Genomic DNA, 143420 nt, shown 5'->3' with positions numbered 1-143420 from the left:
GTTGCATTCCGAGAATTTACAAAGTCTGCTGAGGCCATCCACGCTGCTTTAGCCTAACCCGAGGGCCCCTCATTCGTTGCATGATAGCACTTTACCACTTAAAAACTTTCCTAGTGCTTAGGCTGTTTGTTTCTCCTCTACAGAAGGATCTAGAGCCTCTGTTTCTTTGGGCCATATGTAGGTAGCCTAATACCGGTCGGTAACGGCCGATTTTCGGTAAATATACCGTTACCGACCGGTATTTAGGCTTCTGCTATGTAGGGGGAACATTTCAGGATTCGGTAATTTACCGAATCGGTAAAATTACCGATTCGGTAATTTTACCGATTCGGTAAATACCGAATCCTGAAATGAGATGTAGGTGACACTCAAATGAGTGATGTGTAGTGAAAATAATTCGGTATTTAGCACCAAATATATGTTGGTGCTAAATACCGAATTCATTGCAAAAAGCAATATTTTGCTGGACTAACAGTGCCATGTGGCAGACCTACATGCCCTTAGGGCATGTATGTGCGCCACATGTGCACACATGCAGGAATCAGGGGTGCAACAGGGTGTCAATATGACACCCTGCCACCCTTGAAAGTGCTCCCCCCATTACCGAATCAGTATTTACCGATTCGGTAATGAGGCATACCTTCCCATTGATTCAATCAATGGGAAGGTATGCCTCATTACCGATTCGGTAAATACCGATTCGGTAATTACCGAATTTCTCCGATTCGGTAATATTTACCGAATGATTACCTACATACGAGTTACCACTTCTTAAAAACCGAATCGGTAAAGTTCGGTATTTAAGAAGTGGTAACTTGTATGCTACCTACATATGGCCCTTTGTGCGGATCTGTATGTTGAACTGCCCTACATTTTCCTGAATGTAAGCAAAGGCACCTACCTTTTAAACATCTTGGTTCTGAGGTACAATAATTTTTTCAGTCGTAAAGCCAGCTTTACACAAAATCACTTTCTTTCTGACGTCCAAAAAGCAAGTCGAAATGTATAAGTGGCGCTTTGTGTGTCTAACATGACAAATTAGACTTTGTGACTCATTCTGACTCAGAAGGTGTAGGATTCAGGAAAGTGGTAACTCCCTCTTCCTTTCTACTTGCAATGCCTTGCATCAATCCTTTGCGACCCACAGCTATGGTTGCAAACCATTCATTTGAGACCAGCTAAAGAAAGACATTTAAGAAATAATTGAGGCAATCAAAACTTAAGCACCGCACCGGGCCCTCTAGAAGGAGGCATAGCATTCTAAGCTGTAGTGCCTTCGATTTGATATTAACATGTTCATTGAGTTTGTGGCGAAAAACAGGGGATTTCTGCAGGGTAAACTCATTCGGCAAATCTTTTGCAATCAAATATTTCAAACTGATCCTGCCATTTCTGTGTTTGTGGACTGGGTTCTCTGTTCAACAAAGTGAAATAGTTAGACTAGATCAGGACCCTAAAATGTAAAGTTTGTTCAAAAATCATAATAAAACATTTTAAAGTTGATAAAGTATTACGCACATTAGCAGAATTGCACTCACAACTGCACTGGTTAGCATCAGCTTGAAGGGAACTGAAACACTGTTTGCATTTATGGAATGTACTGCTGTTTAGCTTTGGGAGTTGCTTAAGATCCCAAGTCAGCACAACACTGGCATGGAGACAGGGGAATTATCCTGGGATCATCATGATGCACTAACGACATTTAAATCCCATATGCTCAGTCATTTCAGAAAATATTATTGCTGTATAATCAAGAGACTCGTAGTCCTGCTGCTAATAACCTATCTCTTCTGACATTTATCATTTTGAATGTGAATTATTTTTTGTAGGACAACATGTTTGCTCTTTTCGGAAGCATAAACATGATTCCCTCGTCATAGCTTCAACTCGGTTAGCAAATATCTAAGTGGTGCAGCTTGTTACAATAATTCTGTTCACTTCTAGTGATTGTTATCTAGGCGTTTGCCACTTTTAGATAACATATTTTGATTATTTTTTATATAATATTCCATAGTCTTTAAAACCCTGCATCAATCGTGTCATTTATATTCACTGTTTTCATTAGGTGGTGCATTTTAGAACGTAACGTACAACAATGCATTCTCTAACTTGCATATGCGTTTGAAATAGGCATTACCTCTGGAATGTGGTTGTCCCATCTGGATAATTGAGGATTCCAAAGGCCTTTGTGGTAAAGGCTACTTCTCTGAGTGGTGACGGCAGATGTGTTACCCTTTCTGGAGCTTTTCTGCTGATAAAATGACTGTGTGCACTATGACACTGTGGTCCAGTGCCACAGTGCGTGTGCAGTGCAGTCCATGTGCTGTACTCCCCAAAAGGTGCTGTAAAAAAGTTGTCAACAAGCTAATGTATTGAAATTTATTTTAAGGGCACTATAAGTTGGCAGAGAAGCTGTCCCATTGGTGTGTAAGTTTATTGTTATATGTGGGCTTCAGGGTATATTTACATCATTAACAGACATGACGCCAGTGTGCTCTTGCTAGGCTGCAATTTAAATGCACTGTGGTGCCACGTGCTTTGAGACTGTGGAACTGACATGCAGTAAACTCTATATTATATACTAGGTATTTCACCACTAAAGTGTGCCGTGCAAGGCGTGCATGCTTAATATATACAAATGCAGCATAGTATATATTGTCATCAGCATACCCGCACCGTGAACAGTTGTCCAAAAGCATTTTTCATTGGTTAAGTGAAGCTACATTTTCCAGTACCAGATTGGATTAAAGTCCTTATTTTTTTCTTTGCTTGGGAAACATTATGAAAAATATTTAACAGTTATTTTTTACTTGATAAAAGCGGATTTCCGATAGCTTTAGGGACATTTTTTTGCATATGAACACTGATAAATCAATATTTGTGAAAGAAATCCATCTGAAACAGGAAGTGTGACGATATAAACTCACCTACCAGTCCATTGGCGGCTCTTTGAAAACACCTGCAAGCCTTACATGCTGCACCTCATCAAACAGATAACTAATCATGTCAGGCCAGTAGCATAGGAAAGTTAGAGGTACAACATGTTGCCACAATAAGTGTTGATGTTTGCTGCACACTCCCTCTTTTAGAGGAATAAATACTTGAGGAAGAAGGAAAGGATATAAAGACAGAAGATCTCTCTATTTGGCATGTGTAAGGAAGAGGTAGAGGTGGACCTTCTTGATATGATACATGGTTGCAGAATAGCAGCAGCAGGCCACTTTCCATTTGACCATAGGGGAATGGCTAACTATTCTTAAACATGCCAATCTGAGTGTTTGCAACAGGTGTTTTAGTGCAGTGATGTTCAGGCTGTGTAGGGGGTCATGCAGGGGGTTAGTGTTTTAGGGTTTAGGGCAGTGCTGTGGTGTTCGGGCAGTATAGGGGGTCATGCAGGGGTGGTGTTTTAGGGTTTAGGGCAGTGCAGTGGTGTTTGGGCAGTGTGGGGGGGTCGTGCAGGGGGTGGTGTTTTAGGGATTAGGGCAGTGCAGTGGTGTTCGGGCAGTGAGGGGTGTTGTGCAGGGGGTGGTGTTTTAGGGTTTAGGGCAGTGCAGTGGTTTACGGGCAGTGTAGGGGATCGTGCAGGGGTGGTGTTTTAGTGTTTAGTTCAGTGCAGTGGTGTTCAGGCAGTGTGGGGGGTGTTGCAGGGGTGGGCTTTTAGGGTTTAGGGCAGTACAGTGCTTTTTGGTCAGTGAGGGGGGTTGTGCAGGGGGTGGTGTATTAGGGTTTAGGGCAGTGCAGGGGTGTTCGGGCAGTGTGGGGGGTCATGCAGGAGTTGGTGTTTTAGGGTTTAGGGGAGTGCAGTGGTGTTCGGGCAGTGTAGGGGGGTCGTGCAGGGGGTGGTGTTTAAGGGTTTAGGGCAGTGCAGTGGTGTTCGGGCAGTGGGGGGGTCATGCAGGGGGTGGTGTATAAGGGTTTAGGGCAGTGCAGTGGTGTTTTGGCAGTGTGGGAGGTCGTGCAGAGGGTGGTGTTTTAGGGTTTAGGGCTGTGAAGTGGTGTTTGAACAGTGTGGGGGGTCGTGCAGGGGGTGGTGTTTTAGGGTTTAGGGCAGTGCAGTGGTGTTCGGGCAGTGTAGGGGGTCGTGCAGGGGGGGTGTTTTAGGGTTTAGGGCAGTGCAGTGGTATTCGGGCAGTGTAGGGGGTCGTTCAGGGGGGTGGTGTTTAAGGGTGTAGGGCAGTGAAGTAGTGTTTGGACAGTGTGGGGGGTCATGCAGGGAGTGGTGTTTTAGGGTTTAGGGCAGTGCAGTGGTTTTCGGGATGTGTAGGGGGTCGTGCAGGGGTGGTGTTTTAGGGTTTAGGGCAGTGCAGTGGTGTTCGGGCAGTGAGGGGGGTCATGCAGGGGGTGGTTTTTAAGGGTTTTGGGCAGTGCAGTGGTGTTCAGGCAGGGTGGGGGGTCATGCAGAGGGTGGTGTTTTAGGGTTTAGTGCAGTGCAGTGGTGTTCGGGCAGGGGGGGTTATGCTGGGGAGGTGTTTTATGGTTTAGGGCAGTGCAGTGGTGTTTGAGCAGTGTAGGGGGTTGTGCAGGGGGTGGTGTTTTAGGGTTTAGGGCAGTGCAGTGGTGTTCGGGAAGTGTATGGGGTTGTGCAATGGGTGGTGTTTTAGGGTTTAGGGCAGTGGAGTGGTGTTCGGGCAGGGTGGGGGGTCATGCTGGCGAGGTGTTCTACGGTTTAGGGCAGTGCAGTGGTGTTTGAGCAGTGTAGGGGGTCGTGCAGGGGGTGGTGTTTTTGGGTTTAGGGCAGTGCAGTGGTGTTTGGGAAGTGTATGGGGTCGTGCACTGGATGGTGTCTTAGGAATTAGGGCAGTGCAGTGGTGTTCGGGCAGTGTAGGGGGTCGTGCAGGGGGAGGTGTTTTAGGGTTTAGGCAGTGCAGTGATGTTCGGGCAGTGTAGGGGGTCATGCAGGGGTGGTGTTTTAGGGTTTAGGGCAGTGCAGTGGTGTTCGGGCAGTGTGGGGGGTCGTGCAGGGGGTGGTGTTTTAGGGTTTAGGGCAGTGCAGTGGTGTTCGGGCAGTGAGGGGTGTCGTGCAGGGGGTGGTGTTTTAGGGTTTAGGGCGGTGCAGTGGTTTTCGGGCAGTGTAGGGTGGTCGTGAAGGGGTTGGCCGGTTTAGGGTTTAGGGCGGTGCAGCGGTGTTCGGGCTGTGAGGAGGGGCGTACAGGGGGTGGTGTTTAAGGGTTTAGGGCAGTGCAGTGGTGTGCGGGCAGTGGGGGGGTCATGCAGGGGATGGTGTATAAGGGTTTAGGGCAGTGCAGTAGTGTTTAGGCAGTGTGGGAGGTCGTGCAGGGGGTGGTGTTTTAGGGTTTAGGGCTGTGAAGTGGTGTTTGGACAGTGTGGGGGTCGTGCAGGGGGTGGTGTTTTAGGGTTTAGGGCAGTGCAGTGGTGTTCGGGAAGTGAAGGGGGTCGTGCACTGGGTGGTGTTTTAGGGTTTAGGGCAGTGCAGTGGTGTTTGAGCAGTGTAGGGGGTTGTGCAGGGGGTGGTGTTTTAGGGTTTAGGGCAGTGCAGTGGTGTTCGGGAAGTGTATGGGGTTGTGCAATGGGTGGTGTTTTAGGGTTTAGGGCAGTGGAGTGGTGTTCGGGCAGGGTGGGGGGTCATGCTGGCGAAGTGTTCTACGGTTTAGGGCAGTGCAGTGGTGTTTGAGCAGTGTAGGGGGTCGTGCAGGGGGTGGTGTTTTTGGGTTTAGGGCAGTGCAGTGGTGTTCGGGAAGTGTATGGGGTCGTGCACTGGATGGTGTTTTAGGAATTAGGGCAGTGCAGTGGTGTTCGGGCAGTGTAGGGGGTCGTGCAGTGGGAGGTGTTTTAGGGTTTAGGCAGTGCAGTGATGTTCGGGCAGTGTAGGGGGTCATGCAGGGGTGGTGTTTTAGGGTTTAGGGCAGTGCAGTGGTGTTCGGGCAGTGTGGGGGGTCGTGCAGGGGGTGGTGTTTTAGGGTTTAGGGCAGTGCAGTGGTGTTCGGGCAGTGAGGGGTGTCGTGCAGGGGGTGGTGTTTTAGGGTTTAGGGCGGTGCAGTGGTTTTCGGGCAGTGTAGGGTGGTCGTGAAGGGGTTGGCCGGTTTAGGGTTTAGGGCGGTGCAGCGGTGTTCGGGCAGTGAGGAGGGGTGTACAGGGGGTGGTGTTTAAGGGTTTAGGGCAGTGCAGTGGTGTGCGGGCAGTGGGGGGGTCATGCAGGGGATGGTGTATAAGGGTTTAGGGCAGTGCAGCAGTGTTTAGGCAGTGTGGGAGGTCGTGCAGGGGGTGGTGTTTTAGGGTTTAGGGCTGTGAAGTGGTGTTTGGACAGTGTGGGGGTCGTGCAGGGGGTGGTGTTTTAGGGTTTAGGGCAGTGCAGTGGTGTTCGGGAAGTGTATGGGGTCGTGCACTGGATGGTGTTTTAGGAATTAGGGCAGTGCAGTGGTGTTCGGGCAGTGTAGGGGGTCGTGCAGTGGGAGGTGTTTTAGGGTTTAGGCAGTGCAGTGATGTTCGGGCAGTGTAGGGGGTCATGCAGGGGTGGTGTTTTAGGGTTTAGGGCAGTGCAGTGGTGTTCGGGCAGTGTGGGGGGTCGTGCAGGGGGTGGTGTTTTAGGGTTTAGGGCAGTGCAGTGGTGTTCGGGCAGTGAGGGGTGTCGTGCAGGGGGTGGTGTTTTAGGGTTTAGGGCGGTGCAGTGGTTTTCGGGCAGTGTAGGGTGGTCGTGAAGGGGTTGGCCGGTTTAGGGTTTAGGGCGGTGCAGCGGTGTTCGGGCAGTGAGGAGGGGTGTACAGGGGGTGGTGTTTAAGGGTTTAGGGCAGTGCAGTGGTGTGCGGGCAGTGGGGGGGTCATGCAGGGGATGGTGTATAAGGGTTTAGGGCAGTGCAGCAGTGTTTAGGCAGTGTGGGAGGTCGTGCAGGGGGTGGTGTTTTAGGGTTTAGGGCTGTGAAGTGGTGTTTGGACAGTGTGGGGGTCGTGCAGGGGGTGGTGTTTTAGGGTTTAGGGCAGTGCAGTGGTGTTCGGGAAGTGAAGGGGGTCGTGCACTGGGTGGTGTTTTAGGGTTTAGGGCAGTGCAGTGATGATCGGGTAGTGTAGGGGTCATGTAGGGGCTGGTGTTTTAGGGTTTAGGGCAGTGCAGTGGTGTTCGGGCAGTATAGGGGGTCATGCAGGGGTGGTGTTTTAGGGTTTAGGGCTGTGCATTGGTGTTCGGGCATTGTAGGGTGTCATGCAGGGGGTGGTGTTTTAGGGTTTAGAGCAGTGTAGTGGTGTTCGGGCAGTTTAGGGGATCATGCAGGGGGTGGTGTTTTAGGGTTTAGGGCAGTGCAGTGTTGTTTGGGCAGTTTGGGGGGTCATGCAGGGGGTGGTGTTTTAGGGTTTAGGGCAGTGCAGTGTTGTTCGGGCATTGTGGGGGGTCGTGTAGGGGTTGGTGTTTTAGGGTTTAGGGCAGTGCAGTGGTTTTCGGGCAGTGTAGGGGATCGTGTAGGGGTGGTGTTTTAGGGTTTAGGGCAGTGCAGTGGTGTTCGGGCAGTGAGGGGGTCGTGCAGGGGGTGTTGTTTAAGGGTTTTGGGCAGTGCAGTGGTGTTTGGACAGTGGGGGGTCCTGCAGGGGGTGGTGTTTAAGGGTTTAGGGCAGTGCAGTGGTGTTTGGGCAGTGTAGAAGATCCTGCAGAGGGTGGTCTTTTAGGGTTTAGGGCTGTGAAGTTGTGTTTGGGCAGTGTGGGGGGTCATGCAGGGGGTGGTGTTTTAGGGTTTAGGGCAGTGCAGTGGTGTTCGGGCAGTGTAGGAGGTCATGCATGAGGGTGGTGAACTAGGGTTTAGGGCAGTACAGTGGTGTTCGGACAGTTTGGGGGGTTGTGCAGGGGGTGGTGTTTTAGGGTTTAGTACAGTGCAGTGGTGTTCAGGCAGTGTGGGGGGTCATGCAGGGGTAGGATTTTAGGGTTTAGGGCAGTGCAGTGGTGTTCGGGCAGTGAGCGGGGTCATGCAGGGGGTGGTGTATTAGGGTTTAGGGCAGAGCAGTGATGTTCAGGCTGTTTGGGGGGTCGTGCAGGGGTAGGATTTTAGGGTTTAGGGCAGTGCAGTGGTGTTCGGGCAGTGTGGGGGGTCATGCAGGGGGTTGTGTTTTAGGGTTTAGGGCACTGCAGTGGTGTTCGGGCAGTATAGGGGGTCATGCAGGGGTGGTGTTTTAGGGTTTAGGGCAGTGCAGTGGTGTTCGGGCAGTGTGGGGGGTCGTGCAGGGGGTGGTGTTTTAGGGTTTAGGGCAGTGCAGTGGTGTTCGGGCAGTGAGGGGTGTCGTGCAGGGGTGGTGTTTTAGGGTTTAGGGCAGTGCAGTGGTTTTCGGGCAGTGTAGGGTGGTCGTGAAGGGTTTGGTGGTTTAGGGTTTAAGGCGGTGCAGCGGTGTTCGGGCAGTGAGGAGGGGCATACAGGGGGTGGTGTTTAAGGGTTTAGGGCAGTGCAGTGGTGTGCGGGCAGTGGGGGGGTCATGCAGGGGGTGGTGTATAAGGGTTTAGGGCAGTGCAGTGGTGTTTAGGCAGTGTGGGAGGTCGTGCAGGGGTGGTGTTTTAGGGTTTAGGGCAGTGCAGTGGTGTTCGGGAAGTGAAGGGGTCGTGCACTGGGTGGTGTTTTAGGGTTTAGGGCAGTGCAGTGATGATCGGGTAGTGTAGGGGTCATGTAGGGGGTGGTGTTTTAGGGTTTAGGGCAGTGCAGTGGTGTTCGGGCAGTATAGGAGGTCATGCAGGGGTGGTGTTTTAGGGTTTAGGGCTGTGCATTGGTGTGCGGGCATTGTGGGGTGTCATGCAGGGGGTGGTGTTTTAGGGTTTAGAGCAGTGTAGTGGTGTTCGGGCAGTGTAGGGGATCATGCAGGGGGTGGTGTTTTAGGGTTTAGGGCAGTGCAGTGTTGTTCGGGCAGTGTGGGGGGTCATGCAGGGGGTGGTGTTTTAGGGTTTAGGGCAGTGCAGTGTTGTTCGGGCATTGTGGGGGGTCGTGTAGGGGTTGGTGTTTTAGGGTTTAGGGCAGTGCAGTGGTTTTCGGGCAGTGTAGGGGATCGTGTAGGGGTGGTGTTTTAGGGTTTGGGGCAGTGCAGTGGTGTTCGGGCAGTGAGGGGGTCGTGCAGGGGGTGTTGTTTAAGGGTTTTGGGCAGTGCAGTGGTGTTTGGACAGTGGGGGGTCCTGCAGGGGGTGGTGTTTAAGGGTTTAAGGCAGTGCAGGGGTGTTTGGGCAGTGTAGAAGATCCTGCAGGGGGTGGTGTTTTAGGGTTAAGGGCTGTGAAGTTGTGTTTGGGCAGTGTGGGGGGTCATGCAGGGGGTGGTGTTTTAGGGTTTAGGGCAGTGCAGTGGTGTTCGGGCAGTGTAGGAGGTCATGCATGAGGGTGGTGAACTAGGGTTTAGGGCAGTACAGTGGTGTTCGGACAGTTTGGGGGGTTGTGCAGGGGGTGGTGTTTTAGGGTTTAGTACAGTGCAGTGGTGTTCAGGCAGTGTGGGGGGTCATGCAGGGGTAGGATTTTAGGGTTTAGGGCAGTGCAGTGGTGTTCGGGCAGTGAGCGGGGTCATGCAGGGGGTGGTGTATTAGGGTTTAGGGCAGAGCAGTGGTGTACAGGCAGTGTGGGGGGACGTGCAGGGGTAGGATTTTAGGGTTTAGGGCAGTGCAGTGGTGTTCGGGCAGTGTGGGGGGTCATGCAGGGGGTTGTGTTTTAGGGTTTAGGGCACTGCAGTGGTGTTCGGGCAGGGTGGTGGGTCGTGCTGAGGAGTTATGTTAGGGTTTAGGGCAGTGCAGTTGTGTTCGGGCAGTGTAGGGGGTCATGCAGGGGGTTGGTGTTTTAGGGTTTAGGGTAGTGCAGTGGTGTTCGGGCAGTGTAGGGGGTCGTGCACTGGGTGGTGTTTTAGGGTTTAGGGCTGTGCAGTGGTGTTCGGGCAGTGTAGCGGGCCGTGCAGGGGGAGGTGTTTTTAGGGATTAGGGCAGTGCAGTGATGTTCGGGCAGTGTAGGGGGTCACACAGGGGATTGGTGTTTTAGGGTATAGGGCAGTGCAGTGGTTTTCGGGAAGTGTAGGGGGTCGTGCACTGGGTGGTGTTTTAGGGTTTAGGGCAGTGCAGTGATGATCGGGTAGTGTAGGGGTCATGTAGGGGTTGGTGTTTTAGGGTTTAGGGCAGTGCAGTGGTGTTCGGGCAGTATAGGGGGTCATGCAGGGGTGGTGTTTTAGGGTTTAGGGCAGTGCAGTGGTGTTCGGACAGTGTGGGGGGTCGTGCAGGGGGTGGTGTTTTAGGGTTTAGGGCAGTGTAGTGGTGTTCGGGCAGAGTGGGGGGTCGTGCAGTGGTTGGTGTTTTAGGGTTTAGGGCAGTGTAGTGGTGTTCAGGCAGTGTAGGGGGTCATGCAGGGGGTGGTGTTTTAGGTTTTAGGGCAGTGCAGTGGTTTTCTGGCAGTGTAGGGGATGGTGTAGGGGTGGTATTTTAGGGATTAGGGCAGTGCAGTTGTGTTCGGGCAGTGAGGGGGGTCGTGCAGGGGTTGGTGTTTTAGGGCCCGATTCACAGAACTAACTTAAGACAAAATCCTAAACTTGCTACTTTTGGTATTCACAGAAGTTAGGATTTTGTCTTAAGTTTGTCTTAAGACAAACTTAAGACATACTTAAGACAGTCTTAAGACAGACTTAGGACAGTCTTAAGACAGACTTAAGACAAACTTAAGACAGACTTAAGACAGACTTAAGACAGACTTAAGACAGAATTAAGTTAGGATTTTGTCTTAAGTTTGTCTTAAGTTTGTCTTAAGTCTGTCTTAAGTCTGTCTTAAGTTTGTCTTAAGTCTGTCTTAAGACTGTCTTAAGTCTGTCTTAAGTTTGTCTTAAGACAAACTTAAGACAAAATCCTAACTTCTGTGAATACCAAAAGGAGTAAGTTTAGGATTTTGTCTTAAGTTAGTTCTGTGAATCGGCCCCTTAGGGTTTAGGGCAGTGCAGTGGTGTTCGGGCAGTGAGGGGGTCGTGCAGGGGTGGTGTTTAAGGGTTTAGGGCAGTGCAGTGGTGTTCCGACAGTGGGGGGTCATGCAGGGGGTGGTGTATAAGGTTTTAGGGCAGTGCAGTGGTGTTTGGGCAGTGTGGGAGGTCGTGCAGGGGGTGGTGTTTTAGGGTTTTGGGTTATGAAGTGGTGTATGGGTAGTGTGGGGGGTCGTACAGGGGATGGTGTTTTAGGGTTTAGGGCAGTGCAGTGGTTTTTGGGCAGTGTAGGGGGTTGTGCAGGAGGGTGTTTTAGTGTTTAGGGCAGTGCAGTGGTGTTCGGGCAGTGTAGGGGGTCATGCATGGGGGTGGTGAACTAGGGTTTAGGGCAGTGCAGTGGTGTTCGGGCAGTGTGGGGGGTTGTGCAGGGGGTGGTGTTTTAGGGTTTAGTACAGTGCAGTGGTGTTCAGGCAGTGTGGGGGTCTTGCAGGGGTAGGATTTTAGGGTTTAGGGCAATGCAGTGTTTTTTGGGAAGTGTAGGGGGTCATGCACTGGGTGTTGTTTTAGGGTTTAGGGCAGTACAGTGTTGTTCGGACAGTTTGGGGGTTGTGCAGGGGGTGGTGTTTTAGGGTTTAGTACAGTGCAGTGGTGTTCAGGAAGTGTGGGGGGTCGTGCAGGGGTAGGATTTTAGGGTTTAGGGCAGTGCAGTGGTGTTCGGGCAGTGAGCGGGGTCATGCAGGGGGTGGTGTATTAGGGTTTAGGGCAGAGCAGTGGTGTTCAGGCAGGGTGGGGGGTCATGCAGGGGGTTGTGTTTTAGGGTTTAGGGCACTGCAGTGGTGTTCGGGCAGGGTGGTTGGTCGTGCTGAGGAGTTATTTTAGGGTTTAGGGCAGTGCAGTTGTGTTCGGGCAGTGTAGGGGGTCATGCAGGGGGTTGGTGTTTTAGGGTTTAGGGTAGTGCAGTGGTGTTCTGGCAGTGTAGGGGGTCGTGCACTGGGTGGTGTTTTAGGGTTTAGGGCTGTGCAGTGGTGTTCGGGCAGTGTAGCGGGCCGTGCAGGGGGAGGTGTTTTTAGGGATTAGGGCAGTGCAGTGATGTTCGGGCAGTGTAGGGGGTCACGCAGGGGATTGGTGTTTTAGGGTATAGGGCAGTGCAGTGGTTTTCGGGAAGTGTAGGGGTCGTGCACTAGGTGGTGTTTTAGGGTTTAGGGCATTGCAGTGGTGATCGGGTAGTGTAGGGGTCATGTAGGGGGTGGTGTTTTAGGGTTTATGGCAGTGCAGTGGTGTTCGGGCAGTATAGGGGGTCATGCAGGGGTGGTGTTTTAGGGTTTAGGGCAGTACAGTGGTGTTCGGGCAGTGTGGGGGGTCGTGCAGGGGATGGTGTTTTAGGGTTTAGGGCAGTGCAGTGGTGTTCGGGCAGTGTGGGGGGTCGTTCAGGGGTTGGTGTTTTAGGGTTTAGGGCAGTGTAGTGGTGTTCGGGCAGTGTAGGGGATCAAGCAGGGGGTGGTGTGTTAGGGTTTAGGGCAGTGCAGTGTTGTTCGGGCAGTGTGGGGGGTCATGCAGGGGGTGGTGTTTTAGGGTTTAGGGCAGTGCTGTGTTGTTCGGGCATTGTGGGGGGTCGTGTAGGGGTTGGTGTTTTAGGGTTTAGGGCAGTGCAGTGGTTTTCTGGCAGTGTAGGGGATCGTGTAGGGGTGGTGTTTTAGGGTTTAGGGCAGTGCAGTTGTGTTCGGGCAGTGAGGGGGGTCGTGCACGGGTTGGTGTTTTAGGGTTTAGGGCAGTGCAGTGGTGTTTCTGGCAGTGAGGGGGTCGTGCAAGGGTGGTGTTTAAGGGTTTAGGGCAGTGCAGTGGTGTTCAGACAGTGGGGTGTCATGCAGGGGGTGGTGTATAAGGTTTTAGGTCAGTGCAGTGGTGTTTGGGCAGTGTGGGAGGTCGTTCAGGGGGTGGTGTTTTAGGGTTTTGGGTTATGAAGTGGTGTTTGGGCAGTGTGGGGGGTCGTGCAGGGGTGGTGTTTTAGGGTTTAGGGCAGTGCAGTGCTTTTTGGGCAGTGTAGGGAGTTGTGCAGGGGGGGTGTTTTAGTGTTTAGGGCAGTGCAGTGGTGTTCGGGCAGTGTAGGGGGTCATGCATGGGGGTGGTGAACTAGAGTTTAGGGCAGTGCAGTGGTGTTCGGGCAGTGTGGGGGGTTGTGCAAGGGGTGGTGTTTTAGGGTTTAGTAGAGTGCAGTGGTGTTCAGGCAGTGTGGGGGTCGTGCAGGGGTAGGATTTTAGGGTTTAGGGCAGTGCAGTGGTGTTTGCGCCGTGTGCGGGGTCATGCAGGGGGTGGTGTATTAGGGTTTAGGGCAGAGCAGTGGTGGTCAGGCATGGTGGGGGGTCATGCAGGGGGATGTGTTTTAGGGTTTAGGGCACTGCAGTGGTGTTCGGGCAGGGTGGTGAGTCGCTCTGAGGAGGTGTTTTAGGGTTTAGGGCAGTGCAGTGGTGTTCGGGCAGTGTAGGGGATCAAGCAGGGGGTGGTGTTTTAGGGTTTAGGGCAGTGCAGTGTTGTTCGGGCAGTGTGGGGGGTCATGCAGGGGGTGGTGTTTTAGGGTTTAGGGCAGTGCTGTGTTGTTCGGGCATTGTGGGTGGTCGTGTAGGGGTTGGTGTTTTAGGGTTTAGGGCATTGCAGTGGTTTTCTGGCAGTGTAGGGGATCGTGTAGGGGTGGTGTTTTAGGGTTTAGGGCAGTGCAGTTGTGTTCGGGCAGTGAGCGGGGTCATGCAGGGGGTGGTGTATTAGGGTTTAGGGCAGAGCAGTGGTGTTCAGGCAGTGTGGGAGGTCGTGCAGGGGTAGGATTTTAGGGTTTAGGGCAGTGCAGTGGTGTTCGGGCAGTGTGGGGGGTCATGCAGGGGGTTGTGTTTTAGGGTTTAGGGCACTGCAGTGGTGTTCGGGCAGTATAGGGGGTCATGCAGGGGTGGTGTTTTAGGGTTTAGGGCAGTGCAGTTGTGTTCGGGCAGTGTGGGGGGTCGTGCAGGGGGTGGTGTTTTAGGGTTTAGGGCAGTGCAGTGGTGTTCGGGCAGTGAGGGGTGTCGTGCAGGGGGTGGTGTTTTAGGGTTTAGGGCGGTGCAGTGGTTTTCGGGCAGTGTAGGGTGGTCGTGAAGGGGTTGGCCGGTTTAGGGTTTAGGGTGGTGCAGCGGTGTTCGGGCAGTGAGGAGGGGTGTACAGGGGGTGGTGTTTAAGGGTTTAGGGCAGTGCAGTGGTGTGCGGGCAGTGGGGGGGTCATGCAGGGGATGGTGTATAAGGGTTTAGGGCAGTGCAGCAGTGTTTAGGCAGTGTGGGAGGTCGTGCAGGGGGTGGTGTTTTAGGGTTTAGGGCTGTGAAGTGGTGTTTGGACAGTGTGGGGGTCGTGCAGGGGGTGGTGTTTTAGGGTTTAGGGCAGTGCAGTGGTGTTCGGGAAGTGAAGGGGGTCGTGCACTGGGTGGTGTTTTAGGGTTTAGGGCAGTGCAGTGATGATCGGGTAGTGTAGGGGTCATGTAGGGGCTGGTGTTTTAGGGTTTAGGGCAGTGCAGTGGTGTTCGGGCAGTATAGGGGGTCATGCAGGGGTGGTGTTTTAGGGTTTAGGGCTGTGCATTGGTGTTCGGGCATTGTAGGGTGTCATGCAGGGGGTGGTGTTTTAGGGTTTAGAGCAGTGTAGTGGTGTTCGGGCAGTTTAGGGGATCATGCAGGGGGTGGTGTTTTAGGGTTTAGGGCAGTGCAGTGTTGTTTGGGCAGTTTGGGGGGTCATGCAGGGGGTGGTGTTTTAGGGTTTAGGGCAGTGCAGTGTTGTTCGGGCATTGTGGGGGGTCGTGTAGGGGTTGGTGTTTTAGGGTTTAGGGCAGTGCAGTGGTTTTCGGGCAGTGTAGGGGATCGTGTAGGGGTGGTGTTTTAGGGTTTAGGGCAGTGCAGTGGTGTTCGGGCAGTGAGGGGGTCGTGCAGGGGGTGTTGTTTAAGGGTTTTGGGCAGTGCAGTGGTGTTTGGACAGTGGGGGGTCCTGCAGGGGGTGGTGTTTAAGGGTTTAGGGCAGTGCAGTGGTGTTTGGGCAGTGTAGAAGATCCTGCAGAGGGTGGTCTTTTAGGGTTTAGGGCTGTGAAGTTGTGTTTGGGCAGTGTGGGGGGTCATGCAGGGGGTGGTGTTTTAGGGTTTAGGGCAGTGCAGTGGTGTTCGGGCAGTGTAGGAGGTCATGCATGAGGGTGGTGAACTAGGGTTTAGGGCAGTACAGTGGTGTTCGGACAGTTTGGGGGGTTGTGCAGGGGGTGGTGTTTTAGGGTTTAGTACAGTGCAGTGGTGTTCAGGCAGTGTGGGGGGTCATGCAGGGGTAGGATTTTAGGGTTTAGGGCAGTGCAGTGGTGTTCGGGCAGTGAGCGGGGTCATGCAGGGGGTGGTGTATTAGGGTTTAGGGCAGAGCAGTGATGTTCAGGCTGTTTGGGGGGTCGTGCAGGGGTAGGATTTTAGGGTTTAGGGCAGTGCAGTGGTGTTCGGGCAGTGTGGGGGGTCATGCAGGGGGTTGTGTTTTAGGGTTTAGGGCACTGCAGTGGTGTTCGGGCAGTATAGGGGGTCATGCAGGGGTGGTGTTTTAGGGTTTAGGGCAGTGCAGTGGTGTTCGGGCAGTGTGGGGGGTCGTGCAGGGGGTGGTGTTTTAGGGTTTAGGGCAGTGCAGTGGTGTTCGGGCAGTGAGGGGTGTCGTGCAGGGGTGGTGTTTTAGGGTTTAGGGCAGTGCAGTGGTTTTCGGGCAGTGTAGGGTGGTCGTGAAGGGTTTGGTGGTTTAGGGTTTAAGGCGGTGCAGCGGTGTTCGGGCAGTGAGGAGGGGCATACAGGGGGTGGTGTTTAAGGGTTTAGGGCAGTGCAGTGGTGTGCGGGCAGTGGGGGGGTCATGCAGGGGGTGGTGTATAAGGGTTTAGGGCAGTGCAGTGGTGTTTAGGCAGTGTGGGAGGTCGTGCAGGGGTGGTGTTTTAGGGTTTAGGGCAGTGCAGTGGTGTTCGGGAAGTGAAGGGGTCGTGCACTGGGTGGTGTTTTAGGGTTTAGGGCAGTGCAGTGATGATCGGGTAGTGTAGGGGTCATGTAGGGGGTGGTGTTTTAGGGTTTAGGGCAGTGCAGTGGTGTTCGGGCAGTATAGGAGGTCATGCAGGGGTGGTGTTTTAGGGTTTAGGGCTGTGCATTGGTGTGCGGGCATTGTGGGGTGTCATGCAGGGGGTGGTGTTTTAGGGTTTAGAGCAGTGTAGTGGTGTTCGGGCAGTGTAGGGGATCATGCAGGGGGTGGTGTTTTAGGGTTTAGGGCAGTGCAGTGTTGTTCGGGCAGTGTGGGGGGTCATGCAGGGGGTGGTGTTTTAGGGTTTAGGGCAGTGCAGTGTTGTTCGGGCATTGTGGGGGGTCGTGTAGGGGTTGGTGTTTTAGGGTTTAGGGCAGTGCAGTGGTTTTCGGGCAGTGTAGGGGATCGTGTAGGGGTGGTGTTTTAGGGTTTGGGGCAGTGCAGTGGTGTTCGGGCAGTGAGGGGGTCGTGCAGGGGGTGTTGTTTAAGGGTTTTGGGCAGTGCAGTGGTGTTTGGACAGTGGGGGGTCCTGCAGGGGGTGGTGTTTAAGGGTTTAAGGCAGTGCAGTGGTGTTTGGGCAGTGTAGAAGATCCTGCAGGGGGTGGTGTTTTAGGGTTAAGGGCTGTGAAGTTGTGTTTGGGCAGTGTGGGGGGTCATGCAGGGGGTGGTGTTTTAGGGTTTAGGGCAGTGCAGTGGTGTTCGGGCAGTGTAGGAGGTCATGCATGAGGGTGGTGAACTAGGGTTTAGGGCAGTACAGTGGTGTTCGGACAGTTTGGGGGGTTGTGCAGGGGGTGGTGTTTTAGGGTTTAGTACAGTGCAGTGGTGTTCAGGCAGTGTGGGGGGTCATGCAGGGGTAGGATTTTAGGGTTTAGGGCAGTGCAGTGGTGTTCGGGCAGTGAGCGGGGTCATGCAGGGGGTGGTGTATTAGGGTTTAGGGCAGAGCAGTGGTGTACAGGCAGTGTGGGGGGACGTGCAGGGGTAGGATTTTAGGGTTTAGGGCAGTGCAGTGGTGTTCGGGCAGTGTGGGGGGTCATGCAGGGGGTTGTGTTTTAGGGTTTAGGGCACTGCAGTGGTGTTCGGGCAGGGTGGTGGGTCGTGCTGAGGAGTTATGTTAGGGTTTAGGGCAGTGCAGTTGTGTTCGGGCAGTGTAGGGGGTCATGCAGGGGGTTGGTGTTTTAGGGTTTAGGGTAGTGCAGTGGTGTTCGGGCAGTGTAGGGGGTCGTGCACTGGGTGGTGTTTTAGGGTTTAGGGCTGTGCAGTGGTGTTCGGGCAGTGTAGCGGGCCGTGCAGGGGGAGGTGTTTTTAGGGATTAGGGCAGTGCAGTGATGTTCGGGCAGTGTAGGGGGTCACACAGGGGATTGGTGTTTTAGGGTATAGGGCAGTGCAGTGGTTTTCGGGAAGTGTAGGGGGTCGTGCACTGGGTGGTGTTTTAGGGTTTAGGGCAGTGCAGTGATGATCGGGTAGTGTAGGGGTCATGTAGGGGTTGGTGTTTTAGGGTTTAGGGCAGTGCAGTGGTGTTCGGGCAGTATAGGGGGTCATGCAGGGGTGGTGTTTTAGGGTTTAGGGCAGTGCAGTGGTGTTCGGACAGTGTGGGGGGTCGTGCAGGGGGTGGTGTTTTAGGGTTTAGGGCAGTGTAGTGGTGTTCGGGCAGAGTGGGGGGTCGTGCAGTGGTTGGTGTTTTAGGGTTTAGGGCAGTGTAGTGGTGTTCAGGCAGTGTAGGGGGTCATGCAGGGGGTGGTGTTTTAGGTTTTAGGGCAGTGCAGTGGTTTTCTGGCAGTGTAGGGGATGGTGTAGGGGTGGTATTTTAGGGATTAGGGCAGTGCAGTTGTGTTCGGGCAGTGAGGGGGGTCGTGCAGGGGTTGGTGTTTTAGGGCCCGATTCACAGAACTAACTTAAGACAAAATCCTAAACTTGCTACTTTTGGTATTCACAGAAGTTAGGATTTTGTCTTAAGTTTGTCTTAAGACAAACTTAAGACATACTTAAGACAGTCTTAAGACAGACTTAGGACAGTCTTAAGACAGACTTAAGACAAACTTAAGACAGACTTAAGACAGACTTAAGACAGACTTAAGACAGAATTAAGTTAGGATTTTGTCTTAAGTTTGTCTTAAGTTTGTCTTAAGTCTGTCTTAAGTCTGTCTTAAGTTTGTCTTAAGTCTGTCTTAAGACTGTCTTAAGTCTGTCTTAAGTTTGTCTTAAGACAAACTTAAGACAAAATCCTAACTTCTGTGAATACCAAAAGGAGTAAGTTTAGGATTTTGTCTTAAGTTAGTTCTGTGAATCGGCCCCTTAGGGTTTAGGGCAGTGCAGTGGTGTTCGGGCAGTGAGGGGGTCGTGCAGGGGTGGTGTTTAAGGGTTTAGGGCAGTGCAGTGGTGTTCCGACAGTGGGGGGTCATGCAGGGGGTGGTGTATAAGGTTTTAGGGCAGTGCAGTGGTGTTTGGGCAGTGTGGGAGGTCGTGCAGGGGGTGGTGTTTTAGGGTTTTGGGTTATGAAGTGGTGTATGGGTAGTGTGGGGGGTCGTACAGGGGATGGTGTTTTAGGGTTTAGGGCAGTGCAGTGGTTTTTGGGCAGTGTAGGGGGTTGTGCAGGAGGGTGTTTTAGTGTTTAGGGCAGTGCAGTGGTGTTCGGGCAGTGTAGGGGGTCATGCATGGGGGTGGTGAACTAGGGTTTAGGGCAGTGCAGTGGTGTTCGGGCAGTGTGGGGGGTTGTGCAGGGGGTGGTGTTTTAGGGTTTAGTACAGTGCAGTGGTGTTCAGGCAGTGTGGGGGTCTTGCAGGGGTAGGATTTTAGGGTTTAGGGCAATGCAGTGTTTTTTGGGAAGTGTAGGGGGTCATGCACTGGGTGTTGTTTTAGGGTTTAGGGCAGTACAGTGTTGTTCGGACAGTTTGGGGGTTGTGCAGGGGGTGGTGTTTTAGGGTTTAGTACAGTGCAGTGGTGTTCAGGAAGTGTGGGGGGTCGTGCAGGGGTAGGATTTTAGGGTTTAGGGCAGTGCAGTGGTGTTCGGGCAGTGAGCGGGGTCATGCAGGGGGTGGTGTATTAGGGTTTAGGGCAGAGCAGTGGTGTTCAGGCAGGGTGGGGGGTCATGCAGGGGGTTGTGTTTTAGGGTTTAGGGCACTGCAGTGGTGTTCGGGCAGGGTGGTTGGTCGTGCTGAGGAGTTATTTTAGGGTTTAGGGCAGTGCAGTTGTGTTCGGGCAGTGTAGGGGGTCATGCAGGGGGTTGGTGTTTTAGGGTTTAGGGTAGTGCAGTGGTGTTCTGGCAGTGTAGGGGGTCGTGCACTGGGTGGTGTTTTAGGGTTTAGGGCTGTGCAGTGGTGTTCGGGCAGTGTAGCGGGCCGTGCAGGGGGAGGTGTTTTTAGGGATTAGGGCAGTGCAGTGATGTTCGGGCAGTGTAGGGGGTCACGCAGGGGATTGGTGTTTTAGGGTATAGGGCAGTGCAGTGGTTTTCGGGAAGTGTAGGGGTCGTGCACTAGGTGGTGTTTTAGGGTTTAGGGCATTGCAGTGGTGATCGGGTAGTGTAGGGGTCATGTAGGGGGTGGTGTTTTAGGGTTTATGGCAGTGCAGTGGTGTTCGGGCAGTATAGGGGGTCATGCAGGGGTGGTGTTTTAGGGTTTAGGGCAGTACAGTGGTGTTCGGGCAGTGTGGGGGGTCGTGCAGGGGATGGTGTTTTAGGGTTTAGGGCAGTGCAGTGGTGTTCGGGCAGTGTGGGGGGTCGTTCAGGGGTTGGTGTTTTAGGGTTTAGGGCAGTGTAGTGGTGTTCGGGCAGTGTAGGGGATCAAGCAGGGGGTGGTGTGTTAGGGTTTAGGGCAGTGCAGTGTTGTTCGGGCAGTGTGGGGGGTCATGCAGGGGGTGGTGTTTTAGGGTTTAGGGCAGTGCTGTGTTGTTCGGGCATTGTGGGGGGTCGTGTAGGGGTTGGTGTTTTAGGGTTTAGGGCAGTGCAGTGGTTTTCTGGCAGTGTAGGGGATCGTGTAGGGGTGGTGTTTTAGGGTTTAGGGCAGTGCAGTTGTGTTCGGGCAGTGAGGGGGGTCGTGCACGGGTTGGTGTTTTAGGGTTTAGGGCAGTGCAGTGGTGTTTCTGGCAGTGAGGGGGTCGTGCAAGGGTGGTGTTTAAGGGTTTAGGGCAGTGCAGTGGTGTTCAGACAGTGGGGTGTCATGCAGGGGGTGGTGTATAAGGTTTTAGGTCAGTGCAGTGGTGTTTGGGCAGTGTGGGAGGTCGTTCAGGGGGTGGTGTTTTAGGGTTTTGGGTTATGAAGTGGTGTTTGGGCAGTGTGGGGGGTCGTGCAGGGGTGGTGTTTTAGGGTTTAGGGCAGTGCAGTGCTTTTTGGGCAGTGTAGGGAGTTGTGCAGGGGGGGTGTTTTAGTGTTTAGGGCAGTGCAGTGGTGTTCGGGCAGTGTAGGGGGTCATGCATGGGGGTGGTGAACTAGAGTTTAGGGCAGTGCAGTGGTGTTCGGGCAGTGTGGGGGGTTGTGCAAGGGGTGGTGTTTTAGGGTTTAGTAGAGTGCAGTGGTGTTCAGGCAGTGTGGGGGTCGTGCAGGGGTAGGATTTTAGGGTTTAGGGCAGTGCAGTGGTGTTTGCGCCGTGTGCGGGGTCATGCAGGGGGTGGTGTATTAGGGTTTAGGGCAGAGCAGTGGTGGTCAGGCATGGTGGGGGGTCATGCAGGGGGATGTGTTTTAGGGTTTAGGGCACTGCAGTGGTGTTCGGGCAGGGTGGTGAGTCGCTCTGAGGAGGTGTTTTAGGGTTTAGGGCAGTGCAGTGGTGTTCGGGCAGTGTAGGGGATCAAGCAGGGGGTGGTGTTTTAGGGTTTAGGGCAGTGCAGTGTTGTTCGGGCAGTGTGGGGGGTCATGCAGGGGGTGGTGTTTTAGGGTTTAGGGCAGTGCTGTGTTGTTCGGGCATTGTGGGTGGTCGTGTAGGGGTTGGTGTTTTAGGGTTTAGGGCATTGCAGTGGTTTTCTGGCAGTGTAGGGGATCGTGTAGGGGTGGTGTTTTAGGGTTTAGGGCAGTGCAGTTGTGTTCGGGCAGTGAGCGGGGTCATGCAGGGGGTGGTGTATTAGGGTTTAGGGCAGAGCAGTGGTGTTCAGGCAGTGTGGGAGGTCGTGCAGGGGTAGGATTTTAGGGTTTAGGGCAGTGCAGTGGTGTTCGGGCAGTGTGGGGGGTCATGCAGGGGGTTGTGTTTTAGGGTTTAGGGCACTGCAGTGGTGTTCGGGCAGTATAGGGGGTCATGCAGGGGTGGTGTTTTAGGGTTTAGGGCAGTGCAGTTGTGTTCGGGCAGTGTGGGGGGTCGTGCAGGGGGTGGTGTTTTAGGGTTTAGGGCAGTGCAGTGGTGTTCGGGCAGTGAGGGGTGTTGTGCAGGGGGTGGTGTTTTAGGGTTTAGGGCAGTGCAGTGGTTTTCGGGCAGTGTAGGGTGGTCGTGAAGGGTTTGGTGGTTTAGGGTTTAGGGCGGTGCAGCGGTGTTCGGGCAGTGAGGAGGGGCGTACAGGGGGTGGTGTTTAAGGGTTTAGGGCAGTGCAGTGGTGTGCGGGCAGTGGGGGGGTCATGCAGGGGGTGGTGTATAAGGGTTTAGGGCAGTGCAGTGGTGTTTAGGCAGTGTGGGAGGTCGTGCAGGGGTGGTGTTTTAGGGTTTAGGGCAGTGCAGTGGTGTTCGGGAAGTGAAGGGGGTCGTGCACTGGGTGGTGTTTTAGGGTTTAGGGCAGTGCAGTGATGATCGGGTAGTGTAGGGGTCATGTAGGGGGTGGTGTTTTAGCGTTTAGGGCAGTGCAGTGGTGTTCGGGCAGTGAGGGGGTCGTGCAGGGGGTGTTGTTTAAGGGTTTAAGGCAGTGCAGTGGTGTTTGGGCAGTGTAGAAGATCCTGCAGGGGGTGGTGTTTTAGGGTTTAGGGCTGTGAAGTTGTGTTTGGGCAGTGTGGGGGTCATGCAGGGGGTGGCGTTTAAGGGTTTAAGGCAGTGCAGTGGTGTTTGGGCAGTGTAGAAGATCCTGCAGGGGGTGGTGAACTAGGGTTTAGGGCAGTACAGTGGTGTTCGGACAGTTTGGGGGGTTGTGCAGGGGGTGGTGTTTTAGGGTTTAGTACAGTGCAGTGGTGTTCAGGCAGTGTGGGGGGTCATGCAGGGGTAGGATTTTAGGGTTTAGGGCAGTGGTGTTCGGGCAGTGAGCATGGGTTATTCAGGGGGTGGTGTATTAGGGTTTAGGGCAGAGCAGTGGTGTACAGGCAGTGTGGGGGGTCGTGCAGGGGTAGGATTTTAGGGTTTAGGGCAGTGCAGTGGTGTTCGGGCAGTGTGGGGGGTCATGCAGGGGGTTGTGTTTTAGGGTTTAGGGCACTGCAGTGGTGTTCGGGCAGGGTGGTGGGTCGTGCTGAGGAGTTATGTTAGGGTTTTGGGCAGTGCAGTTGTGTTCGGGCAGTGTAGGGGGTCATGCAGGGGGTTGGTGTTTTAGGGTTTAGGGTAGTGCAGTGGTGTTCGGGCAGTGTAGGGGGTCGTGCACTGGGTGGTGTTTTAGGGTTTAGGGCTGTGCAGTGGTGTTCGGGCAGTGTAGCGGGCCGTGCAGGGGGAGGTGTTTTTAGGGATTAGGGCCGTGCAGTGATGTTCGGGCAGTGTAGGGGGTCACACAGGGGATTGGTGTTTTAGGGTATAGGGCAGTGCAGTGGTTTTCGGGAAGTGTAGGGGGTCGTGCACTGGGTGGTGTTTTAGGGTTTAGGGCAGTGCAGTGATGATCGGGTAGTGTAGGGGTCATGTAGGGGTTGGTGTTTTAGGGTTTAGGGCAGTGCAGTGGTGTTCGGGCAGTATAGGGGGTCATGCAGGGGTGGTGTTTTAGGGTTTAGGGCAGTGCAGTGGTGTTCGGGCAGTGTGGGGGGTCGTGCAGGGGGTGGTGTTTTAGGGTTTAGGGCAGTGTAGTGGTGTTCGGGCAGTGTGGGGGGTCGTGCAGTGGTTGGTGTTTTAGGGTTTAGGGCAGTGTAGTGGTGTTCGGGCAGTGTAGGGGATCAAGCAGGGGGTGGTGTTTTAGGGTTTAGGGCAGTGCAGTGTTGTTCGGGCAGTGTGGGGGGTCATGCAGGGGGTGGTGTTTTAGGGTTTAGGACAGTGCAGTGGTTTTCTGGCAGTGTAGGGGATCGTGTAGGGGTGGTATTTTAGGGATTAGGGCAGTGCAGTTGTGTTCGGGCAGTGAGGGGGGTCATGCAGGGGTTGGTGTTTTAGGGTTTAGGGCAGTGCAGTGGTGTTCGGGCAGTGAGGGGGTCGTGCAGGGGTGGTGTTTAAGGGTTTAGGGCAGTGCAGTGGTGTTCCGACAGTGGGGGGGTCATGCAGGGGGTGGTGTATAAGGTTTTAGGGCAGTGCAGGGGTGTTTGGGCAGTGTGGGAGGTCGTGCAGGGGGTGGTGTTTTAGGGTTTTGGGTTATGAAGTGGTGTTTAGGTAGTGTGGGGGTCGTTCAGGGGTTGGTGTTTTAGGGTTTAGGGCAGTGCAGTGGTGTTCGGGCAGTGTAGGGGGTCATGCATGGGGGTGGTGAACTAGGTTTAGGGCAGTGCAGTGGTGTTCGGGCAGTGTGGGGGGTTGTGCAGGGGGTGGTGTTTTAGGGTTTAGTACAGTGCAGTGGGGTTCAGGCAGTGTGGGGGTCTTGCAGGGGTAGGATTTTAGGGTTTAGGGCAATGCAGTGTTTTTTGGGAAGTGTAGGGGGTCGTGCACTGGGTGTTGTTTTAGGGTTTAGGGCAGTACAGTGGTGTTCGGACAGTTTGGGGGTTGTGCAGTGGGTGGTGTTTTAGGGTTTAGTACAGTGCAGTGGTGTTCAGGAAGTGTGGGGGGTCTTGCAGGGGTAGGATTTTAGGGTTTAGGGCAGTGCAGTGGTGTTCGGGCAGTGAGCGGGGTCATGCAGGGGGTGGTGTATTAGGGTTTAGGGCAGAGCAGTGGTGTTCAGGCAGGGTGGGGGGTCATGCAGGGGGTTGTGTTTTAGGGTTTAGGGCACTGCAGTGGTGTTCGGGCAGGGTGGTTGGTCGTGCTGAGGAGTTATTTTAGGGTTTAGGGAAGTGCAGTTGTGTTCGGGCAGTGTAGGGGGTCATGCAGGGGGTTGGTGTTTTAGGGTTTAGGGTAGTGCAGTGGTGTTCTGGCAGTGTAGGGGGTCGTGCACTGGGTGGTGTTTTAGGGTTTAGGGCTGTGCAGTGGTGTTCGGGCAGTGTAGCGGGCCGTGCAGGGGGAGGTGTTTTTAGGGATTAGGGCAGTGCAGTGATGTTCGGGCAGTGTAGGGGGTCACGCAGGGGATTGGTGTTTTAGGGTATAGGGCAGTGCAGTGGTTTTCGGGAAGTGTAGGGGTCGTGCACTAGGTGGTGTTTTAGGATTTAGGGCATTGCAGTGGTGATCGGGTAGTGTAGGGGTCATGTAGGGGGTGGTGTTTTAGGGTATAGGCAGTGCAGTGGTGTTCGGGCAGTATAGGGGGTCATGCAGGGCTGGTGTTTTAGGGTTTAGGGCAGTACAGTGGTGTTCGGGCAGTGTGGGGGGTCGTGCAGGGGATGGTGTTTTAGGGTTTAGGGCAGTGCAGTGGTGTTCGGGCAGTGTGGGGGGTCGTTCAGGGGTTGGTGTTTTAGGGTTTAGGGCAGTGTAGTGGTGTTCGGGCAGTGTAGGGGATCAAGCAGGGGGTGGTGTTTTAGGGTTTAGGGCAGTGCAGTGTTGTTCGGGCAGTGTGGGGGGTCATGCAGGGGGTGGTGTTTTAGGGTTTAGGGCAGTGCTGTGTTGTTCGGGCATTGTGGGGGGTCATGTAGGGGTTGGTGTTTTAGGGTTTAGGGCAGTGCAGTGGTTTTCTGGCAGTGTAGGGGATCGTGTAGGGGTGGTGTTTTAGGGTTTAGGGCAGTGCAGTTGTGTTCGGGCAGTGAGGGGGGTCGTGCAGGGGTTGGTGTTTTAGGGTTTAGGGCAGTGCAGTGGTGTTCGGGCAGTGAGGGGGTAGTGCAAGGGTGGTGTTTAAGGGTTTAGGGCAGTGCAGTGGTGTTCAGACAGTGGGGTGTCATGCAGGGTGTGGTGTATAAGGTTTTAGGTCAGTGCAGTGGTGTTTGGGCAGTGTGGGAGGTCGTGCAGGGGGTGGTGTTTTAGGGTTTTGGGTTATGAAGTGGTGTTTGGGCAGTGTGGGGGGTCGTGCAGGGGTGGTGTTTTAGGGTTTAGGGCAGTGCAGTGCTTTTTGGGCAGTGTAGGGGGTTGTGCAGGGGGGGTGTTTTAGTGTTTAGGGTAGTGCAGTGGTGTTCGGGCAGTGTGGGGGGTTGTGCAAGGGGTGGTGTTTTAGGGTTTAGTACAGTGCAGTGGTGTTCAGGCAGTGTGGGGGTCGTGCAGGGGTAGGATTTTAGGGTTTAGGGCAGTGCAGTGGTGTTTGCGCAGTGTGCGGGGTCATGCAGGGGGTGGTGTATTAGGGTTTAGGGCAGAGCAGTGGTGGTCAGGCAGGGTGGGGGGTCATGCAGGGGGATGTGTTTTAGGGTTTAGGGCACTGCAGTGGTGTTCGGGCAGGGTGGTGAGTCGCTCTGAGGGGGTGTTTTAGGGTTTAGGGCAGTGCAGTGGTGTTCGGGCAGTGTAGGGGATCAAGCAGGGGGTGGTGTTTTAGGGTTTAGGGCAGTGCAGTGTTGTTCGGGCAGTGTGGGGGGTCATGCAGGGGGTGGTGTTTTAGGGTTTAGGGCAGTGCTGTGTTGTTCGGGCATTGTGGGTGGTCGTGTAGGGGTTGGTGTTTTAGGGTTTAGGGCATTGCAGTGGTTTTCTGGCAGTGTACGGGATCGTGTAGGGGTGGTGTTTTAGGGTTTAGGGCAGTGCAGTTGTGTTCGGGCAGTGAGGGGGGTCGTGCAGGGGTGGTGTTTAAGGGTTTAGGGCAGTGCAGTGGTGTTCGGACAGTGGGGGGTCATGCAGGGGGTGGTGTATAAGGTTTTAGGGCAGTGCAGTGGTGTTTGGGCAGTGTGGGAGGTCGTGCAGGGGGTGGTGTTTTAGGGTTTTGGGTTATGAAGTGGTGTTTGGGCAGTGTGGGGGGTCGGGCAGGGGGTGGTATTTTAGGGTTTAGGGCAGTGCAGTGGTGTTCGGGCAGTGAGGGGGTCGTGCAGGGGGTGTTGTTTAAGGGTTTTGGGCAGTGCAGTGGTGTTTGGACAGTGGGGGGTCGTGCAGGGTGTGGTGTTTAAGGGTTTAGGGCAGTGCAGTGGTGTTTGGGCAGTGTAGAAGGTCCTGCAGGGGGTGGTGTTTTAGGGTTTAGGGCTGTGAAGTTGTGTTTGGGCAGTGTGGGGGGTCGTGCAGGGCGTGGTGTTTTAGGGTTTAGGGAAGTGCAGTGGTGTTCGGGCAGTGTAGGTGGTCATGCATGACGGTGGTGAACTAGGGTTTTGGGCAGTACAGTGGTGTTCGGACAGTTTGGGGGGTTGTGCAGGGGGTGGTGTTTTAGGGTTTAGTACAGTGCAGTGGTGTTCAGGCAGTGTGGGGGGTCGATCAGGGGTAGGATTTTAGGGTTTAGGGCAGTGCAGTGGTGTTCGGGCAGTGTGAGGGGTTGTGCAGGGGTTGGTTTTTAGGGTTTAGGGCAGTACAGTGGTGTTCAGGCAGCAAGTGGGTCATGCAGGGGGTGGTGTTTAAGGGTTTAGGGCAGTGCAGTGGTGTTCGGGCATTGTGGGAGGTCGTACAAGGGTTGGTGTTTTAGGGTTTAGGGCGGTGCAGTGGTGTTTGGGCCGTGAAGGGAGCCGTGCAGGGGTGGTGTTTTCGGGATTAGGGCAATGCAGGGGTGTTCGGGAAGTGTAGGGGGTCATGCAGGGGGGTGTTTGAGGGTTTAGGGCAGTGCAGTGGTATTCGGGCAGTGTGGGGGGTCGTGCTGGGGTTGTTTTTTTAGGGTTTAGTGCAGTACAGTGGTGTTTTGGCAGTGTGGGGGGTTCGTGCAGGGGTGGTGTTTTAGGGTTTAGGGCAGTGCAGTGGTGTTCGGGCAGTGAGGGGGGTCATGCAGAGGGTGGTGTTTAAGGGTTTAGGGCAGTGCAGTGGTGTTCAGGCAGGGTGGGGGCTCATGCAGGGGGTGGTGTTTTGGGGTTTAGGGCAGGGCAGTGGTGTTCGGTCAGGGTGGGGGGTCATGCTTGGGAGGTGTTTTACACTTTAGGGCAGTGCAGTGGTGTTTGAGCTGTGTAGGGCTTTGTGCAGGGGGTGGTGTTTTACGGTTTAGGGCAGTGCAGTTGTGTTCGGGCAGTGAAGGAGGTCGTGCACTGGGTGGTGTTTTAGGGTTTAGGGCAGTGCAGTGATGATCGGGTAGTGTAGGGGTCATGTAGGGGGTGGTGTTTTAGGGTTTAGGGCAGTGCAGTGGTGTTCGGGCAGTATAGGGTGTCATTCAGGGGTGGTGTTTTAGGGTTTAGGGCTGTGCATTGGTGTTCGGGCATTGTGGGGTGTCATGCAGGGGGTGGTGTTTTAGGGTTTAGAGCAGTGTAGTGGTGTTCGGGCAGTGTAGGGGATCATGCAGAGGGTGGTGTTTTAGGGTTTAGGGCAGTGCAGTGTTGTTCGGGCAGTGAGGGGGTCGTGCAGGGGTGGTGTTTAAGGGTTTAGGGCAGTGCAGTGGTGTTCCGACAGTGGGGGGTCATGCAGGGGGTGGTGTATAAGGTTTTAGGGCAGTGCAGTGGTGTTTGGGCAGTGTGGGAGGTCGTGCAGGGGGTGGTGTTTTAGGGTTTTGGGTTATGAAGTGGTGTATGGGTAGTGTGGGGGGTCGTACAGGGGATGGTGTTTTAGGGTTTAGGGCAGTGCAGTGGTTTTTGGGCAGTGTAGGGGGATGTGCAGGAGGGTGTTTTAGTGTTTAGGGCAGTGCAGTGGTGTTCGGGCAGTGTAGGGGGTCATGCATGGGGGTGGTGAACTAGGGTTTAGGGCAGTGCAGTGGTGTTCGGGCAGTGTGGGGGGTTGTGCAGGGGGTGGTGTTTTAGGGTTTAGTACAGTGCAGTGGTGTTCAGGCAGTGTGGGGGTCTTGCAGGGGTAGGATTTTAGGGTTTAGGGCAATGCAGTGTTTTTTGGGAAGTGTAGGGGGTCATGCACTGGGTGTTGTTTTAGGGTTTAGGGCAGTACAGTGTTGTTCGGACAGTTTGGGGGTTGTGCAGGGGGTGGTGTTTTAGGGTTTAGTACAGTGCAGTGGTGTTCAGGAAGTGTGGGGGGTCGTGCAGGGGTAGGATTTTAGGGTTTAGGGCAGTGCAGTGGTGTTCGGGCAGTGAGCGGGGTCATGCAGGGGGTGGTGTATTAGGGTTTAGGGCAGAGCAGTGGTGTTCAGGCAGGGTGGGGGGTCATGCAGGGGGTTGTGTTTTAGGGTTTAGGGCACTGCAGTGGTGTTCGGGCAGGGTGGTTGGTCGTGCTGAGGAGTTATTTTAGGGTTTAGGGCAGTGCAGTTGTGTTCGGGCAGTGTAGGGGGTCATGCAGGGGGTTGGTGTTTTAGGGTTTAGGGTAGTGCAGTGGTGTTCTGGCAGTGTAGGGGGTCGTGCACTGGGTGGTGTTTTAGGGTTTAGGGCTGTGCAGTGGTGTTCGGGCAGTGTAGCGGGCCGTGCAGGGGGAGGTGTTTTTAGGGATTAGGGCAGTGCAGTGATGTTCGGGCAGTGTAGGGGGTCACGCAGGGGATTGGTGTTTTAGGGTATAGGGCAGTGCAGTGGTTTTCGGGAAGTGTAGGGGTCGTGCACTAGGTGGTGTTTTAGGGTTTAGGGCATTGCAGTGGTGATCGGGTAGTGTAGGGGTCATGTAGGGGGTGGTGTTTTAGGGTTTATGGCAGTGCAGTGGTGTTCGGGCAGTATAGGGGGTCATGCAGGGGTGGTGTTTTAGGGTTTAGGGCAGTACAGTGGTGTTCGGGCAGTGTGGGGGGTCGTGCAGGGGATGGTGTTTTAGGGTTTAGGGCAGTGCAGTGGTGTTCGGGCAGTGTGGGGGGTCGTTCAGGGGTTGGTGTTTTAGGGTTTAGGGCAGTGTAGTGGTGTTCGGGCAGTGTAGGGGATCAAGCAGGGGGTGGTGTGTTAGGGTTTAGGGCAGTGCAGTGTTGTTCGGGCAGTGTGGGGGGTCATGCAGGGGGTGGTGTTTTAGGGTTTAGGGCAGTGCTGTGTTGTTCGGGCATTGTGGGGGGTCGTGTAGGGGTTGGTGTTTTAGGGTTTAGGGCAGTGCAGTGGTTTTCTGGCAGTGTAGGGGATCGTGTAGGGGTGGTGTTTTAGGGTTTAGGGCAGTGCAGTTGTGTTCGGGCAGTGAGGGGGGTCGTGCACGGGTTGGTGTTTTAGGGTTTAGGGCAGTGCAGTGGTGTTTCTGGCAGTGAGGGGGTCGTGCAAGGGTGGTGTTTAAGGGTTTAGGGCAGTGCAGTGGTGTTCAGACAGTGGGGTGTCATGCAGGGGGTGGTGTATAAGGTTTTAGGTCAGTGCAGTGGTGTTTGGGCAGTGTGGGAGGTCGTTCAGGGGGTGGTGTTTTAGGGTTTTGGGTTATGAAGTGGTGTTTGGGCAGTGTGGGGGGTCGTGCAGGGGTGGTGTTTTAGGGTTTAGGGCAGTGCAGTGCTTTTTGGGCAGTGTAGGGGGTTGTGCAGGGGGGGTGTTTTAGTGTTTAGGGCAGTGCAGTGGTGTTCGGGCAGTGTAGGGGGTCATGCATGGGGGTGGTGAACTAGAGTTTAGGGCAGTGCAGTGGTGTTCGGGCAGTGTGGGGGGTTGTGCAAGGGGTGGTGTTTTAGGGTTTAGTAGAGTGCAGTGGTGTTCAGGCAGTGTGGGGGTCGTGCAGGGGTAGGATTTTAGGGTTTAGGGCAGTGCAGTGGTGTTTGCGCCGTGTGCGGGGTCATGCAGGGGGTGGTGTATTAGGGTTTAGGGCAGAGCAGTGGTGGTCAGGCATGGTGGGGGGTCATGCAGGGGGATGTGTTTTAGGGTTTAGGGCACTGCAGTGGTGTTCGGGCAGGGTGGTGAGTCGCTCTGAGGAGGTGTTTTAGGGTTTAGGGCAGTGCAGTGGTGTTCGGGCAGTGTAGGGGATCAAGCAGGGGGTGGTGTTTTAGGGTTTAGGGCAGTGCAGTGTTGTTCGGGCAGTGTGGGGGGTCATGCAGGGGGTGGTGTTTTAGGGTTTAGGGCAGTGCTGTGTTGTTCGGGCATTGTGGGTGGTCGTGTAGGGGTTGGTGTTTTAGGGTTTAGGGCATTGCAGTGGTTTTCTGGCAGTGTAGGGGATCGTGTAGGGGTGGTGTTTTAGGGTTTAGGGCAGTGCAGTTGTGTTCGGGCAGTGAGCGGGGTCATGCAGGGGGTGGTGTATTAGGGTTTAGGGCAGAGCAGTGGTGTTCAGGCAGTGTGGGAGGTCGTGCAGGGGTAGGATTTTAGGGTTTAGGGCAGTGCAGTGGTGTTCGGGCAGTGTGGGGGGTCATGCAGGGGGTTGTGTTTTAGGGTTTAGGGCACTGCAGTGGTGTTCGGGCAGTATAGGGGGTCATGCAGGGGTGGTGTTTTAGGGTTTAGGGCAGTGCAGTTGTGTTCGGGCAGTGTGGGGGGTCGTGCAGGGGGTGGTGTTTTAGGGTTTAGGGCAGTGCAGTGGTGTTCGGGCAGTGAGGGGTGTTGTGCAGGGAGTGGTGTTTTAGGGTTTAGGGCAGTGCAGTGGTTTTCGGGCAGTGTAGGGTGGTCGTGAAGGGTTTGGTGGTTTAGGGTTTAGGGCGGTGCAGCGGTGTTCGGGCAGTGAGGAGGGGCGTACAGGGGGTGGTGTTTAAGGGTTTAGGGCAGTGCAGTGGTGTGCGGGCAGTGGGGGGGTCATGCAGGGGGTGGTGTATAAGGGTTTAGGGCAGTGCAGTGGTGTTTAGGCAGTGTGGGAGGTCGTGCAGGGGTGGTGTTTTAGGGTTTAGGGCAGTGCAGTGGTGTTCGGGAAGTGAAGGGGGTCGTGCACTGGGTGGTGTTTTAGGGTTTAGGGCAGTGCAGTGATGATCGGGTAGTGTAGGGGTCATGTAGGGGGTGGTGTTTTAGCGTTTAGGGCAGTGCAGTGGTGTTCGGGCAGTGAGGGGGTCGTGCAGGGGGTGTTGTTTAAGGGTTTAAGGCAGTGCAGTGGTGTTTGGGCAGTGTAGAAGATCCTGCAGGGGGTGGTGTTTTAGGGTTTAGGGCTGTGAAGTTGTGTTTGGGCAGTGTGGGGGTCATGCAGGGGGTGGCGTTTAAGGGTTTAAGGCAGTGCAGTGGTGTTTGGGCAGTGTAGAAGATCCTGCAGGGGGTGGTGAACTAGGGTTTAGGGCAGTACAGTGGTGTTCGGACAGTTTGGGGGGTTGTGCAGGGGGTGGTGTTTTAGGGTTTAGTACAGTGCAGTGGTGTTCAGGCAGTGTGGGGGGTCATGCAGGGGTAGGATTTTAGGGTTTAGGGCAGTGGTGTTCGGGCAGTGAGCATGGGTTATTCAGGGGGTGGTGTATTAGGGTTTAGGGCAGAGCAGTGGTGTACAGGCAGTGTGGGGGGTCGTGCAGGGGTAGGATTTTAGGGTTTAGGGCAGTGCAGTGGTGTTCGGGCAGTGTGGGGGGGTCATGCAGGGGGTTGTGTTTTAGGGTTTAGGGCACTGCAGTGGTGTTCGGGCAGGGTGGTGGGTCGTGCTGAGGAGTTATGTTAGGGTTTTGGGCAGTGCAGGGGGTCATGCAGGGGGTTGGTGTTTTAGGGTTTAGGGTAGTGCAGTGGTGTTCGGGCAGTGTAGGGGGTCGTGCACTGGGTGGTGTTTTAGGGTTTAGGGCTGTGCAGTGGTGTTCGGGCAGTGTAGCGGGCCGTGCAGGGGGAGGTGTTTTTAGGGATTAGGGCCGTGCAGTGATGTTCGGGCAGTGTAGGGGGTCACACAGGGGATTGGTGTTTTAGGGTATAGGGCAGTGCAGTGGTTTTCGGGAAGTGTAGGGGGTCGTGCACTGGGTGGTGTTTTAGGGTTTAGGGCAGTGCAGTGATGATCGGGTAGTGTAGGGGTCATGTAGGGGTTGGTGTTTTAGGGTTTAGGGCAGTGCAGTGGTGTTCGGGCAGTATAGGGGGTCATGCAGGGGTGGTGTTTTAGGGTTTAGGGCAGTGCAGTGGTGTTCGGGCAGTGTGGGGGGTCGTGCAGGGGGTGGTGTTTTAGGGTTTAGGGCAGTGTAGTGGTGTTCGGGCAGTGTGGGGGGTCGTGCAGTGGTTGGTGTTTTAGGGTTTAGGGCAGTGTAGTGGTGTTCGGGCAGTGTAGGGGATCAAGCAGGGGGTGGTGTTTTAGGGTTTAGGGCAGTGCAGTGTTGTTCGGGCAGTGTGGGGGGTCATGCAGGGGGTGGTGTTTTAGGGTTTAGGACAGTGCAGTGGTTTTCTGGCAGTGTAGGGGATCGTGTAGGGGTGGTATTTTAGGGATTAGGGCAGTGCAGTTGTGTTCGGGCAGTGAGGGGGGTCATGCAGGGGTTGGTGTTTTAGGGTTTAGGGCAGTGCAGTGGTGTTCGGGCAGTGAGGGGGTCGTGCAGGGGTGGTGTTTAAGGGTTTAGGGCAGTGCAGTGGTGTTCCGACAGTGGGGGGGTCATGCAGGGGGTGGTGTATAAGGTTTTAGGGCAGTGCAGGGGTGTTTGGGCAGTGTGGGAGGTCGTGCAGGGGGTGGTGTTTTAGGGTTTTGGGTTATGAAGTGGTGTTTAGGTAGTGTGGGGGGTCGTACAGGGGGTGGTGTTTTAGGGTTTAGGGCAGTGCAGTGGTTTTTGGGCAGTGTAGGGGGTTGTGCAGGAGGGTGTTTTAGTGTTTAGGGCAGTGCAGTGGTGTTCGGGCAGTGTAGGGGGTCATGCATGGGGGTGGTGAACTAGGTTTAGGGCAGTGCAGTGGTGTTCGGGCAGTGTGGGGGGTTGTGCAGGGGGTGGTGTTTTAGGGTTTAGTACAGTGCAGTGGTGTTCAGGCAGTGTGGGGGTCTTGCAGGGGTAGGATTTTAGGGTTTAGGGCAATGCAGTGTTTTTTGGGAAGTGTAGGGGGTCGTGCACTGGGTGTTGTTTTAGGGTTTAGGGCAGTACAGTGGTGTTCGGACAGTTTGGGGGTTGTGCAGTGGGTGGTGTTTTAGGGTTTAGTACAGTGCAGTGGTGTTCAGGAAGTGTGGGGGGTCTTGCAGGGGTAGGATTTTAGGGTTTAGGGCAGTGCAGTGGTGTTCGGGCAGTGAGCGGGGTCATGCAGGGGGTGGTGTATTAGGGTTTAGGGCAGAGCAGTGGTGTTCAGGCAGGGTGGGGGGTCATGCAGGGGGTTGTGTTTTAGGGTTTAGGGCACTGCAGTGGTGTTCGGGCAGGGTGGTTGGTCGTGCTGAGGAGTTATTTTAGGGTTTAGGGCAGTGCAGTTGTGTTCGGGCAGTGTAGGGGGTCATGCAGGGGGTTGGTGTTTTAGGGTTTAGGGTAGTGCAGTGGTGTTCTGGCAGTGTAGGGGGTCGTGCACTGGGTGGTGTTTTAGGGTTTAGGGCTGTGCAGTGGTGTTCGGGCAGTGTAGCGGGCCGTGCAGGGGGAGGTGTTTTTAGGGATTAGGGCAGTGCAGTGATGTTCGGGCAGTGTAGGGGGTCACGCAGGGGATTGGTGTTTTAGGGTATAGGGCAGTGCAGTGGTTTTCGGGAAGTGTAGGGGTCGTGCACTAGGTGGTGTTTTAGGATTTAGGGCATTGCAGTGGTGATCGGGTAGTGTAGGGGTCATGTAGGGGGTGGTGTTTTAGGGTATAGGCAGTGCAGTGGTGTTCGGGCAGTATAGGGGGTCATGCAGGGCTGGTGTTTTAGGGTTTAGGGCAGTACAGTGGTGTTCGGGCAGTGTGGGGGGTCGTGCAGGGGATGGTGTTTTAGGGTTTAGGGCAGTGCAGTGGTGTTCGGGCAGTGTGGGGGGTCGTTCAGGGGTTGGTGTTTTAGGGTTTAGGGCAGTGTAGTGGTGTTCGGGCAGTGTAGGGGATCAAGCAGGGGGTGGTGTTTTAGGGTTTAGGGCAGTGCAGTGTTGTTCGGGCAGTGTGGGGGGTCATGCAGGGGGTGGTGTTTTAGGGTTTAGGGCAGTGCTGTGTTGTTCGGGCATTGTGGGGGGTCATGTAGGGGTTGGTGTTTTAGGGTTTAGGGCAGTGCAGTGGTTTTCTGGCAGTGTAGGGGATCGTGTAGGGGTGGTGTTTTAGGGTTTAGGGCAGTGCAGTTGTGTTCGGGCAGTGAGGGGGGTCGTGCAGGGGTTGGTGTTTTAGGGTTTAGGGCAGTGCAGTGGTGTTCGGGCAGTGAGGGGGTAGTGCAAGGGTGGTGTTTAAGGGTTTAGGGCAGTGCAGTGGTGTTCAGACAGTGGGGTGTCATGCAGGGTGTGGTGTATAAGGTTTTAGGTCAGTGCAGTGGTGTTTGGGCAGTGTGGGAGGTCGTGCAGGGGGTGGTGTTTTAGGGTTTTGGGTTATGAAGTGGTGTTTGGGCAGTGTGGGGGGTCGTGCAGGGGTGGTGTTTTAGGGTTTAGGGCAGTGCAGTGCTTTTTGGGCAGTGTAGGGGGTTGTGCAGGGGGGGTGTTTTAGTGTTTAGGGCAGTGCAGTGGTGTTCGGGCAGTGTAGGGGGTCATGCATGGGGTGGTGAACTAGAGTTTAGGGTAGTGCAGTGGTGTTCGGGCAGTGTGGGGGGTTGTGCAAGGGGTGGTGTTTTAGGGTTTAGTACAGTGCAGTGGTGTTCAGGCAGTGTGGGGGTCGTGCAGGGGTAGGATTTTAGGGTTTAGGGCAGTGCAGTGGTGTTTGCGCAGTGTGCGGGGTCATGCAGGGGGTGGTGTATTAGGGTTTAGGGCAGAGCAGTGGTGGTCAGGCAGGGTGGGGGGTCATGCAGGGGGATGTGTTTTAGGGTTTAGGGCACTGCAGTGGTGTTCGGGCAGGGTGGTGAGTCGCTCTGAGGGGGTGTTTTAGGGTTTAGGGCAGTGCAGTGGTGTTCGGGCAGTGTAGGGGATCAAGCAGGGGGTGGTGTTTTAGGGTTTAGGGCAGTGCAGTGTTGTTCGGGCAGTGTGGGGGGTCATGCAGGGGGTGGTGTTTTAGGGTTTAGGGCAGTGCTGTGTTGTTCGGGCATTGTGGGTGGTCGTGTAGGGGTTGGTGTTTTAGGGTTTAGGGCATTGCAGTGGTTTTCTGGCAGTGTACGGGATCGTGTAGGGGTGGTGTTTTAGGGTTTAGGGCAGTGCAGTTGTGTTCGGGCAGTGAGGGGGGTCGTGCAGGGGTGGTGTTTAAGGGTTTAGGGCAGTGCAGTGGTGTTCGGACAGTGGGGGGTCATGCAGGGGGTGGTGTATAAGGTTTTAGGGCAGTGCAGTGGTGTTTGGGAAGGTGTGGGAGGTCGTGCAGGGGGTGGTGTTTTAGGGTTTTGGGTTATGAAGTGGTGTTTGGGCAGTGTGGGGGGTCGGGCAGGGGGTGGTATTTTAGGGTTTAGGGCAGTGCAGTGGTGTTCGGGCAGTGAGGGGGTCGTGCAGGGGGTGTTGTTTAAGAGTTTTGGGCAGTGCAGTGGTGTTTGGACAGTGGGGGGTCGTGCAGGGTGTGGTGTTTAAGGGTTTAGGGCAGTGCAGTGGTGTTTGGGCAGTGTAGAAGGTCCTGCAGGGGGTGGTGTTTTAGGGTTTAGGGCTGTGAAGTTGTGTTTGGGCAGTGTGGGGGGTCGTGCAGGGCGTGGTGTTTTAGGGTTTAGGGAAGTGCAGTGGTGTTCGGGCAGTGTAGGTGGTCATGCATGACGGTGGTGAACTAGGGTTTTGGGCAGTACAGTGGTGTTCGGACAGTTTGGGGGGTTGTGCAGGGGGTGGTGTTTTAGGGTTTAGTACAGTGCAGTGGTGTTCAGGCAGTGTGGGGGGTCGATCAGGGGTAGGATTTTAGGGTTTAGGGCAGTGCAGTGGTGTTCGGGCAGTGTGAGGGGTTGTGCAGGGGTTGGTTTTTAGGGTTTAGGGCAGTACAGTGGTGTTCAGGCAGCAAGTGGGTCATGCAGGGGGTGGTGTTTAAGGGTTTAGGGCAGTGCAGTGGTGTTCGGGCATTGTGGGAGGTCGTACAAGGGTTGGTGTTTTAGGGTTTAGGGCGGTGCAGTGGTGTTTGGGCCGTGAAGGGAGCCGTGCAGGGGTGGTGTTTTCGGGATTAGGGCAATGCAGGGGTGTTCGGGAAGTGTAGGGGGTCATGCAGGGGGGTGTTTGAGGGTTTAGGGCAGTGCAGTGGTATTCGGGCAGTGTGGGGGGTCGTGCTGGGGTTGTTTTTTTAGGGTTTAGTGCAGTACAGTGGTGTTTTGGCAGTGTGGGGGGTTCGTGCAGGGGTGGTGTTTTAGGGTTTAGGGCAGTGCAGTGGTGTTCGGGCAGTGAGGGGGGTCATGCAGAGGGTGGTGTTTAAGGGTTTAGGGCAGTGCAGTGGTGTTCAGGCAGGGTGGGGGCTCATGCAGGGGGTGGTGTTTTGGGGTTTAGGGCAGGGCAGTGGTGTTCGGTCAGGGTGGGGGGTCATGCTTGGGAGGTGTTTTACAGTTTAGGGCAGTGCAGTGGTGTTTGAGCTGTGTAGGGCTTTGTGCAGGGGGTGGTGTTTTACGGTTTAGGGCAGTGCAGTTGTGTTCGGGCAGTGAAGGAGGTCGTGCACTGGGTGGTGTTTTAGGGTTTAGGGCAGTGCAGTGATGATCGGGTAGTGTAGGGGTCATGTAGGGGGTGGTGTTTTAGGGTTTAGGGCAGTGCAGTGGTGTTCGGGCAGTATAGGGTGTCATTCAGGGGTGGTGTTTTAGGGTTTAGGGCTGTGCATTGGTGTTCGGGCATTGTGGGGTGTCATGCAGGGGGTGGTGTTTTAGGGTTTAGAGCAGTGTAGTGGTGTTCGGGCAGTGTAGGGGATCATGCAGAGGGTGGTGTTTTAGGGTTTAGGGCAGTGCAGTGTTGTTCGGGCAGTGTGGGGGGTCATGCAGGGGGTGGTGTTTTAGAGTTTAGGGCAGTGCAGTGTTGTTCGGGCATTGTGGGGGCTCGTGTAGGGGTTGGTGTTTTAGGGTTTAGGGCAGTGCAGTGGTTTTCGGGCAGTGTAGGGGATCGTGTAGGGGTGGTGTTTTAGGGTTTAGGGCAGTGCAGTGGTGTTCGGGCAGTGAGGGGGGTCTTGCAGGGGTTGGTGTTTTAGGGTTTAGGGCAGTGCAGTGGTGTTCGGGCAGTGAGGGGGTCATGCAGGGGGTGTTGTTTAAGGGTTTTGGGCAGTGCAGTGGTGTTTGGACAGTGGGGGGTCGTGCAGGGTGTGGTGTTTAAGGGTTTAGGGCAGTGCAGTGGTGTTTGGGCAGTGTAGAAGGTCCTGCAGGGGGTGGTGTTTTAGGGTTTAGGGCTGTGAAGTTGTGTTTGGGCAGTGTGGGGGGTCGTGCGGGGCGTGGTGTTTTAGGGTTTAGGGAAGTGCAGTGGTGTTCGGGCAGTGTAAGTGGTCATGCATGACGGTGGTGAACTAGGGTTTAGGGCAGTACAGTGGTGTTCGGACAGTTTGGGGGGTTGTGCAGGGGGTGGTGTTTTAGGGTTTAGTACAGTGCAGTGGTGTTCAGGCAGTGTGGGGGGTCGTGCAGGGGTAGGATTTTAGGGTTTAGGGCAGTGCAGTGGTGTTCGGGCAGTGAGCGGGGTCATGCAGGGGGTGGTGTATTAGGGTTTAGGGCAGAGCAGTGGTGTTCAGGCAGTGTGGGGGGTCGTGCAGGGGTAGGATTTTAGGGTTTAGGGCAGTGCAGTGGTGTTCGGGCAGTGTGGGGGGTCATGCAGGGGGTTGTGTTTTAGGGTTTAGGGCACTGCAGTGGTGTTCGGGCAGGGTGGTGGGTCGTGCTGAGGAGTTATTTTAGGGTTTAGGGCAGTGCAGTTGTGTTCGGGCAGTGTAGGGGGTCATGCAGGGGGTTGGTGTTTTAGGGTTTAGGGTAGTGCAGTGGTGTTCGGGCAGTGTATGGGGTCGTGCACTGGGTGGTGTTTTAGGGTTTAGGGCTGTGCAGTGGTTTTCGGGCAGTGTAGCGGGCCATGCAGGGGGAGGTGTTTTTAGGGATTAGGGAAGTGCAGTGATGTTTGGGCAGTGTAGGGGGTCACGCAGGGGATTGGTGTTTTAGGGTATAGGGCAGTGCAGTGGTTTTCGGGAAGTGTAGGGGGTCGTGCACTGGGTGGGGTTTTAGGGTTTAGGGCAGTGCAGTGGTGATCGGGTAGTGAAGGGGTCATGTAGGGGGTGGTGTTTTAGGGTTTAGGGCAGTGCAGTGGTGTTCGGGCAGTATAGGGGGTCATGCAGGGGTGGTGTTTTAGGGTTTAGGGCAGTGCAGTGGTGTTCGGGCAGTGTGGGGGGTCGTGCAGGGGGTGGTGTTTTAGGGTTTAGGGCAGTGCATTGGTGTTCGGGCAGTGTGGGGGGTCATGCAGTGGTTGGTGTTTTAGGGTTTAGGGCAGTGTAGTGGTGTTCGGGCAGTGTCGGGGATCAACCAGGGGGTGGTGTTTTAGGGTTTAGGGCAGTGCAGTGTTGTTCGGGCAGTGTGGGGGGTCATGCAGGGGGTGGTGTTTTAGGGTTTAGGGCAGTGCTGTGTTGTTCGGGCATTGTGGGGGGTCGTGTAGGGGTTGGTGTTTTAGGGTTTAGGGCAGTGCAGTGGTTTTCTGGCAGTGTAGGGGATCGTGTAGGGGTGGTGTTTTAGGGTTTAGGGCAGTGCAGTTGTGTTCGGGCAGTGAGGGGGGTCGTGCAGGGGTTGGTGTTTTAGGGTTTAGGGCAGTGCAGTGGTGTTCGGGCAGTGAGGGGGTTGTGCAGGGGTGGTGTTTAAGGGTTTAGGGCAGTGCAGTGGTGTTCGGACAGTGGGGGGTCATGCAGGGGGTGGTGTATAAGGTTTTAGGGCAGTGCAGTGGTGTTTGGGCAGTGTGGGAGGTCGTGCAGGGGGTGGTGTTTTAGGGTTTTGGGTTATGAAGTGGTGTTTGGGTAGTGTGGGGGGTCGTAACGGGGGTGGTGTTTTAGGGTTTAGGGCAGTGCAGTGGTTTTCGGGCAGTGTAGGGGGTTGTGCAGGAGGGTGTTTTAGTGTTTAGGGCAGTGCAGTGATGTTCGGGCAGTGTAGGGGGTCATGCATGGGGGTGGTGAACTAGGGTTTAGGGCAGTGCAGTGGTGTTCGGGCAGTGTGGGGGGTTGTGCAGGGGGTGGTGTTTTAGGGTTTAGTACAGTGCAGTGGTGTTTAGGCAGTGTGGGGGTCATGCAGGGGTAGGATTTTAGGGTTTAGGGCAATGCAGTGGTTTTTGGGAAGTGTAGGGGGTCGTGCACTGGGTGGTGTTTTAGGGTTTAGGGCAGTACAGTGGTGTTCGGACAGTTTGGGGGGTTGTGCAGGGGGTGGTGTTTTAGGGTTTAGTACAGTGCAGTGGTGTTCAGGAAGTGTGGGGGGTCGTGCAGGGGTAGGATTTTAGGGTTTAGGGCAGTGCAGTGGTGTTTGGGCAGTGAGCGGGGTCATGCAGGGGGTGGTGTATTAGGGTTTAGGGCAGAGCAGTGGTGTTCAGGCAGGGTGGGGGGTCATGCAGGGGGTTGTGTTTTAGGGTTTAGGGCACTGCAGTGGTGTTCGGGCAGGGTGGTGGGTCGTGCTGAGGAGTTATTTAAGGGTTTAGGGCAGTGCAGTGGTTTTCGGGCAGTGTAGGGGGTTGTGCAGGAGGGTGTTTTAGTGTTTAGGGCAGTGCAGTGGTATTCGGGCAGTGTAGGGGGTCATGCATGGGGGTGGTGAACTAGGGTTTAGGGCAGTGCAGTGGTGTTCGGGCAGTGTGGGGGGTTGTGCAGGGGGTGGTGTTTTAGGGTTTAGTACAGTGCAGTGGTGTTCAGGCAGTGTGGGGGTCATGCAGGGGTAGGATTTTAGGGTTTAGTGCAATGCAGTGTTTTTTGGGCAGTGTAGGGGGTCGTGCACTGGGTGGTGTTTTAGGGTTTAGGGCAGTACAGTGGTGTTCGGACAGTTTGGGGGGTTGTGCAGGGGGTGGTGTTTTAGGGTTTAGTACAGTGCAGTGGTGTTCAGGAAGTGTGGGGGGTCGTGCAGGGGTAGGATTTTAGGGTTTAGGGCAGTGCAGTGGTGTTCGGGCAGTGAGCGGGGTCATGCAGGCGGTGGTGTATTAGGGTTTAGGGCAGAGCTGTGGTGTTCAGGCAGGGTGGGGGGTCATGCAGGGGGTTGTGTTTTAGGGTTTAGGGCACTGCAGTGGTGTTCAGGCAGTGTAGGGGGTCGTGCACTGGGTGGTGTTTTAGGGTTTAGGGCTGTGCAGTGGTGTTCGGGCAGTGTAGCGGGCCGTGCAGGGGGAGGTGTTTTTAGGGATTAGGGCAGTGCAGTGATGTTCGGGCAGTGTAGGGGGTCACGCAGGGGATTGGTGTTTTAGGGTATAGGGCAGTGCAGTGGTTTTCGGGAAGTGTAGGGGGTCGTGCACTGGGTGGTGTTTTAGGGTTTAGGGAAGTGCAGTGGTGATCGGGTAGTGTAGGGGTCATGTAGGGGGTGGTGTTTTAGGGTTTATGGCAGTGCAGTGGTGTTCGGGCAGTATAGGGGGTCATGCAGGGGTGGTGTTTTAGGGTTTAGGGCAGTACAGTGGTGTTCGGGCAGTGTGGGGGGTCGTGCAGGGGGTGGTGTTTTAGGGTTTAGGGCAGTGCAGTGGTGTTCGGGCAGTGTGGGGGGTCGTGCAGGGGTTGGTGTTTTAGGGTTTAGGGCAGTGTAGTGGTGTTCGGGCAGTGTAGGGGATCAAGCAGGGGGTGGTGTTTTAGGGTTTAGGGCAGTGCAGTGTTGTTCGGGCAGTGTGGGGGGTCATGCAGGGGGTGGTGTTTTAGGGTTTAGGGCAGTGCTGTGTTGTTCGGGCATTGTGGGGGGTCGTGTAGGGGTTGGTGTTGTAGGGTTTAGGGCAGTGCAGTGGTTTTCTGGCAGTGTAGGGGATCGTGTAGGGGTGGTGTTTTAGGGTTTAGGGCAGTGCAGTTGTGTTCGGGCAGTGAGGGGGGTCGTCCAGGGGTTGGTGTTTTAGGGTTTAGGGCAGTGCAGTGGTGTTCAGGCAGTGAGGGGGTCATGCAAGGGTGGTGTTTTAAGGGTTTAGGGCAGTGCAGTGGTGTTCGGACAGTGGGGGGTCATGCAGGGGGTGGTGTATAAGGTTTTAGGGCAGTGCAGTGGTGTTTGGGCAGTGTGGGAGGTCATGCAGGGGGTGGTGTTTTAGGGTTTTGGGTTATGAAGTGGTGTTTGGGCAGTGTGGGGGGTCGTGCAGGGGGTGGTGTTTTAGGGTTTAGGGCAGTGCAGTGGTTTTCGGGCAGTGTAGGGGGTTGTGCAGGAGGGTGTTTTAGTGTTTAGGGCAGTGCAGTGGTGTTCGGGCAGTGTAGGGGGTCATGCATGGGGGTGGTGAACTAGGGTTTATGGCAGTGCAGTGGTGTTCGGGCAGTGTGGGGGTTGTGCAGGGGGTGGTGTTTTAGGGTTTAGTACAGTGCAGTGGTGTTCAGGCAGTGTGGGGGTCGTGCAGGGGTGGGATTTTAGGGTTTAGGGCAATGCAGTGGTTTTTGGGAAGTGTAGGGGGTCGTGCACTGGGTGGTGTTTTAGGGTTTAGGGCAGTGCAGTGGTGATCGGGTAGTGTAGGGGTCATGTAGGGGGTGGTGTTTTAGTGTTTAGGGCAGTGCAGTGGTGTTTGGGCAGTATAGGGGGTCATGCAGGGGTGGTGTTTTAGGGTTTAGGGCAGTGCAGTGGTGTTCGGGCAGTGTGGGGGGTCGTGCAGGGGGTGGTGTTTTAGGGTTTAGGGCAGTGCAGGGGTGTTCGGGCAGTGTGGGGGGTCGTGCAGGGGTTGGTGTTTTAGGGTTTAGGGCAGTGTAGTGGTGTTCGGGCAGTGTACGGGATCATGCAGGGGGTGGTGTTTTAGGGTTTAGGGCAGTACAGTGTTGTTCGGGCAGTGTGCGGGGTCATGCAAGGGGTAGTGGTTTAGGGTTTAGGGCAGTGCAGTGTTGTTCGGGCATTGTGGGGGGGTCGTGTAGGGGTTGGTGTTTTAGGGTTTAGGGCAGTGCAGTGATTTTCTGGCAGTGTAGGGCATCGTATCCACAACGTTGGAGCCACCTAGGCTCGGAAATAACATGTCCCCAAGTCCCCCTTCGTTGGAGCCTCAGGGCTCTGGAACAATAATGCCCCCTTCGTTGGAGCCTGTGGGGCTCTAAAACAAATATGCCCCCAAAGCGAGGGAGCGCACTCGCGCTCGGAACCACCTGTGCCCCGCAACATTGGAGCCTTACAGACTCGAGAAACAATCGTGCCCTCAAGGGGGCGGGGGGGGGCGCCTAAACACAACATGCCCATGTGGGAGCCTCTCTGGCTCTAGAGATAACTGGCGCCACGAACTAGTGGCCCGCTACGGCGGCGCCACTGGCAAAACTGGCCCCCTCTGGGGCTCTAGGCATAATGATGCCCAGGTCGTTGGAGCGGCCCGCTGCACACACGGGGCCGCTCTGACTCGGTGCCTCACACCAACACCAAGCCTGCTCCCTTGGGGGAGCGCGAGCACTGTGCCGCCCTGTCCCCTGCCCAGCCCTTACTCACCGGGCTCCGGCGCAGGGGACTCCACTTCTTGCAGGCGGCAGCACTTCTCCGGTGGCGCGGGGCTTCCCTTGCAGATGGGAGCCTCGCGCTGTTCTCCGATTTCACCCGGGCCCGCAACTCTCGCGCTGCTTCCGCTCCAGCCGCTGGCCCCGCCCCCGTCACAGGCAGTCTTGCCTGACTTCCGGGCGGCCGCGGTTGGCAGCGGCGGCGATTTCCTCGCTTCGAATGAGGGGTAGGCTCCCTCGAGCGTGACAATAACTGCAGCAGCGGGGTGGGCACTCGTAGTATGTAGAACATGAGACGAAGACGCAGGGTGGGCACCTGCGCACTAAAGCAACGAAATAAGCGGGGTGGGCTCCCGCCAGGCACACGTCATGGGGGAATCCCTAGTCTGGGGATTCCTTCTCCATCGCAGCGTGATGCTGCACCGCCCCCAGCGCCTTTCTCTGGGGAAATAAAAGCGCTCTCCAGGCGCTATGTTCAGGACCAGTAGAAAGTCCTTGAGAGATCCAGGAAACAGAAGCAAACGGTCCCACACAGTCCATTAGGCATCCAGGGGCTGGGCAGGGCCCAGGGAGGCAAACCTTCCCCTGGGCCCCAGCAGCAGCACGCCCCTGGCAGATTCAGGTACAGAACGAGAACATTTTGTAAGGGGACACAGCCCCTTTTTATACACCAAATCCCTTTGTTCTGGGTTCAGGGTGAGGGGGAAAACCAGTCGCAGCTGGTTGGGGAGCACCCTTGATGTGCTCAGCCCCTCACTCTATTCATTGGCAGGGCTAGGGTCGTCAGTCGCACCGCAGGGGGCGGGGCCAGCATTGTGTGTGGAAAACCCTGTCCTATTCAGGACCCAGGTGTACTCCTCCCACCCATCTAGCTGCTGATCTCCCCATTCACCACTGGGTGACTCATCCTGACTCTGGGGAATCACTAGCCCGTCACATGACATGACCAGCCAATCACGCGACAGACACACTGCACACAGAAGTGCCCACTTCTAGAAGTGGCACTTCCACACTAGGTACATGCACGCCGCACACATCATCGCGCAGCATTCACTCCCACGAGTCCGCACATACCAAACTCGGGCCTGCACACCCCACGCATCAGGAACTACTAGGGACACATACATTCCCAATGCATTCCTATGGGAGGGCAGGCCTATCTCACCACATGCACTCAGAGTGTGCACGCACTTTACCCTGGGACACAGGGAAAGTGCGCAGAAACCAAAAATCACCACACCAAGTCACCAATAAAAAGCAAAAAGTTCAGGGGTGAACCTGCCAGAAGGGCCAAGTCCAACAGGGGTCATGCAGGGAGGTGGTGTTTTAGAGTTTAGGGCAGTGCAGTGGTGTTCGGGCAGTGTAGGGGTCATGCAATGGGTGGTGTTTTAGTGTTTAAGGCAGTGCAGTGGTGTTCGGGCAGTGTATGGGGTTGTGCAGGGGGTGGTGTTTTAGGGGTTAGGACAGTGCAGTGGTGTTTGGACAGTGTAGGGGGTCGTGCAGGGGGTGGTGTTTTAGGGTTTAGGGTAGTGCAGTGGTGTTCGGGCAGTGTAGGGGGTCATGCAGGGGGGTGGTGTTTTAGGGTTTTAGGCAGTGCAGTGGTGTTCGGGCAGTGTAGGGGGTCGTGCAGGGGGTGGTGTTTTAGGGGTTAGGGCAGTGTAGTGGTGTTTGGGCAGTGTAGAGGGTCATGCAGGGGGTGGTGTATTAGGGTTTAGGGCAGTGCAGTGGTGTTCGGGGTCATGCAGGGGGTGGTGTTTTAGGGTTTAGGGCAGTGCAGTGGTGTTCGGGCAGTGTAGGGGGTCGTGCAGGGGGTGGTGTTTTAGGGTTTATGGCAGTACAGTGGTGTTCGGGTAGTGTAGGGGGTCGTGCAGTGGGTTATGTTTTAGGGTTTAGACCAGTGCAGTGGTGTTTGTGTAGTGAACAGCGCATGCGCTGCTTTGCTAGGCGAGGCCTAAAAAGCATTGCACCAAGATGGCTGCCAACACTTCCTGGATTGAAGTGTTGGCAGCCAATTAGAACCAAGCTTGTGCTTGTGTAGTTAGGTCCCGCTCAGATAACTAAAGATTTTTTTCTTTAATATCTCAAAAACTGCTGAACAGATTTCCACCATTTAAAAAAAGGACGCTTTTTGAACCAAGCACTATCTTTTTGGCAAATTTGGTGTAATTCTGGTCAGCAGTTTGGGCTGTAGCCGTGTTTAAAGTTTCCTATGGGAAATTGATTTTCCAACCTCTATATTTAACCACATAGTTCAGCTCAACAACACGCTTACACAACACGCTACATACATCCAATCCACACCACAAAATTTCACAACATGCCACTGAATTCAACAGCACACCACATAAATAAACTCCACTATATACCTCACTACAACCCAAAAACTATTCCACATATTTACTCCATGACACACATTCCAAATCCACATATTTCCAGTATACTCAATACCACATAATTACTAACCACATAATTCCACTGCACAACATGGAACATAATTCCACTACATAAATCCTCTTCACACCACACAATTACACTACTAAAAATTCCAATCCAACCCATACAATCGAACTCCACACCACATACATTCACTCTACTCCAAATCAAAACACCACAACAAGAGACATCGTCATTTACACTGCCAATAGCTCTATCTCTCACAAATGCGAGACCTATTGCATTGCAAATGCTTGTTAAACTTGGTAACAATATCTGAACTCTAGTTGCACTTCTTTGGTACCGTTTTAATACCCACATATAGCATTAAGCAACAGAAAGGTGTCCAGTCCAGCATTGCAAAGGGTCTTCTACTGGGCGGCAATACGAGTCACTGCATTTTTTGCAACTTTTGAACCGCTTGAGCTATAAACACATTTTTGGGTTAAAATCTGCAGATTATGCGGCAGATGGTGGATTAGGTAGCAAATGCGGCAAGTCTATCTTTATCCGGAAATTGGCACAACCACACAGTCACACAATTCCAGGGGCCCTGGTTATAAGGCTGTCCCCATCCCCACCAGAAATGTATTGTCTCCTACGCCCCTGCATGAACTATCTGAAGAGTTCTGCCACACACTGCTGGACATTTTTGGAGAGCTTTAATATAGTATATTCCGCCAATGCAGGTCCCAAATATCTATACACTCTAACAATTCTTTACATTTCTGATGACGCTCAGATATGGGATGATAATAACAATGCCCATCCCAACAGATCTCTACCCCTCACTGCCTCCAACCATGCCAGCTTCGGACCACATAACTATATATCAAATATCAGATTTGACAACCCAGTGCAGTAGCCAGCTAAGCAGACAAAATCATAAGAAATACCAATAAGGGAACTGCAGAGCAGTTCAAAGCTAGCAGCATAGTGAAGACCTATCTCACACTTCATTATCCACCGTGCTGCTAAGTACCGTGTCATAACACGACAACCGCACCTCAGTGGTCCTCACATTCAGAAGGAACAACATGGAAACACTTCTCACACAAGAACAAAACAAAGAAAACATGCTTCCGACCACCTTACATGGTGTAGCGTGCAACCAATGTAGGCTTCAGCACCCCACACAGGGGTAATGAGCGCTATATATAAATGGTGCAAACACAACAATCTTCACATTACCAAATCCGAGAACGCAACAAAGACAGACAAACACAAGGATGGAAAAAATGACCGAGCACTGAACATACCTCCTTCATATACCTGTCAATTCGCCCACATTTTGCAAGTCTAGCCTTAATTTCACTGATTCACCATCCAGCAAACAAATGCCTCCATATAGGCACAACGAGATACCCCTATTTTCAAACGTCTATCACCTTCTAAAATGTTTTTCATTCTCCATTCACCTCAATGGGAATTGCCGTGTGTCCCAATTTTAGTCGAAAGATATTCTGTACTGGTGGATCACATTATTGTAACTGTGTTTCCGTGATTATAGTGTGCGGTTAGAAAATCAGCAAACCGCATCACTGGATTCAATCAATCAATCAATCAATCAGGGGTTGGTGAAGCATGCTACTCACCCGCGAGGGTCTCAAGTCGCTGGGGGAGGGGTAGGTCTAGCAGGTCCGATCAGTTGAAAAGACAGGTCTTGAGTACCCGTCTGAAGGTGAGTAGGGTAGTCGAGCCTGGATTGAGGATTATTAGGAAGCCTTATACGGTAGAGCTAATTGACATCGATTCTATAAGCAGCAATATTTAAAAGATGGGCTGCCACGCTTAAAATAACTGGTAAATAACCTGAGATGACACAGACTGTAAAGGCATCTGCGTGCCAGAGAGGACCCCTTCTCCCACTACAGCTGAAGAACACGGCTCCCCCTCCCCCACCAGAATTTGATGTTTACAGGAAGCCACGCACGGCTCCGCACTTTGGGATGGTACGACAGGGCAGAATCCACTCATTCACCATGAAAAATTCACCAATCAAGCGGGGAGGCAAGCCATAGCCCGGTTTCTATAGGCTGTTTAGAGGGGGCAGCTTTGAGTGTTGTGGCCAATGGCAGCCGGCGGGTTGTGCCGTGCCCCTCGCAGTTGTTTATCCTTTTGGTTTTGGACAGGCGGAGTTGGCCGTTTATGATTTATGTGTTACTGTTTTCCTAGAAAGATTTGCTGTGCTGGAAGGAGGGATGGGCTCTAACCTCCACTTGAAATCTGGAGGTTTCAGCGCCGGTAGGGGGGGATTCTGTTTTTGCTTTAGCTACGCGACTCTATGTTCAAATATTTGTTTTTCCACCAACAGTAGTTTGCTACATATTAGGGTTTCCACGTTTCTTAGATAAAATACATCCATTGTGTAAGTAAGTAATGGGAGCTTGTTCTCGGATACAATTGTGTGTACATCTCTCTGCCCCTTGTTAATTAACGTGGCAGTTCTGCTTTGGTTTCCATTAACAATTGTTTAGTAATAGTTTAGGAAAGTGGGAGATTTTGAAAAAAATCGAGGAAACATATTTTTCCCACTGACTCCTTTGAAGCAGAGGCAATTTCAGGTGGGAGACACCAAAAATTAAGCCAATTTTAACTTCACAAATGGAGAGTCTTGTGTCTGTTGGCATGTATGGCCTTGGATTAACAAGCATTGCGGCACCAACGCTTTACTTTTAATGTTAAAAGTAAAGCGCGGGTGCCGCGATTATATCAAAAGTAAAGAAATAGATGTTTTTTTCTATTTCTTTACTTTTGGTATAATCGAGGCACCTGTGCTTTACTTCTAACATTAAAAGTAAAGCGCGGGTGCCGCGATTATACCAAAAGTAAAGAAATAGAAAAAAACATCTATTTCTTTACTTTTGCTTAGATATTACATCACTGATGACATATGTGTCTTTCTGAAAAATAAATATTTGTAATATATGTATAGCTAAAGATTAATGGAAGAAGACATGGGTAAATAAGTGTCTAAATACAGTGATGTAATATCTGACGTCATCAGCAGAGGATTGCGGTCGCGTGAGTTATAGTTGCCTGCAGTAACTATAACGGGGGAATTTCATTGGTTTTTTACGAGTGAAATCTCCAGCACTATAACATGTGTGAAACCTATGGTTTTTTAAGTATATATATATATATATATATATATATATATATATATATAGAGAGAGAGAGAGAGAGAGTGAGAGTGAGTATACGCTGCTGTGTTGCCTGGTGTAATTTAATTTTCATGCAGCTGTACTTTGACTTTGGAATTAAAGGTACTTCGAAAGTAGTAATTAATTTTATTTTAATTTTATTTTTAAATATAAGTCACCCCTAAGGTCTCCCCTTAGTGCCCCATGGTTAGAGTGCCATGCAACTATAAGCAGGGACATTATAATTTATGATTTGAAAGCCCTGGTGAGGGAAAAACTGAAAATTTTGTTTGCCCCATTGTATATAATGAGATCCATAGGCTGAACATTGAAATCTTTTACTTAAGTGTAAATATTGACGGGGCGTAGCCGAGCCGAGCTGCTAGATGGCTGCTCGCTAGTGTGGCTCTGCTGGCCGGGCACATAATCATTCACATATCCGATGTCCAACCACATATCCGCCGCCAAAAAACAACTGAAATGGCAACGGAACAAACAGGGAGCGAACAGCGAGAATTCAAACGGCGTCACGCTGCAAATTGTGGACAAAAACAAAAGCAAGTCCTCGGCTGTAGCGGCGAAGAAGGTGCTGGCCATGTGATGGAGGCCCAGTAGGGCGCTCGACAGACCGTGTGGAATAAGCAACCAGAGCATGCTGAGCCCTCAGGTGCGTTCGCCAGAAGATACGAATGCGGGGGCTGGCAGAGCTGCGGATCTCTGGCGCTGCAGGCCAATCCAGCGTTAGACGGCCGGGTGAGTGAGTTCAGGCCACGGTGCCCACCTGCGCAGTCTGGCAATCACTGGGGAGCCCGCAGGGGCAAGTGGTGGTGCATGATGGCGCTCGTCAGGGCCGAGTGTGAATGCTCCCACCACACAAATCATCAACTCCTCCGAATGGATAAAGTGCTAGACGTTATCAAGGCACACAACGAGGACCTTGAGGGTAGGTCACAGAGAAATAACGTCCGAATAACGGAAATACCAGAATCCACAAGCATAACCAACATGGAAAAATTTGTAGAGGGACTCCTGAGAGACCTGTTTGACCCTGACTTATCGCCGATGTTCCTGGTGGAGAGAGCACACAGAACTCTGGAACCCAGACCCCCTCCTGGCACCCAACCTAGAACAATCCTAGCTCGTCTACTCAACTATAGGGACAGAGACACCATACTGAGACTGGCCAGAGAGAAAGGAGACCTGAGGTATCAAGGAAATAGCGTTGCATTCAATCCAGATTTCACCCAAGCAGTACAAGCAGCACGGCGAGAATTTATACCAGCAAAAAGCTGGCACGATATGTGCAATGTTGTACCCTGCGAAGCTGAGAGTGCAAACTGGGGGAAAACCTATGATAGTCATCGAAGCCAGTGCGGTGCTAAAGTTTGCCAAGCAGACAGCAAGAAAGCAACATGGCAGAGACATTGAGACTGCGAGATCCCCCGGCAGTCAATTTAGTGACAATGGCTAAAAACTGGCACTCGCAGGGGTGGCGCTCACAGAATCGCACACAAGTTAAAGCTCCAGGTTTGATATCATTTGAAATGTTAGGTCAAGTAGGTACAATGATCATCCACCCGTCGATATGTGGATGGGGTGGTATGCCGGCAACACCATGCAACTACGGTAGGATTCCCACTGACCAAATGTTACCCGGGTCAAAACTTGCAAACCTGAAGGATACACAACCTGATTGGGGGGGTTGGTGTAGGTGGGGGGTGGGCAGGGGATGTTCATGTTACGTGTTGGCAAATTCATTACACGATAGATATGTCGGCCAAATCTCCTAAGCTGGGGAATACAACACACTCGCTGGGCAAAATGAGTCTTCTCGCAGGCATATACCACAAGACATGCAGGGAGCAGACTCCAGAGCCAAAACACCTCGCCACTGGGATCCCGGGACATATATAGCGCTGAAGCGCCACACCTCTGAATGTCTAATCTAAACTGTATCACCTGGAATGTTCGCAGTCTCAATGACCACCGCAAAGCGAGATTGGTACAGGCATATCTAGCTAGACATGCTTCCGATATATGTCTACTACAGGAGACTCATCTGAATGATGATGCCCGTAAAAGACTGACCAACAACAGATGGGGTGAAGTTCATACATCAAGCTACTCAAGCTACTCCCACGGGATGGCCATAATGATTAGGAAAGGTATACCCTGGCAGACAAACAAAACACTGTGCAATCCAGAAAGTCGATAGCTAATACTGAAGGGGTCGTTATACAACCGGCCGGTCATAATAGCAAATGTATAAGGGTCCAACATAGATGACCCCTCCTTCTTCCACCAAATGTGGCACAAGATACAGTCACTGGGAAATGTGGCGCTATTGTCGGGAGGAGACTTTCATTTTGTGATGTCGCTCTCTAAGGACAGGGAGAGAATATCCCACATACACCACCCCCGGGCTACGGCTGTATTGCAGGGAATATTGCAAGATAACCATTTAGTAGACTAGACGTGCGCTCCAGCCCACGGAGCAGGAAAGCACGTGCATAACACAGCAATATCAGGCATGGCCCAGACTGGACTTCTGGCTCACAACCAAAGACTTACATTCATGAGTGGTAGATGCAAAACACCAAGCTCGCACCTTATCAGACCATGCCCCGGTAACGCTGACTCTCTCGGTGCAAAAACCCTATATCCAGCCGTTCGCGTGGTTGCTCCCTCCCAATGCACTATTAGACACAGCATTTCGGGAGAACCTTCAAATGCAGATCACAGACTACTTTGAGCAAAACACGGGTTCAGTGGATACAATGGGAACTCTGTGGGAGGCGTTCAAAGTGATGATACGAGAGCACTGTATAGCTGGACAATCAGGGGTGCTCCGAGACATCTGGGGACGCTTGTGTGATAAGTTGACCTGATATATGCTGTCCACTAGTTCTAATGGGCACCTTGTATCAGTCCAAACAACACCTTATGGTGAATAGGTTAAAGACAACCTTTATTGAAAGCTATCCTAGTGGTAGCTATGGAGAGCAGCCTTCAGGCTAAGCCTTGAAGGAATGTAAAGCAGCTTGTTTTACCAGTCTATAATCTCTTGAATGATCAAATGAAAGGACAATCACACCAAGTATATATTTAAAATATATGTATTTCAGATAAAACACACCCCTCTAGTCTCTTTATGAGGCTGGAGTTCGAAGTACTTAATTTACAAGTTAGCAATCACCAGTAATAGCACAAATACACGTTTGGGCCCTAGGGGCGTACCAAACTATATACCAATAAAGTGGTATAAGAACCACGACTGAAATAGACACAAGGCATAGAGCCTGTAGAATCGCTGGGACCCCAATGAACCACCCAACGTAGTGACACAGGAGACCCACGGGGGCCGTGTGCAGTGTGTAAACACAACCGCTGGTTCCTGTTAGCTTCTATGGGTAATGTCGCAGTTGGAAATTTAAAGATTAAGGACACTTAGAATCGAGTTAGGACCAAACCCTTTTGGACATAGGACATTCTAGGGCTAGCACCCACGGGAGCACCAGAGTACTCGTGTTACCTCACCCAGGGAAGACGGGTGCATAGGTGTATATTGGTGTCGGGTTGGGTCGCAGATTTCAATGGAAGTTGGCGAAGAAGTGCTGCTGCCGTGAAGAGGAGAAGTGTCCGAAGAGATCCAAGCCTGGATCTAGGATGGAAGGAACCTGAAAGCAGAGGGTACAGAGTCTGGGTCACTTGCCAGTGACCGAGGGCAGGATGGACCAATGCCCACAGATGTCGGGTGCTTCGGGTGAGTTGACGGGTGTCTTGACTCTTCAGCCACGAGGTCCAGGAGGCACCGATGACAACCAGGAGCTGGATTCGAGCTGTCCCACGAAGTCTGTCGAGTGCTGCGGTGTCGGCGACCAGATTGGACCCAACAAGTCTTGGCAAGTTACTGGAAATCAGAGAAAGGACTGCGGTGCAGACCAGCAAGGTCTGAGGGACTCACCCAGCAAAGGTAAGTTGGGGCACATCTGGAGCAACCAGGAAAGCCCAATTAGAAGAGAAGTTGCCTTCGTGGGGGCCTGCTAGCCAACGGGCTAGCGATCGTGAAGGAGCCTCGAGTGGTCGCACTTGAAACTGGCCCCAGGGTCACTCGTGGAGTGGAGGTGTTGCAGGGATTCTGCTTTTGCACAGAACTATGCGCAGGAGAACAGGACCTCAGAGAATTGCGGTGTACCAGAAAACTCCCCTCAGAACCCAGAACCCCTTATCCGACTAGCTTAGTATCCCATTCGTTAACCTAGATCTAGCTAGGTGGTCCCAATGTATAGACAAACCAGAACAAGCGACTTAGATATTTCTCAGGAGTGGTGGGAATCCGAAATACCTGTTCGTACTTATTTGTTAGTCCACAACATAATAATACAGACACGGTAAAGTTTAAAGAGTTTATTTTATAAACCTCGCGTCCTAAGATGCAGTACTTTGGCTAACACTAGCAAACTAACAGTACAGATCAGAACCATAAGCATTATGACAATACCATATAAAATGAAAGGAGCAATCATACTATTAATGACAATGGTATACGGCCATACTACTTTCACTAGAATCTAATACATTATTATTATTAGACTATTAGAAGGTCTCTTAGGCTAACAGGGGGGACCCCATACCGTATAGATCTGCTTAGTAGAATCACATCAAAGGATCAGCTCTCGCATGCATCAGCTCTTCCTGCAATATTAAAGACACTTTTTCTTCAGATATTGGCAGCTGTATGCATGATATGTCTAACAAGTGGTACGATCAATCTAAACACAACACTCTGTACCTTCTAGTGACCCAGACGCGTTCTTTGCATGATGTACAGACCAAGGGCACATTTCACGGTTAAGAATGTGAAACAACAGCTTGTTATCCTGTAAGGCAAAGTCGAGTCAGCATTTCTAAAATGAATAACACATAACAACAGTGTCGTGTGCAGCGCAGCAGAAACGACAAGCTTGCTTGCTAACCATGATCTTGTTTATGCTAACTAAGTGTTGTAAATAGGGCGTGGCTTAATCCATCTCACACCCCCCCATGATCGGAGCACTAACCAATAGGGATACACTTATCAAGAACGCAGAGTTCAAGTGATTCAGAACGGAACCAAGGGCATGAACTATAAGTCCATATAAGGTAAGTGTAAAGTCCGAGAAAAATAAAAAAAATGTTCGTTTGAAAAATGACGTGTTAAAAAATAAGCAAAACTTTCGTAGAAAATTAACAATCCTGGATGCACCCTGCATTGACAATGTCAATCAGTCAATCCATGAAGGTATATGCACCGTAAGTTGCAACTGCTTCCAAGAGGATATCACTGGAGCGTTCCGCAAAAGTTTCTGCCATCCAATTTAGCAAGGGAAAGGAACACACATATTCATCAAGTATCGGAGCATCCAGCACCATGATAGGACAACTGTCAGTCTCCTCAATATGACTCCTTTCAAGGAATTCAATAGCTGCCTCTCCGATATCCCAGTTTCCAAGGACTCCGTGAGCAGCACCCAAAGCCATAAACCCGACACCAGAACAATCAAATTCTTGAGCCACTAAGGGACACATTAATTCATCAAAATCCAGGTCAGGTGACGCCAAGTTTGACAGGCACAAGTCCAGAGCCCATTGGAAGGGACAATCTAGGCAATGAAAAACAGGTTGCACACACGTAAAAAAGGGAAACCGGAAAGACAATCCATACTTGACGCTTAATACCGCCAGTGGTAAGGTGCCATAGAAATCAAGCATGCGGCTACGAAGATGGAGCAAGCGCAGCATTCTTTCTTGCAACTCCCGGTGTGCAGCCATACCGAAGTACGCAAATCAACAAGAGGATCCCAGCCACCAAAGCGAGGAGCAAGAGGAACCCTCCGAAGACACTCGAAAAAATAGAATGTAAAAATGCGGGGATCACACCAAAAACAGTCTGGAAAGATGTCACGAGGCCCGAGCCCACAATTTTAAAAAGATGAACAAGGCCAGTCGTAGACGAAGCATTAAAGATAGTTTGAATCAAGGTTCCAAAATGGAGGGGGAGGTCGGTATTTAAAAGAGCTTGTACCTCAGTGCGTGTGTTCGCCACATTAAGAAGAAATGTTTCACGGGACGAAGTCAACGCAACCTCTTTTTTAGACAAAAGAGCCCTTATTCTGCTCATCCTATTGAACTCTGCGTTCAAAGTTGGAATCGCTGGCCAGATGGATATATCGAGTCGGCCTTGCGGGGGTGGGAAAAGGACGTTATTACAGCAAACTACTTTTTGCGAAACAGTGACTATGTAAGGAATACCCACTAGCATCCCACAGCAAGCTTCACTATTTAAAAGCAAATAACTCCCGTTGGCAAGCAGCTTAAAAGAAGACGTTATAACTGGCATTGGAATGCCCTTTAGGACACAAGCTAAATTAGGAGCGTGTATATTGCAAGCGCCATGTAATTGTATATGTCTACAAACCACAGAGTGATCAGGAGCGGAAGTGCATTCTTCACCCTTTAAGTATACTTCCTTGTCATCCCTTACGCATCTGTAAGTGAACGGAAGCGACCAAACTTCGTGCAGGAACGCATCACCAAGTTGTTCATATCTGCCAATGGCATAATGTTTCATGCACGAACTAAACTTGAACAAACTGAACGGTAAAGTGACTAATCAGTGAATAAGCCACACGGCTGAATTTAACTCAGCTACAGAAAAAGGTGAAGGTTCTAATTTTTCAATTTGCAGCAATGCATAAGTTGCATCTTTCATGGACATGAACTGCTGTTTTTCTGTCAAATTAAACGGAAGGAACAATGATGAAATATTCATGTAATCCCAAGGGACTTTCCCTGCCTTTAACGTTTGCAATGTCCATGCAAACTGCATAATTTAACCCAATTGATTTTGACCATGATACAACACAGATACATCATCTTGCACAATGTCTACGACAGAAGAAACAATATTATCTAATGTATAAATTCTAGAAGATAATGTATTAATACTATTATCTATCACAGCCAATACTTTTTCCATATTGGCCTGGTCAATAGCACGTAACCTAGAAGCAGCCTCAATTTGCGACAATTTCCAAATTTCATTGTAAATAGCATAAGCCCATCGTTTAGATCTACCATTTACAGGACACTTAATGAAATCATTCAAATCTATTTTTTCATTTAAGCGTGACAAATGAAGCTTAACTGAAGTTAACGTGGAATGTTGCAGCCATGACTGACATAACTTACCTACAGAGTAGGTAGTCACCGTGTGTGAAGTTGTGAAACGAGGGTCAACCCTAAGTTGTGTATACCCCGGAGCCAAATCCAGAAACCGACGTTGACAGGAATCCGAGCTTGTTTGCCATACCAACCAACCCTCAGGATTCAATGTTGAAATATTGAAGGTGCCATTGGAAACAAGGGACTGCAACATAGTAAGGGACAGGTCTGAGTGATTTTCCCAACCAGGATAAGCACCCAGATCAGGGATCGAGGGGGAAATTAATTTTTTAGATATTGCCAATCCAAGACAGGTGGTCTGAAAAATAGACGAATTTAAAAATAAAATATGGTTTGGGATAAGACAGGCACGATGCAAAGCTTCTGTTCCTTGTACCTGCCATGGTTTAGTTCCCCAAACTGATTTAAGATCGATAGTAGCTTTCCACACGTCATAACTTCCAATAGCCAATTCATCCATAAAGGATTTGGAATATAATAATTTTGTGTGTGTCAGTCTGACCTTAGAAGTGGGTTCTACCGCCACCTTAAAATAAAAAGAATCCGGGTTTGACACACTAAAATCCGAAAAGTATGTGAATTTTTTCAATAAAGTGGCAGAGCTGCCGGGCATAGGGACAGGACAATGTTCCCATTGAGTGAAATTAACAAAATTTCGAAAAGTATTTGCTCTGTGTAGGAAATGTGTGCCATAATGTTGAAAACAAAATTGCTCATCATAGTTTGCAGTATTTAAATACAGATCTTCAGCATCAAATGCAGCATAATATTTTAAATCAGAAAACAGTGCTTCTATTGCTTGTACATCCCAATCATCTAAGCGGATGTTTTGTTTAACTACATCACCCATAGAAACACGAAAAACAGTTGGCACATTAATAACTTCGGTGGGACCATGAATTTGAAAGTTCACCGCATCCCAAGCAATCCCATCACGTACAGGCCAGGCGGTGATGTTCACAAACGTCTGGTCTCTTTTCATGATGTGTGATGAGGAATGTGGGGCCAAAGTTCCATTAAATAATTGAATTGTAGAACGCTCATTCAGGTAGTGTCCATTGATAAGTCTAAAAAACACTACCACAAACCCAATTGTCATGAATAAAAAAATACAAATTAGCACCAACCAGATGTAAGTCCAAGGTGCAACCAAAAAATGTCTCTTGAACCAGGCAAAAAATATAGAGATTTTGGAAGGGACAGTGGAAGTCAATGATTCAGTTTCAAAGGAAGAATGTGACTGGGTAAGTGTTGTTGTATTTAATAGGGGCAAAGCGACTTCTGTAGGATAAGCATACTCCGGATCACCAGGCAAACCACCAGCAGAAGGAGGCACAGGCAGGTCTGAAACTGTATGCATCTCAATGGAAACCTCAGGCACGATGATAGAGGGTGGCAACACAACAGAGTTTCTCAGCATTGAAGGGCAGGAAACCGAAGGTGTCATACTATGGAGAATCGGCCACACTGTGTAGCTTGACATTTTCAATTGAAATGTACCTGTTTTCCTTGCGACCAGGAAGTGGTGGTAAAACAACTGTACGTGTACCCAATACTCCAAGCACCGGGACTGGTGCATGATAAGAGGGGCCAAACTCCTTCTTGTTCTCCACCTTCTCACGGACCAGGCCACCAACTCGAGGCAGCCAGCCGACCACCGGAATCAGGAGCGCTTCTTCAGATGTAGAGGGCACGTGTTCCTTCGCTAGAGTGTCTCTTGCTTCTTGTAGATTCTGTAATACAGCACAGTGGTCATCGAGGTCAAAAGGCGCTACAGCCGCCACCATGTCTAGACCATCAAGGTCCGGAACAAACATTCTCATTTCAAAGAGCATCATGTACGGGGTCCGCCCACCCAGAGACCTTCTAGGGAGGTTTTAAGTGCACGTTGGATGTCATACAAGTGGGCAAGAAAGTTCCGGCCTGTACCTAACACCTTGGCTGTCAACGATTGCTTTAGGTCACGGTTCATCCGTTCCACAACACTATTGCCCTCAGGCCGGTATGGAGACGAAAATTTGACTTGGACCCCCAAACTTCTCATTGCTTCTTTGTACGCCTTAGAGGCGAACGCCGGGCCCTGATCAGAGTGAAGGGTACCACACGCAAAACTCCCTATAAAGACACGCAATGCTTTGATGACAGTCCTGGCATCAGCACTCCTTTGTGGCCACACCCACAGAAAACGTGTCCACGAATCCACTGCAACCAAGATGTACTTGTACGAAGTATCAGAGGTAAAAGGACCGCAGTGATCTAAATAAACACACGCTAGTGGTTGATTAGATATATGCAACTGCGTTGGAGGTGGACGCGCAACAGAAGAAGGTTTAATCTGCTGGCAAATGTCACAATTAAGCACATAAGCCGCGCTTGTTTATACAAACCGTACCACCAGTAACGTTGCTGTAAAAGAGACACAGTTGCTGACACTCCAGCGTGCACAGATGCAACACCTTCGTGGGCAGCTGTTATCAAATTTGGTCTGCAGTCCGCGTTGGGAATCAATCTATCACCAACATCGTTAATCCTCACTAACGGGACGTTATCAGGACTTAAGTGATAATGGTATCGAGAAGGGAAACCTCTAGGGAAGTTTGTCCCTGTCTCAGAGGCAGCAATAGCTGCCAAGATGTCAGCATCTATCTTTGATTTTGATCTTGTAACTGCTGCTACTAAATATGTTGCCACTGCTGTTTTAGCTGCCTCATCAGCCAAACTGTTACCGACAGCATGGACACCAACTCGTTGGTGACCAAGAGTGTGAATTACATTCACAAGTGGCAGACTCCCTTTGAGTTCCGACACTCGAGCCCAAAGCGTTTTATGCTTCACTGTGCTACCTTTGGAATCACGAAAACCATTCATAATCCAAAAAAGCAAATTGTCGTTGTAAGATTGAACACAATAGTAAGAGTCACTCACTATAAGAGTAGTGACTCTGTGATCAGCAAACTCAAGTGCAAGCACCAGCGCACAAAGCTCCGCCAGTTGCGCGGTACAATCACCCAATGACTGCGTATGCACTGCATCAGATTTGAACTCTCCATTCACGAAAGTACCGACTACAATTGCACAAGCCGCTGAATAAGCGTGCCTTGATCCAGTTGCGGGTTGCGCCGACCCGTCAGTATATATGACACAATGGTATTCCTCGATGGGGCGCAATGACAGAGGAGCAGGATGAACGAACTCATACTCCAGACTCTCTTGAGTCGGCAACGCCGCGTCAAATATGTATTCGACGTCAGGCGAAGCTAAGGAGGTCGCCCATTGTATCCACCGTGGATGCAAAGCCTTAGAATTTGGCATACTAGCTTTAGTGACTGCTTCGAGAGCAGGAAACGGTGTTACCACCAGCATGCGTTTTCCCTGTGATAGCGCTCATTCTTTCAGGATCGCCATCTGAACTGCTGTTAAGACTTTTTCAACAGTGGAAAATCGCAGCTCAGCCGAAGTGTACAGATGAGATTTGTAAGCAATGGGGACATTGAACGTTAAGTACGTGAAACCTTCCACGCCTGGGACAATTCTAATGACCAGGTTGGTGTGGTTGTCATGAGTTTTTAGATATTTAGCTGTAAGAAGATCAGTTTGCAAAGTATACAATGCCAACGAGTGCTCTGGCAGCCAGCAAGATCTGGTAAAAGTTGGTTGTATCAAGGCATAAAGCGTCTTGATACGCTGGGCATAATCAGGAATGTAGGATCGACCGAAATTCAGAAAACCCAGCAAGGATTGTAGTTTTTTCAGTGTCGTAGGGATACGAAGGTTTGCGCACTTCTCAAGGAACTGCGGTGCCAAGCCTCGACCTTCATTATTGAGTTCGTACCCCAAGAACAACACTGTAAATTCAGCAATGTGGGACTTCTTAAAGTTAAACTTGTAACCGAAGTCTGCAAACATAGTCACTATGTTATCCACACGAGCAAGGTGTGGAAGCAACTCGTCGTCTGTCAGATAGATGTCATCAACATACGAGTATGCTTCCGGGACTACCATCTCCAAGAGAGAGACCACGCGAGCGGCAAAAACTCCAGGGCTGTTTTTATAGCCCATCGGGAGCCTCTTGAACAATTTTTGTTTGCCACCCGAGGTGAATGTTGTCCACTCATAACTAAGAGGGGCCAGGTTATGGCAATAAAAGCCATTTGATAAGTCGAGCGTAGTTTTGAAATGTTTTCTCACAAGACTATCTACGAGAGCCGAACTATGAGTATTTTGTATCGCACACGTCCGGCAATGCGAGTTTAAATGCCGGTAATCCAAAACTAGGCGGTACGACCCGTCAGGCTTCGTTACAGTGAATAAAGGATTATTCATGGGTGACACACATGTCTCAATCACTCCTTGATATTCCAATTGTTCAAGGATGGACGCGACGTGAGGTCTTGCCTCGCGACGCATGGGATATTGGGGTTGAGGCTGGGGATCGGATCGCAATGGAATCTCGTGATTGGGAGAACATTTATCCCAGCCAACCTGATTACGATATAACGCAGGCGCAAGCACCTGCGCCCACTCCCCGGCCAACCTAGTAGACTCCTCTGTGGGCACTGCGTGCCCAAAGGAAGGAAGTATAACTTCCTCTCCCCTAGGGGCGTCCAAAATGAAAGCCGGAGGCCAATCTTTCTCCGCCAAAAGAATATCATATGTGGTGGTAAGATTATCCCAAAAAACCACTTTAATTTTGCGTTGTATGTCACCCTCAATATTAAGGACTATTTCAAATAATCTTTCCGGGGGGGCTACGCGAGTATCAGCAGTTTCAACTGTCACATAAATGTCAGTTGCTGTCGCCTCCAGAAATGGACGCAATGCTTTCCGCACTACTGTAACTTCTAGCAGCGTTAGTGCCCATGTCAGGTTCCGAAGCTGTGTCCTGACCATCTGAGGCATATCTCGCTGAGATAGCAGCAACTTTCTTTTTCTGAAACGGTGGACGTGGTCTGGCAGTGTCTTCCTGCTTGCCTTTACCGTCAGTCTGGCGGGGCTGGTCTCGACCTTGAGTGCCCCGTCCTCTCCCACGCTCTCCACCACCAGAGTGCAAAGTCGATGTTTCCTGAGAAGAACGAGGAGAGCGTTGTTCAGAAACCTGAAATCTATGAGGTGACTTAATACGAGTACGATTGCGCAAATCATAAGTCCGTTCACTATACGACTGAACTGGTGAGGCAGGACGAGAAACCTGTTTCTGTTGCTGCTTCTCTTGTTTTTTGGCTCGCCAACTTTGTTTAGGAAAGTTGGGCTTTTTGTCTTTTGTAGACGAACTCACCTTAGTTTGCTGCACTACATCAGGAATTTTGATGGTGGGTTTCACGCCTAAGGCACTACGTCCAACCATCCTATAGGCTTTCGCAATAATTTTGGGGAACTCCCTTGGCTTATTGGCATCAGCCACAAGCTCCAGCATATTACCAACTTGGAACTGCATGGCATCGCCTTTGTGGTTGCCCATTACCATGGAACAAACCACATTGAAACTGTCGACAAGCCGTAATCCCAACTCAATAGCTGCCTCCGCACCATGACTTGCTTGAACTTTTTTGATGACGGAGGGTAGTACAGCCATAGACGGAGTGCCGTAGCACTTCGAATATGTCGCAGCAAAGACCTTGCCCCAATTGTCACAATCAACAAATTCAGGGACTAGGTCCTTCGGCAAAGTAATGGTGAGTATCTTGTGTTTATCCACAGGTGTAGTGTTCGGAAACACGGCTTCCAATTGATCAAATTTTTCCGCAAGCCAGTAAGGAAATTCATCCTTACTGAGGGGGCGCTTGCCGACAACCGCGTTAACCATAACAGGGCTAATCACCACCGCGTGATGGTGATCCGCCCCGTGTCCAGCAACCGCAGGGGCTCCCACCTGAACTGTGCGTGACACATACTGCACTAAAGCCCTATGGACCGTAATCAGGGCTGTGTGTAGTGTTCGTAAATCACCCACTCCCACCGTCATGTAGCGTGGGTGTGGAGTATATCCGGCCAGTACCGGCCCTTTAGCCCCTGCAATTGACAACGGGCCCATTCTCGCCGATACGACCTCATGGGGGAGGGCGCCATTAAACCAAATTGTATGCTGCCAGGCAGAAATAGGAATTTCCAGAGTCCGATATGGGGCATAAGCCGCAGGTACAGCCGAGGCTGTATATTTGTGGAACAAATTATCGTCTGTATCCACCTCCGCAAAGGTCACCCATGAGTAAAACAACTCATATGGGTAGGTGGTATCAGCACTGACCACAAAAACTACGGCCATCCCGTCATCAGGTACCCCATACGCCCTCAAATGAGCGCGCAGAGGAACCCTACTATGAGCGGGAATATTAATCGCCATAAGGACACCTTAAAGAGTAACAAGGATATTTACAGTAGCACTTGGGCTCAAAAATTATAACCTTTTTAATTTTTAAGCTTGATAGAACCTTTAGTCTAAATCTAGGTAGGTTAAACCGTCACTCAAGTTTTCCGGAAACGAGAGTGAGGGTAGTTGTGGACTAAAACTAGGACTACTAAAGCGTCTCAGATCTTAAGACCAATCGTTAGGTGCGCCATGTTGCAAGGATTCTGCTTTTGCACAGAACTATGCGCAGGAGACCAGGACCTCAGAGAATTGCGGTGTACCAGAAAACTCCCCTCAGAACCCAGAACCCCTTATCCGACTAGCTTAGTATCCCATTCGTTAACCTAGATCTAGCTAGGTGGTCCCAATGTATAGACAAACCAGAACAAGCGACTTAGATATTTCTCAGGAGTGGTGGGAATCCGAAATACCTGTTCGTACTTATTTGTTAGTCCACAACATAATAATACAGACACGGTAAAGTTTAAAGAGTTTATTTTATAAACCTCGCGTCCTAAGATGCAGTACTTTGGCTAACACTAGCAGACTAACAGTACAGATCAGAACCATAAGCATTATGACAATACCATATAAAATGAAAGGAGCAATCATACTATTAATGACAGTGGTATACGGCCACACTCCTTACACTGGAATCTAATACATTATTATTATTAGACTATTAGAAGGTCTCTTAGGCTAACAGGGGGGACCCCATACCGTATAGATCAGCTTAGTAGAATCACATCAAAGGATCAGCTCTCGCATGCATCAGCTCTTCCGTTCGAATGAATGTAAAACCAAACTGTTCTGCAATATTAAAGACGCTTGTCCTTCAGATATTGGCAGCTGTATGCATGATATGTCTAACAAGTGGTACGATCAATCTAAACACAACACTCTGTACCTTCTAGTGACCCAGACGCGTTCTTTGCATGATGTACAGACCAAGGGCACATTTCACGGTTAAGAATGTGAAACAACAGTTTGTTATCCTGTAAGGCAAAGTCGAGTCAGCATTTCTAAAATGAATAACACATAACAACAGTGTCGTGTGCAGCGCAGCAGAAACGACAAGCTTGCTTGCTAACCATGATCTCGTTTATGCTAACTTAGTGTTGTAAATAGGGCGTGGCTTAATCCATCTCACAGAGGCCAGCGATCTTCAGTGCAGGAGATGCTCAAGGCTGGGGCTATTCAGAGCCCAAATCACAACTTCGAGGAAGACCAGGAAGATAGTGTTACTGCAAAAGTTCACGGTGTCCAGGGGTCATGGTTCCACGTCACCCACGATAGCCATGGGCCTCAGCTTTGCTGTGGACTCAGGGTAGCCTCGGGGAAGTCTGGAGATCCACCTCTGGTGATGCAAAGACTTCGGCATCCAGCGGGAGCTTCAGCGATGCAGACCGGTCAGTTGCTTCTTTGGAGCCTGCCAAGCAGGGGAGTCACTCCTTGACTCCAAGGGAGATTTCATCAGTCTTCTAAGCAAAGTAGAACGTCGAAGGTTCAGGATATATGTTGCAGAGTTTCGTCCAGGGTAATCTAAAGTCACAAGGACTGGGTTGCCATACTTATACTAAGTTTGGGGGTTGGACATACTCTAGAGACCCACCTATGGGAGGGTTTGGAAAGAGGGGTGGTTACACCCATTTCCTTTGTCCAGTTTCACACCAGAGCAGGGGCAGGTAGCCCCTGCAACCGGTTTGAACTTGACTATGCACATGGACACCAAGTGTGCCCACAGTGCAGGACTTCAAAGCACCAGAGAGTGCTCCCGCCCAGCCCCAATACGCATCTGCCTGTCTGGGGAGGTGGTTACACCTCCCTAGGATAGGAAACCTATTGTCCAGGCCTCCCCTGCCGGAGTATCGGTCAGCAGCAGGAAGCCAGACCCATGTCTGTGGCAGAGGCATCCATTTTGTGATGCCAGGGCTGTAGAAAGTCCTACCAGGTTAGACCAGTGTCAATATGTCTCTCCCTCTAGAAGGGTGGAATGCTACCCCTGCCGCCAGAACTGGTGGGTGGGGTAGTATTCCAAAGGGTTTGACACCAAACACGACGTGTTTCCGTGCAGCCATCCCAAAGTTAGCATTTACCTTGAGGTTATAATGCACTTAAGAGTATATGGTCAGGCTGCACCACAAGCAGCAACAGAGGAGGTACTCCGAACACTGCAGAGGGGATCTGCCCATGCAGAGGCACCCTCTCACATAAAAACCAAGCACTCTGCCTTCAGGATTGTTAAGGCCTGCCATAGGAGTGACTTATGGGTTTTATATGTGTGTGCAATGGTAGAGATATAGGTAGCCTATACCACTGTAAGGGGTGCAAGCACACCCTTACCCAGGCTGCAGTAGCAGACCTGTGGTGCCACTTTGGAGTGCTTCCCAGGGGTGGCATAATACATGCTTCAGCCCCTGGTAGGCATCTGAGGTACCTATGCCCTAGGTACATAGTATACCATATACTAGGGGCTTATAAGGCACTCCAGAATCCAATTGGATATGTACCTAATGTACATGCAAACCATTTTACAGAGAAAGCAGATAGATTGGGGTCCTGAATAGCAGGGTCCCAGTCCAACTAAGTCATAAACCAGCAAAACACCAGGAAAAAAGTGGGGGCAACCATATAGTCAGATTCCACCTCCCTACATAACCCCCCCCCCCCCCCAACAAGAGGAGATAAGGCTAACCTTGGCCAGTTGAGCCTTTATTGACTAAGTGGCCATATAAGGAAGCACCTGCCCTAGCATGGTTGCCCCCTGTCTTATTGTCCACTAGGCTATTCCTCACCCTAAGGACATTAGAGGAACTCCACCATGGGGAATTACTACCTGTGGTGTGTTTTCGCAAAGTAGAAGGCTGGTGAGGTGCCTGAGTAGAGAAGTGAGGCCCTAATAAATGTGGCCTCAGCTTCCTCAGATCACTTGTCACCATGGATGCCTTACTTTCCATGACTGAGTTGTACTTTGCTCTAAGGGTCAACCTCTGGCTGCTTACAGCTGGGGATTGGGTCCCTTTGGGTGGAACACTGGAGAGGCTGGGCAGGTTTGGATCCTGCTGGGGAGATCACTACACAATGGTAATGGGGATCCCTCAGTAGGGTGAGGAATTTTTCCCTGGCTAGGGCTACTAGCATGGGGGCCCCTAATCTGCTGACAGGGGGGGTTCCTCTGGACAAGGGCCCCCTTGGGGTCCACTGACCTCCCTGACCTCCACAGCCCTGGGCTGACTGAGGCAGGGTAGAGAGGGACAGGTTATCTGCTCCAGACTGGGTACCACCTTGGAAGGGTCCACTGCTATCAGGGGTGTTGCCAGGTCAGGCCTGACTTCCGCTGGGGTAGTTCCTTCACAAGGGGTAGGATCAGTTCCCTGAGGAGGCTGACCCTTACCTATTGTCTGGGGGAAGAAGACTTTTCTTCAACCCTTGTGCTCTCTTGGGGAGGAGAGTGGGCCATTATTTCAGGCTCCATCACTCCAAAATGTTTCTGGGGTTGGGCTGTGGCCATCACAGCACAGCCCCACTACCCTTCTCAGGTATGCCAAGCATTCTCAGATGGGCTTGGTGTTCAACTTCAGCACAGGCTGAAATTTCCAGATCATTGCCCATTAGACAATCTACAGGCAACTTTTGGGACACTGCTACTCTCTTTGTGCCCGTGACCCCTCCCCAGCTGAGATAGACTATGGCCATGGGGTGATCTGTGCTGACACCATCTATGTTGGTGACCTGATAACTAAAGTCAGGTAAAAGCTGCTGAGGGGGAACTAGTTTATCTATCACCATGGTGACACTAGCCCTAGTGTCCCTATGCGCCACAGCTTTCTGACCACTGATTATTGGCTTCAGTCTGTACCTGCCCAAAGTATTGGGACCTATGGTAAAAGTGGCAAATCCCCCACCACCATCACAGACTGAGGAGGCCTGTGAGGGGGACCTGTCTAAACTAGGGCCCACCTCTGTTCCCCATGAGAATGCATTTATCTTTTTGGGTACATTACTACCACCTGGGGGATTACTACTAGTAGTACCAGGGGGAATGGTAGTATTTGTTGGAGGAACATTTTCTTTATTGCCAATCCTGGGGCAACTGGGATCAGTTTTCCAGTGCCCAGGCTTTTTACAGACTTGGCAATATGGTTTCTTTTCAGGAGAGGAAGGAGTTTGGGTCCCACCCCCAGAAGAGGACATTTGGGGCCCTGTAGTGGATTTATCCTTAGATTTATCCCCACCTTTCTCTTGGGGCTTGGTAGAATCTTTCTTCTGGTCACCGTCCTGATTCTTAGGCCTTTCCCTGGTTCTGACCCATTTGTCTGCCTTCTTTCCCAATTCTTGGGGAGAGGTCAGATCAGAGTCCACCAGGTACTGGTGTAAAAGCTGGTTTTGACAATTACTAAGGATCTGCTCCCTCATAATCAAATTGTACAATCCTGTAAAGTCATGCACTTTGCTGCCATGTATCCAACCTTCCAGAGCCTTAGTAGCACAATCAACAAAGTCTACCCAGTCTTGAGTCTGAGCTTTTTGGGTGTCTCTGAACTTCAACCTATACTGTTCAGTGGTTAGGCCAAACCCATCAATCAGAGCACTCTTCAAGACCTTGCAATCATCAGCATCCTCTTCTCTTACACTGAGGAGCTTATCTCTACCTTTGTCTGCAAAGGAGAGCCATAAGATTGCTGCCCACTAACCTTGAGGGACCTTCTGTACTTTACAGGCCCTCTCCAAGGCAGTTATCCATTTGTGGATGTCATCCCCACTCTGGTAGAGAGGGACAATCTTACTTAGGTTTCTATGGTCATAAGGCCTCTCCCTATCTCTAGGGAAATTGCTGCCACCAAGGGACTCTAGTCCCTCCTTTTTACTAGCTCCAAGTGTGCCCCCAGTGCAGTACTTCAAAGCACCAGAGAGTGCTCCCGCCCAGCCCCAATACACATCTGCCTGTCTGGGGAGGTGGTTACACCTCCCTGGGACAGGAAACCTAATATCCAGGCCTCCGCTGCCGGAGTTTCGGTCAGCAGCAGGAAGCCAGACCCGTGTCTGTGGCAGAGGCATCCATTTTGTGATGCCAGTGCTGTAGAAAGTCTTACCGGATTAGACACGTGTCCCTCCCTCTAGAAGTGTGGAATGCTACCCCCGCCACCAGAACTGGCGGGGGTAGTATTCCAAAGCATTTGACACCAAAACGACATGTTTCCGTGCAGCCATCCCAAAGTTAGCACTTACCGTGAGATTATAATGCACTTAAGAGTATATGGTCAGGCTGCACCACAAACATCATCAGAGGACGTACTCCGAACACTGCAGAGGGGCTCTGCTCATGCAGAGGCACCCTCTCACATAAAAACCAAGCACTCTCCCTTCAGGATTGTTAAGGCCTGCCATAGGAGTGACTTATATGTTTTATATGTGTGTGCAATTGTAGAGATATAGGTAGCATATACCACTATAAGGGGTGCAAGCACACCCTTACCCAGGCTGCAGTAGCAGACCTGTGGTGCCATTTTGGAGTGCTTCCAAGGGGTGGCATAATAAATGCTTCAGCCCCTGGTAGGCCTCTGAGGTACCTATGCCCTAGGTACATAGTACACCCTATACTAGGGGCTTATAAGGCACTCCAGAATCCAATGTACATGCACACCATTTTGCAGAGAAAGCAGATAGACTGGGATCCTGTATAGCAGGGTCCCAGTCCAACTAAGTCATAAACCAGCAAAACACCAGGAAAAAAGTGGGGGCAACCATATAGTCAGATTCCACCTTCCTACAGCTTGCGCAGATTGGAAGCATAGATACAAACATTAGAGGCACAGTACTATCATACACCTACCCCCATGATCCTAGCTGACATTAGTATTATATAGCTACAATGGTTCTGTCGGGGAAATACAATTGCTTTGGGATGTTCACAATATGAATTACATTACATGTAACATGTATCCATGATTCAGGAAAAGAAAAGCACAACACCCAAGCAAAAGTTTCAATCAATATTTTAAGAAGTAATAAATAAGTTAGGCTACAATGGTACAATGGAAAGAAATGTGAAAGAGGGGTGACATGTAGAAGTAAATACAGACAATACACTTAATACACTTAATATAACAAATAAAGTAATATTTGGGAAGGTGCGATTTTTGGTAAAGTCCATATGATTGATCACATACGTCTCCTGTTCATATGTGAATAGATTTTTGAACTGAGACGTTGCGTAGACTCTTAGTGTGCATCGACGTTTCGACCCCATGTAAGGCGCAAAATTGCACTGAGAGCTGGAGAGATGTCATTTTCACCCGATCGTGTAAATCACCCGACTGGCTGAAAGAATTAACTACTTGGACACTTGCCAAGACCTCTACGACTCGTGTCTCTTTTTTTTAGATCAATTATAAATCGACCCCGTTTTTGGAGATAGAAGTATAACACACACGCAGTGATTAATGACTTTTGCGCAGGGCTACATATACCCCTCCGTCCCGAAGAAGACCCGCCGTGACGCTCATTAAAAATTTTGCGCCTAACTTATTTATTACTTCTTAAAATATTGATTGAAACTTTTGCTTGGGTGTTGTGCTTTTCTTTTCCTGAATCATGGATACATGTTACATGTAATGTAATTCATATTGTGAACATCCCAAAGCAATTGTATTTCCCCGACAGAACCATTGTAGCTATATAATACATATACCCAGGTTCTGAGGGACACAGGGTTACCCCATTATTTTTCATAAAAAAACCTAGCTGACATTAGAGAAAAGCTGACTGACTTCCAGGAGGAGGCAGACTGGGACACTACATTTCTACACAAGCATACAAAGGCGCGCTGCTATTGGAAGGTGGACAGACCGGGGAGGACACTAGCGAACATGCTCCGGAACCCTCAAGGGTCCACGTTCATCACTGAGCTCACCACTCCGGACGGCACCGTAGTGCACACTCCGCCCGACATTCTAGACACTATGACAGAATTTAATGGAAAGCTGTACACTTCCCGGTCTCACCCGCTGACCGAGGTTCTACAATACTATTTCAACTCGGTGGAGCTGCTATGGTTTGGCAGAGCCCACCGGGAATACATGGACTTTCCCTTCACTGTTGAGGATGTGCGACGCACCATAGGCAGTTGCCAGCAGACAAGGCACCTGGAGCAGATGGCCTAACGACCACATTTTATAAAGAATACTCCGAACTCCTGATGCCGCTGCTTTTAGTTGTTTACAATGAAGCCGTGGAGTCGGGCATTCTGCCAGATTCCACGTGTGAGGCCATAATTATCACCATATTAAAGCACGATAAAACCCCGCACAGGGTGACTCTTATCAGCCACTCTCACTCAATAGCCTAGACACGAAGATCTTCACCAAGCTAGTAGTAGGGGTGGGCGGAATTTGCGAAAGTGACTTTCGCAAATTATCGCAAAAATGTTAAAAATCTCCACAAACACGCAAAAATATCGCGAAGATGCAGAAGTTTTTTTCCCGCCCTTTCGTGGTATTTTCTGCATGGTCGCGGCTCGCCAACTTACCCATGCGGTTGCTCGCGGGCGCGGCCATCTTGTATTCACTCTTCTTGCGGTGCATGATCGCGAGAAGAAAGACGTGATCGCGCAACCAATGACATTACTGCGGGCGCAAACTGTCGCGAGACAGCGCAAATGGCTACCAACAATCCAACATCTCGTGGAGAACGCGACCGGATCAGGAAAACTTGTCGGCAAACGCGGGGATTCAGGTAAGGCGATCGCGCGTGCGCAAGAATGTATTATTTTACAGCGCGAGCAAGAAACAAATTATCGTTAAGCTGCGGAATGCGGAAATTTTGACATTTTCGCGTCCTCCGCGGAACGCGAAAATGTCAAATTATCGCAATTTCCGTGAGCGGAACGGAAATTTAGCCCAGGCCTAGCTAGTAGCTGCCCGTCTCTAGCCATTGTTACCACTGATAGTTCGACCGGATCAATCCAGTCGCAAACCGGAGCCATCCAACTCTCATAATCTGAGAACACTGTTTGCGCTCATACACTACCTTGCCCTCTGTGTGTGTGCCAGCGTTATTGGATGCCACTAAGGCATTTGACTCCATGGAGTGGGGGTTCTTATGCCTGCTCCTGCACCAACTTGGCATGAGCCCACTATTCATTAAACAAATCCAGCTGCTCTACACTTGGGCCCACCAGGGTGAATGGACTAGTGTCCAACCCGATATCTATCACAAGAGGCACACGACAAGGATGCCCTCTGTCGCCACTACTATTTGCACTAGCCACTGAGCCGCTGGTGGCCAGAATCAGGCAGCATCACACGGACAAGGGTATTGGATTCACCACACCAGCACTCACTGTGTCAATGTATGCAGATGATATCACCCTGTATATGGGAAACCCAAAGGACAACTTCTCACCCATGACACGTGAGGTGGTGCACTACGGGGATTTGTTGGGGGTGGAGGTAAATTGAGGCAAATCCGTCGTAATTCCGCTGACACCGGAGACACAGCCCTTTGATACAGAATACCCCATAGGCTGGGTGACTGGGCCAACACAATATCTGGGTATTTGGGTAAGCAATGACTTGCAAGAAATCTGTGCGTACAATTATGGAAGAGTGACAGACTAGAGAGAGGACAGGGTGCAAAGGTAGAAGAATCTCTCCCTATCTCTGATAGGCCGCATATCAGTGGCCAAAATGGTCATCCTGCTAAAACTATTATATTTATTTGTAAATGTCCCTATGCCCCTCACAGCACAATTTTAAAAAAAATCCGCTCCTTAATGATAGAACTGGTCTGGGCAGGGTGACAACCAAGGATATCTTGGAAAATACTCACACTACCGCAGGCGCAGGGCGGGCTGGCAGCTCCGGACTTCGCTCTCTATGCTTACTGTGCGCAGGCACAGTTCTTGCACTGTTGGCTACACCTCACCCCATTCCAGCCCCACGTCACGATCGAACTGGACAGAGCTGCTCCCCTCCCGCTTAGGACCACCATTTATAAATCCTTCAAGTGACACGCAGCGAGGTAGACCGTGTGGATGCACTGTGGTGGGCAAGGGGTGGGCTCTGCAAGCTTACCAACATATGCATACTATATGCTCCCTCCATGCTCCTGGTGGATAACCCACTGATCCCACCACTAATGGGCAACAAGATGCGGGAGTGCGCTCAGCTACACACTATACAGACTAGCCAGGACCTATACCCTGGGGATAACTTCCTCATGATACAGCATATGTGCGGGCCCGCACCCCCACCGGCGCTTGACATGCTGCTTTACTATTAGATACGGGCGGACTGCTGACGCAACTTTGTGACATTTCCTAAGCTGACCCCACAGCTGTCCACGCTAGAAAACATACTCTCTGTAGAGTCAGGTTGCAAACTGATCACACCACTTTCCACTATCACACGAAGAGACCACCCAATCATTGTACTGGCATCTTGCACGGCGTGGGAGGTGGACCTGGGCGAGAGCCTCAGGGAGGAGCAATGGGTCTTCAGCTGCAGGTAGCTGGAGCAGTTGACTCCAAACTATGGGCTTAGACTAATACATTTTAAATACATTCACCGACTCTGTAGAACTCCCATACAACTACAACGGATGGGACTGCGCATGGATAAGAACTGTTGGAAATGTGGGGTGCCACAAGCAACATTCATACACCTATCATCCCATTGCAGGCACATAGCAACTTTCTTGTCTAAAATATTACACTACACTGGTATCATAAAGGGACAAACCTTGCCCTGCATGCCACTAGTGGCGTTACTGGGCATTATCCCCCACATACCACCGAAGTTGAGGAAACTTCCAGCTATTTTACTACTGTTGGCTAAGAGACAGGTGGCCATGCACTGGGGGTCTGTTCACCCCCCCACAATGAAGGAATGGGTTCGGGAGGTGGCCTACTGTAGAACCCAGCGGACGGAATATTGGGAGCAGATGCTGGCGCGCTCCCGCCCCAGAGACATATGGGACCCATTTGTGAGTTGGTTGGACTCAGTGGATATGGCAGAAATCTAGACCAAGACAATAATGGGCCTGAAGGACCTGAACTAAACTGCAAACAAGAGACGGCCGCCTGGCCCAAATTTAAATGAGAATGTGATACATGTGCACTACCCTCCGTTCTGTATGCCGTGATGCACCATTGAGCAGGAAATGTAATGTATTGCTGTACTGTACCAAATTCACAAAAGCGAACGAAGAGATGATCACGATAAATCGCATAAGCCGCAACTTCCCAAAATGTTACCTGACAGATCAATTTGTAACGCAGTATTGTTTAAGAAATGCCACTCTTTTTAACCTTATATAAAATGCCAATAAAGAAAAAAGTGTAAATATTGACAGTAGCAAGATAAAAATAGCAAAAGCATCAGAATGTTAGTTATCATAAATCCAACAAGTTGCACTGCTAGATGTATACAACTTTATTTTCTATAAGCCAAAACGCAGCTTTCCAGCTGCCCTCTCCTGATTGTCTAGCCTCTGCCAGGCTGAGCCAAGCTGTATTTATGAGGTTTGAAGTAGCCTGCTAGAGTGACACCTCTGCAGCTGCAGAAGCTTCAGGCAAAAAGATGGCGGAGTAGCCAAACAGGGCTCACCCCCACATGCTGCCACCCAGCCATACATGAGCCCCTATTTAGATCAGGGAGCGGTCTGATAAGGGATTGTTAGGGAATCTTAGCCACGCAAGTGAGTTGGCTTAGCCTGATCTATCCTCTAAGGAGAGAGTTTCTCCATTTCAGATTTTGAAAGTATGGTGCTTTCTGGTGCAATAATGTGTCACACTTTAAAGTAAGTGATGATACACCTTGGTCAGGGGTGCCCTCCTGCTTGACACCCAAGAGCACTGCATAACTATGGACGAATTGCCAAGTAACTCAGATCTTCTGCCTGAAACTGAAAGGAGAACAAGGAGTGACCTTCTGGAAACCTGGGGGCAGATTTACAAGCCCCCTGCACCAGCAGTATGCCACTTTTTGTGACGTACTGGTGGCATGTTTTCCTGCTCCATTTTTGAAAGGACAGGAAAAGCCACCATGCGTGGCATTTCCTGTCCTTGTACATACAACCCCTTTACATGCAGCACTTTGCGTGAAAGGGGCGTTTCACGGGTGTTTGCTGTGGGTGTTCCCACGCAACACCCATGGACCCTGACACATTTTCAGATTTACGAGGGATCGTAAATCTGGAAATGCGTGTGAATGCTACGCCTCCCCAGGGGAGGCATAGGGAGGCGTAACGAGGAGAAATGTTTTCATTTTGCCTCATTTTTTCCTCTCTAAATGCATGCTGCATTCTACAGCACACATTGAAAGAGGAAAATGCCTGTAGTGATTGTTTTCGTGCAGGAAGGTGCCCCTTCCTGCACAAAAACAATCTCCCTATGACGGTGCAAGGTGCCTGCATCGCGTGCATGGCAGCTGTTTGTGCGCCAACACAGGAGAGAGCGCAAGAATACGACATATCATTGTAAATATGTTGCATTCCTGTGCTCTGAAAGTAACTGAGTGCTTTGCAGCCAAATGGCTTCTGGAAGTCACTTTCTTGTAAATCTGCACCTTAAGGGTCTGCACTTTGAAGGACTGCACCTGCTTCACATTCTGGGACTACAGCCCTTGCTTCAAGAAGAATTAAGGAATCGACTCCCTGCAGCTACAGGTTAACTGAGCCCACCTCCATCATTTCCACCAAGACGTCCCCTTCCTGGAGTGCATCCAGTGAACCTTTAAGGATTTGGGATCGTTCATTGTGGGAATTGCAGTCCCAACATCCCAAGGACCATCTCAGAGATTCTAGACCCCTCGATTTGTGTTGTGGACATTTTGAACCCTGAAGGAAACCTTTTGTAAGAAGATCCAGAAGTTTAGGAACTTTTTGGTGAAAAGCTCCTTAAGATGGCCGGCGACCTTGAACCGCAACCAGACCTGGATTTCAGGTTTGACCCGCTGAAAGCTCTGGAGCTCCAGGCTTCCAGGGCTGGACCGGGGCTTCACAGAAAACCAGGGCTCCATTGTGCTCAGCCTTAAACTTTGACTTTGCCCCGGTCAACCATGGCCAGACGTCACAATTTGACTTTATATGTTTTTCAGCACTAGCAAGTGTTTATTGTTTAAAAATGTATATCTCCAATTCCCAACATTGGATTTTTGTAGTTTTTGTGTCTATTTGTTTATTAAAAAAAATAATTCATGTTTGTAAATTGGAAATGGAGATTTATAGTGTGTTTTGTCTAAATTATTTAATGTATTGGTGTTTTTAAATGCTTTACATACCTGCCTCCTAAGTTACGCCTGCCTGCTCATTGCCAGCCACTAAGCGTTGAGCAAGGGTATAATGTTTGAGACCTTGACTGACTTATCCATTTATGGTGTTTGTCACCTTATTACTAGTGGTAACTTACTACTTATCACTGCTAATAAATCACTTTCCAACATGAGTCTTTTTTACCAGGAGTCCTAAGTGGGTGGTGAATGATGTAATGAACTGTGCATCGTCAGAAAGTCCATTTGGTGGTACCCTTTGTTAAGATCCATCTTGGAGAATGTTTGTGTGAATAGTATGCTCAATGGCTGCGATTGGTAACCTCATCTTGACACAGAGTCATACCTTCTGTGCAGTGTTGCCTTTTGTGACTACTACTAGTGAGGATACCCAATGAGATGCTTCTTGCAATTTCTCAATGATGTTTGCTGCCAGGAACTCTTGCAATTCTTAATCCACAGCTTCCTGGAGGAGGAACAGTGTCTTTCAGTGGTGTTGTTTTATTAACTTGAAACTTTCAATGATACTTAATTGTACAGTGAAGTCTTTTATTTTTCCTGGCCAAGTGAAGGGTTTATGCTAGGGGTGGGCAAAATTTGCATAGTTTTATTCGGTGGAATTCCACTGAGTTACAAACTCCATGAGATTCTGTAAAGTTCCTCCAACGGGCAGACAATATGTAGCTCATGCTGCAATTTAGTGCTGGTAGCATGAGCAGCATCAGTGTGAATGACACAAAGTCTTGCGCAAGAGCATGCAGCCATTTGAGTTGATTTTATGCCGCACGAGTAGAAAATCTACTTGAGAAGAAACAAATCTACTTCAATGGCAGCCTTCTGAAGGTGACAGCTTGTAAATAACGGTGACCACCAGTATTGGAAAATTGTGCCAGAAGGTGCCAAATCTCACTCGCATATTCTGGAGCCTCGCAAGCGAAAAATTCTGCCATGCGGCAATTGTGGGAATTTGGCCATAACTAACTCACTGTTTAAGAGTAAAGCGGAGTGGCCAACATTCATTAAACGCCGCGGACAGAATGGAACTTTTCACCCACCCCTAGTTTTGGATGTTTACTGATGATCAGTGGCATGACCTTCACCATGTAAAGGATGAACAATTTGCTCTGCTGATAGTTGGCTGAGGAAACAGACCGTCATAATAGGTCCATCTATTCCTTGTTTTGCATTAACCTTGCAGTCCTTGAAGTTTAGACCATGCAGTCTTTGTAGCCTATGACTTTGTTATAATTTTCTTGAGACATGAAGGGGCTTCTTTCCAATCCAAGCATAGAAATAAACAATGAATTGTGAGAGTTTGGGCCTGGGAGTCATCTTGTGATATTTGGCAGTGTAGATGTAGTTCAGTGATGTGCCACTGACTGGTAGGTTTAGACGCAGATATTTCTCTTTTTTGCCATTGTAAGAAACATCGAGCAGGTATTTGTCACTATTTTGCCTGTGGAAAGACTAAGAGCTGCTGGTTGAGCTGCTGGATTGTGACCTCCTTGATCTTGCCCACATGTGTGAGGCAGTCAGTGATAATTACAAGCTGCTACTCTTGTCCCTGGTAGCTTTGACACTGCCTGTCTCCTGGAGTGCTCTTTTGATTTCTCTAGTGACCCTTGTCGAGTTACTTGTGACACTCCTCTCTTACTCCTTTGCATGAACTTTCATGGGGTTAAGTCTGACCACATCTATAGCATTCTCACTTCTTGTGTGGATTAAAATGCTTGTTTTTTCGACCTGGATTGTGGTGGGTGCTCTTTGCTTGGGTGCTTTTGTGTTTGGTTCTTAATCCAGAAATCTTTTTTATGCACATGTGCTCTTCCTCCTTTTGTCCTAACGGCTAGGGCGGTCGACCTCGAATCAGGGGAACTGGGTTCGAGTCTCGGCAATGACGCTGAACATCTTGTGATTCTAGGCAAATCACTTAATCTACCCATGCCTAACAAAAATGAATGTGTGTCCTCATGTAACGTAACTGGTGCTATATAAAGAGCTCTGATACTGGATCCGGGTCAAGTTCGCGCTATATAAAACTATGCAAAAAAAAAAAGAGGCTAGGTTTAACTGGGTTTGCACTGGTTTGCTGATTGTTGAAAGGATGTTTCTTTCATCACTCTCTTCTGATGCTTTGACAAAGCTGTAAAAGTGCTCGAGGCATTCTAGCTCATTCATGCTGATTCCAGGTGATAGAATCAATGGTATCAGAGGGCTGATAGATGGAGGTGATTTCCTTCCTGGTTTTGTTTCCGTTGACATACTGACAAATACCAGTCACCTCTTGCTGGTACTTGCAGCTTTTGTGGGATGTCTCATCTTGTCCAAGGGTGTCTAGGTTTCAATATGACAGCTTTGTTGTTATTTGCTGGTGGTGCCTGAATTCAAAATGGCGCTTACTTGTTCTATTTCTGGTCTGTGAGTGAGGTGTTTGTCTTTGTTATGACACCTTTCTGTTAATTGTGATCCAGGGTCTAAGCCTGTTGAGTAACCCTGTACTGCTCTCAGTTCTGTCCTCAGCCTTGGGTGGAGCAACCATTATTTTTGATGCTGTTCTTTCGCCGTTTGTTGCTGTTGTGCTCTTTGTTTGCTTATTACTTTATTTTCGGTAAATAAGTTTTGAGCTGTAAGGGTTATTTCTGCCTTTTCTTCTGCTTTGAGGTCATGTTCACTCTCTTTCTGTAAATGCGTGTTGCAAGGCGAACTTGACTGAAGCAACAGAACGTTCATATTCTTTCTACTTTTTTCCTTTGTTTTCTTATTTTTTCTTTAAATGCATGCACTGCTGAGGGCTTGAGAAGAAAACAGAGCTGTCATGCTCTTTATTTTTTTTGTTGCCTTTGCATTCCTATATTTGTCTCTTTTGTTTTTTTAAGCACAATTTGATTCTGAGGCAACTGGTAGAGCAGATTTAAGAGAGCTCTGTGAGACCTTTATGCTTGCTCAGGGGTCTGCTCCATTGTCACGCATTGGCTCCCCTCGTTAGAAACACGTGGGCACCCTTTAAGTGTTCCAGAGCTATCGGTATTACTGAAATGGATGCACAACATCTGCGCCCCCATCTGTAATGCCAAAGTGCCCCGTGGCGCGAAAAGCAGGCGCAAACGCCCGTTGAGCCCCTAGGGCACTTACAATACAGCCCCAGCTGTTTGATTCAGACGCTCCATAGCAGATTGATCCAAATGATTCTTTATTAAAAAGGCCTACATGAAATTGCCCATTCCTGAGCTAGACCCATGCACGTACAGTCTGTCGTCCTATCTTCTCTCCGTCCCCTGTCCCCTCGCTTCCTGTTTGTCTTGGTCTCGTGGAATCTGATGTTACAAATCTTCTACACAGCTGACCTGTTCTTGTTGTTTGGATGTCACATTATTGTGACATGACGGCTGGGTCTACAGTGCATTCACCAGTTACAATCAATCAGTAAACGAAAAATCTATATTGTTAGTTTTAGGAAGTAGTGCTGACTTTGGATAGCTTGGGAGAATTTGATACTGGGTTGGCATCCTCTAGGCATGGCGAGTCTGATTGGATTCTGCCCTGTAGTAAGGTATGTTACACATCCACCGCTGAGAGACAATATTCTTTTCCATTAAAGGTCTGGCTGTTGCATTCTACATTGCAGGCTTGTCTGAGATCCCCAAGGACATAAAAGGCATTTTTTTAGGTGGATTTAGAGGTGGAAGTCCTGTTACGTGCAAAACCGATGTACAGCATATCTACCAATAAGATGTCCATACCACACCATGGATTGACACTGATCCATGCTGTCTAACTGACCTTTATTCATTTTAGTGGCACACCAGTAGTACAAGAATGTAAATACATAATGTGTCAGCAAATGTAACTTCTGACAGAGCAACTTTACCTGCCCTCAGATAAACATATTACAAAAAAATGCAAAATAGCCACTTTCATTCACCCCCTCACACTACACCTCTCCAAACATTGCATTATTATTTCCATCAAATGTTACAGGTGTGTGTAATCAATCAAAGCAATACAAACAACACCGAAGGAACGCAGTCACAATAAAGCACCAACCAATAATCCTGCTATCACATGCAGGACATAAAGAACATCATGGTGGGTGGGTGTCAGTTTTGGAATCAACTGTCAATAGGATTACATCCCAGTCATCAATTGAAGGCATATTCGAGGTCATATGTAAGAGAATGTTCAGTGTAGTTAATTCAGCCCTTGTCCGTTTTATCACAACTTTTCCTCTTTAGGGGCACTTTTCACCTTCCATGCCATTACAACATTCTGGGGTATATGTACAAGCCACTATCGCCACCACAACATCACTCCTATCGACGTTGTGGTGGCGATAAGGGCTTAGCTTTCTATACAAGGCAGCATTAAGCCACTTAACGTGGATTAACGCTGCCTTGTAAATAAGGCCCCCTTTCACGCAATGGTTAGCACAAAGGGGTGGGCAGTGGGTGTTTGGTGGGTGTTCCACCGCTACACTCATTGATTTTGACGCTGCCCCCCATGTACAAGGGCAGCATACATAGGAGGCAGCTCCAAAATTAAGGCCAGGTAAAATCTGGTCTTAAGTTGGCAAAACTAGGAGAAATGCTTTATTTCTCCTTGTTTTTGCTTTTTCCATGTGTGCTGCCTTGTGCAGCACACATGGAAAAAGCAAAATGCCATGGATTGCTTATGTACAGGAAGGTTCCCCTTCCTGTACATAAACAATCTTTAAAAAAAATGGCATCTTTTGACTTTCATGTGTGTGGTATTAAGCAGCACATATGAAAGTGACAAAATGACATTTTAGGTTTGTTTATATGCAGGAAGGGACACCTTCCTACACATAAACAATCCACCCCTGCACGCAGACACCCTTACAGTATGGTGTAAGGGTGCCTGGTTTAGTGCTACACTGCTATGGGGCCGATTCTGATTCCGGCCGCAAAACAAACCAACCGAAACAGACCCGGACCGGATACCAACCGACATGGACCAGCGCCAAACGACCCGTGCAGTATGATGCAACGCGTGTGAATTACAACCAACACGTCTGGAATACAAGCCGTACGACCGAGCCGTAGGGAAAATAGTGATCCTGCCGGAAAACCGACGCGAGTTTCACCGACCGACACAAACCCGGAATGAACCAGACCGACCCGTACCCGTGATGTCCGATCCGCACAGTACGATGAAATGCGTGGAAACTCAGACCGACTCGCACGGAGACCAAGCCGCATGACCGACACGCACAGAAAACCGGGCCCACAAGCAATAGAGACCTTTGCGACCGACGCGTATGAAACACAGAAGATAGGCAGCGTGAACGACCCAGAGAAGCCTGCACGAGCCATCATCAACATCCGTCTCGGTCAGAAGAACGTCTCCTTCATGCCTACAAAACCCAAAGGAAAAAAGACAAAAAAAGGACCATCTAAGCAATAAAAAAGCCAATAAATACCAAATAAAATAAACCTGGGACAAAGACACACCCACAACTCCAAATATATAAAGGACTACAATCACTACCATCATCCCTTGCAAACAGGAGACGCAGCCAGCAATAAACACCATTACACAGCAACCACAGACACACTCACAACTCACCCATCACACAACTCACACACCATCAGCACCTCATCCAACATCATACACACATACAGCCAGCAAAACCAACACCAACCCACCCTCACTTGCACCCTCACACACACATCCCTCACCACCACCACCACCCATCACCATGCCCCCAAAGAAGAATCCAAAGTTCACAGATAGTGAGTTAGAAGTGCTGGTAGACGAGATCATCAGAGTAGAGCCACATTTGTTTGGTACATTCGTCCAAAGGACCCCCATGTCACAGAAAACAAAGATGTGGGCGAGGATTGTGGACAAGGTGAATGCCCAAGCACCAGCAAGGTGCACAAAGGACGATATCCAGAACAGGTGGCATGACGAGCGCAGGAGGGTCAAGAAACTCATTGAAAAATATCACGCCCTGAGTCAGTGCACCAGCGGTGGCCCTCCTGCCAAACCAGTCTACTTCAGGACCTGGGAGGAGAAGGTGCAGGACATCCTACCACCAGAGAGCGTCCATGGGCTAACAGACATACCAGGGCCTGGTGAGTACACAAGCAACATACCCAAGATTGTGTGGCAAGGGGACAGTGAAACCATGCACCGCAAGCAAAGCTACAGTAAATAATAGATAATCAACCCAAGATGTGTATGCCAGTCAGACAAACACAATACCTGCCATCCCATAGTGACTCGGAACTGTGTCATGACATGCACGAACCTACAAACAAATAGAGCAAGGCAGTGGCACAATGCTAAATAGACACTGCTAGACAGTTTGCCACCACAAACACACTACCTCACAGTGCAGCTGACTGACAGGAAGGAATTGTGGGGATGCAGGTGAAGGGAGTGTATCCAAAAGCATGATGGGGTTTGTAGTCACAGATAATGCTCCCCCTCAAAATTGGCCCATCAAGACCTCTCTGAAAAATGCCCACATCACAGGGAGTGGAAAATGACTGACAAGATAGCGGACACTGGGTTCTGCTGTGGGGAGCACAGGCCCTGCTAGGGCATGTGCGCAAATCAGAAGCAGGACACCACTGACTGACATCCTGAAAGACAACTTGCACGCCCTCCAATGGAAGCACATTTCATGGTGGAATGTTTGGCCAGGCAGGAAGAAGGACTGACAGCTCTGACCATACTTACCAGCATGTGGAGACACACCCCCCTCAACACAAACTCCACACAACTCACCGGGTTGAATGCATTGACCCACACCTATGTGAAACATCATCAAAAGACACCCCGTACTGGGTGCAGCTGTGTGAAGCACAGGGGCTCTCTTTGGACTTGTAGCCAAACAAACACCAGGATTTCACAGTCAGCCATCTTGCCATTGCTGTCACACCCCCTCACTGGGAAGCAGAGTCAAGAGGGAGGAAGTATGGACATACTGGCAAGGGGGGTGTAGCCAAGATGATGATGGGAGTTGCAGTCACAGACAATATACACCCACCCAGATGGCCCAGCAAGCATACACTGAACCATGCTCACCTCACAGGGAGTGGAAAAGGAAAGGACTGACAAGATGTCTGACACTGGGCTCTGTTTTGGGGAGCACAAGGCCCTGCTGGGAACTGGGCTACAACAAACACCAGGACTTCACAGTCAGCCATCTTGCTATTGCTGTCACACCCCCTCACAGGGAAGTAGAGTCAAGAGGGAGGAAGAATGGGCATGCTGGGAAGGGGGGAGTAGCCAAGAGTATGATGGGAGTCACAGTCACAGACAATCCACACCCACCCACATGGCCCAGCAAGTTCCAACTGAACCATGCTCACCTCACAGGGAGTGGGAAGGGACTGACAAGATGTCTTACACTGGGCTCTGTTGTGGGGAGCACAAGGCCCTGCTGGGAACTGGGCTACAACAAACACCAGGATTTCACAGTCAGCCTTCTTGCCATTGCTGTCACACCCCCTCACTGGGAAGCAGAGTCAAGAGGGAGGAAGTATGGGCATGATGGGAAGGGGGGTGTAGCTAAGAGTATGATGGGAGTCACAGTCAGAGACAATCTACACCCACCCACATGGCCCAGCAAGCATACACTGAACCATGCTCACCTCAAAGGGAGTGGGAAGGGACTGACAAGATGTCTGACACTAGGCTCAGTTGTGGGGAGCACAAGGCCCTGCTGGGAACTGGGCTACAACAAACACCAGGACTTCACAGTCAGCCATCTTGCCATTGCTGTCACACCCCCTCACAGGGAAGCAGAGTCAAGAGGGAGGAAGTGTGGGCATGCTGGGAAGGGGGGTGTAGCCAAGATTATGATGGGAGTCGTAGTCACAGACAATCCCCACCCACCAACATGGCCCAGCAAGTTACAATTGAACCATGCTCACCTCACAGGGAGTGGGAAGGGACTGACAAGATGTCTGACACTGGGCTCTGTTGTGGGGAGCACAAGGCCCTGCTGGGAACTGGGCTACAACAAACACCAGGATTTCACAGTCAGCCATCTTACCATTACTGTCACACCCCCTCACAGGGAAGCAGAGTCAAGAGGGTGGAAGTATGGGCATGCTGGGAAGGGGGGTGTAGCCAAGAGTATGATGGGAGTCACAGTCACAGACAATCCACACCCACCCACATGGCCCAGCAAGTTCCAACTGAACCATACTCGGCCCACAGGGCGTGGGAAGGGACTGACAGGATGTCTGACACTGGGTTCTGTTGTGGGGAGCCATGCTGGGACATGGTCAACAATAATATCAAAGTCTGTCTGTGACAAGCTGGGAATAAGCAGTGTACAGGCAGGCATCTGTTCGTACAGTAGAAAATGCCATGTTTGTGAACCATCGATGCATGTAGAAACATAACTCACATCGTGTGTCTCTTCCAAACACAAGTGGTGCTGGGGACCCAGCACCAAATGAATAGGATTCCCAGGCCCAGACTCTGGTGGACACTGAGCTCTCTGTTTTGACTCTGTCTCTGTCCTCTTCGGATGATGACGACCAACCTGGCCCCTCCGGTATGAGTCATCATGCAGCACCAGCAGCATCAACATCTGCACCCCCTGTACCCATGCCTCCAGAATCTGGAAACCGACAGGGCACCCCCGCCAACACGGACAGACCAAGGCCACTGATCACCCACAGCACAGAGACACAGGACCCCCCGGAAGCTACAGCAAACACCATCAGCAACAACACCCAAGGGGTCCCAGTGTCATCTGTGCGTCCCGCCGCTGGTCCTGCCCGTGTGGATAGGGGTGCTGAGAGGGGTGGGAGGCAGAGGGCGCGCCTTGCAGAGGGGTCTGGACTGCATGATGATACCCAACTGGCACGCATCATAGATGCCTACCAGGATAGCACCGGAGGATTTGGCCAGGTAGTGGGGATCCTCAAGGACATGCAACAGGAGCAGGCTGCTCACCATGCCCGCATGGAGGCCAAGTGAGATGCCCTTACTGCGGTGCATCGGAACATACTCCAATGCCTCCGCTCGATCAACAAAAACCTGTCTTTCCTCCCTGTGTTGCCACAACATCTGTTGCAACACCATCTGCCAGCGCCACAGGGAGGGAGGAGGACTCTGGCGGAGAGTCCCCTGCACCACAGAGGCCTGCAACAGAGGATCCCCCCCCCCGGAAGAAGAGGGGTCGTTCGAAGAAGGACATGTGAGAGGCAGATGTCCCAGCACATCCCCCAGGGCCTCTAAACCTGTTCTGGACAATGTTCTTTGTGTGCAACTCGTTCACCTTGTTCAATCGCACACAACTCGCCCACATGACATGGAGGGTTCATGTTGGGCCAATTTAGCAGATGACTGTGGACGTTACTCTGGACATTTCAGCTACCAGCACTTCTAAGTCTAATGCAAACTTGGGATTCCAAAACCAATGTACAGCACCCACCATCCTGTGCACTTTCCTCACACATGTTCGAAAATAAACTCACCAGTACACCATACTTGCCTCTGTTGTGATTCCAAATTGTCATGTGTCATGGAGATGTCGACCTGCAACACAACACAGTGCATGCCGAATACTGCAACAATGTGACCAAAGTTAGGTGAGTCATGGTGATGTGACACATGTGAGGGAGACACACCACTATGGCACCACAACACATACTCACCATGGCCATGTTACTCATTCTACACATTGATGTTGACTTGGAACACATAGGTATGCAAAACAACAACACCTATCCACAGTCAGTGGTAACAAGTCCACAGGTGAGGTAAGCAAATGTCAGTCAGATGTGGGAAGACAGACAACGCACCTAACAAAGCATAGCACAGGTTCATTACACATCAGCAACATGTTTATTCAAAAATAGTTGCAAGGCAATTGTAAGCTACGGTGGACACACGGTCACAGAGTGTCTGAGAATTGAAGTCCAGGGGTGTGTGGCACATCACTTGATGGCAATTGACTACTCCCACACTGGTGTCGGATTCTGGGTGTTGGGGGTCAGTGTTGAACATACAACAGGCAAATTACCCTGTGAAGGACGGACACAAGACACAGTCAAAAGCACAGCACAACAGGAGAGAAATGCAATACACATCCACAAAACAAGTCGCAAGAAACCTACACAAAAACAAGTTAGCATCACTACCCTATTGTGGAGTACACACCACCTGAATGGACACATCACTGCACACATCCAGTCAAGTGGCACACAGACACACTCAGACAGCAACATACCAGCCACAACACATTCCAGGCTAACTCCATACATTGACATAACAACCCTGGAAACTCACATTCGGGTGAAGAAGTTGTTGATGAGCTGTGAGCGGACGTCACCCTCATCCTCATCATCACTGGCATCTTGACCCAGGCCGGGATCCTCCACAGGTGCCGGAGGTTGGTCATCGTCATCGTCATCCTGGATGAGAGGCACCTTCTTCCGCACTGCCATGTTGTGTAGCATGCAGCATACAAGGATTATTTTGCACACCTTTGCAGGTTCAAATGGGAGGGCTCCTCCGGTCTTGTCCAGGCCGCGAAAACAGCTTTTCAGGAGGCCGAATGTCCACTCAATCACCCTCCTGCTCTGACCATGTGCCTCATTGTAGCGCATCTCGGCTGGTGTCACAGGGTTCCTAATGGGTGTCAGCACACGGCATGTTGGGGTATCCGGAGTCACCTACACACACAAAAATTAAGTAGCTGAGTTTTGTAGGAGTGCGGACTACAACATTGACAAACACACACAATGATAAACAGTCAGTACACGCCGACAAGCTAGGCATGCTGAGCTGGCATCTGTGACATCAGCATTGCAATGCAACTACTCTTCATTATGTAGGCATCGTGAGCAGAACCAGGGAACCGTGCACACACACGTGTGATAGACATGTCTGCAAGACATACCACCAGAGCATTGATTGAGTGTAAATGTTTCCTGTTCTGGTATGCCTGCTCATGTGCCTGTGGTGGTATCAGGGCCACATGTGTCCCATCAATAGATCCAATGACGTTTGGCATCCTCCCCAGTGTATAAAAGGCATCCTTTATTTCAGGGAGTTCAGCTGGACTCGGGAACTTGATGTACAGGTCTAGGAAATGCAACATCCCCTCCAAGACATCGCGTAGCACCCGACTAAACATAGTTTGTGACATACCACCAGCAGTAGCCACAGTGTACTGGAAGGTACCAGTATCAAAGAAGTGCAGGGCTGCCATCACCTTCACCTCTGGGGTCAGTGCTGTAGGGTATGTCCGGCCAGGTAGCAGATGTGGCGCCAACTGCTCCGCCAACTCCTAAATCAGTGGCCTGGTGAAGTGGTACAGTCGGATGCAGTCGCGTTCCTGCAGGGTTGCAATGTCTGGGAATGGTCAATGGACAGCTGGTGCCCTGCAGAACAGAGATGAACAAAGGAAGATTGTTGTTTCATCCTCCCATGTGGCCATGACCAGGCTCAATATCACATGATAGATCATGACATTACACAATGTACTGAGGTGGATACTGTTGGGCATGGACACATATGTCATCTACATGACCATCACCTCACATCTCAATTCCACATGTCCACATGAGTCCCATGTAGTGCAATGGCCAATCATCTGGCTTTGTCACCCAAGCTATGTACTGCTGTGACGTTCCAAACACACACCACAGTGACAAGTGAGGCCTGATGTCTCCCAGGCATCACAGATCTTTGCCATGCAGAAACCCAGGGTCCCTGTATTGCTACATCGACACTGGCATGGACATAGCGTACCACGTACACACCACAAGGCAAGCGCGAGTCCCACAGGTAGTGGCCACTGCTGTCCCTGGAGGCCCTACATGCACGTCTCTTAGACACAAACACACACCATCAAGGTTGATGCATATAGCACATAGATGTGGAGACTGTCACCCATTGGGCATATTTGATCAGACACATCTGAGATACAACATGCACACAGACTGTGGGTGCACATCAGTATTGTGGCTACAGGTCTCACTGTGACGTACATGCCATCACCCCCAGGACTCAGGGTGTGTGTGACATGGCCCAAACACATCCAACATGCCCATTACTGTACATTTGCACATCACAGTGGTAATGTGCCCCACACACAAAGGATTCTGCCCCCATGTACACGTGCACAGCCTGGGAGTGGCTGCACAAAAGTGCCACCCAACAAACCAAATGTGGCCCCCCCAAACACCCAGGGAATGCAGCCTTACATGCCATGGGGCACTGTGTGGCCAATGCTGTAGTGTGGTAGGGGTGCACAGGTGTCCCTGGCAAGTAATCGTGTGTTGAATCTGTCGAATAGTCACACCAATGAGGTCCGACACGTGTGACAATGCGTACGCATTGCACTGTTCATGACCGAGCCGTGCCTACTCTTTGCCATTGACTGCAATGAGGTCCAACGCGGGTGACAATGCGTACGCATTACATGGTTCATGACCAAGCCGTGCGTACGCTTTGCCATTGACTGCAAAGAGGTCCGACGCGGGTGACAATGCGTACGCATTGCACGGTTCATGACCGAGCCGTGCGTACGCTTTGCCATTGACTGCAATGAGGTCCGACGAGGGTGACAATGGGTACGCATTGCGCGGTTCATGACCGAGCCGTGCATACGCTTTGCCATTGACTGCAATGAGGTCCAACATGGGTGACCATCATGCATACGTGTCGGGCAGGCATGGTCCGAGACAGGCATACGCCTTGGCCATTGAATCGTATGGAGACGGGTGCATGTGTATTTTCAAAATACGCGTTGTACAGTCAGTTGACTGAGCCGGGGGGACCCATCGGCTCTGGACTGTCATGGAGACGGATGCGGATTCAAAACTTGTACGAGTTGTGCGCTGGAAATTCAGTTGGATGCCTACAACAATGTTGCAATTACTAGTGTTTCATTAAGGTGAAGATTTGAACGATGCGGAAGGCGTATACGAGTCTTACTTTTCCATGGATTGGCCAGATTCGTAGAATGCAACCGTGTTGGACCTATCACTTGGGACACATGGCACAGATTCTGCCTCTGCAGCACAGATATAAGGCTGGCTGGCCCCAGGGAGCTCACTTGCCTTCACTACATGCTACTGGACCACATCCCTCCTACCACTGCTGCTGTCTCTGCATCCTCTGGCTCCTGCTATGGCACGTACTCTGGAGAGGGCCCCAGCCTTCACTGAGGAGGAGAACCAGGCCCTGCTGGACGGGCTCCTTCCACAGTACAGCAAGCTGTATGGGAAACCAGGGGAGCAGGTGAGTGTGCAGTACACTGCCTTCCTAATTGTGCATGTTGTCTGACTAGTAGTACTAGCAGTGTGTACACCAGTGACAAGCGTTCTCACTGGCTACTTTCATCCCCCAAAGTGTGTAGGTACATGTAATGAACAGGTGTCCTGCTGCTAAACTGCATTAGTGCAAGCTTAAACTTCCCAGGCATTGTTAACATGTCAGGCATGCAGGTGATTTGTCCTTCCCCATGTTTGCACCACCTGTGTAACTCATTTCCCTTTGTGATGATGACATGTATCTCCAAATGTGTGCAGCACAAATATGGGGCATGTGTGTTAATGTACTTTTAACTTTGTCATCCTCACAGGTTGATGCCCACCAGAAGCAGGAGATATGGCTGACCATCACCCAGGCAGTTCGTTCGGTGGGGGTCTACAAGCGCTGGATCCGCAACTGCCAGAAGAGGTGGAAGGACCTTCGGGGCTGGACCCGGAGGATAGCTAGAGTCCAGCTGAAGCTGTCACCTCCACGCAGGAGAGGCGGACACCGGACCCTGACCCCCAACATGCTCTGGATCCTGACGGTGGTCTTCCCGGACCTGGATAGGTAGCTAAGGGCCAGACAGCAGCAGGAAGGGGGGGGGGGGGTAAGTCCATGCCTAAGCTGTGTACTATGTCTGACATGCTAATTGCAGTCTTTTGGCCTGGTCACACTTCCACATTATGTAGGTCTTGTAGTCCAATACTCAGGTCCCTCAATTGTGTGATGCACCCTACTCATCTGTTCCACAGGTGTGGCCCCTACAGTCTATTGATTGTGTCACTAGGGCACTGTGTCCCTGCAGTCAGCTATGCTTCAGCTACCGGACAGCATCTGTTCCCGTGACTCTGTTGTGTGTTTCATGGGTGGTTCAATTGTTTGCCCAATCCCTGAGATCTGACATGTGATCTGTTTGTGCCCTTGAGATGTGTTCCAATTGCTGGTCTGACTTGCCACATGTGGCTTGGGTATTCCAATCAAACCCATGCAGCAGGGAGCTCCAATTTTAGGGACTCAGGTGTATGTATATCAAGTATGTCACACTTGCTTAGCCACCTGACTACTGTCCAGGGCCAAACACTGTTTCACGTAGACCTGGGCAGTCATGCCTCCTCAAGGGCATTTAGAAACACTCTGTAATCCCACTCCTGTGTATCAAATTACAGGTTGTGCTTAGTGACATGTGCCTTCAGGTGTCTGCCTCTGTGTCATTATGGTGTGGCTTGTTGTTACGTACAACTGGGGTGTCCATGATTTTGAGGGTCAGCAGGACATCTGTGATGTGACTGTGAGAGACAAGACCTGTGTGACATTTAGGTGTGTGATCATCTGACAGCGCACAATGGTGCATGTAACTGTGTCCTTCAGGCAGCTAGGTTACATGCATGGTAGACTGTGATGTGTTAATGTACATGGATTCGTGTTTGCTGAGACTCATATGAATGATTTGCATGATGTGGGTATTCTGGGTCCTGGATATGTTGTTTGCATGGGATGGGCAAGTGTGCCGGTCATCTGCAGAGTTAGCTTTACCCCTGAGCTAGGATTGTGAGTCAGTTCATATTGTTGTTGTCTGGATGCCCTGCCCCTGTGACAGGAGACAGTGTTGACTGACTTTCAGGGCATGCCAGTGCCATGGCATTTAACTTGCTATGAGTGATCCTGCATTGTGTTCAAGTGTGCATCATGCACCCCATAGTGGCATTGCCCATCAGGACATGAGAACATCATAGTGTGTGTTGCTGGCATGCATCACAAGCATGTGAAATGAGTCTCTGCCCATCCCTTCATCCGGACACCTGTACTGAGTCAGTAGCAAGAGATGTGCTGTGTGTATAGTGACATACTCCTACATGTTCACTTGCATGTCCAACTAATGTGTGGGTGGTGCATGCAGGCCATTGGGGTATTAGCATTCAACATGCAACAGACATATGTGTGCAAGTCAAGGAGGGATATGTGTGCCATGGTTGATGTTGAGAATGAAAATTGGCTTATTCTAAACAGCGTTGGCACTTTGAGCAGTGTTCAGCTGATGATGCCAGGGCTTGCCCTGTGATGTGATGTACTCACTGTGGTGTGTGCAGTCAGTGCAGGTGACTGATGTTGTTCTCTTTTTTTCTATTCCTATCCAGATACATCCACGGCCACAGGAGGGGACAGCTCCTTGGACCAGGAGGAGCCACAGAGCCTGACAGGAAGAGAAGGAGAGGAGTCGGGGGGACCCAGTGGCACGGAGGGTGAGTGGAGCCACACAGAGGAGTCGTCAGCACCATCCCCCCCAGCTGAAGGCCACAGCAGCTCTGAGGATGACTCCCTTGTGGAGGCGGGTGTCAGCAGCCACCAAACCCCAGCTAGTGAGGCTGACCCCGCCACTGCCTCCATCACCACCACCATCACCACCCTCCTATCGACTCCCATCCCAGAGGTCCCTGGGTTCTCCCGTGTTTGGGAGCATGTCTCCTTTGTGCCAGGCACTGCACCCCCTGCCCCTGTGTCCTCTGCTGCCCTGAGTAAGGAGTCTGTGGACTTACTAAGACAGATCCATGTAGGGCAGACGTCGATGCTGAAGGTCCTCCATGCACACACAAGTCTGTTGACGCAACTGGTGTCGTTCATGGAGGGCATTTCCTCAGGCATGTCTGCCCTACAGAGGACCAATTAGTCCGTGGCCTCCTCCCTGACAGCAGCAGTATCACTCCTCCAACAGTCCCGCACCCCTCCTACCCCTGCACCACCCACGATTCCTAGCAGCCTACCTGTCCCAAGCACACACACACCTGCACATTCTCACAAAGCCACAGACATGGGCAGCACACAAACACCCAAACCAAGGTCGAGACGTGCACACAAGCAAGTGCAGGGGACTGATACCACACTCACAGGGGATGGTTTGCAGACACATACACAGTCATCCACAACCACTCCGCAGTCCTCCGAAACCTCTCCCTCCCAGCCCCCTTCCCTTGCCTCACCTGCAACCCCATCTCCACAGAAGCTCTTCCTCTGTGACCTTGGCCTCTTCCCCACCGACCCAGCAGATCCAGATTATAAGGGGAAGAGGAAGTCCCCACACACAGAGGGGAGTGCCGCTCACACCCGGACACCCTCCCCCAGGTGCAGTCAGACTGAGACACCTACCCGCAAGTCCCCCAGGAGCCCGAAGAGCAGGACCCCACCGCCGCCATGCAGCTCCAAGGCAAAGTCTCCATCCTCCATCCCCCAGGCCACCACTCCAGAGGTTCCCCTGCCACTCCCTGCCCCGGGTTCCCCCACCCACAGATACACCATCCCCAAAATGCTGAGGCCCTGACCCCCTACCACTTGCTCCTCCATTCCTGGTCAGACGGTTAGTGGCACAGATGTGGGGACCGTGTCCCCACCCTCTGTCCTGCCAACCTCACCTGCACCCATTCTGCTCACATGGATTTAGGCACTGCAGTGGAGTCCACAACTACCCCGTCTGACTTGGGCACTGCAGTGGGGACCCAATCCTCTCCATCTGACCTGCCCACTGAAGTTGTGCCGGCACCCACCCCATCTGACTTGTGCCCCACAGTTGTGACTGCACCCACCACTTCAGTCAGCTCCACTACAGCTGCAGGTGCCTCTCCTGCATCCAATACCTCTTCACTGCCTCCTTCTGCTGTGCCCTGATCCTGTCCCTGCGGTGCCTGGCCTGCCCCCATGTATGCCCCTCCGAGGGGATGTCCCCTGTCCTTAGCAGTGCAGGCAAGCAGCATGTGTCAGTTGTCACTCTAGTTCACTCCTTGGCATTTGATAATGAACTGGCCATTGGCCTTTTTTTTGAACGGATGTTAAACTTTTAATATGCTGAATAAAGCTTTTTTCTTTATCCCTGTGAACTTGATTTATCTGTGCATTCGGTTGATGATGTTTAACATGCCCTTGCATGCCCTTGCACCTGTAATCCTTGGTTTCCAATGTTGAAGACTGAGGTGTTGATGTGAGGTACTCCATGTGGTCTATGAGATATGTATCCCATTCTGGTGGGTATCCATGTCATCCTTTGCTGCTACCTGGGTGTGTCATGATCAACTATTTGTGGACATCTCTGTGAACATTTAATTTGCATGTTCACATCTCTGGCTTGCACCCATGCACATATGATGTGCTTCCCATTGTCCAATTTGTCTATTTCACAGACTTTGTGCACATCACCACTGGACCTACAGGTGTGGGCATCATTGGTATAGGAGCAACTGGGTCCTCTGTGCAACCTGCTGTACATATGTTTTGAGTATGTGCAGATGACTTAGGGGAGACTCCCATACCCAGGCTGTTGTGACCAGAGCCTTCATTGTGTGGTAACTGATGGCTGACTGACCAAGTGTTCTGCTGACATGACTGAGACGTGCTGTGACTATGTTTGTCACAGCTGGGCTTCCACTGGAGTCGGGTCCCCTCAAGTAAGTGTGTTGTCCGTGACATAGCCTGGGCCCATGGTGTGTGTTGTATGAGTATGTGTGTGTGTCTCCACATCCCTTTTCATACACAGGCAATGTTCCCTTGATATGTTCCTGCTGTTGATGCTTGCTAAGTGGTACTGTGCTCATTCCACAACTTTGCCATGGACTACCAGATGTGTGGGTGCATGACACACTACTGTTAATTGGTGTTTCATCATTGGGATTTGTCAGTTCTGAGTGGTGATGATGTTATCAGACGGAGATGGAACACAGTCAGGGGTCCCCAAGGCACTTGTTTGTTCGCGATGTCATGTAGTTGTTCCTAGGTGGTACCTTTCAGTGATTGAGACATGTGTAGGTGTGTCTGACTGCTCCCACTTGTCGGGTTCAGGGCTGAAATGTTTGCAGGTGTCAGCATGTGTGCCTTGTGGTTCTCCTTTGGGTCTGCATTGCCCTGGGACTGTGGCAGGTATTCTGAAGGTTACATGAGCTTTGACGTCATGGGCATGTACCGCATACTGTACAGTATGTCTGTCATTCACCAGGGTTGTAAACTGTCCTTGTGTGATGAGTCTGTGCACCTTAGTTCCTCCTAACATTCCTGTGTTTGTCATGGGTACATGTGCAATGTCACCTGTCCATGTGTGCTTCACAGATGCACATTGTTGCAGTTCAGGGTGTGTGGTGTTGAGGGTGGAATGTAAATGTTTGCATGGATGGGCCCCTAGCTCCCGTTTGTCCATGGATGACGGGCCATGCTGAGTGATTTGTGTTTGTGTATGTGTTATGTACGTTTGTGGCACAGGACACATGTCTGGGTTTCCCAGTTTGTATGACATCTACCTTTGTCATCACAGTGGAGGTGTCATGCATGCTTGTGTCACCCCACTGTCTGTTCCCCGGGGTAGTGGTGTTGTGTGTCAGTCTCTTGCTGTGTTAGTTGGTGTTCTTTCCAGCTTGTGTCACATGTCTGTTGTGCTCCCTCTCATCTCACAATGCCTGATTGCCCACTAAGGGTGTCCCAATGATGGTTTACTTTTGTATGGCACTGTGTCCACATCTGTGTCACTGTGGTTCAGCCCCCCTCATGTGTTGTGTAGTTGCCTGGGGATAGTGAGACACACACACACACATGTTGTGTCAGATGTGCAGTGTGAGGTTGCCTGTTTGTGCATCTGCATCAGTGCATTGGTATTGCTGTTGTGGGCCATTGTCTGGATGCTGTTTCTGTGATTTGGCCTGCTCTCCCTGTGAGTCATATCACATCATAGTGCACATTCATCGTGGTTGTTAGATGCCATTGCTGGCATGGAATGGGAGTTTGTGACCTGACACCTACATTCTCCACAGGTTGTTTTGATTAGTGTGTCTATTTTCGAGATGTGTGTATGCTTTGTGATGGTCACTTCTGCTCTTGTGTCATTGTACACTGTATGCATTGTCAGTCCCCATGGGTGGTGCATGTCTGCACATAGCCGAGAGTATGTTATGTTTTCACAGCACTGTTATTCTCACCACATCTCTGTGGGTATGGGACACAACCACTACTTTGCCCAAGGAGTGTTTGATGTGTTGGGACCAGGAATCATACATGCTGTTTGGCATTTGCAGCTTTGACCATGATGGCACTTACCTTTTGGTCACTGTGATGAGGGGCGGTATAGACCTCATCACCACAATGCTCGACATTTGCTGCAGTTTGGAAGCCCACACTTAACTTTTGTTCTATACAGGGAGGGTGTGTTCTTTTTACATTGACACAGTGCTATAGTGATGCTTGCCTTGTGTAGGGCACACTCATTTGTTGGTCACACATGTGCTGTTAGTTACATTGTTTGTTCGAAGTCATAATCACTGTTGTGGGCATTTCTCACAGACTACACACTGTTGTCATGATGTTAGGGGGATGTATTTTACTGACATACCTAATGTTGGAGTATGATGGATGTGTGGTGCAGCACCCATCCTATGAGTGGGGGTGCCAGGGGTGATGGGCAACATAAGCCCTATGAGTGGGGGTGGCAGAGGTGATGGGCAACAGGTCCCCTATGGGTGGGGGTGGCAGGGGTGATGGGCAACATTAGCCCCATGAGTGGGGGTGCCAGGGGTGATGTGCAACATAAGCCCTATGAGTGGGGGTGGCAGGGGTGATGGGCAACAGGTCCCCTATGGGTGGGGGTGGCAGGGGTGATGGACAACAGGTCCCCTATGAGTGGGGGTGGCAGGGGTTTATGTGCAACATAAGCCCTATGAGTGGGGGTGGCAGGGGTGATGGGCAACATAAGCCCTATGAGTGGGGGTGCCAGGGGTGATGTGCAACATAAGCCCTATGAGTGGGGGTGGCAGGGGTGATGGGCAACAGGTCCCCTATGGGTGGGGGTGGCAGGGGTGATGGGCAACATAAGCCCTATGAGTGGGGGTGCCAGGGGTGATGTGCAACATGAGTCCTATGAGTGGGGGTGGCAGGGGTGATGGGCAACAGGTCCCCTATGGGTGGGGTGGCAGGGGTGATGGGCAACATGAGTCCTATGAGTGGGGGTGGCAGGGGTGATGGGCAACAGGTCCCCTATGGGTGGGGGTGGCAGGGGTGATGGGCAACAGGTCCCCTGTGAGTGGGGGTGGCAGGAGTGATGTGCAACATAAGCCCTATGAGTGGGGGTGCCAGGGGTGATGGGCAACATAAGCCCTACGAGTGGGGGGGCAGGGGTGATGGGCAACATAAACCCTATGAGTGGGGGTGGCAGGGGTGATGGGCAACATATGTCCTATGAGTGGGGGTGGCAGGGGTGATGGGCAACATAAGCCCTATGAGTGGGGGTGGCAGGGGTGATGGGCAACATAAGCCCTATGAGTGGGGGGTGCCAGGGGTGATGGGCAACAGGTCCCCTATGGGTGGGGGTGGCAGGGGTGATGGGCAACATGAGTCCTATGAGTGGGGGTGCCAGGGGTGATGTGCAACATAAGCCCTATGAGTGGGGGTGGCAGGGGTGATGGGCAACAGGTCCCCTATGGGTGAGGGTGTCAGGGGTGCTTGGCAACAGGTCCCCTATGAGTGGGTGTGGCAGGGGTGATGGGCAACATAAGCCCTATGAGTGGGGGTGCCAGGTGTGATGTGCAACATAAGCCCTATGGGTGGGGATGGCAGGGGTGATGGGTAACAGGTCCCCTATGGGTGGGGGTGGCAGGGGTGATGGGCAACATAAGCCCTATGGGTGGGGGTGGTAGTGGTGCTGGCCATGCAACCCCTATGGTGGCCTGTTGTTAGTGGCCAGGATGTGGATCCCCTGTGTGTGTGTGTACCATTTTGCGGGTACATGTCGTTTGTTTGTGTGGTAGGTGTCTGACTTACCGTCTGCGCCGTCAGCGTCGGTTCCTGATCCGGTGATAGATGTAGAGTACTAGTATGACCTGCGCGATGGGATTCATGATGTGTTCGTGTCGTACACGCTGCTTGTTGCTACGTCTCATACCCGCTGCAAGCTGGTCCTTCTCATACCCTTGGATTGAGTTGTGGCGTGAATCGTAGCTGATATGCTTGTTTTCCAGAAGCTTGGACGTGCCGTACGTGGCGACCCGTCCGGCGCGTAGGAAGTACGCATCGTACTTGCCAGGGCGGAAACTGCTATGGATACTGCTTCCGGGCAACTAGGTTCGGCGTTCGGAGTTACAACTCGGACGGAGAATGAAGCTTGAATCACAGCCTATGTGTCGGTCGGGTTTTTGGCAGTTATGCGCATCGTACTTCATCTACAGGATGGACTGGCTACGGGTACGTGTCAGTCACACGGTAAGGCTACGAACAGCTCTCGGAGAGCTGTCCGACCCGGATCCGAATCGACCCCTATGTGTTGCGCCATTGCAGGGGAAAATGCAAGGCTGCACCACATTGTTGTAAATATGGTGCAGCCTTGCGTTTCAGAAGTGGCGGAGTGAGGTGTTAAGCCATGACGGCTAATGCCTCACTCCGCCACTTCTATTGTACATACCCCCCTCTATTTTAGGATACCATGAGTTAAGTCTATGAATCTAAATTTTTGCATAGTGGCCTTAGTTCTACTTATCTGCCCCAGCTAGCATTGCAAATGATCCTTAGGAATCTCTATATCAGAAACCTCTTTAATCATTAACAAGACTTCTCTCCCATAATCTCAGATGTGTGCACATTCCTACAAAATATGGTAGAAATGTGTCTTAGGCTGGAAACATCCAGGGGTATGTTTACCAAAGGGTTATGTTATGTTGAGTTTATTTCTATAGCGCAACGGTTACCCAAGGTGTCCTGGCGCTAGTTACCTGTCCTTTCAGCTATCACCAACAGAGAAGAAAATTACTTATTAACAGCCATGTTTTCAAGGCCCTTCTGAAGGCTAGAAGTTCTGTGGCATTTCTGAGATGGGTCGGGAGGTCATTCCAGGCCTTAGTAACTCTGAAGAAAAATCTTCGTCCTCCCCATGATACTTTTTTTGTTGACTGGACTATGACCATTTTGGCTCATGATGAGTGCAAATTTCTTTTGGGTATGTACCAGTTAAACTGTTTCTGTAAGTAATCAGGTCCAGTACCTTGGAGTGCTTTGAATACATTAGACAGAGATTTGAAAAGCACTCGATTCCTCACCGGGAGCCAATGTCGTTTTTTAATTTCATTGGAGATTGCCTCAAACTTGGGCGTCCCAGTGAGTAATCTTGCGGCCACGTTTTGTATCCTTTGGAGTTTATTTATAAAATGTTATTGAATGTTCAGGAAAAGGCTGTTGCAGTAATCAAGCCTTGACAAAGCAAGTGCAGTGACCACCGTTTGCCGTCTCCCAACTGGCAAGAACGGCAGTATTTTTTTCACTGTTTTTAGAATAAAGGGGGTTGAGGAGGAGACTGCATTGACTTGATCGCCCAAGTTTAGTTTGTCATCTATTAATACTCCAAGGTTTTTTACTTTCTTCATGGGGACAGGAAGTGATCCCATTGCTGATGGCCACCAGCTTGGGTTCCAGAAGTTGGGACCATTCCCGAAGACTATAACTTCTGTTTTGTCTGAATTAGGCTTTAGGTAATTTTCATGCAGTCGTGGAAACGATTGTCCATGCCCACCTCTTGTCCTGGCAGCAGAGACACCTCAGTTTGGGTGTCATCCACATAGGAAGTGAGATCAAAGCCAAAGGTGTTAATAATAGGGGCCAGGGAAGAAACATAAACATTGAACAAAGTCAGACTCAATGATGACCCCTGCGGAACACCGCAGGGCAGAGCAAAGGGTTTTGATTGATATTTGCCCAGGGATACCACTTGCACTCTATCTGTAAGGAATGACTGCAAGAGTTTCTATGCCTTTTCCTGGAGTCCGCATGACCTTATCGGTCCATCAAAAGATTATGATGGACCGTATAAAAGGCCACAGATAAATCCAATAGGATCAAGGCAGCCTTTCCTCCTTGGTCAACTGCTTTCCTAATCTCATCTGTATTTTTTATAAGAGCTGACTCCATACTATGACCTCCTCTGAAGCCATATTGAGTCGGATCCAGAGCTTGGGTCTGTTGAAGAAAGGCACTAAGTTTTGTGTTTAATGCTTTTTCTATCAATTTTGCTGGTAGAGGGAGCCGTAAGATAGGGCGGAAACTATTGGGGCCATTTATGTCCAGATTAGGCTTTTTCAGTAGGGGTAAAGTCCAAGCCACCTTCCAAAGCTTGGGAAAATGTCCAGTATCAATCATATCATTGAAAATGGACATGAGTGCCAGGGTGATAGGTTCCACCGCTAATTTGGCCACGGCCACCGGGGAAGGGTCATACGGTGTCCCTGATCTAGCCGCTTCGAGAAGGCTGCGAGTTTGGTCCATGGATAAGGCCTCAAATCTGTCAAGGATGCAGGGGGATACTTTGGGGAGCTTATGGTCCTCCTTCCCTATGATACTTCCTACTGCACTAAAGCCATTTAGCGCCGAGAAGATAACTTCCACTTTGTTCGAGAAACAATTGGCAATACTTTCACAAATTTCATGACTGGACTGAACTGAAGCAGGGTGCAAAGACGCCAAGTTTGAAACTGTTCTGAACATTCCTTTGGCCGAGTTTTTTGCCAAGTCTATTTTACTGGCAAAGAACTTTTGTGTAGTGGTAATCAGAAGTTGCTTATAGTCCAGTATGCTGTTTTTATAGGCCTTCTTTTCTGTTTCCTTATATTCTTTCCTCCAAGTGCGCTCAAGACATTTAGACTTGAGTTTTTCATTTTTCAATTTTTCTGTAAACCATGGAGCGGAAGGGGTTGATCTCTTAGGAATAAAACTAATAACTGGAGCTAGTTTACAGCAGGCATTCTCTACCCATTTAGTATATGCGATCGGCCCTTCCTCCACACCCAAATGCATTTGGGTTGCCGTTGAGGTGAGAAGTTCCTGTAGCGCCTTTCCGTCCATTTTATTCCAAGATCTAAAATCAATCTGCTTCTTAATACGTGCCTCACCTGTGTGCTGGTCGCTGAGGGCTAACTCAAACTGAACAGCCGCATGGTCTGTCCAGACAAGAGGCAATAACCCAGTTAACTGGAGACCTGGATGGTTTGTAAAAATACCATCCAGGGTATGTCCATCCACATGAGTAGGGCCTATGACCTGCTGCTGGAGGTCTACACTATTCATCGTATTGAGGAGAGTGACTGTATCCACTTCCGAGAGAGCCTCCAAGTGATAATTGAAGTCCCCCAAGATAGTATTAGCATCCGAGCAGATGCTATCTTCCAACAAATTTCTAAGCGATGTAGAAAAGGGGTTTCTAATTCTTGGTGGTCTGTACAGTAAGATGCCTTTGAAAGTATGATTATGGGAAAGATTGAAATTGAACGACAGAGCCTCGCAAACTGCGGTATTGGGCGGAAAACCGCCTTCATAGAACTGGGGTAAATGACTGCCAGTCGTCCCCCTTTTTTACCATACCTATTCAAGGTATAGCACACAAATCCTGGGAGAGTAGCCTTCACCAGGTCCGGCCCTGAAGATTCATCAGTCCATGCAATATTTATATCCTTTTCCTCAATAAGTCTTGCACACTCGGTGTTATGTTTAACCAGTGATCTTGCATTTATCAGAATGCACTTAAAAACTAGGTTTTGTGCCCCACTGTCTCTGCCCCGATATCCTTCAAATCCATAGTCGCTAGGTATTGGATCTTTGGGAGAGTGATTTTACATTTTAAACAAGTCACCAGCTGGGAATTGGGCTTAGAGTTAAAAGAGAGGCAAACACAATCCGCATTCTTTTCAACCCTGTTCACTCCTAGCAATGTTGTTCTAGAATAGCTAATACGAGTAGGTTTAACTGACCTCGGAGTGGCAGGGGTCCTGGCGCTGAGCGCAGGCCGTGCGCGGACGTGCACAGACAGGCTTGCCTTAGGCTCGCCACAAATAGACCCAAGATGGCGGTCCCGCCTAAAAATGCGGAAGAGACCTCGGAATATGAAGGATCAAAATCTCGAGTTGCAGTAAGTAAAAACACAGTATTCACAAACACAGTCAGGGCGCCGTTCGTAACAATTTATAAAGATTAAAAGCGCTGTGTCTGAACAAGTTGCATTACTTTTGCCCCACGCAATGGGGTGAAAAAGTGACACAACCCTTAAATGCCATTTATCAAGCCATGCAAGGCCCCCTTGTTTGACCCTGAGTGCCTTGATAAATACAAAATAGTTCAACGCAGCACACAACTCTGTGTTGTGTTACTCTACCCACAGGAGGCATTCAATAGGTGGTACATGGGTGTTCCCACGTAAAACCCATGGATTTTGATGCACTGCCAGATGTACCATAGGTGGTAGATCTGGGAATGCACCAGAACTGCTATGCATTTCCAGGGGATGCCCAATGAGGATAAATATCTTCATTTCCCCAAGGTTTTCCCTCTTTCTATGTGTTCTGCATTCTGCAGCACACATTGAAAGAGAAAATAATTGAAAGGATTGTTTTTGTGCAGTTAGGTGTCCCTTCATGTTTAAAATTAATCCTGCCTGCAAAGCAGGCATCCTTGCACCGTGCAAGTGTCCCTGCGATGGTGCTAGACAGCATATTGTGCACCAGCGCTGGAAAAAGGCAGTAATGCAGCATATAATGTTAAATACATCGCATTTCTGCCCTTTCCCGGTCCCTTAGTGCATCAAGGTGGTTAGCTGTACTGCGTCACATCTTAATAAATATGGGCCCTACTCCACACATCCATGGCACCAATATACATTCTGAATATTCTGGGGGACAACAAATAATTTGATGGACATAATTTACTTGCTTGAATCGAAAACGAGGGCTTGTAGAAATCTCCTTGACATATTCTAAAACCTTATTCCATACCCCATCCGTGTTTTCAGCTCCCTGCGAACCCTCCCATAAAAGCCTGACCCTCCTTTAATATGTAGGCACTAAGGCACCATTTAACAATGCAACAGCATGATTGTGTATGGAGACGTTACACAGCTGCTTCCTGTGCCATATCTGGCCTCTGTGTGTGCATTAGTAGATTGAACTGTATGCTGCAACTGTTGTGCATGAGAGCAAAGCATATTGTACTGCCACTGCTGAGGTTGTAACTCCTCAGTGAGAGATCTGATACGCTGATGCAGCAAGCACAGATCCTATGCTGTGTGTGTGGATACATTGCATTGCTACTGCATGTGTATTTTCATTATTACTGCACAAAGTGAACCCTTTTTTATGGAAGAGAAGCTTGCACTCCTATTGCCTGAGCTGTAACAGTTGTCTGTGTGTGCAATGGAAGCTTAGGAAACAGATGCCAATTTGATCTTGGTTCTGTGTGTCTTGTTTCAGAAAACCTGTTCACTCAGCAGGACCACAATGTGCTGTGATTGTTTGTTGCATTCATGTCACAACTAGAGCCAAATAACCAATATTATTACCGATACATCCATTTGCGTTTTCACATGATTTTCAGCGGCATCAAACTAAACACAATAATTAATAATAATGATAACAATGATAACCAGTCCCAGCATGTGTCGATAATTAGCCGGCATGTTTCAACGCATACATTCCCATAGGGATAACCTGCCAAACTGTATGGGGGAAACTGCTGGAGAGCATTGTTAGCTGCCAAACATATATCTGCGGCATATGCAGGAATTTCTGCTACACAAATAAGGGATTGAGTTGTGAGATGGTGCAAACTAGTACCATAAAGGCTGCTTTTGAAATCCGCCCCCCATGTTTGTAATGTATAGCAGTGAATGATATTGACGAAGCAGTCACAATTACCGGTGATTTCAGCACTCTGATATAAGGTATAATCACCCCTCCCTGGCGCCTGATAGGGCTCTCGGTTCCAGCCACTCTCTTCTGTGCCATCTGGCCATATTAGAGCCAATGAGCCCTGGCATCCAAGCTGGCACTTTGGAAAATATCAAGGGCCGTGCGCTGTCACTGGGATTACCTGGCACGTGCTGCCAGCTCGTGCAGTGTGTACTGCAGCCAAATGATCAAGTTGGAGCAGTTGCTAAGAAAGTAAAACAGCTTTCTGCACCGCCCACATTGTCAAGGAAACGATGTCTGGATGTGCACCGCGCATTAGACACATCTCTTCCCAGAGCTCTGGGAACAATTGAAATGACAGCAGTGATATGAAGCATGTGTCACCGAGAAGAAAGAACATGGATCCTGACAGGCTATTGATGGTTGGTGCACATTTTATTCACTTAGTAGAGACGCACAATCCAGCAGCCTGAGAGTCTTTGTGGAATTGAGTTTTGAATATGGCCCATTAGCAGCATTACTTATACATCTTTTTCTTGCTATGCTCTGTGAATGCCTTAGCAGCTGTCTATTTGGTATCTTTTAAGGATTTATCTCCATGCTGCAATTGTGTTTAATTTCTCAGTCTCCATCAGCATAAACACATTCAGTGTTGCACGTCATGGCGTAAAGTTAATTTGCGCAATACCAAACTATAATAGAAGCATTGCGTTTGATGTTACTTTAAGAGCCACAATTTACAGGAATTTGCATTGTAATTCGTTAGCATTTTAAAACGCGGAGAACGGAGCGCTCTGCATATAACTGAGGGACTTAGGAAATGCATCAAGATAGAGGTGGATGGAACAATGTGAGATCCACAGATGGGGCACGGTGTAAAATTGTTATTGGAAGGTACAGAAATGAAAAATAATTGAGTAGCAATGCGAGATCTACAGATTATAATCTTTCGCTGATCATGTATTTTTCAAACAAGGAATCCACTGTAAAGATATTCAATTGTAATTGTTGCTATAGCAAATGTAATTGAGGTTTGTGTAAAGTACGTTTCTGCAGAAATATCTGCTGGAAAAACTTTATTTGATTGACTCTTTGCCCGCAGGCAAAGTTTTGCATTAGTGACACTTTTCTCTCCCCGGCAAAGTTGCGAAGTTTGATTCCTATCAAAAAACTTTGCCAGTCACTCATAATTATGGACGCCCATATTCGACACATCATGGAGCTTATTTATGATAGACTTGCGTGACATTTGCTCCACGTAAAGATTTATGAAGCCACGCAAACCCTGCGTGGCATTGAGTGGCCTCATAATTCATGAGTAAGGTGAGGCAGCGCAAATCACTGAGCCAACTTACTTTGCGCCCAGGAGGCGATCCATGGGCGCTGCAGTGGGTTTTCCCATGCAACACGCATGGAATTTTACGCTGTCCCAGATTTAAAAAATATGTAAACCTGGGGAAGTGCTAAATCTGTACACCTCCTAAGGTGAGGCGTAAAGAGGAGACATAACTTCATCTCTCCTCGTTTTTTCCTCGTTCCATGTGTGCTGCATTCTGTGGCACACAGAGAAAGTGGAAAACGCCTCTTAAAATTGTTTTTGTTCAGGAAGGTGCCCCTTACTGCACAAAAACAATTCTGCCTGCAACGGAGGCACCCTTGCCCCATGGTGCAAGGGTGCCTCCAATGGCGCTAGGCTGCCAAAACGGCGCCCGCCCAGGCAGAAAGGACAGGAATGCACAGTATTGTTTGTATACAGAGCATTCATTCCCTTTCACTTTGGCATATGGCAGCGCAGCAGGGAACCTTGCTGCGCTGCCCTACACAAAAATCCCATAAATGAGGACCAATGTGTCTTAGGACCAATCATGAATGGAATGATGTGGCAGAATATAGACAGAAAACAAACAAGAATAGATAGCAAAGTGAAATGAGAATCTCTAGTGGAATATTCATAACATGTTAGAAATGTGTTAGTATTCCAAGAAAAAAATATCTGGTAACAAAAAAGGTGTGAGAACTCATATGTTTGTGCATCACCCACAATGTTTCCATGATTTTCTGTATAATTTCGATCTCATGCTGGTGACAATGCTGCAGTAAGAGCAAACATGTTCATGTTTTAGTTATTAAATGACGGAATACATTTCACAATCTGGTATAGCAGCAGGAACTCACAGATATTATCTACTTAATAAATGTATTACCAAACAGATATTGTCAAAGTAGCCAAGGGTCCTGTGGAAAATTCACCTTTTCTGCATTGTCTCTAAAGATTTTTACCTTTTATGAACCCTACTTTTGTTGTTATTAGGTCTCTGTGCACTGTGACAGGGATATTCAGTACCACAGTGTGCGTAATCTGACCTTATAATGGTACTGGTAAAATTGGTTTCACTCAACTGGTATATTTAACTTTCCTACAGGGCAATATGAGATAGTGCCAATAAAGAACCAATGTATAGACATACATGTCTCTACCCCCTGAACAAAAAAGGTGTACCAAATTTATGAGGCTAAGTTGCTACCAGCAAAAAGAACGAATAGTAAGTCCAGCACCACACATGGCCAACCACTGATACTGCAACACCCTCCTATAGAAAATAATTACGACTAGGACTTAAAACAAAACTCCATGAGCTGGAGTAATTTACTATTGTTTTCACCCCCTTTTTGGCTGTTTTAACTTTACAAGTGCAATTTGTGTCTTGCAATTAGCTTACTTTATTGTGCATGGGTGTGTGCCCCTCCCTAACCCCCTACCTTCTCCCTACCGTCGTTACAGCTCCATAGCCCACTCCTATTTAATAGTAAGTATGCCACCTTTCTAGCTATCCACTCTGGTCCCTCCTACATAACTTCTAAGTAGTATACTTACTTGTGTGAGGATCACCCCATAGAAAGTAACAATAAATGGAGGTTGTGCTTTACACTCATAGATTTGTGAATAGCAGCACACAAAGAAATGAAGGTACAAAGGAGAAATAAAGATATGTCTCCTAGTTACGCCTCTCCTGTGGAGTCATACCTTTTTGGTGCATTCCCAGGTTTAGAAAGGACTTTTAAATCTGGGAATGTGACAAAAACCATGGGAATTGCGTGGGAACACCAATGCAATGCCCATGGAACGCCTACCAAGGGACTCTCTGCTGTTCTTCAACGTATCGGACGCTATGCTGTTTGTTGGGGGCTGGATGCTGATTGACTAACCCACGGGACTGCGAGGACCACGGAGCTTTGCGCTCCACTAACTCTGCTCACCTGGTTCCTCTTCCCGTCTGGTTCCTCCCTCCACCGCCACGCCTCGCGGCCCCCGCTGCGCGGGTGCCGCTCGTTGGCCTCAAAGCGTATAAAACCTTGGCTGGGGCTTCTCAACGGTGGGACTCTCTGCTGTTCTTCAACGTATCGGACGCTATGCTGTTTGTTGGGGGCTGGATGCTGATTGACTAACCCACGGGACTGCGAGGACCACGGAGCATTGCGCTCCACTAACTCTGCTCACCTGGTTCCTCTTCCCGTTCACGCCCCCCTACTCCTCCCCCGGGCTTATCTCTGCCTACGCCCAAGCGCGCTAGCGGTACGCGCGCGGTACGAGGCCCGGAACGAAGCCCGGGCAAAGGGCGGGCCCTCTGTGGCCCTCAGAGGCCAGAGGAGGCTGGCATGGCCAAACGATCCTCCTTGAACCTTATAGCACAGGCACAGACACCCAACACTGATTCTCGGACAGATATACAGGTCCTAGTACATAGTACTGGAGAGACTGGGGATCTTGACGCTTTAAACACCTCGCAGGATCTGGAGGCTTCTCCTAACCTTCATTTCCCATCAGAATGCGGAGTGCAACAAAGCGAGTCAAATACCTCTAACAATATATCCGTCACAAAAGAAAGGGGTCGGACAGAAGGGGCTATCCCTAAGCAAATTCGAAAAACCAACAAATCATCTATTCACAAAGGAAAGAAGGTTCGAATTCCCCCTAACCCCCCTATCATGGATAAATTGCCAGTAGCTTTACCCAATTCCATAGAGGGATCGCATGTGATTAAGAGTGGCTTACCCCTGAGCCTTCCTGATGATACTATTATTGATCATAGCCTGGAGGAAATCCTGGAGTTGACCGGGGAAGCGGGCAACTCAGCAAAATCTCCACTACAGGAGGGCCATGGTTCAAGCATGAGTAATACCACTATTTTTAATATGTTAAAAATACTGCTGGAACCCTTAGAGGCTAGACTACGCTGTTTGGAAACTGTCCTAAAAAACATACATAAGGACATAAGTGCCCCTAGCTTCACCTTGAATAATAAAACTGCCCAGGTTATTATTCCAGCTAAAAAGGGCAATAAGCCTTCGGTGGCTGATAACAAACCGCTGGAGACCGCAAAAATGACCCCCAAGAATTCCAGTAACGCTATAAATCAGGATGGCATTATTATAAAAGCCCCCAGAACCGATCAAACTCAGAAAATAGATCAATCCCTGATAACAACCAAGAGCAATTCCGCTCAGGCTACATTAAGTGATCACTTATCACAGCCTCTAAATTTTGATGCACCCGATAGAGCCAAGGGCATGGCCCGTAGAAACATCCATCTTCCCCCTGATGCCTGCCCTTACGTAATTATTCTCACTGGCGTTACTGAAATCTCTTCGCCAGAAGTTGAATCGTATCAGGCCCTAAAAAATAAAGTATGTTATTGGCTATCTAAAAATTATCCTCTCCCGCCAAACATACCGTGCAATATTTTAATGATTGAGAGAGCTCCGTGGGTAGGAGGCAATAGAAACAACCTACAAGGGGACTGTGTAGTGGTCACCTTTGAGAATACTGAGGTGGTAGAGTTTATTTGTAGTAGTGGATCCCCTAGATTCCAGACGAGCACGGTGGTTGCTAGACCTTTGTCTTATTTTTACCTCCCACAAAATCAAGTTGATAACCGATGGAGTTGGTTAAAAGGACCCCATGACAGTAAATTTAGACAACGATCTAATCCCCCCTGGGAGATACAACCCCATGGGTGGGAGGAGGGGTGGAATGCGGGATGGAATCAGGTAAGGAGTAGAAGAGGTAGACTACGTCAAGGCGGCCCTCTTGTTGGTTCACATTACAGCCAACCCTATCATTACCAACAGTTTACAAATGGTCCGGAAAATCCCTCGCACTTCCCAATAGCTAATCGTTTTGAATGTCTGTCAACCACAGATTGGGTTGACTGACAAACACAGAGCTTGGAACCTGATCGGAGTTCCCAGATTATTCCTACTCAACCAATTAAGGCTGTTGCTATGGAGGATTTGATTAAACTAAACACTTCTTATACCCCTGATAAAGACCCAGCGGAGGGTGGTTGTCGGGGTGCGCTTACCCCCCCTAACGCAGAGTCATCATACTGCAAATTTCTAACCTGGAACGTGGCAGGTTTAAATGTAAAGGCTCAAGACCCCATATGGCAAGGGTTTGTAAAACAATATGACGTCTTGGCAATCCAAGAAACATGGGATACCACTAGAAGCTTCTCATTGGATGGTTTTTGTAGTTTTTCAACCCCAGCAGTGCCAGGAGCGAGAGGCAGAGCAAAGGGTGGCTTACTTACACTATGTTCTCTGAACTTAACGGGGGTCTTTAAAAAATTAGATTCCGCACCCATGAATACGTTAGTTGTGGAGTGGATTTTATCTGATACTAAAGTTTTTTTGATCATTAATTTTTATAACTCCAAGGAGGTTTCTCATGCGAATGAGCATTTGACCTCCTTGTTAGATTTCCTGTCAGTCTATAGACAAGATTGCAATTCCGTCCCAGAGATGGTAATCCTGGGTGATTTTAACATTCATCCCTGTGAGGGAGATTGTTTTAATGATAGATATGGGGGCTTACCGACCGAGGGCATTCCCCATTTTGAACACACAAACGAGGGTGAGTGCCTGGAGACTTTTCTTGCAAACTTAAATCTATTTGAAATTGAGCAGGGCAAAAGTGAACCCAGACCTCCAACATTTATTGGGAGAGACGCTAATACTGTCATAGACTATATTTTTGTATCATCTGGGGTCATGTCTAAGGCACGTGAGTATAGGGTTGTTACTGCTAGTTTCAGTGATCATCACCCTGTCTTCTTAGTGCTGGACCTAGATTGCTTCCGGATTAGCAGATCAACAAGTGTGGCAGCTCCAAATGTTCTGACAACTAAGGATCAGGGAAGGCGCCTTAAGTGGGGGATGATTGTCCCTGAGCAATTCTTCCAAATATTAGCCCAAGAGGCGGAGGCTAATTTGGCAGTGTGCCTAGATCCAACTGCCCCTGGTTCTGATGTTATGGTAGCGTATGAGGAAATATGTACAAGGATCTCTAAGAACTTGGAGTTAAGGCCTGGCGCTCTAAGGAACAAGAAGATCTTTAGATGGTTCAACAAGGATTGCTCGCTAAAACACAGTGCCCTGTTGAAAGCATTAAAACATAAACCCAGAGATAGGTCCTTAGTGACCAAACTAAGGAAGGAATACAAAATTGCAGTCACTAATCGCAAAAACCAAATTAAGGAGGAAGCTTGGGATAGTTTACTATCCACTGATGTATTGAGAGATAGCAAAAAGTTTTGGGCCTTGGTGAACCAGCCTTTCTTTTCCGAGGATGGGAAAACTGATATGGACTGTGTGATCGAAGATGGAAGATGGCTTGGCCACTTTAAACAGATTTATGAATCCACAGCATTAACGCCACCAGTCAGTACCCATGCTACACCTCACCTGAAGTTTAACAACACTGAGGTTGAGAGGGCGATTAAAGATACAAGTAAACATAAGGCCCCGGGCCCGGATGGGGTCCCTGCAGATCTTTACATCCAGTATCCGCAATTTTGGTCAAAAATACTAACCAATGTGTTTAATGCGATACCTGCAGCTGGTTTTCCTTCCTCCTGGTCTACCTCCATTATCGTGCCTATTTTTAAGAAAGGGAATAGGGGGGACCCTGCCTGCTATAGACCAATCTCCCTGTTGGACTCTGCCGTTAAGATTCTGGGCAGAGTTATTTTGCAAAGAATGGGGGACTGGCTAGGGGAGAGCGGGACCCTATCGGACTTACAGTACGGTTTCAGAGCACATAGAGGGACCATGGACCAATGTTTAAACCTTCACCTTATCATTAGTAAATACACTGTGGCGAAGGGTGGGCTTCTTTATTTGGGATTTATGGACTTATCTTCTGCTTTCGATTTGGTAAATCGCTCAAAACTTTGGTTTATTTTGCGAGACATGGGTTTGGATAGCACCTTGGTTAATTTTTTGCTCGACCTTCACCAAAATCTGTCCGCCTCGGTTAGGGTCACAAGGGAAGGGAGATGCACTGCGAAGTTTAGGTCAGGAAGAGGGGTCAGACAAGGCTGCATTCTGGCCCCTCTCCTTTTTACACTATATATTAATTCCTTGGGGAAATCCCTGGATTCAGCTACCTTGGACATACCGCATATGGGGGGGCTTCCCATTCCGGTACTGCTGTATGCGGACGATGCCGTCCTTGTAGCTCGGACTGGTACGGGCCTGCAAAGATTATTAGATCATTTTGGTGGTTTCATGGAAGCCTTGGACCTAAAGATCAACACCACTAAATCCCATGTTATGGTTACAGGCTCACGGAGGAAAAACATGAAGATTAGGGCCTTTAGCTGTAACAATTCCCCAATTTCGAGGGTACCCTTTTTTTGTTACTTAGGAGTCACTTTTGATGAGAAGGGAACTTGGGGTGCCCAACTAAAGTTAAAGGAGAATGGTGTAAGTAGATCTACCACAGCTCTTATGCATTTTGCTAAAAGATTGGGTTCGAGACCCATGGAAGCCATGACTTGTATTTATAGAGCCAAATGTGTGGCAATTGCATCCTATGGGGCAGATATATGGGGCTACGTTTCAGCCCCAGGCATTCAAATCGTAGAAAACAATTTTATACGAGCCTTGTTATCACTCCCGAAATCATCCCCCACATATTCAATACATAACGAAATAGGTTTGGGTTATGTCACCGATCTCCTAAAAATGTCCCCACTGTTATGTTGGATTAAAACCTGGACAAACGAGGAGATCACATTGAACCACTGCATTCTTAAAGACTGCATGTCTTTGGACAAAGCAGATAGTATACCTTGGCTAGCGTATGTTAGAGCGGCATGCGCTAGGCTAGGTCGCCCGGATATGTATTCTTCTCCACAGAACCTTAACCCCTTCCATGCTGCGCAGATTCCGCCGCTGTGCTGACGGAATCTTGCGCGGGCGTGGTCATGATGGAACGGTTCCGTCATGAGCACAGCTCAACCGTGGCTCATGACGGAACCGTTCCGTCATGAGCACCGAAGGGGTTAAAAAAGAAGATGTAAAGTGGGTCAAGCAGCACTTTCGAAATATGTTGGAAGTTGAGAGGGAAACGGTTGAGCTTTGTAAACCAATGGTAAGATCACTTTACCAACTTTCGTCGTCTTTGGCCATGGAACCTTATTTAAAATATGTTACTAAACCATATCATCGTTTTCTACTTATAAGGTTCAGGTTCAATCTGATACATCTTGTGCTTGGCTCGTATACAAAGTGGGGTATCCCAGAAGAATCCCCACCCTGCTCCTGCGATTTTTTCTCTACACAGGATACCCTGCACCTAGTGATGCTTTGTGATCATTATCTGGTGGCCCGCAAAAAATTTCTTTTTCCTATTCTGAAAGACTTAAATTTTGCGCAGGTACGGCCGGCTCTATTATATTTACAGATGTTGAACTCGGTACAGGTTACATATGGTGTAGCGTGTTTTTTGGTAGCAGCCGCTAGACAAAAGAAAATTAGTCTGGCCACAAAGATCAATCACCAAACCTGACATTTGTAAATTTGGCACTCCTCATTTTTATTGATATGTTCCTTTTATTTTAGGATTTGCAATCACTTTTTAAATCCGTTTTACTGAATTTTTAATGTTATTTTATGTATTTTGTATTGCTTTTATGGTTTTTAGTAACCGAATAAAGTTCTTTGACTGACTGACTGACTGGCCTACCAAGGGTATAGTAAGGCAATGCAGCGATTTGCACTGGGTTGAGTTTCTCAAGGATTTTGGAGCCACTCAAAGCCATGCAAAGTGGCTTTGCATGGCTTCCAAAATCTGACTTACGCCGCTCTTGCACCATGTTGCGTGGTGTAAGAGCGACACAAACAGGTCATAAACATGGTCCTAAATTTGGCAGCAAGCTATATCATTCATGCAATTTGTGATTTGATGCCAATCATTTCAGTAGATTTTGTGGCATTAAAGTTGCAAATGTATGTTTATTTCATGCTGTAGCAGATCTGCAAATCTAACAGATCAAAAGATATGATCTGATTGGCTAACACCACTTCAACAAAGATGTAGAGGCAGACATTTTAGGAACTTTGGGACTCTGTCCCCTGTCCTAAACACCTAAGTAGGAGTAAAGTACCAGAGCTGACTCCCACCAACACCACAGTGGGTGCTGGCTGAAAAGCTGGCAGGGGCACCAGGCCATTGGGATCCCCTGCAGCATGCAACTTAAAAAAATAGTGAGGCGTCCCGGTGGGCACTGGGCACCTTTGGAAAAAGTAATGGCTGGCTTCTGCTCGCACCACAATTGGTGCTGCCTGAGGAGCTGGTAGGCTGGAAATGAGTGCTGGGGCTTTAATGCTTCCCTCGCAGCCCCCACCCAAAAATGTGTGATGCCCCATGGGGGGCACCGGCGCACCAATTTAAAAAAAATCCAAAAAATGGAGCCACGTTATTTTTATTTTTATTAGTCACTGCTTGCAAGGAGTGCTCCTTAATGCCCTGGAACAGCTTTTTTTTAATTATATATTTTCTTTCTAGTGGTGCCCCTAGAAAGAGGCATGGAACCAATTTGTTCATGTTGTGGAGGGCTGCAGGGAGAACAGCAGGCTCCCACTACAATAACAAAAAAAACAACCACAGTAAGTCTCCTAGGTCATTGATTCCATGACCCCAGGACAGCGTACGATATTTTTTAAAGCACACTGAGCCAAAGCTCTATGATTTTCAGCTGGAGTGCAGGCCTATGTTATGGTTGTTTGCATAGCTGCACTTTGTGGCCTGAAATCTTTTTTAAGAAGACTCGAAGATGTGTTTAATACTTTTTTTTAAGAGGCTTTATTAAAAATAAATAAGACAATCACTTTTACGAAAGATTGCAATGTGTGAATTGATGAAATATGCATCTGACTATAGTTTTTGGTGAATTTTTGACAAAGCCAATAGGTATTTACTGTATTGTTGATGTGACGACCCCTTGATTAAGCCAATTCGCCCACCCACTTTTATATTTTGTTAGTTTGAGCTTTTGAAAAAGCCTGTTGGTCTGCCTTACTTAAAAATAACACTTTTTTATTGTTACATGACATAGCCAGCCTTGTGCAGCAGCGGGGGATTGGACGCAGGGCCTGACTGCATCACTCATGACAACATGGCAGAGGCATGAGTTATTATCAAAGAGTGATTGATTGAAGATTCTGTAGAAAATAGACTTGATCTATCAATAAGCCTGGCTTCCTTACTAATATCACAGATTTAAACTACAAGAAAGATTGGGTTATGAGAGGATGATGCTATGGACATTGTCAGCAAACATGCATTTCATATGATTTTCCAGAATATTGGTTGAAATTAATTTTCCCTTACACCAAATTGTATATTATGCATGTTTTGAACTATTTTGTATTGTGATTATATATTGTGGACAATAAAGGAATGATCTACTTCACCTGATAAAATGTATTTTTTCCAGACTATAGATTGAGATTAATTTTTCCTTATACATTTAAAGTTTTTTAAAGTTTATATGAAGCATATTTTTAAGTATTTCTGTTTTGAAATTATATATTGTGGATCATAAAGGAATAATGTCGTTTACCTGAAAAGATCTATTTTCTTTCTTTTTTCTTAATTTTTGTCTTTTCTTCTCTTCCTTCAGTAGTGAATGTATATGAGAAATCTTTAATGTGTAAATCTGCTCCCCTTTTGCTGTGAATTTTGAAATACAAAAGTTTAGCTGTGCTCATTACCATCATGATTTATGTCTCAAGCCACTAGTCTATTTAATTACAAATAACACACTCCTTCCATTTCCAGAACACTGGAGTTGGCCTCTTTGATCCCTTTTGTTTTCCATTGATAGGCTTTGTTCCTATTTCCTTCTTCATCCTGTTGTTGTAGAGACTGGCAGAATGTATTTCCTCTTCCAAAAAAGGGACAGACCTGGTGAACAAGAAAATAAAAAGGATTTTAGTCTTAGTCTAGGTAAACAGGGAAGTTTCCAAAGAATGAAGACATGCTGGTGGGAACAAAATGTTGATGAAGGAATAATCACGACATTTGTGCTGAGTCCAATGACCAACATCCACGCATGAAATATCAAATTTCCCTAAACTAATCCCATCAAACAAACCATCATTTGTATTCATTGATGCAAGTCACCTGTTCCGAATTCGGTGCCCATCTACTTATCTAGGCTTCTCTTTTTTCCCTGGAATCAACTACATAAGTTGTGCAGTGCAGTCCTTCGCATCTTCACGTATAGCTGACAGTATGTCATAATCATACCCATTTGGATTTTAGACTCTGTCATCTTTGACATTGGTAGCCAGGTTACAGTGCATGTGTTCTGACCATTAAATATGTCAAATTGGCTTTCTCTTAATTGTAAAAAGCCTATTTTCCTAAGAGCCCAGCTGACTGTTTACAACTGGGCCAACGCTGGGCCCTGCTGGTGGCTTCTGTTGGAGTAAGTCCTGACCCCTAACTTCTATTCCTGGGGTCTGTTTCATAACATATCAGTCTGAAGCCAAGCCATATATATGTATATAAGTCTTGACCCTGCTCCAATAGGAACACTCTAGCCCACACTGACAGGCCAGGTGCTCCCTGAACTGGAACAGGAGCAACCCATGACCAGTTTTGCCGTGAACGGGGCTCATCAGTCAGGTGTAGCTTTATGTTCGAGGCACAGTGAGAATAGGACTGATGTCTGAGCATTCTGTTGCAATTTAGGGCAGTCAATCATACACAGAAACGGGGATAGGAAGAAAGCTTGCAATAAGCCTAACCACAGACAATCACAAAGGGTAGCATTCCAACCCATCATTCTTTTGCCCGCCCGACCACCTCCGTTTTGACATATGTTACATAGCATGCAAAATTGTTTCTAAGAAAGAAGGTAACACTTTGACCTTAACCTTGTTCTTTTCAGATAATTGTCTGACGGCATTCATTTCTGGGTTAGATATCATTCATTGTTTACTACAAATACTACGATTTACCCTTAGGTTGAGATATGTTTTTTTCTTCTTCATCACTTGGACTCCCTCCCCCCAATTCAATCACCACCAGGCCAACTGAAAGGGCTGCCCCCCCCTCAAGATTGCTTATCTCAGCAGCACACACTTGTCCATTTAAGTTTGTTTACATTAGCTGCACACCAAAATTAAAAATAAAACCAATGTTTTTTATTTTTTGTTGTCTTTTTATCCATTTGACTTTCTGTTGTCTATTTCATTATTTTACCATCTGGAAAATAAAATAGGAGGTGTCTAAAGCATCATTGTTTTCCCTTTTAGGGCCAATGCTTATTATAAAAGTCTTTAAAAAAGATCTTAATAATCTTTTGAAAATTATGCATAGAGGCTGAATGGCACAGTGGAACTTCAAGTCTGGTGACAGGAAGACAGACACAATGGCACACCTGCCATAACTGAGGATGGGAGGCTGTCAGTCATCACTTGTCTAGTTTGTTGCTTTACTAGCTTTGCATATCACAAGCCCCCAGAGCAGCCTTTGTGAGAGGAGAATAGGACTTATTTTTCTGTAATCAAGTATGCTGTTATGAACCTTCTTTGAAACTCTGACTAGGCTTTTTATCTACAAATGTGCTAGAATGCTAAATGTATTATAGCACTTAGAAGTAGTAACTTAAGTTCCTGGTGCTATAGAAAATATAGCAATAACGTTGAAATACTTTCTGTTGTTAACATTACTTATAAAGGCCCTTGTTTGCTTAATGTTTGTTTTATTGTTGTTACAATTCATTTTGTGTGCACTAGACTAGGGTCTAATTGTATTCCCTGTTCTAGTGATCTCTGTTTTATTTAAAAGGATTTGGTATTCCACTAACGGACCCTGACATGACTCATATGACTTATCGTTACCTGAAACACACCTCGACGTGGAACCTTGCAATGCTCCGCAAACAGGATTTAAGGTACTCTTGTACAACAGGTCTAACTGGTCCCAGTAGCTGGTTCAGTCTCCATCACAGTCGACCTGAGCTTGTGACTTTGTCCCAGTCTAGTGCAACCAGATTTCCACTGTTGGTGCTTTGTGCTTTTTCACGCTATTGCCTCATAAGTCTTTGCACATATGTGGTTCTACTGATTGGATTTTTGTTGTTTTGGTCTTTATTTGATTATTGATGATTAATCTTGTCTTCCAGAGTGAGATCCTTTTGTGATGTGTTTTTACTCAGTTACTGCTTGAAAAACTGCACAAATATTTTACACGTTGCCTCAAAGTTAAGTATGACTGCTCTGTGCCACGCTTGAGCACAGGCTAATCTGGGGTTTGCTTGTGCCTCACGCTAACAAGGATTGTGCTTGCTGCTTGAGTAGGGTTTCACCCACCTGAACTAGTAATCAATTTTTTTAGAATCACATTGTCTTGATCGGCTCTAGTTCTGCCTAAATTTGATGCATCCAGTGCAGACAAAAACAGTATGCCATCTTACAATCTAATACGATCTCCCTGTAGGTGGTTCAGATCTAGCCCTGAACTAATAAGAGTGCAAAAATAAAAAATAGACCAGAGGATCAGAAAAGCAGGTCTGACATTCAATAAAGAGCGTTCAGGAGAACTTGAAGGAAGGTGTGCGTATGTACCCAAAGGAGCGGCTCAGCCCACCTCTGGGAACTACCTGGGAGTATTTGCATGGATGCCTAGGTCACCCACACAAAGGCATCCCGAGGGTGCACACTAAGTTTGCTCAACTTTCTGTGTGCCACATATTTGTGCACCTCATGCCTGCCTTTTGACTCAGCATCACCATTGGTAATAAGGCATGCATGCATGTAAAGACGTGAAGGCATTCCTTCAATTCTATGGGGCCATAACACAGCAAATTAAGGCACACTCATCTGTATTCCCTACTGTACAAAGTGTCATTGTCACTTGGGGGCAAATAAGTGAGCTCATATTTCTGGACCACTTCAAATTACTGCCCCTCATTTTACCTTAAAGTCACAATATTAGATCCTAACTCAGCCATTTAAGCCTTTCATAACTTTGAGATCATTAAAATTAGTGGCATCAATCTATTTATCTACAATGGTTAAAGCAAGATGTACAGTGAGTAAAGGAGTGCCTATTAAATAGGTATGGGTGCAATGCAAAAACTAAGTCACATTCTACTTTAAATGCACTCAAATAGAAAGCAGATATTGCAGAAGATTGTGGTGTCAGGCAATCTGGTGACTGCATTGTCTTGAATGAGCAGCATGTTACCTTATGAATATCGTTAGTAGAGCAGCAGCCTGATGCCAATGCCTGGCCTTTGAAATGACCTATCATTCTCTCTATTTATATTGCTCGGACAAAGTGGAAGGGCGGGCCGGAGGAAGGAGCTGGAGAAGGAGGGTGTCGGGGGACAAAATAATAATAATTTAAAAAAAAATAACTTCCCTGATCTCCGCCGTCCACTGCATCACTCTCTTCCGTCTTCTGGCAACAGGCTCCCAGAATGCACTGCAGCCAGCCCTTATGCTGCATGAAAGCAGCATCAGGATTGGCCTGAGACTTTGTGCTCCCAGGCAGGCTGGGAACCTGTGCCTGCTTTCTCCAGACCCAGCAACGCAGCTGAGGCTGGACACAGCTTCACTGCGCATGAGGGTTTGGTCGGCCTGAGACAGCCGGCCAAATGCAGAGAAGAGAGTGCCCTCCCACTTCTTCACCACAGTGTCATCCCCCTGGACCTGGCCTCAGTCCTGGTGGCGGGTCCAAGGGATTACAATAAAACGAGCTTAAAACGAGTTTAGAACCTGTTTTATTATTGTTTTATTTGCGGGTGGTGATGGGGGAGGTGTTCCTCTGCTCTAATGGAGAGGCCGACGCTGCTCTTGGGAAAGAATCATTCTTTTTGTTCCTCACTGCACTCAGCAGCAATGCTTTTCTGGTTCCTGTATTCTGGAATGTAAAGCACAGCAACCTTTCTTCCGTGCAGTGTGCTACTATTTAAGCAAAGAACACATTGGCGTTAAACTGTCTAGGTCTGTTGGCATTGCCAATGCTTGAGTTAATATCCAAGAGAAGTAGAAACTGTGTTGTCTGTTGTATAAGTTAACCTGCATTCATCTATTCAGGATTGTGGTAGTTATGCTTTCAAGATCTGTGGTTTATCAATTTTACTGGATTAGTTTATCCATTTATCCTAACTCTATTGCTAAAAGAGTACTGAGGGTTGAGTCCAAGCTCTCCATGCCACAAAGAGCTCAGAGCTGAGTCCAGTCAACTCTAACTGAACAACGAATATCAATACATCTTATGACAAACGTAAAGCATTGAAATTAATAACTGTTCAATAAAGCATCAGAAAAATACACAAGGCTCAGTCCTGACCATGTTCCTGTTATAGTAAGTAGGCCGTGAGTGTTGTCTACAATGTCATGAATGAACATAATGGGAGTGTTCTCTGCTGATCTGCACGCGAGGAAATGAAAGTTTAGTGAAATTGGTGACTCTTTACATATAGCGAGCGAGTCCTCAATTGGTTGAATTTCCATGCGAGAGCTGTTTCTATCTTTTCTTGGTTTCCATGTGCTCCCCTGTGTTGGCCTCCTTCGGTGTTTAATATTGTTGATGTTTCGATTATCATTTATTTGTGGAATAACACTTTTTGGTCCTGCGTTGCTCATCCTTACCCTTATTCTTTTTGAAGTTAGGGATTTCTAATGTACATCTCTAGCTCTCTCAGCCATTAAACGTCATTCACTGTTAATTTCCTTTGGCTTTTCAGGCCCGGTGGATACAGTGATCGACCGCAGCGAGATTTTCCATTGAAATGCGTGATTTCAAAACACAAATCAAAACCTTGCACAGTCCACACAACACTACATCAAGGCAACAAAGGAAAGCAAGCTCTCTCTCGGTATTCAATCATAAGTACATCTACGCAGCGCGGGCCTCCTAGTTACGCGTTTAGATTAAAGATAGTTTGGAACTGTCATCCTCTCTCATATCATCAGCTTGTAATTTGCATTTAATTGCCACATGAATATTTTAGAACTTTAGTTTATTCTAAATATAGTTTAAACATTCCCATTAGTTTGCAGTGAGGCTTTTAGCAATAATTACAGGTATATCAATACAAAGTGTATTCATCCCATGCATGTATAATCTTAGCCCGTAGGTGCCACGCTTGGTTTCTGGAAACACAGGTGGGAAAGAGTTGTATGACAGGCACCCACAAGGACAACAATTAGAAATGTGGTCTGGCTCCTCAACTCGTGTACGAGTTACTAAACATGGTTCACCTGTTTAGCAAACCGTGTTGATAAAAACGTTATGAGATGCTCCTCTGTTACATGTTTATAAAAGCTGTAATTGTGAATGTATTTTGTTAGTTTATGGACCTACCTAAACAAGTAAATGTTGCTAAGAAAAGCATATGTTCAGGTTCAGCTTGATCTAGCTTTAAGAAACACTAGTAGGAGGAGGGATTTGCGTCCCCCCACATGTTGGCAGGCAGGAGTACAGATTTTGAATTGGCACAAGTTGTGTGTTTTACACAAAAAAGTACTTGCCCTCCACACAGCTGTGACCATTGTGTTTATTTATCCAGCTGCCTGAGCTTGATCTTTCAATGACACACACACATGACATTGTAATGCTATTAAAGTGTCTTAGATAACTAGATAATGTTCTCTGGCAGCAGCACAGATGTGAGGAGGGTGGTGATTAACTTTAGACTTCACAGTGCTATTTTGTGTTCGAGAGCACAGAGCTGCACTAAGGTAGATGGATTTTTAAGTGTGGCTTAACTGTGAACCTGTCATCTGACCTCATATGATCAATAAAAAAGTGCTTTCCGAGTTTTGCTCGGAGAGGGCCTTTGGTTCATCCACATCTTGATTTTATTTATTTTTATTTTAAAAGTTTTATAGAGCGCGAACCAGACCCAGGTTAGGGTATCAGAGCGCTTTACTGAAGGCATATGGTGAACACATTCAAAAGGATAACATTGCATATAAAAAGACATACTCTGAAAGTAACAAGGAGTAACAACAATGAAATTACTAATTCTAGGTAGTAAAAATATTCAAATTATTGTCAATATAGCTTTTAGATGGACTGTATTTGTATCCTTCCACTTAAAAGACTGCTAGTGTTGCACTTTTCGACTTGTGGCAAAGTTTATACCCAATACAGCATGACTGAGTTGGTTATGGGGTAAAGCAAATGATCATGACTACAGGCCTGATCTGTTTATTGTGAAATGTTATTATAAAGACACCCGGCCTGACTTATGTATTGTGAAAAGCATATGTTTGTGAAAAAACAAGAGGCGTTTGGCAAAACAGGAGCAAGTTGATTTAATTAAATGCCGCGGTCAGGAGAGCAGCAATAGAAGCTTGTCTGAAGACTGTGTCAATGTACAGATGTTTTGGCCAGCATTACATACAGTTCTTGAAGTACAATAAAACGATTACAAATTCTTGTAGAGCACATAAATCCAAGCCTACTCATGAACCATAAATGTAACCATATAATAAGCAGGCGCAGGTGGCTCTCAACTTGGTGGAGACCCAATGTGGGCCAAGTCCTGCGAAGGGAATGCGTGATCACTGCCTGCAGTGTGCATGCTCTGTTCTGACTGACTGAGTGTTCCTAACTACATGTGGCATCTGACTTTGTGGTATTTTGGGATTGAATGCCAATTTGGCCAAATGTGTTTTATTTAACCTCCATGGACCTTTTGTGGAATAACTGCCTATCTGTGGGATCAGTCTGGGTTTTCCCTGTTCTTGCGCTTGTCTTTGAGCTAAGTGTAATCCTACTTGTGACCTATCAATCAATAGGCTTGGATTTGGGTCGCAGGGCCTGTCTGACCACGTATCTCTGACTCAGGATGGAGGTGACAACAATGATACGAGGACGTTATTTATGTTTACATATACCATGGCAGTCATTGATATTGCATTTATCAACATTCTTGTTATTATGCGTACATATGTTATGGCGTAGATCAACATCGTATTTACAGGTATTGAAGTTGTTATGTGTACATATATTATGGCATAGATGGACATTGTATTTACTGGTACTGACTTTGTTAAGGTATTTTGATACATGGAATCTCACAGATTACCATAGAAGACTATGGCTTTGGTGTTTGGCACCCAGTGTGACAAACTGAGGATGCAGAAGGTTTCCTCTGTGACAATCCTTGCTAGGCCATCTTAGGAGAGATAGTATTTTGATAAGCTAACTATTTTGTATAACTTTCTAATTTTATAACTATGTGCTTGATGGTTGCCTTTTGGGAAGCTTGCACTCAAAACTGTAGTCATCAGTTAGTTATGGTGGCAGGCAATTGGCCTGATTGGTGCACTAAAAATGTGTTGTCCAATGCCATAGGACTGGTCTGCATGCTGTGAAAGATTACTACAAAGGCAGTTGGTCAAGCTAATTAATTATGAATGCATATGTTAAAGCCAGTAAGCCTTAAAAAGATGATTATTACCACAATCCGTTACACGATATATACAAGTATTTTGTTTCATGCAATCTCACAGATTACCATAGCAGGCAAAGGTTTTCACTGTGATGATTCTAGGTAGGCTCTATTAAGATGGGCTGTATATTTTTTTGTAAGCTGTATTTTTCCGTACATTTGTAATGTTGTAACTTTAAGCATGATGGTCGCCAGTTTAAGTACACTGAATCAGCCACTGTAACATATAAAGTCAATGGTAAAGGATAAAGGCTTCATCAGTTCATTGGGAAAATTCATGATAGATTTCATATGTTTGATATGTTTACTATGAAACATTATGACAAAGCCTGTAAGCCTGACCTACTTATTGTGAAATATATATGTTAAAGGCAATAGTCTGGGTTGTTATTAAATTCTACTAACGTCTGTAGCTGTTACAACCCATGCCCCTTCTGAGTAGGTTGGGTAGCTAATTAAACTGAACTTGGACCCCTATTACTTATTCTTTATTTGTGCCCTCCCAGACCGGGTCCTCCACTGCCCATAATATATTTCTTTGATTCCATGCAATTCCCATCAACTGCCCCCTTAAGCCTGACCAACTGTTGCCCATGAGGTATTCCCCGATGTAGCGCAATTGTCACCTCAACTGCTGACACAAGGCTCTTTCCACCCTCCATTCTGTTTGTGCCCTAGTCTTGGGTGGGGCTTGAAATCTCATGAGATTTCAAGCTCTTACGAGATCAGGGAGCTGTTTTTAGGGCATGGTACATCAGTACTGCGCCCATCTCTGAACAATAGGTTGGCTTATTGTTAGAATCCGGGGTCTCTGGTTGGTGCAGGTATGCACCTGCGACAAGCAGGGACCCTTTCCTCTAAGTCAGGGAAAAGGATCACCTCTTTAAAAATAACCCCTGCTCACCCTCTAGGCAACGTGGCGCGAGCAGTCAGGCGAGATTTCCAGAGGGCATTAGGATAAACGTTCAAGTTGTCCCACACAATAATCACCTCCCACCCACACAAAGACACAAGGCTGTATTTATAGTAAAATAAAAGCTCTTTATATATAAGATCTCTTGTAGGCAGGTTGTGACAATACAGTACTCTTGTAAAAAGGCTGATCCAGTTACTCTTACAATGCTTAGGCCCTCCACAGGTGTAAAAATGGCACAGTTCTGTTTAAAATAAGTTCTTTGGGGGGTTTGCGCGCTACGTAGCACTTCAGATACGCTTTGTACCGCTTTTCTAGCCCGTCATGCCGTTACCCAGGCTACCCGCGTGAGGTACGCCTCTACCGGCCTTGAACCATACGGGCCGTACCTATGTTGGTTCGCGTCGAACAAGCTTCGCTTGCCAAGTCCCACGCTTCCCGCGTGAGCACCGGCAAGGTTCTTCAATACTGTACGGTCCGTACCGGGAAGGAGACGCGCCGTACACAGGCGGCAACGCTGGTATGGTCCGAACAACGGCAGTACGAGTCAAAACCACAGCATAAAGTCCTCAAAGCACTTGAGATGTCAGTACGGTCCGTATACAAGCCAGTACGAGCCGTACTAGCGCACCAGACTGGGGGATTTTAAAGGCGGGTACGGCTTCTAACACCAGACGCTCCCGATGTAAGTACGGTCCGTACAAAAGTGAGTACGGGCCGTACGTTCAGCGCGAACTCACCAAAATCTTGCAGTTTTTAAAGGGGGAGTTTGGGGCGACCTCGTAGTCCCGTCCAAGGGCGTCCCACGTCACACTGGAGTCCCAAGTGTCCAGGGGACGGCGAAGCTTCGTGGGGCGCTCGGGCAGGTCACAGTTCACCTCAAAGGGGGTAGAAGCAGGAGGGCAGCCTCGGGGTGAGGTCACAGCGCCGCGCGCTGTTAGCTTTGTCCGGATACGGTGAACCAGGGCATGTTAGTTCTTTGCAGAAGCCTCCACAACCCGGCGGGGGTCACAGGGGCTCGGCACTCAGACCCAGAGATCTCCTCCTTACGGTGCGAGCTACGGCTCGAGGTGGCAGTTGCTTACTTTGCTCGGGCTGACAGGCCTTTGCGTTGCTCACAGCCACTCCAGCAGCAGAAGTCGCGTTGCTCAGCGAGATCAGGTGATGCACAGGTTCTCCGGGGTCAGCTGGCAGAATCACCCACGGCAGCTTCTCCTCCTTCCAGGGGGGGGTAGCGCCCAATGTTCCTGGGGGGCAGTTCAGAAGGCAAGTTCTCTAGCAAGCCCTTGGAGATAGTTCAGCACAAGTTGAATCAAAGTCTTTCCTTTCAGTCTTTTCCTCTCCTTCCAGCAGACAGGCACCCACTGCAGGCCAGTCTCTCAGGCAGAGAGACAGTATTCCTCCTTCAGCTTCTCCAGGTCCTTCTCCTTCAGGCAGAGGTTCGTCGTTGCGTAAACAGGATCTGATTTCTTAGGAGCCAGGCTCCTACTTTTATAGCACAATTCTTTTGTTCTTTAGCGCCAGGGGGCCTGGGCCTGGCTCAGTCCACTTTTGGAGCACTTTGTTGTGGTGACTCTGCTCTTTCCTTTCAGTAGCAGGGCAGAGACATCAGCCGCTCCACAGGGGGCGAGGCTGGCATTGTGGTGGCAGGGCAAAGGAATATTCAGAGTCAAGGTGTACTCCTCCCACCCATCCTGGTGTAATCTCTCTCCCCACTACCTGGCAGCCAGCCTGTCTCTTGGAATTCCCCAGCCCTGCTCCTTACTGTTGCTAGGCAGAACACACACACACAGCAGAGGTGGACTGAAATGGCCAGGTCAGTAAATACTAACTTTCTAAAAGTAGTATTTACAAACACAGGATATTAAAATAAACTTTACTAAAAGAAGTATTTTATTATTCTGAGTTCAGGCATACTAAACTCGACATTCTACCATGCTCTATGAGTCCACTGGGGTCACAGCGTGTAGGGACTCTAGCAGCCCATTCTGGCCTATGGAGAGCAGGTAGCCTTCAATTGTAAAAAACAAAAATTGCTGTAATTCACTATTAAGACATGCCACACACATCAGGGTATGTCCTACCTTATGCCTACAATGCACCCTGCCCTTGGGCCTACCAGAGGGGTGGCTAACATGTAGTTAAGGGAAGGTTTAGGAACTGGCAAGTGGGGGCACTTGCGCAGTCAGCGCGACAGTACCAGACCGCGCGCAGGGTCTGCAGTGGCAGACCCTAGACACATTTTACTAGGCCGCTTCTGTGGGTGGCACAACCAGTGCTGCAGGCCCACCAGCAGCATTTGAATTTACAAGCCCTGGCACTGCTGGTGCTCTTTACTAGGGGCTGACAGTAAACCAAATGAACCCATCATGGACACCAATCAATGTATACACTTTTCAAAGGGAGCACTTGCACTGTGGCACTGATTAGCAGTGGCACAGTGCCCTGAGCAGCTAACACCAACAAAACACAATGAGGCACATCAGCAAAAAGTGGAAGGGAAACTCACGCCAAGGTGCCAGGTCTAACACATATATAATTAAGGAGAGAGGATTTGCTCTGATCACTGCCTTTTTCCCCACTGACCTGTTTAAAGTCCTTCATCTTCAGTATTGTCTCAGCATTAGGTGAATGTAAAAGGAAGAATAAAGAGAGAATCAAAAAAGTTTCTGCGTAACAAGAAAGACAAGGTCTATGCACTGAACCTTAGAAGAAGCAAAAAGAACCACCTGCTCATATGTTGAGAACTGATTGGTTAATTTGTTTGGTTACAAAGACATAAAGTGTCCTCCAGTCACAGAGACATTATCTTGTGAACAAATGGAACACTTAGAAAGAAACTAACTCAATATGTTCTATGCCTAATATAGAAATATTCTTGTAAGGTAAACAATATCTGTATATTGTGACATACATTAACCCCTTCGCTGCCAGGCCTTTTTTGGCTATTTGGGGTAGTGCGCGCTCAGGCCCCTGTAACTTTTTGACCACATAAGGTATCCATGCCAAATTTGCGTCCTTTTCTTCCAACATCATGGGGATTCTAAAGGTACTCAGGGTTTGTGGATTCTCCTAGAGGGGTCACAGAAATGAGCCAAAATACAGCAACATTTTGTTTTTTTTCGAAAAAATTGGAAAAACGGGCTGCAAATGAAAGCATCTGGGTTTTTCCCTGCAAATGTTATCAAAAAAGGGTTTGTGGGGTTGAAATCACCATTTTCCCAGCTTTTCGGGGATACCAGACTTTTGTCAGAAACCCGACATTTTTTACACAGTTTTGGCATTTTTCTGGGACATAGCCTAACTTTGCTATTTTTTGTGCTTTTGACCTCCTTCCAATTAATGGCAGAATTGGGTACAAAACCAATAATGGATCCTGGAAAGCTATACATTTTCGAGAAGAAGACAAAATTCTGAATTCAGCAAGGGGTCATTTCTGTAGATCCATCAAGGTTTATTTATAGAAACTAACAGTTAAATATAGGATAAATTGCAAATTAGTTGAAAAAAAAAGCCTTTTGTGTCAACGTTTTCACCTGTAACTTCTTCTAATTATGACATCTCTTTGAAAGCAATATACCATTACATCAGCTGGACATTACTGGTTGTGGGGATATAAAGGACTTGTAGGTTCACTGTTAGAGTCGGGGATCTCTGGTTGGCGCAAGGTTGCCCTTGTGTCAAGCAGGAACCCTCTCCTCCACGTCAGGGCGCAGGATAACCCCTTGCGAATGACCCTTGCTCACCCTCTAGGTGCGTGGCGTGAGCAGCCAAGGCGATTCCTCAGGCGTTGTTGGTTAAGCACTTACAATCATACACACAGTAAATACATCAATCCCCCCAGAAACGGACACCAGACTTGGATATATATAAAAATACGCTTCTTTATGTAAAAATAGGTATATATCTCTCAGCAGACTTATCACAAGACCAATAACGTTTTCGCTATGCCACCAGGTTGTAAAGCAGGCAAATGTTCTTTGTTCGTAGTCTCAAATAGATTCTTTGCAGTCTCTTGCAAATGTTACTTGTGGTTCCAGTACTCACAGAGATCGGCTCCTGCGAACGGGGAAATAAGGCGTTGCGGGCCCCGAGCCCGATACTGGAACTTCTTTCGTGATGTGGAGAGTCGGCACAGGTCGGTGCGACTCTCAGCTTCGGAAGTGTTCTTGGGTCCTCAATCAGCAGGTGTGGGCAAGTAGGCAGGCGCGGCCAGCGACCCTTTAGCACGGCGGTGCAGGGGGGTCTCCTCAGCGGGGGCGGCGCGGCCTGAGATGTCCGGGGATAGCGAAGCGGGGTCACAGGGCACAGTCAGTGCAGCTGGATGACCCGGCGTAGATCACAGTCGTCGGACGGCTTCCGGCGGGAGGGGTGATAGCGCGGTCAGCGCGCTCCAGTAGCGGGCGGTGACAGGGATGCAGGCGGCCTGGCCCGGGGACAGAGAGCGGCTCTGGATGGAGCGGGGCTCTCACGGGTTTGAGGCAGGCAAGCTTCTCAGTGTCACGGCCCTAGGAGGGGCGATGAGGGGCGCAGTCTCTTTCCAGCGGGATGCACACACGGCTCGAATCGGAGGACGAGCAAAAGCACAGAGAACCCACTGGTCCTGGGTTTCAGTTCAGGGGGCAAGCTCAGATCAAGCCCTTGGAGAATGTTCAAGCACAAAGTAGCAAAGTCTTTTCAGTAGTCTCTTCCTCTCCTTTCTCAGCAAGGCAAGCAGCAGGCCAGCTCCTCCAGCGTCTTCTTCTCCTTCTAGTCGGGCAGAGGTTCTTTGTGGTAAACAGGATTCTGATTTCTTAGGAGCCAGGCTCCTACTTTTATACCATGATTCTTTTGTTCTTTAGCGCCAGGGGGCCTGGGCCTGGCTCAGTCCAGTTCTGGAGCACTTTGTTATGGTGACTCTGCTCTTTCCTTTCAGCAACAGGGCAGAGACATCAGCCGCTCCACAGGGGGCGGAGCCGGCTTTGTGGTGGCAGAGCACAGGTCTATTCAAGAGTCAAGGTGTACTCCTCCCACCCATCCTGGTGTAATCTCTCTACCCACCACCTGGCAGCCAGCCTGTCTCTGGGGATTCCCCAACCCTGCTCCTTACTGTTGCTAGGCAGAACACACACACACACAGCAGAGGCGGACTGAAATGGCCAGGTCAGTAAATACTAACTTTCTAAAAGTAGTATTTACAAACGCAGGATATTAAAATAAACTTTACTAAAAGAAGTATTTTATTATTCTGAGTTCAGGCATACTAAACTTGACATTCTACCATGCTCTATGAGTCCACTGGGGTCACAGCGTTGGCGTGATCCCAGCAGCCCATTCTGGCCTATGGAGAGCAGGTAGCCTTCAATAGTGAAGAACAAAAATGGCTGTAATTCACTACTAAGACCGGCCACACACATCAGGGCATGTCCTACCTTATGCCTACAATGCACCCTGCCCTTGGGCCTACCAGAGGGGTGGCTAATATGTAGGTAAGGGAAGGTTTAGGGACTGGCAGGTGGGGGCACTTGCGCAGTCAGCGCGACGGTCCCGGACCGCGCACAGGGTCTGCGGTGGCAGACCCTAGACACATTTTACACGGCTGCTTTCTGTGGGTGGCGCAACCAGCGCTGCAAGCCCACCAGCAGCATTGGCATTCACAAGCCCTGGCACCCCTGGTGCACTCTACTGGGGACTGACAGTGAATCCAACAAACCAATCATGAACATCAATTACAGGTACACTTTACTTAGGGAGCACTTGCACTGCGGCACGGATTAGCCGTGGCGCAGTGCCCTGAGCGGACAACACCAGCAAAACAATCGAGGCACACCATCAAAAAGTGGAAGGGAAACTCACGCCAAGGTGCCAGGTCTAACACGTGTCCCCTCCAGCTGAAATGTGGGGGGAACTACCCTTGCCCAGGGGGTTCCTCGTCACTAAGGCGGAAATACCTGGACAGACCGTCAGCATTGGCGTGATCTGTACCAGGACGGTGTTCCACCGTAAAGTCCATACCCTGTAGGGAGATGGACCACCTCAACAGCTTCGGGTTCTCACCCCTCATTTGCATCAACCATCTGAGGGGCCTGTGGTCCGTCTGAACCCGGAAGTGAGACCCAAACAAGTAGGGTCTTAGCTTCTTCAGCGCCCAGACCACAGCAAATGCTTCTCGCTCAATTGCACTCCACCTACTTTCCCGTGGAAGTAACCTCCTACTGATGAAGGCTACGGGTTGGTCCCAGCCCTCCTCAGTCATCTGTGAGAGAACAGCCCCTACACCATGCTCTGAAGCGTCTGTCTGTACTAGGAATTCCTTGGAGAAGTCAGGGGCCAAGAGCACGGGCGCCGTGCACATGGCAGTCTTCAGGGTGTCGAAAGCTTTCTGACAGGTGTCAGTCCAAATCACGTTCCGGGGCTGCTTCTTGGAAGTCAGCTCTGTCAAGGGGGCAACAATCGTTCCATAGCCCTTGACAAACCTCCTGTAGTACCCAGTGAGCCCCAGGAAGGCCCTCACTGCGGTCTGCGTCTTGGGGGGTTCCCAAGCCAGGATGGTCTCAATTTTGGGTTGCAAGGGTGCCACCTTGCCACTCCCCACTTGGTGTCCCAAGTACACCACGGAACCCTGCCCGATCTGGCACTTGCTTGCCTTGATCGTGAGGCCTGCTCGACGCAGAGCCATCAACACTTCCCAGAGGTGGCGCAGGTGTTCGGGCCAGGTGGCACTGAACACTGCGATGTCATCCAGGTAGGCGGCACTGAACGCATCCAGCCCAACCAGTACCTGGTTGACCAACCTCTGAAAGGTGGCAGGGGCATTCTTCATTCCAAATGGCATGACTCGGAACTGGAAGTGCCCATCTGGAGTAGAGAATGCTGACCTCTCTTTGGCCCCATCGGTCAAGGCGATCTGCCAGTACCCAGACGTTAAATCAAACGTGCTGAGGAACCGGGCAGCCCCCAGCCGATCAATGAGCTCCTCAGCTCTGGGGATGGGGTGCGCGTCAGTCTTCGTTACTGAATTGAGTCCTCTGTAGTCCACACAGAACCGGAGTTCAGGTGTGGCTCCCGGCGCAGCAGCTTTGGGGACCAAGACCACGGGGCTGGACCAAGGACTGCTGGAGGACTCAACCACCCCTAGCGCAAGCATCTTGGAGACCTCCTCCTTAATGCAAGCTCTGACCCTGTCAGTTACCCTGTAAGCCTTGTGCTTCACAGGTAAGCTGTCTCCTGTGTCCACATCATGGACGCACCAATCTGTGACACCAGGAACCAGGGAGAACCTATCGGAAAACTGCCCCAGCAAGTGGCGGCAATCTTCCTGTTGTTCGGGCGTCAGGGTGGGTGAGAGGTTAACTCCATCCACTGACCCATCTTTCTCAGAGGCCACTAAGAGGTCAGGAAGAGGCTCGGTCTCCTCTTCTATTCCATCATCAGTGGCCAGCAGCATGCCCACTTCGGTCCTCTCTAAGTGGGGCTTAAGGCGGTTAACATGTAGGACCCTCAAAGGGTTCCTGGGAGACTGCATGTCCACCAAGTAGGTGATAGGACTTTTGCGCTCCACAACCTCAAATGGACCTGTCCACTTATCCTGAAGTGCACAAGGCTCCACTGGGGCCAAGACCCACACCTTTTGTCCAGGTTGAAGCTCTACCAGAGTGGCATTCCGGTCGTACCACCGCTTCATCTCCTCCTGGCTGGCTTCCAGATTTGCCTCAGCAAGTTGCCTGAAACGCCTAGTCTGGTTTCGGAAGGCCAGCATGTAACTATATACATTCTGGGGAGGTTTCCTGGGAGATTGCTCCCAGCCTTCCTTTACCAAACTTAGAGGTCCTCTTACCGGGTGACCATACAGAAGCTCAAAGGGGCTGAACCCTAGAGACTTCTGTGGCACCTCTCGGTAAGCGAAGAGCAGGCATGGCAAGAGGACGTCCCACTTACGCCTCATTGGACCGTCCAGGCCCATGATCATGCCTTTGAGGGTTCGGTTGAATCTCTCAACCAACCCATTTCCTTGGGGGTGGTAAGGAGTGGTGAACTTGTAAGTTACCCCACACTCCTTCCACAGGGATTTCATATACGTGGATATGAAATTGGTCCCCCTGTCGCTCACCACCTCTAGAGGGAATCCCACTCGGGAGAAAATTCCCATCAGTGCCCGTCCCACCACGGGGGCCGTCACTGTCCTCAGAGGGATTGCTTCAGGGTACCGGGTGGCATGGTCCACCAAGACCAGGATGAACCTGTTGCCCAGGGCTGTCTTGGGGTCCAGAGGCCCCACAATATCAATACCCACTCGTTGGAATGGCGTACCGACCACAGGGAAAGGTTGCAGAGGGGCCTTGTGCTTCCCTCCGCTCTTACCACTTGCCTGGCAAGTCTGACAGGTTCGGCAGTAGGAATCTGAATTCTTATGCATTTGGGGCCAGTAAAAGTGGGTGACAAGCCTGTCATAGGTCTTGTCCATCCCCAAATGTCCTGCTAACGGCACATCGTGAGCCAGCCCCAGTAGGAAGGTTCTGAACTTCTGGGGTACCACCAGCACACGGGCTGACCCAGGTTCAGCAGCCTTAGGCTCGGAATACAGGAGGTCACTCTCCCAGTACACGTAGTGTGTTTTGGCCTGAACACCGTTGGCCTGGTCTGCAGCCTGTTGCCGCATACCCACGAGAGAAGGGCATTCTTTCTGCTCCCTGCAGAATTCCTCCCTGGAGGGACCTCCTTCTTGCTGCCAATGGGTCAGCTCAGGCAGGTCTCCCAGCTCGGCAATCTGTTCCCCGGTAGGCTCCAGAGCATCCCCCTCAGGGTCTACTTCCTCCTGGGCCGTGGGAACTTCGGGGGCCGGTTTCCCGCGCCTCCTGCGCCTTCTCCCTAAGGCCGGTTCCTGGACCTCTCCCTCAGGCTCCAGGACCCTCTCAACACCCCTACTGGCTGCCATGGACCGGGTGGTCACGCACGCCCAGTCGGGTAGACCCACCATCCTCAGATGCGTGGTCTTCTCCACCTTTTCCCAAGGGGAACTCTCCAGGTCGTTCCCTAGCAGACAGTCTACAGGCATGTCAGTTCTCACAGCGACTTGTAGAGTACCAGAGACCTCCCCCCACTCAAAGGGAATTTGAGCCATTGGACAACGACTCTCTACGTTGTCAGCATTGACAACCCTACAGTAGGCATTGGGTACAATTTGCTCTTGAGACACCAGGTGTTGCCTCACCGAGGTCACGCTGGCTCCTGTATCTCTAAGAGCCTCAACCTTCTTTCCATTGATGGTCACCACTTGCCCATATTTCTTAGTGTTAGAGGGCAGGTAGGTTACAGGAACCATCTCACTGTCTCCTAGCGAGACTAGGGTCATCTGCCCGGGACCCCCACCCTCCTGGACTGCTACCTCCTCCCCAAAGTTAACACTAGCTACTTGCCGGGGTGGAGCACCAGTGGGTGCGGTCTTACCAAACAGGCGACACTTAGGATCAGAGGCAATGTGACCCGGGTCACCACACCTATAACAATGGAAGGGCCCCTTTGGAACAGGTCTACCTGTCGGGGCCCCGTTCTGCTGCGGGGGTGGGGGAGGCTGGGAACCCTTCTGCTGGTTCCCTTGGGAATTACTTTGGGGGCCTTTTTGGAACCCCTTCTGTTTACCCTTGTCCCCCCCACTCTTCTGCTGGGGACCCTGCCCACCTTTGGCGGAGTCTCCCACGTGACCCTTGTGGACCCTGGTGCTGAGCCAGCGGTCCGCCTCCTCAGCAAGCTTCCTCGGGTTGGACAGCTTGCTATCTATCAGGTGCTGGCGTAGCTCAGGAAAACATTGACTGGACAAGTGCTCCCATGCAATTAAATCAAGCAGCCCTTGATAATCATTCACTTTGCTACCCTTCACCCAACCATCCAGCGCTCTGCAGAAAAAGGTCACATACTCCACATACGTACTCTCGGGGATCTTCTTGGTCTCCCTGAACCTCTGTCTATATAGCTCAGGAGTTAACCCATACCTGGTCATTAAAGCTTCCTTCATATGGGGGTATGAGGTCTGGACTTCTAAGGGCAAATCTAACAGTGTGTCCCGCCCTTCCGCAAGGAACCTTCCCCACAACCCCGCTCCCCAGTCTTTCTCAGGGACCCGGTGTGAGGACATGACCACCTCGTAGGCTCTAAACCACTGCCCTATGTCATCCTTTCTAAAATACTCCTTTACTACATCTTTGGGGATGTACACCTTGGACTCTACCTGCACTGGTGGAGTGCTGCCACCAGAAGGAGCGGTGTCCAAACTTTTCGCCTTCAGCTCCAACTCCTTCAATCTGATATCATGATCCATTTGGCGTTGTTGTGCCTCCAGGGCCAACTTCTGCTTTTCCATTTCCATTTGTCCTGCCAACTTTGCCATCTCTATTGCATGCGCCCTGTCTGCTGCCCTGTCTGCCAGCTCCTCTGGCGACCGGACTCTGCTGGGCTCCTCAAGGTTGTCGGGTGGAACGATGTCCCCCGCATTCCGTGGGTCTCGTGACTCCTTCCAGGCTCTCAACGCCTTGGTGTACTGGGTCTTCCTCTTGAATCCAGCATGGGGGACTCTGAATTTTACACTGTAGCCTTTCAATTGCTCCATCGTGTAGCCTCCCAGTCTCTCCCAATCCACCTCATCTATTCCAGAAATCACAGAGAGTGCTCTTCCAGCGGAGAGTGAGCTAGGCATGGTTGCAGTAATGGCAGATGTCTCAACAAAGTTCAACAAATAAAAACCTGTGGCTGCGTTATTTGGTCTGCTCTCACTATCTGGTGATTAATAATCCACTGTATGTAAATTACAAGTGCAAATCCGAAATCCCAGCGCTGCCAACAATGTTAGAGTCGGGGATCTCTGGTTGGCGCAAGGTTGCCCTTGTGTCAAGCAGGAACCCTCTCCTCCACGTCAGGGCGCAGGATAACCCCTTGCGAATGACCCTTGCTCACCCTCTAGGTGCGTGGCGTGAGCAGCCAAGGCGATTCCTCAGGCGTTGTTGGTTAAGCACTTACAATCATACACACAGTAAATACATCAATCCCCCCAGAAACGGACACCAGACTTGGATATATATAAAAATACGCTTCTTTATGTAAAAATAGGTATATATCTCTCAGCAGACTTATCACAAGACCAATAACGTTTTCGCTATGCCACCAGGTTGTAAAGCAGGCAAATGTTCTTTGTTCGTAGTCTCAAATAGATTCTTTGCAGTCTCTTGCAAATGTTACTTGTGGTTCCAGTACTCACAGAGATCGGCTCCTGCGAACGGGGAAATAAGGCGTTGCGGGCCCCGAGCCCGATACTGGAACTTCTTTCGTGATGTGGAGAGTCGGCACAGGTCGGTGCGACTCTCAGCTTCGGAAGTGTTCTTGGGTCCTCAATCAGCAGGTGTGGGCAAGTAGGCAGGCGCGGCCAGCGACCCTTTAGCACGGCGGTGCAGGGGGGTCTCCTCAGCGGGGGCGGCGCGGCCTGAGATGTCCGGGGATAGCGAAGCGGGGTCACAGGGCACGGTCAGTGCAGCTGGATGACCCGGCGTAGATCACAGTCGTCGGACGGCTTCCGGCGGGAGGGGTGATAGCGCGGTCAGCGCGCTCCAGTAGCGGGCGGTGACAGGGATGCAGGCGGCCTGGCCCGGGGACAGAGAGCGGCTCTGGATGGAGCGGGGCTCTCACGGGTTTGAGGCAGGCAAGCTTCTGAGTGTCACGGCCCTAGGAGGGGCGATGAGGGGCGCAGTCTCTTTCCAGCGGGATGCACACACGGCTCGAATCGGAGGACGAGCAAAAGCACAGAGAACCCACTGGTCCTGGGGTTCAGTTCAGGGGGCAAGCTCAGATCAAGCCCTTGGAGAATGTTCAAGCACAAAGTAGCAAAGTCTTTTCAGTAGTCTCTTCCTCTCCTTTCTCAGCAAGGCAAGCAGCAGGCCAGCTCCTCCAGCGTCTTCTTCTCCTTCTAGTCGGGCAGAGGTTCTTTGTGGTAAACAGGATTCTGATTTCTTAGGAGCCAGGCTCCTACTTTTATACCATGATTCTTTTGTTCTTTAGCGCCAGGGGGCCTGGGCCTGGCTCAGTCCAGTTCTGGAGCACTTTGTTATGGTGACTCTGCTCTTTCCTTTCAGCAACAGGGCAGAGACATCAGCCGCTCCACAGGGGGCGGAGCCGGCTTTGTGGTGGCAGAGCACAGGTCTATTCAAGAGTCAAGGTGTACTCCTCCCACCCATCCTGGTGTAATCTCTCTACCCACCACCTGGCAGCCAGCCTGTCTCTGGGGATTCCCCAACCCTGCTCCTTACTGTTGCTAGGCAGAACACACACACACACAGCAGAGGCGGACTGAAATGGCCAGGTCAGTAAATACTAACTTTCTAAAAGTAGTATTTACAAACGCAGGATATTAAAATAAACTTTACTAAAAGAAGTATTTTATTATTCTGAGTTCAGGCATACTAAACTTGACATTCTACCATGCTCTATGAGTCCACTGGGGTCACAGCGTTGGCGTGATCCCAGCAGCCCATTCTGGCCTATGGAGAGCAGGTAGCCTTCAATAGTGAAGAACAAAAATGGCTGTAATTCACTACTAAGACCGGCCACACACATCAGGGCATGTCCTACCTTATGCCTACAATGCACCCTGCCCTTGGGCCTACCAGAGGGGTGGCTAATATGTAGGTAAGGGAAGGTTTAGGGACTGGCAGGTGGGGGCACTTGCGCAGTCAGCGCGACGGTCCCGGACCGCGCACAGGGTCTGCGGTGGCAGACCCTAGACATATTTTACACGGCTGCTTTCTGTGGGTGGCGCAACCAGCGCTGCAAGCCCACCAGCAGCATTGGCATTCACAAGCCCTGGCACCCCTGGTGCACTCTACTGGGGACTGACAGTGAATCCAACAAACCAATCATGAACATCAATTACAGGTACACTTTACTTAGGGAGCACTTGCACTGCGGCACGGATTAGCCGTGGCGCAGTGCCCTGAGCGGACAACACCAGCAAAACAATCGAGGCACACCATCAAAAAGTGGAAGGGAAACTCACGCCAAGGTGCCAGGTCTAACATTCACCAAGAACCCGACGAACCCAGAGCCAAAAACTGAGCAGCAACTTGCAATGGTTTTTTATTATGTACCGGGTATATAGTAATTATTCTGTAAAAATGTGTACATGGAAAAATCGGTATGAAAGACACCTATGTATTTCTGAAATGGGAACAAAATATAGAGTTTAGAAATAGTAGATATTTGCACATTTCTGAAATTGGGAATACTCATACTAGCATGAGAATTATCAGTCATTTTTTAGAATGACTTCTTTTTTACACAATATCTTTCATTTGGAAGGCAGAAATGCATCGAAAGTCAATAGATAATAACAATTCCTTTACAAAACTGAATTACCCTAAGTCTCCCGATAAAAATGGTACCTCACTTGTGTGGGTAGGCATAGTTCCCGCGACAGGAAACGGCGCAAAACGCAAGGTGGTCACAACTCAATATCGCAGTGAAAATGTACCCTTTTTTGGCAAAAAGCCTTGCTCTAGTTTTTGAACCCTAGCTCTGCGGGCACCTTGGGAAACCTAGCAAACCTATACATTTTTGAAAACTAGACACCCAGGGGAATCCAGGATGGGGTGACTTGACTGCCTCCCACCAGGGTCTGTTACCCAGAATCCCTTGCAAACCTAAATAATTGTCCAAAAAAACACATTTTCCCCACATTTCTGTGGTGGAAAGATCCGGAATCTGCGTGGATCAAAAAATTTCCACCCACCTTGCGTTCCCCAATGTCTTACGAGAAAAACGGTACCTCACTTGTGTGGGTCGGCCTAGTGCCCGCTACAGAAAACCGCGTAAAACGCAACGTGGTCACAACTCAATATCGCAGTGAAAATGTACCCTTTTTTGGAAAAGTGCCTAGCTCTAGTTTTTTAACCTTAGCTCTACGGGCACCTTGGGAAACCTAGCAAACCTATACATTTTTTAAATCTAGACACCCAGGGGAATCCAGGATGGGGTGACTTGACTGCCTCCCACCAGGGTCTGTTACGCAGAATCCCTTGCAAACCTAAAAAATTTACAAAAAAAACAAATTCTCCACACATTTCTGTGGTGGAAAGTTTCAGTATCTGTGTGAATCCACAAATTTCCACCCACCCCGCGTTCCCCAAAGTCTTCCAAGAAAAACGGTACCTCACTTGTGTGGGTCGGCCTAGTGCCCGCGACAGGAAACGGCGCAAAACGCAACGTGGTCACACCTCAATTTTGCAGTGCAAATGACCCTTTTTTGGCAAAATGTCTAGCTGTAGTTTTTAAACCCTAGCTCTGCGGGCACCTTGGGAAACCTACGAAACCTATACATTTTTGAAAACTAGACACCCAGGGAAATCCAGGATGGGGTGACTTGACTGCCTCCCACAAGGGTCTGTTACCCAGAATCTCTTGCAAACCTAAAGAATTGACGAAAAACCCACATTTTCCACACATTTCTGTGGTGGACAGTTCCAGAATCTGCGTGGATCCACAAATTTCAACCCACCCCGCGTTCCCCAAAGTCTTACGAGAAAAATGGTACCTCACTTGTGTGGGTCGGCCTAGTGCCCGCGACAGGAAACGGCACAAAACGCAACGTGGTCACACCTCAATTTCGCAGTGAAAATGACCCCTTTTTGGCAAAATGTCTAGCTGTAGTTTTTGAACCCTAGCTCTGCGGGCACCTTGGGAAACCTGGCAAACCTATACATTTTTGAAAACTAGACACCCGTGTGCTTCAAGGGAGGCATGGCTTGCGTGGATCCTCCAAAGTTTCCTTACCCAGAATGCCCTGCAAACCTCAAATTTAGCTGAAAAAATCACCTTTTTCACATATTTTTGTGTGGGAAAGTTGTGGCATCACCGGGCTGACACAAATTTCTTACCACCCAGCATTCCCCCGGGTCTCCCGATAAAAACGGTGCCTCACTCGTGTGGGAGGCCCAAGTACCCGCGACAAGCAAGGGCCAACAACGTATTGAGGCGACATGAAAACTGCCAACCTCTAAAAGGACCTGGTTTTGCAAGGGGGGTCACCTGGGTTTTTGGCTCGGTGCTCTTCGGCCACCTAGGGGAACCTACCAAACCCACAGATTTCTAAAAAACTAGACATCCGGGGGATTCCAGGGAGGTATGGTTTGCGTGGATCCCCCAACGTTTCCTTACCCAGAATGCCCTGCAAACCTCGGATTTAGCTAAAAAAATCACCTTTTTCACACATTTTTGTGTGGGAAAGTTGTGGCATCACCGGGCTAACACAAATTTCCAACCACCCAGCATTCCCCCGGGTCTCCCAATAAAAACGGTGCCTCACTCGTGTGGGAGGCCCAAGTACCCGCGACAGGCAAGGCCGCAAAACGTATTGAGGCGACATGAAAATTGCCTACCTCAAAATGACCTGGTTTTGCGAGGGGGGTCACCAGGGTTTTTGGCCCGGTGCTCGGCAGCCACCTAGGGGAACCTACCAAACCCACACATTTCTGACAACTAGACACCCGCGGGATTCCAGGGAGTTATGGCTTGCGTGGATCCCCCAACGTTTCCTTACCCAGAATGCCCTGCAAACCTCAAATTTAGCTGAAAAAATCACCTTTTTCACACATTTTTGTGTGGGAAAGTTGTGGCATCACCGGGCTGACACAAATTTCCTACCACCCAGCGTTCCCCCGGGTCTCCCGATAAAAACGGTGCCTCACTCATGTGGGAGGCCCAAGTACCCGCGACAGGCAAGGGCCCACAACGTATTGAGGCGACATGAAAATTGCCTACCTCAAAAAGACCTGTTTTTTTCAAGGGGGGTCACCTGGGTTTTTGGCCCGGTGCTCGGCGGCCACCTAGGGGAACCTACCAAACCCACACATTTCTGAAAACTAGACATCCGTGGGATTCCAGGGAGGTATGGTTTGCGTGGATCCCCCAACGTTTCCTTACCCAGAATGCCCTGCAAACCTCAGATTTAGCTAAAAAAATCACCTTTTTCACACATTTTTGTGTGGGAAAGTTGTGGCATCACCGGGCTGACACAAATTTCCAACCACCCAGCATTCCCCCGGGTCTCCCAATAAAAACGGTGCCTCACTCGTGTGGGAGGCCCAAGTACCCGCGACAGGCAAGGCACCAAAACGTATTGAGGCAACATGAAAATTGCCTACCTCAAAATGACCTGGTTTTGCAAGGGGGGTCACCAGGGTTTTTGGCCCGGTGCTCGGCAGCCACCTAGGGGAACCTACCAAACCCACACATTTCTGAAAACTAGACACCCGCGGGATTCCAGGGAGTTATGGCTTGCGTGGATCCCCCAACGTTTCCTTACCCAGAATGCCCTGCAAACCTCAAATTTAGCTGAAAAAATCACCTTTTTCACACATTTTTGTGTGGGAAAGTTGTGGCATCACCGGGCTGACACAAATTTCCTACCACCCAGCGTTCCCCCGGGTCTCCCGATAAAAACGGTGCCTCACTCATGTGGGAGGCCCAAGTACCCGCGACAGGCAAGGGCCCACAACGTATTGAGGCGACATGAAAATTGCCTACCTCAAAAAGACCAGGTTTTTTCAAGGGGGGTCACCTGGGTTTTTGGCCCGGTGCTCGGCGGCCAACTAGGGGAACCTACCAAACCCACACATTTCTGAAAACTAGACATCCGGGGGATTCCAGGGAGGTATGGTTTGCGTGGATCCCCCAACGTTTCCTTACCCAGAATGCCCTGCAAACCTCAAATTTAGCTGAAAAAAATCACCTTTTTCACACATTTTTGTGTGGGAAAGTTGTGGCATCACCGTGCTGACACAAATTTCCTACCACCCAGCATTCCCCCGGGTCTCCCAATAAAAACGGTGCCTCACTCATGTGGGAGGCCCAAGTACCCGCGACAGGCAAGGCCCCAAAACGTATTGAGGCGACATGAAAATTGCCTACCTCAAAATGACCTGGTTTTGCGAGGGGGGTCACCAGGGTTTTTGGCCCGGTGCTCGGCAGCCACCTAGGGGAACCTACCAAACCCACACATTTCTGACAACTAGACACCCGCGGGATTCCAGGGAGTTATGGCTTGCGTGGATCCCCCAATGTTTCCTTACCCAGAATGCCCTGCAAACCTCAAATTTAGCTGAAAAAATCAACTTTTTCACACATTTTTGTGTGGGAAAATTGTGGCATCACCGGGCTGACACAAATTTCCTACCACCCAGCGTTCCCCCGGGTCTCCCGATAAAAACGGTGCCTCACTCATGTGGGAGGCCCAAGTACCCGCGACAGGCAAGGGCCCACAACGTATTGAGGCGACATGAAAATTGCCTACCTCAAAAAGACCTGGTTTTTTCAAGGGGGGTCACCTGGGTTTTTGGCCCGGTGCTCGGCGGCCACCTAGGGGAACCTACCAAACCCACACATTTCTGAAAACTAGACATCCGTGGGATTCCAGGGAGGTATGGTTTGCGTGGATCCCCCAAAGTTTCCTTACCCAGAATGCCCTGCAAACCTCAGATTTAGCTAAAAAAATCACCTTTTTCACACATTTTTGTGTGGGAAAGTTGTGGCATCACCGGGCTGACACAAATTTCCAACCACCCAGCATTCCCCCGGGTCTCCCAATAAAAACGGTGCCTCACTCGTGTGGGAGGCCCAAGTACCCGCGACAGGCAAGGCCCCAAAACGTATTGAGGCGACATGAAAATTGCCTACCTCAAAATGACCTGGTTTTGCAAGGGGGGTCACCAGGGTTTTTGGCCCGGTGCTCGGCAGCCACCTAGGGGAACCTATCAAACCCACACATTTCTGAAAACTAGACACCCGCGGGATTCCAGGGAGTTATGGCTTGCGTGGATCCCCCAACGTTTCCTTACCCAGAATGCCCTGCAAACCTCAAATTTAGCTGAAAAAATCACCTTTTTCACACATTTTTGTGTGGGAAAGTTGTGGCATCACCGGGCTGACACAAATTTCCTACCACCCAGCGTTCCCCCGGGTCTCCCGATAAAAACGGTGCCTCACTCATGTGGGAGGCCCAAGTACCCGCGACAGGCAAGGGCCCACAACGTATTGAGGCGACATGAAAATTGCCTACCTCAAAAAGACCAGGTTTTTTCAAGGGGGGTCACCTGGGTTTTTGGCCCGGTGCTCGGCGTCCACCTAGGGGAACCTAACAAACCCACACATTTCTGAAAACTAGACATCCGGGGGATTCCAGGGATGTATGGTTTGCGTGGATCCCCCAACGTTTCCTTACCCAGAATGCCCTGCAAACCTCAAATTTAGCTGAAAAAAATCACCTTTTTCACACATTTTTGTGTGGGAAAGTTGTGGCATCACCGTGCTGACACAAATTTCCTACCACCCAGCATTCCCCCGGGTCTCCCAATAAAAACGGTGCCTCACTCATGTGGGAGGCCCAAGTACCCGAGACAGGCAAGGCCCCAAAACGTATTGAGGCGACATGAAAATTGCCTACCTCAAAACGACCTGGTTTTGCAAGGGGGGTCACCTGGGTTTTTGGCCCCGTGCTCGGCGGCCACCTAGGGGAACCTACCAAACCCACACATTTCTGAAAACGAGACACCCGGGGGATTCCAGGGAGGTATGGCTTGCGTGGATCCCCCAACGTTTCCTTACCCAGAATGCCCTGCAAACCTCAAATTTAGCTAACAACATTACCTTTTTCACACATTTTTGTGTGGGGAAGTTGAGGCATCACTGGGCTAACACAAATTTCCAGCACCCAGCGTTCCCCCGGGTCTCCCGATAAAAACGGTGCCTTACTTGTGTGGGAGGCCCAAGTACCCGTGACAGGCAAGGCCCCAAAACGTATTGAGGCGACATGAAAATTGCATACCTCAAAACGACCTGGTTTTGCAAGGGGGGTCACCTGGGTTTTTGGCCCGGTGCTCAGCGGCCACCTAGGGGAACCTACCAAACCCACACATTTCTGAAAAGTAGATACCCGCGGGATTCCAGGGAGGTATGGCTTGCGTGGATCCCCTAATGTTTCCATACCCAGAATGCCCTCCAAACCTCAAATTTAGCTGAAAACATCACCTTTTTCACACATTTTTGTGTGGGAAAGTTGAGGCATCACCGGGCTGACACAAATTTCCTACCACCCAGCGTTCCCCCGCATCTCCCGATAAAAACGATGCCTCACTCGTGTGGGAGGCCCAAGTACCCGCGACAGGCAAGGGCCCAAAACGTATTGAGGGGACATGAAAATTGCCTACCTCAAAACGACCTGGTTTTGCAAGGGGGGTCACCTGGGTTTTTGGCCGGGTGCACAGCGGCCACCTAGGGGAACCTACCAAACCCACACATTTCTGAAAACTAGACACCTGGGGGATTCCAGGGAGGTATGGCTTGCGTGGATCCCCCAACGTTTCCTTACCCAGAATGCCCTGCAAACCTCAAATTTAGCTGAAAACATCACCTTTTTCACACATTTTTGTGTGGGAAAGTTGAGGCATCATGGGGCTGACACAAATTCCCAGCACCCAGCGTTCCCCCGGGTCTCCCGATAAAAACGGTGCCTTACACGTGTGGGAGGCCCAAGTACCCGCGACAGGCAAGGCCCCAAAACGTATTGAGGCGACATGAAAATTGCCTACCTCAAAACGACCTGGTTTTGCAAGGGGGGGTCACCTGGGTTTTTGGCCGGGTGCACAGCGGCCACCTAGAGGAACCTACCAAACCCACACATTTCTGAAAACTAGACACCCGGGGGATTCCAGGGAGGTATGGCTTGCGTGGATCCCCCAGCGTTTCCTTACCCAGAATGCCCTGCAAACCTCAAATTTAGCTGAAAACATCACCTGTTTCACACATTTTTGTGTGGGAAAGTTGAGGCATCACCGGGCTGACACAAATTTCCAGCACCCAGCGTTCCCCCGGGTCTCCCGATAAAAAGGGTGCCTTACTCATGTGGGAGGCCCAAGTACCCGCGACAGGCAAGGCCCCAAAACGTATTGAGGCGACATGAAAATTGCCTACCTCAAAACAACCTGGTTTTGCAAGGGGGGTCACCTGGGTTTTTGGCCCGGTGCTCAGCGGCCACCTAGGGGAACCTACCAAACCCACACATTTCTGAAAACTAGACACCCGGGGAATTCCAGGGAGGTATGGCTTGCGTGGATCCCCCAACGTTTCCTTACCCAGAATGCCCTGCAAACCTCAAATTTAGCTGAAAACATCACCTTTTTTCCACACATTTTTGTGTGGGAAAGTTGAGGCATCACCGGGCTGACACAAATTTCCTACCACCCAGCGTTCCCCCGGGTCTCCCGATAAAAACAGTGCCTCACTCGTGTGGGAGGCCCAAGTACCCGTGACAGGCAAGGGCCCAAAACGTATTGAGGCGATATGAAAATTGCCTACCTCAAAACGACCTGGTTTTGCAAAGGGGGTCACCTGGGTTTTGGGCCCGGTGCTCAGCGGCCACCTAGGGGAACCTACCAAACCCACACATTTCTGAAAACTAGACACCCGGGGGATTCCAGGGAGGTATGGCTTGCGTGGATCCCCCAACGTATCCTTACCCAGAATGCCCTGCAAACCTCAAATTTAGCTGAAAACATCACCTTTTTCACACATTTTTGTGTGGGAAAGTTGAGGCATCACCGGGCTGACACAAATTTCCTACCACCCAGCGTTCCCCTGGGTCTCCCAATAAAAACGGTGCCTCACTCGTGTGGGAGGCCCAAGTATCAGCGACAGGCAAGGGTCCAAACCGTAGTGCGCCTCAACAGGCAAGGGTCCTAAACGTAGTGCGCCTCACTACGTTTTGGGCCCTTGCCTGTTGCGGGTACTTGGGCCTCCCGCACGAGTGAGGCACCGTTTTTATCGGTAGACCCGGGGGAACGCTGGGTGGTAGGAAATTTGTGTCAGCCCGGTGATGCCACAACTTTCCCACACAAAAAATGTGTGAAAAAGGTGATTTTTTCAGCTAAATTTTAGTTTGCAGGGCATTCTGGGTAAGGAAACGTTGGGGGATCCACGCAAGCCATACCTCCCTGGAATCCCCCAGGTGTCTAGTTTTCAGAAATTTGTGGGTTTGGTAGGTTCCCCTAGGTGGCCGCTGAACACCGGGCCAAAAACCCAGGTGACCCCCCTTGCAAAACCAGGTTGTTTTGAGGTAGGCAATTTTCATGTCACCTCATACGTTTTGGGCCCTTGCGTGTCGCGGTTACTTGGGCCTCCCACATGAGTGAGGCACCGTTTTTATCAGGAGACCCGGGGGAACGCTGGGTGGTAGGAAATTTGTGTCAGCCCGGTGATGCCTCAACTTTCCCACACAAAAATGTGTGAAAAAGGTGATTTTTTCAGCTAAATTTGAGGTTTGCAGGGCATTCTGGGCAAGGAAACGTTGGGGGATCCACGTAAACCATACCTCCCTGGAATCCCCCGGGTGTCTAGTTTTCAGAAATGTGTAGGTTTGGTAGGTTCCGCTAGGTGGCCGCTGAGTACCGGGCCAAAAAACCAGGTGACCCCCCTTGCAAAACCAGGTCGTTTTGAGGTAGGCAATTTTCATGTCGCCTCAATACGTTTTGGGCCCTTACCTGTCGCGGGTACTTGGGCCTCCCACACGAGTGAGGCACTGTTTTTATCGGGAGACCCGGGGGAACGCTGGGTGGTAGGAAATTTGTGTCAGCCGGGTGATGCCTCAACTTCCCTCACAAAAATGTGTGAAAAAGGTGATGTTTTCAGCTAAATTTGAGGTTTGCAGGGCATTCTGGGTAAGGAAACGTTGGGGGATTCACGTAAGCCATACCTCCCTGGAATCCCCCGGGTGTCTAGTTTTCAGAAATGTGTGGGTTTGGTAGGTTCCCCTAGGTGGCCTCTGAGCACCGGGCCAAAAACCCAAGTGACCCCCCTTGCAAAACCAGGTAATTTTGAGGTAGGCAATTTTCATGTCGCCTCAATACTTTTGGGGCCTTGCCTGTCGCGGGTACTTGGGCCTCCCACACGAGTGAGGCACCGTTTTTATTGGAAGACCCGGGGGAACGCTGGGTGGTAGGAAATTTGTGTCAGCCCGGTGATGCCACAACTTTCCCACACAAAAATGTGTGAAAAAGGTGATGTTTTCAGCTAAATTTGAGGTTTGCAGGGCATTCTGGGTAAGGAAACGTTGGGGGATCCACGCAAGCCATACCTCCCTAGAATCCCCCGGGTGTCTATTTTTCAGAAATGTGTGGGTTTGGTAGGTTCCCCAAGGTGGCCGCTGAGCACCGGGCCAAAAACCCAGGTGACCCTCCTTGCAAAACCAGGTCGTTTTGAAGTAGGCAATTTTCTTGTCGCCTCAATACGTTTTGGGCCCTTGCCTGTCGCGGGTACTTGGGCCTCCCACACAAGTGAGGCACCGTTTTTATCGGGAGACCCGGGGGAACGCTAGGTGGTAGGAAATTTGTGTCAGCCCGGTGATGCCTCAATTTTCCCACACAAAAAATTTGTGAAAAAGGTGATGTTTTCAGCTAAATTTGAGGTTTGCAGGGCATTCTGGGTAAGGAAACGTTGGGGGATCCACGCAAGCCATACCTCCATGGAATCCCCCGGGTGTCTAGTTTTCAGAAAAGTGTGGGTTTGGTAGGTTCCCCTAGGTGGCCGCTGAGCACCGGGCCAAAAACCCAGGTGACCCCCCTTGCAAAACCAGGTCGTTTTGAGGTAGGCAATTTTCATGTCGCCTCAATACGTTTTGGGCCCTTGTGTGTCGTGGGTACTTGGGCCTCCCACACGAGTGAGGCACCATTTTTATCAGGAGACTCGGGGGAACGCTGGGTGGTAGGAAATTTGTGTCAGCCTGGTGATGCCTCAACTTTCCCACACAAAAATGTGTGAAAAAGGTGATGTTTTCAGCTAAATTTGAGATTTGCAGGGCATTCTGGGTGAGGAAACGTTGGGGGATCCACGCAAGCCATACCTCCCTGGAATCCCCCGGGTGTCTAGTTTTCAGAAATGTGTGGGTTTAGAAGGTTCCCCTAAGTGGCCGCTGAGCACCCGGCCAAAAACCCAGGTGACCCCCCTTGCAAAACCAGGTCGTTTTGAGGTAGGCAATTTGCATGCCGCCTCAATACGTTTTGGGGCCTTGCCTGTCGCGGGTACTTGGGCCTCCCACACGAGTGAGGCACCGTTTTCATCGGGAAACCCGGGGGAACGCTGGGTGGTAGGAAATTTGTGTCAGCCCGGTGATGCCTCAAATTTCCCACACAAAAATGTGTGAAAAATGTGATGTTTTCAGCTAAATT

This window comes from Triturus cristatus, chromosome 5_2, assembly GCF_964204655.1.
Source record: "Triturus cristatus chromosome 5_2, aTriCri1.1, whole genome shotgun sequence".
NCBI lineage: Eukaryota > Metazoa > Chordata > Amphibia > Caudata > Salamandridae > Triturus > Triturus cristatus.
Note: the sequence above shows the minus strand (reverse complement) of the source record.